The sequence below is a fragment of the Magallana gigas genome, chromosome 9 (genome assembly GCF_963853765.1).
Source record: "Magallana gigas chromosome 9, xbMagGiga1.1, whole genome shotgun sequence".
NCBI classification, from domain to species: domain Eukaryota; kingdom Metazoa; phylum Mollusca; class Bivalvia; order Ostreida; family Ostreidae; genus Magallana; species Magallana gigas.
The window spans coordinates 10,680,742-10,824,920 of NC_088861.1; the positions used below are offsets into that span (position 1 = coordinate 10,680,742).

At 32.3% G+C, this 144,179-nt stretch overlaps 5 protein-coding genes and 2 long non-coding RNA genes across 7 annotated transcripts; 3 read left to right on the forward strand and 4 right to left on the reverse strand.

Moving 5' to 3' along the window:
• Positions 1–2,781: 2,781 nt before the first annotated feature.
• Positions 2,782–8,617, reverse strand: LOC136271321 (uncharacterized). The gene is made up of 4 exons (XR_010709239.1): positions 8,360–8,617; positions 3,323–3,515; positions 3,162–3,224; positions 2,782–2,995 (listed from the first exon to the last, which is right to left on the reverse strand). It is a non-coding gene; the product is annotated as an uncharacterized lncRNA (long non-coding RNA).
• A 7,333-nt stretch (positions 8,618–15,950) lies between these two features.
• LOC105324692 (uncharacterized) lies at positions 15,951–17,402 on the reverse strand. The gene is made up of 4 exons (XM_034479447.2): positions 17,384–17,402; positions 17,222–17,282; positions 16,844–17,059; positions 15,951–16,124 (listed from the first exon to the last, which is right to left on the reverse strand). The coding sequence occupies exons 2-4, from the start codon at positions 17,274–17,276 to the stop codon at positions 15,967–15,969; spliced, it is 429 nt and encodes a 142-aa protein (XP_034335338.2). The 5' UTR covers positions 17,277–17,282; positions 17,384–17,402; the 3' UTR covers positions 15,951–15,966.
• A 12,490-nt stretch (positions 17,403–29,892) lies between these two features.
• On the forward strand, positions 29,893–31,169 carry LOC105324691 (uncharacterized). The gene is made up of 3 exons (XR_010709723.1): positions 29,893–29,959; positions 30,108–30,317; positions 30,977–31,169. It is a non-coding gene; the product is annotated as an uncharacterized lncRNA (long non-coding RNA).
• Positions 31,170–35,833: 4,664 nt separating this feature from the next.
• Positions 35,834–43,514, reverse strand: LOC105325674 (probable U3 small nucleolar RNA-associated protein 11). Its single transcript, XM_020066115.3, has 8 exons — positions 43,353–43,514; positions 42,982–43,043; positions 42,353–42,455; positions 41,642–41,758; positions 40,297–40,390; positions 40,076–40,206; positions 39,149–39,259; positions 35,834–36,046 (listed from the first exon to the last, which is right to left on the reverse strand). The coding sequence occupies exons 1-8, from the start codon at positions 43,410–43,412 to the stop codon at positions 35,960–35,962; spliced, it is 765 nt and encodes a 254-aa protein (XP_019921674.3). The 5' UTR covers positions 43,413–43,514; the 3' UTR covers positions 35,834–35,959.
• Positions 43,515–68,476: 24,962 nt separating this feature from the next.
• On the reverse strand, positions 68,477–77,641 carry LOC105325678 (uncharacterized). The gene is made up of 8 exons (XM_011425340.4): positions 76,873–77,641; positions 74,636–74,671; positions 74,040–74,194; positions 73,267–73,545; positions 72,321–72,428; positions 72,162–72,197; positions 71,559–71,618; positions 68,477–70,575 (listed from the first exon to the last, which is right to left on the reverse strand). Exons 1-8 carry the CDS (start codon positions 77,516–77,518, stop codon positions 70,396–70,398), a joined length of 1,500 nt encoding a protein of 499 aa, XP_011423642.3. The 5' UTR covers positions 77,519–77,641; the 3' UTR covers positions 68,477–70,395.
• A 39-nt stretch (positions 77,642–77,680) lies between these two features.
• LOC105325677 (proprotein convertase subtilisin/kexin type 5) lies at positions 77,681–83,174 on the forward strand. Its single transcript, XM_020066112.3, has 3 exons — positions 77,681–77,805; positions 79,520–82,546; positions 82,867–83,174. The coding sequence occupies exons 1-3, from the start codon at positions 77,761–77,763 to the stop codon at positions 83,062–83,064; spliced, it is 3,270 nt and encodes a 1,089-aa protein (XP_019921671.3). The 5' UTR covers positions 77,681–77,760; the 3' UTR covers positions 83,065–83,174.
• Positions 83,175–139,291: 56,117 nt separating this feature from the next.
• On the forward strand, positions 139,292–142,863 carry LOC105338407 (POU domain, class 3, transcription factor 4). The gene has a single exon (XM_011443517.4). The coding sequence runs from the start codon at positions 139,632–139,634 to the stop codon at positions 140,880–140,882; it is 1,251 nt and encodes a 416-aa protein (XP_011441819.3). The 5' UTR covers positions 139,292–139,631; the 3' UTR covers positions 140,883–142,863.
• The last annotated feature ends 1,316 nt before the right edge of the window (positions 142,864–144,179 follow it).

A 144,179-nucleotide genomic window follows, 5' to 3' on the forward strand; every position in this document is an offset into this window, starting at 1 on the left:
GGGTACTGCTCACACTCATAGTAGCTGTTGGTAGGTGTGCTGAGTGTTACTTTTGAAGAACGACCATAGTTTAACAAAAGTGCATTTGTGCTTACATATATAACACTGTGCCGGATAATTATGCCAAGGTGGCATTTTTGCACCCGCTTAAGCTGCATATATCGAAAAATTCATATATGCCATATGATAGAAAATTGCTTAAAGAGTTAACAACCACCAATGTTATCATTGTATATCACCTGTCAGGTGAGATATTTGCCTTTCAAAAATAAATTCCTATAGGAAAATAATATTTCCCGTGAGAAAAAGAATATTCCTATAGGTAATTTGAAATGTCCTATCGGAATACAAGAACTTCCTAGAGGAATTTCAATTCCGATAGGATTTGATAAAATCCGATGGGGAAACTTAATATCCTATAGGAAAACTACATGTCTTAATCAAAGTCCTACAGGAAATACCATTCTCCGATAGGAAAAATAATTCCTATAAGACTTTTAAAAATTCCTATAGGATTGTCAATATTTCCTGTAGGAGAATCAAATCTCCTATGGGAATTATCTTTTTCCGATGGGATATTAATTTTTAAAGGTAAATATCTCACCTGTCAGGTGAAACACAATAAAAACAAAAGTGGTTATATACTCTCTAGAAAATGGTCTATCTTTTGGTTTATATGGATTTTTCCGAAACTGCATCTTAAGCGGGTGCAAAAATGCCACCTTGGCACTGGCATAATTATCCGGCACAGTGTTATATGTTTATTATGACTTCCTCAATCATCATGGCCGAGAATTATCTTGTTTATGATAATTCCCTGTAACCATGTATCCCTATAAGTAAAATACATCAGATAATATATTGAGAAAACTTTAGACTATAACAGAAAACTTGTTCATCGATGAAAAAATGTTCAGTCATCATAGTATCCCATTCATCGGACTTGAATTTTAATGGATAAAATAGTGAAACACACAGGGAACCAAATCTGCCTGTGAATTGGTTTGAATTCTATTACCTTGAGTAAATTCTATCGTATCTCAAAAGATATATAAAGGTATATAACGGTAAAGTCACGTTATTGATAATAGGACATCCTCCACACCCCTCTAACAACCCACCAATTTAGACCCCCTGGGTAATTAACTCTCATTATGAAGAAATTTCATTTCTCCAGAGTCAAAGTACACAACACAATAAAATCTGGAAACCCCCCCCCCCCCGGAAAACTAACGATTATTTTAACCCCCTTCGTATACATTATGCATTCAACACCAGTAAAATTATCTTAATTCTTAAGGATAAAGGACTCTTTCCTATTGGTATAGATATCAGCACAATGACATAACACCCTGGTTCTTTGAAATCGCACGTATAGTAAAAAAAGTGTCAATCACTAATTCAATATGTAGCTTTGTACGAAATAATCTGCGAGAAAATATTTCAAAACAACATAGCCTCAAAAAAGTTATTTATGAGCAGCGAATTTTTGCACGGAGATAAATAGATGACAGAGACGCCGCCTAGTTATCCACGTAGAAGTCTCAAACCTAGATTTTACCTAGATACGGCAGTTAATTGAAAGTTTAAAAGGTGTAAAAAAAAAACACAACAAAACCTTCACATTCTATAATATTTTATTGCTCCATTCCTGCATTGCAAAACCTTTCGCGGTTGTAACCCGCAAAGGTTGTAGAAAATACACCAGCCCAACAGCTACAGATGTTCGTGTTATCCCCACAGGTGAAACTGGTACCTTCTGGGTGAATCTTGCCACCATCTGAGCACGAACCTTGATGCAAAATTAAAACAGTTGAGTCGGTCAATATTTTATTTTGTGTGAACAGATTGACAATATGCCTCGCCTACGACCTTTTTTCTAATCAAAAGGGTTGTTTCATTGTTCATCTAAATATGTTGTAAACCATTGTCAACTGACGCGAAGCGGAGGTTGATAATAGTTTTCGAGGGGTGTCAAATTCAACTGAAACCCCTCGAAAACCATTGTCAACCTTCGCTTCGTGTCGGTTGACTGGTTTGTTGGGGGTGTCAATTTCAACTGTTACCCTCCCAAACAGGCACTATATATATCGTGTTGCTAACGCAGAGGGTAATAGAACGGATTATCAACTGAGTCTAAAACAATCAGGTTTCAGTATTTAACATGAAAGTATAAAAATGTCAAATAATATCTTTAAACTTTGATTTGTTATAAGATATTTTAACGAATAGAGATAAAACAGTTACTGGTCTTTTAAATTGATAACACCACGATGACCTTAAATTGGCATGGTCACGATTTTGAACAAATTATGTTTTCATTATTTACAATGCTTTAGGAATGCGTTTCAAATTATTAAATGGAATCTGAGAGTCAGTAGTAAAGTTATCAGCAATATACAGGGCTCACAATTATTTGTCATGTAAAGAAGACTCGTGTCCTGTTTTTGTTTTCATTAGTTCAATTTACCTGTAAAAGTTCTTTTTTAAGCTGATTTTCCATCTTTTTATTCATTTTAAGCATAAATAAATAAATCCTAACGTTTGCAACACTCATTTTCTGTAACACTGAAGTTTTCACTTCAACGTTTAAAATGTAAATAAACGCTTTCTTTACATAGCAAAGAATTGTAAGCGCTGTAACGTGCTTATAACTCAACGAATCACACTCAAATTTTGGTTGGCTTTACTAAAGAATGCTTTACTAAAGCATTGTAAACATTAAAATCGGATGAAATTTTTTTAATTTTAAGAGTGATATGTAAACTATATTTACATCGACCTGGGCATGCTTTGCATCCATCTTCTCATGTAATCTGTTCTTCTTCTGGACACTCCGGTACATCACACTCCCAGTGATGTCAAAACATTGTATCCACGCCGTCAACATCCTCCCTCATGCATTCCCTGTTTGTTTTATCTATCTGGTCCCACTGATCTCTTGGGTACTGCTCACACTCAAAGTAGTAGCTCTCTGGAGTTATACTAAATACAACTTTTGAAATATAAAGAAATATATTATCATAAAATCGATTCATCATTTCAAATGCGTGGTAGAACGCATACAACTGATGATATTGTTTGACTTGATCATGTAATGCCAGAACTAATTAAATTGATCAAATATGATTTGATGAAAATCAAACGTAATTTACACTCACCTGCAAATATCGACATGAATGCAACTACTGTTCTTGGGGAAAGAAACGCCATTTTGTTTTTTCCTGAAAATATATCAACTTTAATACCGCGGTGTTTTTGCAGCAACAAATTGATGTCTATTTAATACGTTGCAGTAAATAGTAATGTATGTAACACTTACCGGTAACCACGACGTGGAGTTAGGAAAATATGAACTTCTCTCCTGAAAAGTCTGCTTTTATAAACCTCCGAATGCATTTAATTGTTTTAACTTACGGGGTGACAAATATCTTCCTTGTGGAAATGAAATTTTATTAAAAATGATTCTGGGAAATGCATCTGTTGCTGTCGCTCAATTATTTAACCCTTGGAATCTAAAAATTAGGATAAATAATGAATAATCTCTGGGCGGGTATCAGTCATTTTCATTTGTATGACTATCACTGTCGCTTAAGTTAAGATCGTTTTTGGCTCACCTGAGCTGAAAGCTTAAGTGAGTTTTTCTGATCACATTTTGTCTGTCGTTCGTCCGTCCGTCTGTCCTTAAACTTTTCACATTTTCCACATCTTCTCAAGAACTACTGGGCCAATTTCAACCAAACTTGGCACAAATCATCCTCATGCAAAGGGATTCCAAAGTTAAGAAAATTAAGGGCCACACCTATGTTCAAGGAGAGATAATTAGAAATTAATAAAAAATTTAGAGAAATTTTTCAAAAATCTTCTTCTCAAGAACCATTAAGCAAGGAAAGCTGAAACTTGTGTGGAAGTATCCTCAGGTAGTGTATATTCAAAGCTGTGAAAATCATGACCCCTGGGGGTAGGGTGGGGCCACAATGGGGAGTCGAAGGTTTACATAGGATTATAAAGAGTAAATCTTTAAAAATCCTCTTCTCAGAAACTAATCAGCCAGGAAAGCTGAAACTTGTATGGAAGTATCTCCAGGTGGTGTTGATTCAAAGTTGTGAAAATCATGACCCCCAGGGGTAGGGTTGGCTACAATGGGGGTGAAAGTTTAACATAGGAATATATAGAGTAAATCTTTCTTAAAAAATCTTCTTCTCAAAAACTGATCAACCAGGAAAGCTGAAACTTGAGTGGAAGCATCCTGAAGTAATGTAAATTTAAAGTTGTGAAAACCATGACCCCTAGGGGTAGGGTGGGGCCACATTAAGGGGTGTTAAAGTTTTACATATGAATATATAGAGTTAATCTTTAAAATTTTTTTTCTCGAAAAACAATCAGCCAGGAAAGCTCAAACTTGTTTGGAAGTGTTCTTATGTAGTGTATATTCAAAATTGTGAAAATCATGACCCCCGGGTAGGGTTGGCCACAATGGGGGGGGGGGGGGGGGGGGTCGAAGTTTTACATACGAATATATTGAGTAAATCTTTAAAAATCTTCTTCTCAGATAATAATCAGCCAGGAAAGCTTAAACTTGTGTGGAAGCAACCTCAGGTTGTGTAGAGTCAAAGTTGTGAAAATTTGACCCCCGGGGGTAGGGTGGGACACAATGGAATGTCGAAGTTTTACATAGGAATATATAGAGTAAACCTTTAAAAATCTTCATCTCAGAAACTAATCAGCCAGGAAGGCTGAAACTTGTGTGGAAGTTTCCTCAGGTAGTGTAGATTCAAAGTTGTGAAAATCATGATCCCTGGGGGTAGAGTGTGGCCACATTGGGGGGTGTTTAAGTTTTACATGGGAATATATTAAGTTAATCTTTAAAAATCTTCCTCTCAGAAACTAAGCAGCCAGGAAAGCTTAAACATGTTTGGAAGCATTCGCAGGTAGTGTAGATTCAAAGCTGTGAAAATAATGACACCCCGGGAATAGGGTTGGGCCACAATTGGGGGGGTTGGGGGGTAGTCTTACATAGGAATATGTACAGTAAACCTTTAAAAATCTTTTTCTCAGAAACTTATCAGCCAGATGATTCTTTATAATTGTTTAGACTTTGGCCCGAGGACAATTCTTTGGCCTCACAAGAAGGTTCAGAGTTTGATGTAGGTTTGTATCCCATATATAAACAATTGTTTTAGTGACTATAAAATCATCCTGTTAGAAAAGGGGGTAATGATTATAAACTTAAGAAAATGCAGGGGGGGGGGGATGATTTTATTTATACAGGATCTACATGAATTATTGTATATTGTCTAGATAGTTTGTGTTTTGACTCCATTTAGCTAATTTTATCATACATATTGTTCCTCAGGAGAGCGATGTGGCCCATGGGCCTCTTGTTGTTTCAAAGAGGCATTTTTAATAAATCTTACTTTTAAAAAAAAATATTAATACCTTTGAAGTCTAAAAACAATGTGTTAAATTTCCCCTCTTTCATTGTGGTCCAGAGTGGCTAGTTGTTACGCAGTTAGAATAGATTTAAACCGTGTCTTACATTTTTGACCGGGTTCGAATCCCGAAAAAGTTGGATTTTTTCATACATATATCTTTAAATCGCATGGAAAGGTTATGTAAATAGATAATTTAAGAATGTCTGAAAAAGTTATTTAAACTCTTGTCAATGTATGCGTGCTTTTCATTTAACGTTACTGTGTTAAGTCCCCGTTATATACACTTGATAAACATGTTCTTCTGAACAAGAAATTTTAAAACAATGTACTCAGTATGCAGCAATGTAGAAAATTGATTTTTCACCCTTTTAATGAGTAACCGGGTATGCTGATTTCAAAGATACGTGTACATGCACAGGTTGTTAAAAGCAAAAAAAGAATGAAAGTACTGAAGAACTGACGGGAGTTGATTTTGTCGATGTTTATTTATTTTAAAATCGATGATATGTTATTTTGCATAAAAAGTACATTTAGTTTCTAATTTGAGTCACGCACATTTTTATAACATGAATTTCTGAACTTGTTCGACAAGAATGTCAAGAAACCCCCATATGAATCATGTTAAATAATATTTAAAGATTAAATTAATTCAATCAAACCATGTATCAGTAATAGAAATATTTCTCGAAAATTGTATGGATCCAAGCAATATTGAACTCTAGTCTCGTTCAACCAAACGCTTGGCTGACACCGTAAATCTCCGACAAGGATTTACGGAGACAGCCGAGCGTCGAGTTGAACGAGACTATATTGAACTGTGGCGTAGGAATACATACGACTACAAAAAATATTTGAATTGTTCGTACCATTTAAAATCTGACTATTTTCAAGGTATTTATAAATTAGTTTCCTTGAAAAACAATGCTTTATCATACATTACATCGAATTTATTAATATTTATTATATATTTTCAAGAACTAAGTCTTGTCAGCAGCAATGATTTGTGCTGAGGTCCAAACACTGTTTCACTTTCGGTTTGTCTGAGTAACTGCATAGGAGAGTTGATTAAAATCAACTCCCAAAAAAGAAGTTCGAATCGGTGTTGAAGGAATAGGTTAATGAAAGTATTTAGTAGTAATACGTATAAATTTGTTCTACCTTTTAATTTAGACTTAGCGTTTATTTTGATACTATAGAAACATTGAATGATTATAATTACATTTCTGACGGGTTTGAAGAGCCAGAATCAGATTTATCAATGTATTTCAAGAGTTATGTTTTAAACTCGCTGGACAGTAGAAATCAAATTGATATATGATAAAATTCGAATACAGAATATATGGTTATATTTTTAACTGTATTTGGTAGTTGCCGTGTTCGATAGAAATGCACGTGAAATATTTGTTTATTTTGCCTACATACGGAATATACCTGCTATGTAAATATATATGTAGTCGTTTACGTAATGTGTCTTTATTTAGATATCATGGCTCTCAAGCGATACGTATATTTAAAGGTGCTTTCCACGTTAGAGAATAGACCCGTTTTTTTGCATCACATTCTTTAAGTGTTAGTAACAACTGCAATACAATATATCTTAATAGCGAGCGCAGCGAGGCGGCGCGAAGCGCCGCTCGTGTAGCGAGCTCCATATACAACGTGTAAGAACGGAGGAAATTCGAGTTGAAATCTGCACATTGTTCAAAGAAAATTTTGTGGACCCGCGTGAAAACGTTCTACTATCCCAGTGATCCTTTGCGGTGCATAGCAACATGGTGGAACAGAAAGTGTTTCTACAGAAAATTCTTACCTCTACATCGCATACATCATTTTCATTTAACAATAAAAAAAATCCTTCTAAAAACATTACAGTAAACAACACATAAGCTTACGTAAAAAAACTGAACTTTGGCTGACATATGACGTCATTTCCTTCTCCGAATTTGTCCGACAAATTACGAAAACTGTCGAGCGCAAAAGAATGTTAACTATGACGTCACAAAGATCTCGCGTTTTAATTTCCCGCGATACATTTAGAGGTGGATCAAGCATATGTACTGGATCATGTAGGAAGTACTCAGTATCAGTGTTAACGGTGACTCTTTGGCTGATTAGTTTTGTTTTGATTAATTTTTTTTTGCTTAGTAAATACACATGCAAGTTCCATGCTAAATTTATTGTCATATTGATCCAATCATATATCCATACTTTAGGTAGGTGACAAAAAATTATTAAGAAAGAAAAGTCTAATCATTATTAGATCTACGTGCAAAAATATGCGTTAAAATATTTACCGGTACATGTATTTGTTATATAGTTGTATATGTGGTCAAATAATATTGGATATCACACACTAAGAAAGGGGTGAGGGCACATGTCTACAACGCTTATATAGCGTACAAAAATTAAAAAGATTTAAAACAAAATTAATGTCACTGAGGAAAATAATTAAAACACGGGCAAAATGAGAAATAACAAACAAAATTTATTTTTACTGATTTTAATGATCATTATTAAAAGGTAAAGAAAAGATAAAACATAATTGTATCTACATAAAAAAAAAACGGCGTTGTGTTTATCAAAATATTTTAATACAATGTAAGTCTGTTTAACATTTTATTAATGCTCAGTGGTAGTTTGTTTAAGTGTATAAGACTAGGAAGGGGCCAATGGAATAAAAGTTTGATAATTTCGGGTTCCTTGCGGTGGTAAAAGTTTTCGAGACAAAGCCAAAGTTTTTGGGTTAGGGCAAGTCCACGGGCTGCATTTAACAATGATGACAGATGTGTGGTTCCTTCTGCGCTCGCCCCAACGGTCACACCGTAAACATATTATCTACATTTGTAAAAAAAAAACATCTGGAAAAAATAGTGTTGTACAGGTCTGTAAAGTTTCATTACATGTTCTATTTATCTTGAATTTACCTTTAAACGTGCCTTAGAATGGGAGAAGAACAGCGTTTATATACTCCGGTTCAGCCAAAAATTCATAATCTTATGCGCCAACTGCGCACTATGCATCAATGACTTAGTCTTATTTAAAAGCAGTGCACAAAATCTCAAGGTAGCGTGTTGTTGGGTTTTAAAATAGGTAAAGATTTTTACATAACAATCTGCTCCGATTGGCAAGCTTTAGACCGATTGACGCAAGAATGCATTTATTCTGCATGAATGACAATACAATGTTACGTGAAATTTAGGGGTTTACCCGATACCGGATACAAGCTATGTGAGAATAGACACATGTAAAACGCAGAAGATTTTGCTAGAGAAGGAAAATATGTGCCGTGATTAATTTGTAATGGCTTTCTTTATAAGCAGTATTGTCCAAATAACTGTCTTGTATTTTGGTTTGTTAATAACTGCCTCTCTTGGAAAGGAAAACTGGGACACCTGTCATTTTGGATCCGTTAAGTGCTTATGTCAGAAAGGGAAAGGTCAAACAAATATGCTGAAAGCTGATTGTTCCAATCGAGGTCTTCGTAGTGTTCCAGTGTTTTCATCTAATGTGACATGGATAGATCTCAGTAACAATCGTATATATTGGATTAACAATTGGTTTCCAAGTAATGTTACTTACCTTGATTTATCTCGAAATAGCTTATACAGACTTTATGGGCACCCGTTTCGTGGATTGTACAATCTTAAAACTTTAAATTTGGAAAGAAACCGATTAAACCAAACATATTTTTACGAGGGATTTTTTGATGATCTGCATTCTCTAACCGAGCTGAATTTAAAAAGTAACATACCAACCTATATTCCTCATGGATACTTAAACGATAAAGAATATTCAAAATTAAAGTCATTACAAACTCTTAAAATGGACGGAATTGGAAGTTTAACGTTTGGGAAGGGATTTGGACGCTTAGAAAAGTTTCAAAAACTTGACGTATCTGGAAAGACAGGAAATTGCAGTTTCGAAAGAATTTCAAAAGACATGTTTTTGTACACGCCTCGACTTGTTTATTTGGATGTGTCTGCTTGTAATATTTTAGAAATTGAAGAAGGCGCATTTGGAAATCTAAAATATCTTGAGCACCTTGATGTTTCGTTTAACCAGCATCTCGGATTCTGGTCACTTCCGAACATAACACATGATCTCAACAAAACCTCGATCAAAACGTTTCTCGCAAAAGGAATAAACTGTTTGGCAGGAATGAGTGGAACTATTCTAAAACGTTCTCTTCAGTATTTGCAAAACACAAAAATTTCAGAAATCAATTTTGAGAAAAACAAACTGGAGCATTTTGAACTGGGACTACTGAGGGTATTGCCAGACACTTTAACAACTATTTCTATGGGAGAAATGGAACTTGCGCAGGGAATCTTTGTTATTGATTATTTCTTGTTCCAAAATAGACAATTCTATAATATCAGCTTACAAATGCGCTCAATTCCTTATCAAACATTTGATTCTCATTGCAAACATGATAGATATAGACCTCGTATGAGCATTGAATACTTCCATTGGCTCGAATATGATAATGAACAGCGTGAAGCTTCTTCTAGCACTTTTATTTCTAGAAAAAAGTGGAATGATCAATTTCTTGTGACATTTGAATTTCCGAAAACCTTGAATGTTTTTCATGGAAATATGAGTCGTCTCTACGGAGATATTCCCGAATTCAAAATAAATGCACCTGGTTTACGAGAAATCTATATGCAAGATAATCTGTTATATTCCTGGGATGGACCAGTTCATGGAATTGAAAATATAGAAATAGCCAATCTTTCAAATAATTTTTGCTCTCATATCTCAAAATCGTTTTTAGAGCATGCAAGAGGCCTAAGAATCTTGTTAATGTCCAAAAATAATCTTGGTCGAAGCTTGTTAAACGATGTTGGAGGGGAGATTTTCCGAAACACAGTGTCATTAGAATTTCTTGATCTGTCTGACAATAATATCACTGTTTTGTCTGCGCACATGTTCAACAACATGAACCAATTACGGGCCTTGAATTTACGAAAAAATCAGCTTTTGACAGTAAATGTGAAAATGAAGCACATGAGGAATATAAACTACATCAACCTTGAACAAAACAGACTGGCAACTATTGAATCGGAATCGAGAACATTATTTAAAAGGTTATTTCAAACATCAAAGCTTGTCATCTATTTCTCTGAAAATCCTATTTTGTGCTCCTGTGATAACATAGACTTTCTTGAGTGGATAACTATCAATCGACTTCATTTTCAAGATTTTTTCCATTACAACTGTTCATTTTCAAGTTCACATGAGTTTAACTTTATGTCTGTTATGTCTGCTAAAGCTTCAGTCACGTCTATGAAAGAGACTTGTAAATCATCTATTGGTATATACATGTATATTGCAATTGCTACTGGAGTTTTGTTTCTACTGAGTATAGTCGTTGGCATTGTGTTAGTAAAAAAAATTAAGTGCAATAATAGAAATGCCGAGACAAGTGTTTAACATATGCCAATACATTTAACAACATTCAGTCGCAGAATGTGATCTTTTTTGACATGATCACTTAGTCTTTAAAATAGTTCGTATTACTTATTTAAGAATCCATGTTAATATGTTTACACAAGAATATATTTGTCAAAAAACAAGAAAAAAATATTGAAAAGTACGATATTGTTAGTTTTGTAGCATTTGCGGATTATTAATGGGTGAAATAGTAATCCTGGATATTTATATTGTCCATTTAACTGTTTTATCTAATTTTGATTTACTTCAATAAATATGGACTTTTTACCACTTTATTTATGGTAACTCATTTTGCAACAATAAATACAACTTTATGTCATGTTGTTATTTCGCATCATCTAAAGTAACTTTATCAAACGTACCTCAGCAAAAGAAATGCAGAAAACCTGTAAACTTTTACTTGTCAAAATAAAAGAATAATTAAGGTCTTCCGTTTTCAACGGAATACTTTGTACTGATTCTGTTGGTAATTCCTTTTATTCTTTTTTTTCTTCTAGACGTTTTTTAAAACTCAAATGTCTTGCTTGTTTGTCGTCCTATAAAGTTCAAATTTTAAGGGCTTATTGGTATTTACTATTTCTCAATATCTAGGGAAAATCGTTAAAATCAACACTTCCGGTACCGAGTTATTCCCCTTTTTCAAGAAAATATAGGCATTCCTGTGCACGCAAAGGCTCTGAAACCGCCCAAAGCATGTGTTACAAAGTCACATATCCTAAAAATAGATACTTTGAATGTTGTCCTCCGAGTTTTATTTTTACAATTTTCCCCCTTTAAAGTTTAAAAAAATTAATTTGAATTTTGTGCTTCAAAAATGCTAATTTTTGGTTGTGTTTTTGTCTCGTAGCTCTTTAGTTTAAAATATTCTCTGAACACAAACAGAACAAAATATGTGCAAAATATTGAGGGCTTTTACTTGACACCATTGAAAAAGGGCTGGCCCTTTAAATTAGGGGTCTACAGCCCCTAAAAGGTTTCGCTTTTTAACTCAAAAATGGTTAATATTTTGTTATAGCTGTCGATAGAAAAGTTGTTAATTATGGTGTTATCAATGTCGTTACAAAATTAGTTTGTACCGGTTATGCATAATATGAGTGTAAAAAGCTTGTCTTGTTAACATGTACCTGTTTTCATTTGGCAAGTAAGTGAATAGTCTTCGTGCGTATAACGGACATAAATTAACAGCTGGAAGTGTACCAGCATATACGGAATACTTTAATTCATTAGAAAAAGTGTCTTAAAAGTATACGTGTACATGTTTTTCTTACAGTCTTTTTTTGGAGTCACCTCTGTTTAGTTCTTATAGTGGACAACCGTTCAGAAAAACAAAAACGAGTAAATATAAACGAAACGTTCCTTTTCTTATTTAGTGAGATACATAAAATGGATTTAAAAGAAAAATAACTTCCATGAAATAGATTTGGGTCATTTTGATGCAAGCATTTCAAATCGACCTCAATTCTTAGTTGTTTGCTACATTACGTAACTCATCCCTCGCCCGAGGCCGAGAAAATCGGTCGCCATGGTCGCGGCTGGACTACCTAGCGGTCAACGGGTATCTAATTCACAAGAGTCGCGTCTGTCATATGTGATTTTATTTAGCTGCAAACACAAGAATCGCTTTAATATTGACAACACATTAAAGCAAACAAAATTTAAAAAAAGTAGAATTAGACAGAATAAATTTGACATTTTTCAAATGTGTTCCACTTTTGATAGCTTCGTACCTGACGTGAAGGGTGTTGATGATGTTATAAACTCGTGGGTAGTTATCACGTGTAGATTGCTACCAAACATGCATTAGATGATTTTTAATTATACATGGTTTCTTAATTAAGCATCCAGATGACAAATTGAAATGAGCATGCAGTCACATACATGTACATGCAACACTAACAGAGCAGCAGGCTTGGGGTAATGCTAAATGTAATGGTAATGCATTGCAATGCATTGCATGTTTTTAAAGTAATGCTAGTAATGTGTAATGCCACAAAATTAGCATTACAAGTAATGGTAATGTAATTCATTACTGTCCAACATCTAGTGTAATGCTGGCATTACATGGCATTACTTTGCATTACTATGCTTATATTTATGCATGTTCACTTTAAATAAAATATGTAATGAATAAATGAATAGTTGAAATTGAATTTGATTAAATTTATTTTTGAAGAAGAAAGATATAATTCTTGAGATAAAAATGTTTTAATTTTATTTTTAAAAAAGATTTTTGAATTGTTAATATTACTAAATATAACAGCACAATTTCATAACATTTTTAAGAGTGTTGTCATTAAGAGTTTTTGATCATTTGAACAATTTACTCCAATTAGTTTGCACTTCAATAAGAAATGTGTAAACAACACACTATGCCCCCAGGATTATCTAAGTATCAAAACAATCTATTGTTATAAGAAGTGCTAAACACCCCCATTCCCCTCCCCTTCACTATGTCCCAATAGAATAGGAGACAGACATGCACCTTTAAAAGCAAAATGAATGCACTGTCTATCCATGATGAAAATCAATGTCACTTCCAATATTATAACACATTTGAAAATAATTTTACTTACTTATTCTCTCTCTCTCTCTCTCTCTCTCTCTCTCTCTCTCTATCTCTCTCTCGTATATTAAGTACACTGTACATTAGTTTAGACTGATAGAAAATACAAGATTCATGTATTTTTTCTATTATTGCACTTAATATACCATAATATAAAGATCGTCAAACAGTACTTTTCAGTCCAAGTTTCGACTGCTCCTGTAAAACATTTATTTAGTATAGCTGGGAAGATTTTCAAACTAACAGGATGCAGTTAAAAGATGAACCCTTTGAAACTTTGATCATCAAGTGCAACAGCAATCTTTTGTCTTAAAGTGTCCTCAGTATAAAGAAATACGATTAAAATAAATATAACTGGGGAAAACCATCTGTTTATGAATTAATACAATTAAGTGTCCAAAATTATAAAAATTTGTGTAATCTGGGGAAATATCTCTATTTAGCTTTTAATAATCGCTTATCATTTTACTTACGTAATATGTTGTTCATAATGCCACAAGATGATTATATATTGAGCAAAAAAAAGAATGACTCTTGTTTATTCATTGAATTTGAAACTAATACTGAGCATGAACCTGTAGATATGTTAAAGAGTGCTTTATATTTGAAACATTTGCAAAAACTCTTTATTAGCTTTACTCTTTTAAAACAAAGTAATGGTAATGGTAATGCATTACTTTACTCATGAAATGGTAATGTAATGCATTACTTCAAGAAAATCAAGTAATGGTAATGGTAATTTAATGCCCAAATTCATGAAGTAATGGTAATGTAATGCATTACTTTACGATGTAATTAGCCCCAAGCCTGCAGAGCAGCAACTATAACATACAGAGGGGGGGAGGGGTTTAATTGGAACGAAATATTTTACTTATTCATATCATTATTATGTACAATTTTAGAGGTGTTACAACATCGGTAAAGATCAACAATTAAATGATTGTCCTTTCGTTTATACACTTTAGAGTCAAGATATCTTTTAATGTGAAAAATTTGACATTATTCCCAAAAAGATACAAATTAAACAAAAATAGCACTTGAAATAAATGTTTAAATATCTTGTACCTTAATTTAAGAAAAAATAAATATGTAAATATTCATTTATTTGTATGACTTATGAATGCCTGAAAATCACTTTGAATTGCACCGGAATAATATAAATATTATGACATTTTAATTGATTATAGACTCTTCAAAAGGTTTTGGTGTTCACCCTGGAAAATAGAATAATTTGAAATATAAAATAATGCAAATTTTTCAACACTTCGTGACCAATATATCTTTTCATCGACAGTACACAAAAAATAGAAAATGCCGATTGAGATCAATTACTGTATATAATGTTATTTTTGCCGTGTGTTATTTTCGCTGTTCCTTTCTTGCATACAGTTTTGCCTCCTCTTGAATTTGTCTATACAAAGTTGTGTTTAAAGATATACAATTTGGAACATTGGAATTTGCCCAGTTTTAAATTCGGTCGCTTGCAACGAGGGCGAAAGGGGCGATACTAAAACGGGAGCAAATTTTTCTCTGTATACAGTCAAAAGCTTTATGCAATATTCACCCAAATCGGTAGTATACGTTGTATTCAGCAAGAGTCAATGGCTCGGGTCGCAACATCGATCTTAACCACTTAAGAGTTCGATGGGAACGAACAATCCCAACGACAACACAAAACACATGTGTTTATTTCTTATACAATTATTTAAAATCGTTATACGATGACCGGAAACACTTAGAACTTTAATTATTGTATTCATTGTTTTGCCTTATTGAATGTTAAACACACAATTCGGGCCTGTTTTAGCTAGCAACAAGGAACTTTTTGCTTAAAATTTTGAAGTTACAAGTATCTTAAATGATAAAAAATAAAAATCATACTTGCTTGCCTTTCAAATCTTTCATATGAAGTTGATAGATTTATATTACTTATTAAAATTGTACAAATTGCTAAAAATATGAAAATCATTATGAAACACATAAAAGGGACTTTTATATTTTATCTTTCCATTTTCAATGTTTATAATGATAAATACAGAAGTTTATAATGCTACATGTATATAAAAATTTGAAAGTCAAATATCAAATTATAAGCAAGATACAGAGGTCATAACTCTTTGTTATATAAACAAAGCTCGAATATTGTGATTTTCACATGTGTGTTGTATTGGAGTAAGTGTAAATGAAATGTTTTCTTCTTTTGTTGATAATAGTATTTATGGATATATTGAATTGGTTTAAAAAATGTTACATGTCATTTTGACTAAGAAATGGCAATTCTCTACACTGCATTTTTTTGTAAACAACTATAAGACTCGAGCTTTGTTTGCATAACAATCAATTATTACCCCTGTATCTCGATTGTCACTTGACTTTAACATTCAATATTTTGGTTGATAATTTAAAATGCAACAGTAAACCCTTTTACACATAAAAAATGAAAATACAAGTTTTGATTTTAAATCGTGTCCAAGTCCCCATAAATGATACGAAAAACATTGCTTCATGTTTGTTTTATTGGTTGATCGTTGTAGCATTACACAGACTCTCGGGAAAGTATCCCATGCGTGTGCTCACCAGTCCAAAATTCAAACATCTGCAAGTGTTAACGTTATCTGCACACCTAAAACTTTTACCTAACGGGTAATTCTTTCCACCTGACGAGCAAAATCCTGAAATATGATAATGTACAGCACATTAAAAAAATCTATGAATCAGTTATGATTAAGGAGGCAGAATAAATTGTAATGATGGACCTATATGTACTAAGGAGAAAGAATATATTGTTTTTGTCTGCTGCTCATTTTTTTTTGAAAATATCAATGGGATATGTATAGTTTGAAAATGTTATTACATGGAAAGAATAAAAAAAATGAATTCCGTGAAGAAACTTTGTACGTGAAGTAATTCCGTTTTCGATAATTAGACTCTTGAAGAAAACAAATTCTTATCGATTACATTAAGAGGTTTAATACATACGCCAATTGTATTAAGTGATATTTATTTTTTTAAGTTTGAAAACGACTGACATTTAGGGAACAAATCAATATATAATATTTGCAACCAATCTCCGCATAGGGAATGGTTAATGTTTCCGACTCATTTCCATGATAACTCGCAATATAAAGAAAGTTGGCCACTTAAAAAAATGTTTCATCAATCAGTCCTTAGAAGCATTGTATTTATCATAATTATTCCTTGCAAAATAAAACATTTCTTCGACACATTATCCAGGTTCACTTACAAGTTAAAAATGAATTATAAAATACAAATGTACTGATTGACATACTAGCAGGCAGAAATACTATAGATCACGAGAACAAATACAGTTTTATTCGACTATTGTCAGAAATTCCATGCTCCCTCTTCCTCTTAGAAAACTTTAACCAACCTGGACATGATTTGCATCCATCGTTCCTTGTAATCTGTTCATCTTCAGGACACTCTAGGTTTTCACACTCCCAGTGCCTACAGTAAATAAAGTCTTCACCGTCTTCGGTCCCCCGTGCGCATATCCTTCTTGTCCTATCTATCTGGTCCCACTGATATTGACTTTCCGGGTACTTCTCACAATCAAAGTAGGTGCCAGGAGGTGAACTAAGAACAGCTGTTTAAAATTGAATCAAAACTTATATAAAATTCAAGGTAAATTTTACATTCTAGCACCTGTCTGTAAAAAGAAATGAATTCAGTATATACATTAAAAAAATGCATAGAAATGAGGTTTATTTTCTAAAAAAAAATATTCTTAAAGAAGCATGTATTTTACCTCCTAGAACAACAGACAATACAGCTACTGACTCACAAGTAAAAAACTGCATCATGGTGACCTGCAAGAATAAAATGGTAAACCGATGTAGTTTACTTACATGTACTATCAAACCTTTAAATAAAATGTACATCATAACACAGTCAGACGTTTAGCACTTACAGTGAAGTTGTAGAATGTAATGAAATCAAATTAGATAGACCTCCTTTTATAACTCTGCTGCAATGTTTAATTATTTTGAGTGACATATATTATGCCCGTGGAAATAAAAAAAGTATAATTATACTTGATTGAGATCCTTTAGGCCATAATTTGATGTGACAAACAATCATCCTTTATATTCGCCTCCTGAAAATTTAAAATAATTGCCGTGTGAAATCCTCTCATGACATTTAACATCAAACATGTTATTCTAAAAATGAGTTCCAAAATCTCTTTTCAAAAAATTATTTTACTCAGATTTCCGTTTACACTTCACATAATGATTGCTGTTTATGATTATCAGTTAGATTTATCACATATAACCATTAAACTATGTCTTGTTAAAAAATGTTGTGTTTTTTCATGACTACGTGCATAAATCTCATGTGAGGATCTAGAGAAGGGGGAATCAGAAAGGCCCGTACCCCCCCCCCCCACCCCCTGCAAAATTCACATTTCTGTTATTACGAAAAGACTATTGCTTAAAGCAAAACACAGAGATGCCACATTAAGGGATTAATTAGAATTAATATCAGTTTTAAAAATTGAACATGAGCATTTTAAAAGGAAACAGGTTTAGCATCTATGTGCTCCACTTTATCCAAAAATTAACCAAAATAGAGCACTTAACACATGGGTGGCAGAAATGTCATGACTTTTATTAGATAACAATATTTTGATTCAGTAAACAAGTGTTTATGGTCAAATAGCACAAAGGGTTTATAAAAGTGCAGTCGGACCTGGAAATAACAGTATCCGACCGCAAATGTTTTACTGTCAAAATTGTGCTACACATCAATTCCTCATAACCAGGCTTGTTCTGAATTGAGTCATGACGATGGCTTTTTTTTGCATATTTCTGAAACATAAAAAGACACAAGCAAAAACAGAGCATTTGAAACAAACATGGTTGAAATTAGTTAAAATTCAAAATTTGGGGTAGGGAAGGGTGGGTTTTGATTTCTGATACAGCGGAAAAAGGAAGTAGATGAGTATGCGCAAGCGTATAAAGCTTTTGATAAATAAAGGTCAAAAACGGTTTGAAGGGACACTAAAATTCCGGATTTTAATCATAAAAAAAATCAAAGTCTTTCTACATAACATTGTTTATCTTTTAGGGATAAACTTGATTATTACGAAAAGACTATTGCTTAAAGCAAAACACAGAGATGCCACATTAAGGGATTAATTAGAATTAATATTAGTTTTAAAAATTGAACATGAGCATTTTAAAAGGAAACAGGTTTAGCATCTATGTGCTCCACTTTATCCAAAAATTAACCAAAATAGAGCACTTTACACATGGGTGGCAGAAATGTCATGACTTTTATAAGATAACAATATTTTGATTAAGAAAACAAGTGTTTATGGTAAAATAGCACAAAAGGTTTATACATGTATAAGTGCAGTCGGACCTGGAAATAAGAGTATCCGACCGCAAATGTTCTACTGTCAAAATTGTGCCAAATGGATTTCCTAGAAATCCTACCGCCAACTGAGCGGCCGCATTTTGACAGGAATGGGGTAAATTTCACTTTCTTAACATGTAATATGCCATTCCTGAAGAAATTTTCAAATTTGCCTCCAAATCGGAGACATGCCAAATCGGCAAAATAAAAAATTGCTTCCAAATCGGAGACCTGCCAAATCGGCATAATACTGAAATTGCCTCCAAATCGGAGACCTGTCAAATCGGCAAAGTGAAAATTGCCTCCAAATCGGAGACCTGCCAAATCGGCAACAAACAAAAAAATAATAATTATTGCCCCCAAATCGGAGACCTGCCAAAACGGCAAAATACTAACGTTGCCTCCAAATCGGAGACTTGCCAAATCGGCAAAATCAAAATTGAAAATTGTCTTTAAATTGGATACTTGCCAACTCAGAATATCCTAGCATAATGAGAAATACCAACTCAATAACTATGTGACTAACCAATTTTTTTCCAACTCTACTAAATTTATTCGCTTTACTCTAAATCGACAACCTGTCCACTCTTTTTAAAAAATTCCAACTAGACAACTACTGGGTATATATTATCAAATAATAGCAACTGACAGATTCAGATAAACTCTAACAATGTCCTCCAAATCAGAGGTCTGGCGACTTGGTGTGTACACACTTGCACAATAAAAATGCCCAATTTGCAACAAATTCAATGACCATGCCAATCCACAAAGCAAATTTATCCATGATACTATGCCTCAAGTAAACAAAAATTACCAATTACAGAAGCCTAACCAAGTTGTGAAAATGATATATTTATAGAGTTATAAACTAGGGAATTTGTTTGAACCATTTTAAATGAACTGTTTTAAAGCATTCTGTAATGTTATTAAATAATGAAAATTGCCTAAATTTGTAAGATGCACCCCATCCGGCAAAATTAAGGTGGGGTGAAAGGCTTAAATGTCTAGATATTTAATCGATGCCCCACCATGATTAAGCACAAATATAGCAATTGAGCTGTTAATGGGTTTTCTCGAAATTTCTGCAGAGATGTTTGAGATAGCATACCTCCAACAAGACCTAGATAAAATTTGGGACCATACAATGCGTGTAGTAGGGAAGATTTCAAAAAATTCTCTTAAGGTCCGTTTCATGAACTTTTGTAGACCTGACAATGAAATATCTGCTATGTCATTTCCCCCACATTGAATGACTAAAAGTTTCGGCACTGGGTACTTAACTTGCAATTCTTGGATAGACGACAAGAGGTGACACCACCACAGGCCTGAAACACCTTTCCAAATGATACTCATGTCTGTTCTTAAGTTTGTATTAAATTCAGGATCTTGGGAGAAATGTTCTCTGGCCCTCTTTACTATGGAAGACCCAACAATCCAAATGTATTCTGAAACTTAGATAAGGAACACTGTACATTGTAAATATTGTAACCCTCTGTCACAATTTGTTGTCCTAATTAAACTAATTCTGGTCTAAGATAACGTTTGTATGAATTAGATTGCCATCTTCCCATATTCTGTATTTGACTTTCAGGTATACCTGCCATATACAAATGAGTTGCAGCACCTATTCTAAAAGAATGTGATTTGAATGTTTTTGTATCAACTTGTAAAAAGTTCAGGCACTTTTGTAAAATGCTAGAAAATTGAAATGATGTTAAGGGTTTGGCATTAATATGACAAAAAGTGTGCCTAATTGGCTAGGCCTACACTGCAAGTAAGAGTTAAGAAACTGAAAGCATACATTTGATTCTGGGGATTTCGTGATGGTAATAGTTGTACCACTACCAAACTGATCAGTCTTGGAATATCTTAAAAACAAGTGAATTGTATCTGAATCAATGTATGTATCTGATAACTGCAGTATTTTCTCAACAGAACTGTGCCGAGTCAGTGTTATCTCCCCAACTCTGAACATACCAAAAAATGCTAGGGAAAAAGCAGCACCGAACAAGTGACTTTCATACAACGATTTTGTCAAATTAGGTAAAGCGCTCAATATTTTACCCAACATTGAGCTTGTAATGGGACTTCTGATATCTTGTGTAGGATTTTGCCGTCTAAAACCTGTCAACATTTTTTGAACAATAAAGGCCTTAACTGTATTATGATACCCATGCAACTGCAAGAAAAAACTCAGGCCTGCCAAATGTGACTTGGCAGTAGAATACCTTAAATTTTTTTGCAAAAAGATATGCCAAAATATTTATCAACTGATCAACTGTAGGTGGCCAATTATGCTGCAAACTAAATTGTGCCCGAAACAACTGAAAAGCTTGAACTGCTTTTTCATATGCATTTGTGGTATTAGTTGATAAGCTTGATTGAACTAACTTTTCGACATGGTCAACAAAAGTTGGTAAAATTTAGTAGGAACTTGACAAGGACAAGGATCTGCCCAAGGCGCAAGGTTTTGAAACTTCTTCCACTGAAAACGAGAAATGGAGTCAGCAATTTGATTTTTTGAACCAGGTACATGTTCAGCTCTAACCTGAATATTAAACTGCAAGCAAATCAAAATGAGATATCTTACTAGTGACATCACATTTTCATTCTTTGATGTCTTATTGTTGAGAACATGAACTAATGACAAATTGTCAATGAGCAATAACAGCTTCCGACTCTGTAATGCTTCAGCCCAAATTTCTATGCCTAAAACAACTTGGACAAGTTCTAACAATGTAATATCAGTGACTAATGATTTTTTCCAACTTTCAGGCCATTCGTAAAATGCCCATGCTGTCTTAAAAATTATGCCACAACCATGAGATGCTGAACTATCCGAATAAAAATGTAAACATTGATCTGATTACCATTTCAATGAAGGAAATGTTGTTGTACCGTTAAATTCTTTCAAGAAAGTTAGCCACATCTGCAAATCATATTTAATTCCCCTAGACAACCTAATAAGATGATGGGGCTTAGATGCACCAGACATGAGACCATACAAACGACATGAAAACGCCCTTCCAGCTGGCAATGCCTTAGTGATAAAAGCTAGAGAACCAGCCAGAGATTGAAGTTGCTTAAGTGTAATTGTTTTCTTATCTTGAAGTTCCATAATATGTTCTTGAAGTTCTACCACCTTGTCGGAAGGGACAAAAATTGATTGTTTAACTGTATCTATGCCTAGTCCCAAAAAAACTAAGACATGTAGATGGCCCATCTGTTTTTTCTTTTGATAATGGAACACCCAGCAATTGACATAAATCTTGAAATTGGTCCATTAAGTACTGACAATTTGTTGAACCATGTGTGCCAGCAAACAAAAAATCATCTAAGTAATGAATACAAATGTAGAAATCGCCCATGAACTTAAATCCCAACAGACTAAAATCCTGAGGTCTAACAGGTAATAACCTAAAGGCATTGGAAATATTCATTTTCAGAAGGGACCTTGGAAAATTGTTTCGATTGGCCTTGCCAGCAGTTTACAGATGGGTGACCCTGACCACATTTAAAGAACAGATGTAAATAATGACAATTTGTCCTTGTGCAGCTGGCTTTTAAGTTGAAGTCATAGCATTTTGCATAAGGCCCCGGCTTCGTAATTATAGGCCAAGTTTTTTTTAAAGATCTGTAGAGGAAGTGTGGGGATGGAGAGGACTGTAACTCATATATTATAACCAAAGTTCCGCATCAATGTTACTCCAACCTAAGAGTGGGTTTGTAGCTCGCCGAAGGCGAAACTGAATATCATAGTCTTTCCACCGGGCCCATATGCTGAATTCTAGAAGCCCCCAAACGAATGAACTTAAAGACTTGAGCATTGCTTGGGTTTGATCTGGGTATTTTTTCAAATAAATTGCTGAAAATATTAAAAATGCATCAGTCCATTCTGAGATATTTGTTATTTTCTTTTTTTTTTTGATTTAGGTTTTACTTTTATTTGACCATCCTCAAACACCAATTGGTGTTGATTCTCAACCGATGGATCTGTATGAAACAGTTTTGCCAAATCTATGTAATCATTTGACCAAATTTTTTCTTTAGTAGACAATAGTATGTTTGCCCCCAAATCATTTGCTACGCTAATTAAAGAACTAGTTGTAATTTCCTCAAAAACAGATGCACCTTGTTGTTCTGCGACTGCAGGATGTTGCACTTCCGCTGCAATGGTGTTCAAAACTGGCAACTGATTGATTAGATGACCCTGGATCCAACTGTCTGACGTCCTCACCAGATTCAACGATATTGCTTAGCGTCCGTCTTGTCGCTGGGCAAGTGTTGGGGGGAACTGACTGTCCTAACTGCAGCGGCGGCCCTCCCAGACGGGCGTGCATTGGCAATTGTTTGATTAGATGGCCCTGGGTCCGACTGACTGACGTCCTCAACGATATCGCTTAGCATCCGCCTTGTTGCTGGGCCAGTGTTGGGGGATTGACTGTTCTAACTGCAGCGGCGGCCCTCCCAGACGGGCGTGCATTGGCAATTGTTTGATTAGATGGCCCTGGGTCCGACTGACTGACGTCCTCAACGATATTGCTTAGCGTCCGTCTTGTCGCTGGGCAAGTGTTGGGGGGAACTGACTGTTCTAACTGCAGCGGTGGCCCTCCCAGCCGGGCGTGCGTAGGGGGATTTTGACTTTCGACGAGCTCTTAGCATCTCGAAAGAAGAATTTACAAAATTAGATTTCTTGTTGTAGGTTCTTGATATGTTATAAATCGTAATGAACGATTAAATAATGGTGCGTGAAAATTGTCACATGGCTGATTTATATATATATATATATATATATATATATATATATATATATATATATATATATATATATATATATATATATATATATATATATATATATATATATATAATCGAATAAACCGTATATTAATGACTATTTACAATGAAAAGTACGTTAAATATGAAAATATTTGGAATCAACTTACGTTTTTTGACAGAGTTCCCAATGATTTCAACTGATATTATTTGTCAGAAAATTCGTCTGCGTCCTTTTGATTTCTGATACAGCGGAAAAAGGAAGTAGATGAGTATGCGCAAGCGTATAAAGCTTTTGATAAACAAAGGTCAAAAACGGTTTGAAGGGACACAAAAATTCCTGATTTTAATCATTAAAAAAATCAAAGTCTTTCTACATAACATTGTTTTTCTTTTAGGTGTAAACTTGATAAATTTACACCGAAAAGTACCAAAAATATGCCTCAAACCTCATGCCAAACCCAAATAACCGTCAGACCCCCCCCCCCCCCCCCCGGAAAACATTTCTGGGTATGGGACAGGTGTGGATATTAATGTGGATTAAAGTACGTATACGTTATGATTGAAATACTTTCACCGGTTAAGAATTTTCAAATTTCACAATAATTAAGCAAAATGTAAGTTTCGTTTTAAAACAAAAATTGAAAAGGTTAAAATCTTAAAACCCCTAGTGTGATTCAATCTCATGACTTTAAGATTCGTAGAGTAACCTCTAACCCACTTCGCTTCGCTTTTAGATGATGGTTGTGGGAAAGAAACTATTGATAAAACTACACTTAATTTTTTTAAATTTAATTCGATAAATAGTACGTCACAAAATAGAGGTGTCCCTTACAACCTATAATAAGAAAAAAGTATACATGGCTCTAAAAAACATAGTCATTTATTGTTGCTGAAAGTGAAACATTAATTTTTAACACAAAAAAATTCTAACCAAAGGACAATTTTGAAAACGATTTCATTTATCTATAACTGATTTGTATACATATAACCTGTTAAATGCATAATCATTCAATGCTTAAATTAATCGACCCGATTTAAAACAATTGGTGTTTTACGGTTATCGCTTCTAGCTTTTTTCTATGTTAATAATTCTCTTAGTGTATGTTTATTTGTCTGATTTGAATGGTACATGTAGAAAACACTTTCTCTCCGACCCTAAAAAAATTGACCGTTACATCTTGTCTTTACTTTCATTGAATTTTTACACCATATGTTAAAACATTACCATATATTTATTTCTTTTCATAATTTTATTCTCTCTCTCAAAAAAAATAATAAATAAAAAAAATAAAAAATAAAATACACCATATTGATCGGCCCTGTAAAAAATTGGAATTTTACAACAGCTTACAAAACCCGTAATTTATGCGGTTACCCGTTTATTATCCGCTGAAGACGGAAGACCCTTCTATTAATCTATTGTTTCTTTTTCACTTTTCTTATTGTTATTATTAGGGTCTTTCGTCTTCAGCGGAAGACCCTTCAATTATTCTATTGTTTCTTTTTCACTTTTTAGGGTCTTCCGTTTTCAACGAAAGACCCTCTTGTTATTCTTCGGTTTCTTTCTATTATTATACTTTTTCTTTTTTTTTTCTGACTCCTTTTCGGCTTCATAACTCAAAAAGTTTTTAACTGATTTTTCTGAAACTTTCAGAGATAATGTGCAATTATAATGCCTCAAAGATGTTAAAGTTTCTATAGTAACGTCACTTCCGTTTTTACGTTACATTATTTTGAAAAATTTCAAAAAGTAATTTTGTCCGCGGCTTTTTTAAAAAACGCTTGAAGATAGAAAATTGAAATTTTTCGAGCTTATATATTGATCATTTTGCCTCTGTAATAAGGCTGGAAATGAAAATCCGTCACTTCCGGTCGAAATCGGAAGTAAATCAAATTTTTCGAAAATTTGCATTTTTTGATCAAATAAAAAACGTATATGTGTTTTGTAGAGCTGTAATTTGATGACGCATTACAGATATTGGGGTTTAAAAATGGATTTTTCCGGAAATTTCGATTCCACATTTTTGGTTTAAAAAATAGCATAAAGTTAATAGTTAAATTAACTCGTACCAAAAATAATTTTTAAGTCGTACTTGAACACATTCAGATTTTTTTGTTAAGTCGTTCTTGAAATCGGAAAGGTTTTTGTTAAGTCGTACTTAAAATCATTCGTATTTTGTTAAGTTGTACCAGGAATAATTCGATTTTTTTAATATCTTCATTTTAGTTACTCTTGTTATCGGTTTAAGGCTCTGCTACTTTCTGGAACTTCCAGCTTTACTTCCGACATTAACGGAAGACCCACTCGTTTCTCTGCAACGAGCTTTGCTCTAGTTGTAACTCCTTTTGTACTTGACGAATTAACAAAACTTACAATGGAAAAATATTACACAAATATTTATATATTTTTTTTTATTTCTCTATGTATTTCTTCAAAACGTATAATATGGGGCCTACGTTAAAGTAGTTCAATCTAATTTAAGCAATAATTGAAAACATATTTCCTTTAAAAGTAACTGTATTGTTTGTTGTAAGTCAAAATAACTATCAACACGATCGAAATGCTATTGACAAATGTTTTCCTATTATAGGAAATAAGAATTTATTATTGTTCCAAATTGTTCAACGTTACTTTTGAATAAAATTTAACAGTAGGTATGTTTACTAAGATCAATTTCTGAACAAATACTTATCAAATTCAAAATGAGTTTTTCAAAAGGGCTATTATACAACAAGCAACCTGACATCATTTAGATACATGTATCCTCAAACTACAGTTAAGTATGCAACATTACGCAATTAATTGTAAAATTAATCAAATTATGAAGTTGTTACAGTGTCACTGTTCATTACAACAGCTGTTACGTGCCTGCCACTTGTTACCTTATTTTGCACAGATTGGATTTTCCTGTGACCTTCACTTCCCCCGATCACTGCTCCGTAATATATGTCTACAATGACAGGTTCCACAAGGCATTTGTACAATTTCACACAAACACTTTATAACATACCGCCATATAAAATGTATTTACTGTAAAGAGCGGATAGAGCTCTGCTTGCCGACTTGATGAACTCCGACACACTAAATGAGATGTCAAAATATCAAAGCAATATCGTCTGCGTAGACCAATAATGATACATGGCTGTTGTTTAGTTGTATTCCAAAACTGAGAAAGTTTATATCATTGGCGAGATCATTAATATATATTGCTAACAATGTTCGTGAGATTTTGCATCTTTGTTTAACACCTTGTGACAAAGGAAAAATATCTGTATATTATCGTTTATCTTGATAGAACAATGTGTTTGGTAGAAGATCGATTTCTCAGCTGTTATAAATTTTCCATGGATTCGAACTTGCATAAGGCTATACCATAATAAATCACGATTTACACAATGGGATGCTTTTTCATATCTATAAAACATACATAAGTATCTTTTTGCTGACATTTTCTGTTTCTTATAATACTGTTTAGTCAATAAAGGTGATATAGGCAGTCTTTCTTTTTTCGAAATCCATTTTTTTCTTCCACTAGTAAGGAATGGACTCCGAGCCAGTCCATAAATAAGTTGTTGATTTAGTATATCAGAATATATATTATATGGTACAAAAATAAGTGCTATTCCCGTGAAACTCATTGGGTCTCTTTAGTCCTTTTCTGGGGTTTATTATTGTTCGACACCATTCCGTCGGGAACTTGACCTTCTTTGAAAAAAAACATTTCATAACACTAAACAGTAGATCGATGCATATATCATTTCGTAACATTTCACTCGGTATTTCATCTGTGCCTACTGCTTTGTTTTGCTTTGATAGAAAAATTGCGTTTTTAACCTCCTCTAGAGTCATATTAAGGAATGACGTGTTGGTGTATCATCAAACATTACTACACAGTTTTTTAATTGTCTATTGTCTAATTCACTTTTAACTAAAAGTATATAAGCCTGAAAAAGTCCACGTTATTCAATAGTAAGGTTTTAATAACCTACACATATTTGTTTATGATCTTTTGAAAAAAAGAACATATATTTGAGTTAATTTGCTATTTTATTACGTGATTTCAAAATTCTTACGTGATTTCAAAATTCTTACGTGATTTCAAAATTCTTACTTATATATTCCATATCAAGAAACTGTAGAAAGCAGCCCCGATCCTTAACACGCGGTCCCAATACAATTTACCCAATGTTTCCTCATGATCATACCAGAGTACAGTACTTTGGAAAAAAAAAGGCCATTCGACAATGACGACAGTTAATTGACCATGCTGAAATTCACTTGATGTTCGAGTCATCATTTGTACTATAAGACCTTGCAAATAAATAGATAGAATAAATCATAAAGAATTATACCTCGGTAAAAGGATTGCCCAATAATTGTAAGTATCTCTTAAAATAACAATAATTAAGAAATAAACAACGTTATTTAGTGAACATGGCATTTTATCATTGATTCTGTTAACAAATCTATGTGAATTAAAAAGATATATTACAGTCTGAATGTTTACTTTTGATGTAATAGCTAAATGTCAAGGTCTAGGCTAATTCAGGGTATTTGCGAGTGGTAAAATGCAAATATAAGAAATAAACAACGATTATTTAGTGAACATGGCGTTATGAATAGCAACTGCTCTGGTGGCATATTTTCCATGATGCGCTAGCGCGCATCATGGAATATGCCAACAGAGCAGTTGCTATTCATAACGCCATGTTCACTAAATAACGTTGTTTATTTCTTAAATGACGACAGTTAATTGACCATGCTGAAATTCACTTGATGTTCGAGTCATCATTTGTACTATAAGACCTTGCAAATAAATAGATAGAATAAATCATAAAGAATTATACCTCGGTAAAAGGATTGCCCAATAATTGTAAGTATCTCTTAAAATAACAATAATTAAGAAATAAACAACGTTATTTAAAAGGATTGCCCAATAATTGTAAGTATCTCTTAAAATAACAATAATTAAGAAATAAACAACGTTATTTAGTGAACATGGCGTTATGAATAGCAACTGCTCTGTTGGCATATTCCATGATGCGCGCTAGCCCATCATGGAAAATATGCCAGCAGAGCAGTTGCTATTCATAACGCCATGTTCACTAAATAATCGTTGTTTATTTCTTATATTTGCATTTTACCACTCGCAAATACCCTGAATTAGCCTAGACCTTGACATTTAGCTATTACATCAAAAGTAAACATTCAGACTGTAATATATCTTTTTAATTCACATAGATTTGTTAACAGAATCAATGATATGTTATAACAGTAATTCCTTTAAAATGTTATCAAAAACATGTTTTAATATTACATGTAAATACGTCAATTTTAATTGAGTTGGAGAAAAACACATGATGTATCGTATAGTGGTTTAAAAATCTATAACGTCATGGAAAAGTATATACAACGTTACACCTTTATGACGTCATAGTATACTGACAGAGCAATTGCGATTATAGAGAAATAATTGCAGCTCCTCCGTATGGGCTTACAGTGGGAAAGAACAATGGAAATGCAAATATTTAAGAAATAAACAACGTTATTTAGTGAACATGGCGTTATGAATAGCAACTGCTCTGTTGGCATATTCCATGATGCGCGCTAGCGCATCATGGAAAATATGCCACCAGAGCAGTTGCTATTCATAACGCCATGTTCACTAAATAATCGTTGTTTATTTCTTATATTTGCATTTTACCACTCGCAAATACCCTGAATTAGCCTAGACCTTGACATTTAGCTATTACATCAAAAGTAAACATTCAGACTGTAATATATCTTTTTAATTCACATAGATTTGTTAACAGAATCAATGATATGTTATAACAGTAATTCCTTTAAAATGTTATCAAAAACATGTTTTAATATTACATGTAAATACGTCAATTTTAATTGAGTTGGAGAAAAACACATGATGTATCGTATAGTGGTTTAAAAATCTATAACGTCATGGAAAAGTATATACAACGTTACACCTTTATGACGTCATAGTATACTGACAGAGCAATTGCGATTATAGAGAAATAATTGCAGCTCCTCCGTATGGGCTTACAGTGGGAAAGAACAATGGAAATGCAAATATTTATAATTATTAATTAATGACATGGACTGGTTTATAAAAGCAGGTGTATTAAACTGGATTTTCAGTATATTTCGTTTATGTGCATTCAAGTTTTGTATGTGCTTCACAAATGCTTACAGATTTATTTGGTTAACATTTGCATATTCGTATTTCATTCATAATATTTCAATATTGTCCGATTTTTTTTATATATTTTTAGGTAAACAAGATGCGTATTATATCTCCATGGTCAATCATTGCAGTGTCAGCAGCTCTGGCTGGTAATTTTCTTTTCGTTTCAAGCATAAAAATGACATTGCAAGCAAAATGAATTAGAATTTGTAACTGTTTCTGTGGTACTTACCGATATGTTAAAATATCTTGTGCAGCATCGATTCGAAGAGAATAAAATGATATGTGGTTAAACAGTTGTAGTTAGTATAACTCCTGACACCTACTTTGAGTGTGAGCAGTACCCAGGAGATCAGTGGGACCAGATAAATAAAACAAACAGGGAATGCATGAGGGAGGATGTTGACGGGGTGGATACAATGTTCTGCCGACACTGGGAATGTGCCCAACTTACGTGTCCAGAAGAGGAACAACTAACCTGGATGGATGGCTGCAAATCATGTCAAGGTATAATGTAAGACGGCTGAATAGTTGTGGCCATTTTTGGACACTATTTATCTCCTTTAATTGAAAAGCTTTTTATAGCTATATAGAAAAATGTTCAAATTGTAAAGATAAGAATTTTTCCTGTTAAATGTTTGAGGCAGGTTAATGTGTTGACCACCGAACATCCAACACAATCAAACCAATTATTGTTGTTGGTTCTAAATGTTTTTGATAGCACGCAAATACGCTTTTTCAAGATGACTCTGTTGTATGGCTGGCAGAATTACTCAATAAATCATCTCAAAGATTGAGCAAGCAGACAATTGAACGCTATTGGTAACGTTACATAACATTAAACTATAATTTGCCCTGCAAAAGAGTACTGCAATCTTGTGAAACAGTATGTGCATGTAGTAGTATATATCATCCACACTATTTAATATAAATTCGTGTTTATATCGCCAACTAAATTGCAAACCCCAAATTTGATTGTGTTTAGAAAACTAAATAACGAAGAGGTAACTGATTCATGTTTACGTTGCATTAATTGTAAATAAGAGCTTGGTCATGCCTAGTCATATGTTCAATGCATGCCAATAAAAAATCATTGTTTTCGTTTTTCAAATATGAATTAATGTATACTTTTCATTTATTTTTCATCGCATTTAATTTTGTTTCAGGATTTTGCTCCTCTGGTGGAACAATTTACCCAGAGGGTTCGAATTTTATCTGTGCGGACAACACCAATTATTGCAGCTGTATGGAAGGTGGTGGGTTTGCATCTACACAAATGGGATTCACGCGCCAAAAGTTTTGTAATGCTACTATCGTTGAACAGTAAATCAAAAATAAATCTACGCTTCTCATTCAAGGAAGAAGTAAACTTGAAAAATAAAATAACAAAAATAAACTATATACACAGAGGCAAATGCAGTTAAATATTTCATTCAACAAGTTTAAATATACATGCAAGACTATTCTCCATATAAAAACAAAACAAAACAAAAACAAAACAAACAAAACACACACTCAACAACAAAAACCCCTCAAAAACCAACAACCCCAAACTGTGTGTAAAACAAATAAATCTTATAAAACAAACAAAACACACACTCAACAACAAAAACCCCTCAAAAACCAACAACCCCAAACTGTGTGTAAAACAAATAAATCTTAACACAGCGTATCCAAATCAAATTTCTAGACAGTGCTTATATACATTATAAGATTGTGCGTTCAGATGAACACTTGTTAAAATCATTTCTAAATAAATCTACATGTAATGGCATTTGAATGCACAATGTCACCTTTAGTACAAGCACCCTGAAAATATATCAAAACAGTCTTATATTTCAAACAATTGCAAACGCCCCCGTATAAAGTCTTTCATAATGATTATTTACATTAGTCAAATTTATCCAAAAAAAAAAAAGTTTTAAATCATTCCTCTCCATTTGAACAACAGACAGATGTTACACACACAGGTCAATTCCTTCTAATAGTTCACTTCAATAATTTATCTTTCATGGTCACAATAATTGACTCCGAAATGAATGAATTTGGGTAGTTTTAACGAAATTAAATGCCCTTATTAATTTCCAATTTTGCGTCACTCATCGTTTTCGCTTGTGGCGCCACCTGTAAACAGGGGCCGAAGACTTGGTTTCTTCTTGTAGTTTTGTTCTTTTATCCTTCTTATCCTGAAATTAAAAGAGGAACAAATATACAAAAAAAAAAGACGAATTTACATCCAAGCTTGTTATCAAATCCTTGTATACATTTATTACTTGTAAATGTTGTAGATACAAATTAATGTTTGTTAGAATTTTATTACTTTTTTTAGTGTATCAAAACAAACTCTGTCACAGCCAAAGGATTAAGATAAAGTTTAGCAAGAAACATTATTCAGATGTTTTATGAAATTCAAAATTAAAATTTGGATCAACAAGCATACTAGTTAACAAATTACCCTGAAGGCAAACAATACTAGTAATATTTCCTTTTTATATTTTCAAATTCTTTACACGAAGATTATTTTGTATTACGAATTCAACAATAATTACTCAAAAGGGATAAAGATGCATTTAAAAATACTTACGATAAAGAATAAAATGTTATATTCATTATGAACAAATAGTGAAAATGTCATTATGAGCAAATAGTGAAAATAAATATTAATCAGACGCGTAAGTATTTGATAAAAGACCATTATTCTTAAAATCTGGTTCACAATTACTGAACCGAACTAGCAAATCACAACCTGCTTGACTCTTTAACCCCCCCCCCCCTCCCCCGTAAGCAGTTGTTCACAAACTGAGCCAAAGCCAAGCGTCCAGATGTGCGTGCATTCAGGATCCAATGGTGCATTTACGGTGATTAATGTACGTATTTTTGGGCAGCCATATCCTGAATGTAGCTAGGTTGTTAGGATTTTGAATCATTTAGGTGGGTTTTTTTTTTACCAATTAGTTGACCAATTTACATAACTGAACAATTTATCAGATAACGTCATAGTCTAAACTTGACACACTGTGGATCCCCAAGTGTTTTAATTTCTGTCCTAAATTGACCTTTCTGGATGTATGAATTCTGACGGTCATTTATATAATCACGTGATACAAAACATAGGTAATAACATAATAAACATATTAAATAATTTTTTATCATTACAAAAGTATAAAAATGAGACAATATTCAAACAAATAGAGCATAGGCTTAGTGAGAAAATTCTGTATTTTGTCGCAATTTTTAAATGTCCTTAAGTGCAGTCATCCCAATTGATTAATGCATGCGTTCATTGTTTGACTGTAAATGCATTCATTTTAACATAAAAAAGAAAAGATTGCATGTTTATAACTCTGCATGATGTGCCTTTCTCTATAATAAATATAAGTACTGGTAATAAACAGCAGCGTTAAAAAGTTCATCAAGATATGAACTTGGTTGGTACCTGATCAATTATTCTGAGAAGCCCTTCAAGTTCTAGAGGATTTGATCACGTGACCAACCAAGTTTATATCCTAGTTAACTTTATTTAACAATCATGTGCTGTTTTATTTCTTAAACTAAATATCTTGATCATTATACCCCAGGATCATGAAGCAATCTCTGCATATTTTTTGCATCCTTTTCACTAGTTTTATATACCGCTGTTCTTTTTCCTCTAACACTTTCTGTAAACAAATTTGGAAATCTAAATACAACAAGATATATGTGAGCCATTGCTCACTAGCAATAACCCCGATCAGGAAGTTGATCCCACTAAATACACTGTAACATGAGTGTGTTAGAATTTCAAACATCTGCAATAATTAGTTGATGAGAAATCTTTGAAGAAAATTTGATTGAAAATTTACGCTTAAAAAAACCCCAAAGTCGTCATTTAACAGGAAGTTGATTTGTACAAAAATAGATCCCACCATATGGTATGGCTAAAAAGAGTGTCTTTAAATTTCAAATATCTGCAATGAAAAGTTGATGAGAAATCTTTGACGAAAATTTATTTAAAAAATTAAGGCTAGAAATAAACAGTCTTCGTTTAACAGGAAGTTGACGTCCGATTGGTACAAAAATAGATCACACCATAAGGTATGGCTAAGTAAACGGTGTCTCTTAAATTGCAAACATCTGCAATGAATAGTTGCCGAGAAATCTTTGACAAAAATTTGTTTGAAAATTTAAGAAAAAAATATACAACGTCGTTATTTACCAGGAAACCGACGACCGCTTGGTACAAAAATGAATACCTTAATTGGTATGGCTTAACAAAGAGTGTGTCCAAACTTAAAGTACCTGCAATAAAAAGTTGCTCAGAAATCTTTTGCAAAAATTTCTTTGAAAATTAAGGCTAAAAATAACTGACTTCCAATTGGTACAAACTCCCTCCATATGGCATACCCAAGCAAAGAGTGTCTTACAATTTTAAACATCTGCAGCAATGTTCTAAATGTTTTGCCTCACATAATTATATTATATTTGCATTACAATAACTCATTTGTTTAAAAATTGTATACCCCTTTTCCTTTTTTCAATTAATTTTAAGCAAACACTCCATTTCAAGATGACTCTGCTTTGGAACAGGACAAAATTATAAGCGGACAATTGAACTATATCGGTTATGTTATATAACACAAAACTAATGTAATTTGCCCTGCAAGGAGTACCGTAATAATTGTGAAAAAATATGCGTGTAGTAGTATCCTAGACATTATGATTGTAAAGTCAAACAAGTTGTTCGTTGCAACCCAAATTTGATCTTTTCTTAAGAATAACAGTTTACTTTCAACTATGCTGTAAATGATTCATGTTGAATGAACTGTAAATGAAAGCTTAATCATACTTATTTATACGTCATGTGACTATTTTCGTTATTCAAATTACAAAGTTTTAATTTTTCATCGCATTAACACTATTTTAATTTTTAGGCTTTTGTTCATATGGTGGAACATTTACCCAGAAAGCTCGAATTCTACATGTACAGATAACACCAATTAACTGCATGTATGAAAGGTGGTGGCTTTTCATCTACACAATTGGGATTCACTCATCAAACATTTTGTAATGCTACTATCGTTGACCAGTGATTAAGAAACCAATGTCTCTCATTTAAGAAGGGAGTATAATTTATTTCAGGTATATTTTTTTGTTCGTGTGTATTTTATATTTGGTTTTTATGGATGCAGTAATTGATTCTAAGCGGTTTCAGAATCATCTGGCATCTTAATGACTTATAATAAGGAATTTGATTAAATCTAACGTTGGTCCATGTGAAGTTTTGTTTCCAAATGTTTTGATTAATTAAGTTTTATTATTTCTAAGTTTTTGTTATGCTGCTTAACCACATACATGTACAGCCTCACTGAAGAATAACTAGGCCAATCTTTACAACAATAAAACTTATTATATATGAATTAACTAATCTTCAATAAAACAGAAAAACATGGTGAAATGCACATTTTCATTTAATGTTACCATCTCCTTACATCTTGAAAACATGAGTCTATAGGAATAAATCTCGCCCAGTGTGGACGAACGTGGCCATATTGTTGTGAACTCAAAAAATGAAATAACAAAATTAAAATAAACCACATACATCAAGACAAACAATCTACTGAAAAATACAGTAAAGTTATTTATCTTATTCAATAAGATCCGTTTGAAAATGTGCAATAGATGTAAGACTATCCTCCATCAAGAAAAAAGATACGAAATGTGTGTAAAACAATTTAATTTTAACAAAGCGTATCCGAATCAAATTTTTCAACAGTGCTTCTACGCATGTACATATATTATTGTGCGTTCAGATGAGTCCTTGTTAAAATCATTTCTATATCTACACGCAATAGCATTTGAATGCACAATGTCACCTTTAGTACAAGCCCTATAAAAAAAATATATCAAAACAATATGGTATTTCAAACAATTTATACACATACACATATAAGTCTATCATAATGATAAATTGCCATAATCAATTTATCAACGTTTCAAATTATTCCTCTCCATTACAACAAATGTTACACATACATGTCCAACCTTTCAACAGGTCACTTCAATAATTTATCTTTCATTGTCACATGTATTCATCACCAAACGAATGAACTTGCCAAGTGATAGTTTTAACGAAATTAATTGCCCTTATTAATTTCTCCATTTTGCGTCACTCATCGTTTTCTCTTGTGGCGCCACCTGTAAACAGGGGCCGAAGACTTGGTTTCTTCTTGTAGTTTTGTTCTTTTATCCTTCTTATCCTGAAATGGAAAGAGGAATAAATATACAACAGAGACGAAATCACATCTAAACTCTTTCCAAAATCCTTGTATACATCTATAACCTGTACATGTTGTAGATTTACTTGTCAAAAAGAATTTTAAGATGGAATAACACACCTCGAAAAAGTCATTTAGATGAACAGTAAATTATTTGATTATGAAAGATATAGTGATAAATAAACCGTACATGTGTCAAATAAGCGTAAAATTTGTAGATTTGAGATAAAAAATGAATACCTAAATAAATATAATACAGTACTAAGTAACAACAAAAGCTCCTGCAGGATTTGAACCCGGGATGTATGGATCACAAGCCCAACACATTCTCCACTTGGCTATGGATCAAGTTACATGTCGATAAAATTCTTTTATTAAAATGAAATGTCGTTTCGGTCAATGATCAGCCAATTTGTAATTATCTTATTCAACCTTAAGGATGACGTTTACTCAGAATGAAAAAAAAATCCACTGATGATAATGAAAAACCATATATTGTGTGTTATAGTCCTTTGCTTGTATTGTTATTTTTCACTTTCAGAAAAGTAGGTCAATGACCTACTTTTTGAGTTAATGGCCATTGAATATTTATTGAAAAATCAAGAAAAATCCCATAAAATTTTACACTACGATTGAGATTTTCTTAATCAAAAAAATATCACAAATAATTAAACACTTTAAAAAATAAGATACACTTTATGAATGGTAGTGGCACTAAATAAGTACACAACATTAAGATTTCAGCATAAATTTTTAAAAATAATTCAGTCCGAATTTCCTCTATCATTTTTCAAATCCCTTCCCATTTTTTATTCAATTTTACAAAAAATTGAATGATGATAATACAAAAACATTTATGGTATTGAACTACTTAAATTGACCTTATTCTGTTGGCATAAAATTTATATGAGGTCAATGATCAAAATTTTGAGATATGGTGTCTTTTATCGTTTTTAAGCATTTTTCAATATTTTTATTATTCATGCCATCAGATTATTTTTATGAATAAGTGATGTAAAACTAAGGGAAAATATGCAAAATTACATACATTTAAATATAAAATCCTAACTTTTAATATTAGACTACTGCCAAAAAACTTTTAGCAGAAAACAAAATCTGCAAAATTTAGTCCGAATTTTCTCTGTTTGACTCAAAGTCAATTTTTGTTTGAGCCTAATTTCATAATAAAGTAAAACTATTCAATGTTTTGTCAATAATAATTCATTTCATAAATACTTTTTGTGTTTAGAACAAATTTTACTCATTACATTGAACTTTATAACAATCGGAATTTGAGAACTCAAACCCTGAGTAAATAACACCCTTAATACTATTTATCTTGTGGACCAATACAAACTCGGCCACTGCCAAAGGATGTAGACAATTTGAAAGTTTTGCTAAATTATTTCAAGAAACATCGTTCTGATATTTCATTAAGTTCAAACTTAAGAATAAGACCAACTTAACATCAAGACTTCCGAAACTACCAGTTAACAAGTTACTTTAACACAAAAAATGATAATTTCCTTTTATATTTTCATATTCTATTTGCAAACATGTATGCATTACAAATTCAACACCAACTCGTCAAAGGGAAGAAAATACATGTAAAAATACTTAAAAAAAAAATAATTTCATTATGAGTAAATATTGAAAGTAAAAACAAATCAAATGTGGATTTGATTGGTGAGGGACCACCATTCCAAAAATTTGGTTCACAATTACTGAACCAAGCTAAAAACTCCCAAACTCTATGTCTCTTCACCCCACCCCCTCCAAGAAATTGTCCACAAACTGAGCCAAAACCATGCATCCAGATGTGCGTGCATTTTGGATTCAATGGCACTTTACGATGATTAATGTATGTTGGGACAGCCATGGCCTGAATGTAGGTTGTTCGGATTTGGAAGCATTTAGGTGTTCATTTATCATAATCGACCAACTGACATAACTGATCAATCTGTCAGATAACAACATACATATGTAGTCTAAATTTAAAACACTGTGGAATGCCCATTGATTTTATCTCTATTGACCTTTCTGTATACATGTATTATGTCATTTATAAAATTATGTGATGCAATAGATAATAAATCACATAAATAATCTCATTTAATAATTTTCAATCATTACGGAACTCTGAAAATATGACGATTTAATAAACAAATAGAGCATGAACTAATAGAAAAAAAAATAGGAAAAGGGGTATACAATTTTTAAATCAAACTGTTACTCCATCAATAAATTACTAGTATTCTTTCATCTCACATAAAATAACTTATTTTTATTGCAGTTTGATTGATTTTTAACTTCAGAAAATTCTTAAGATTTTGCAGGAAATCCCCTGTTGCGATGCTACCTCTGTCAGAATGAAGTTGAAAGTTTCTAATTAAAGAACTATGCCGAAGGACCTTTATGGTGTTAAACAACAAGATAAAATTATCTTTCTATATTACCATCACCTTTTGTGTAGTAGTGAGGAGGCAATGTGTTTGAATATTATTGTTATGGTAACACACAATTTGCATGAACTAGTTAGTGAATGACGAATGTTGGACGGTCACATTTCTATTTCCAAATCACTTACAAAAATGACCTAAATTCATACGTTGAATTTTTTTTAAAAACCAATTTCAGTCACAAGAAGAAATTAAATCCAACAAACCGTAATCAAATATTTTCATTTGCAAATATGTTTCCTTTCATAAACCTACACTGTATAGAATAGCAAATCATTCTTTTTTGTGTAAACGTTTTAATGATATCACAATAATACTGCATGTGCTTATTGTTTGATGGTTGCATTATTTTAAACATAAAAACAGGTTATGCTAATAACTCTGAATGATTTGCCCATCTCAAACATTAATATAATTACCGGTAATAAACAGCAATGTTAAAAAAAATCACCAAGATGTTCACTTGGTTGATATATGATCAAATCTTCTGAGAAGCCCTTCAAGTTTTAAAGGACTTGACTAAAAGACCAACCAAGTTCATATCCTGGTGAACTTTTTAACATGTGGTTTACTTCTTAAACTAACTATCCTGATCATCAGATTGACAAATAAATTGCCAACTTACCATTAAATTTTTCTTCATTTCCATTTTCTGTTGAATAACATGCAGATCCTTTTCTCTCTGTATTCGTTTCACTAGTTCCCTGTATCGCTGCTCTTTTTCCTTTGACACTTTCTGGAAACAAATTGGAAATCAGATACATTAACGAATACTGTGGAATCATTAAAATTCGTGGGGGCCAATTTTCGTGGATTGCTTAAATTTTACAGGTTCGTGGGGAGGTAATTTCGTGTATTTTCTTATACCTACAAAAGGGAATATGACTTTAAAGCCCTAATTTATTAATTCGGGGAGGATGTTAATTCGTGGATGAGAGGTAACCACGAATTCCACGAAAATTGAGCCACCACGAAATCTAATGATTCCACAATAGTGATTTACACCAATATCTACTAACTATGATATCAAAAGCAAGTTTATTGTCCCCTAAGATAAGGTCCCCTAAAGAGATCTTTTTTGTATTATTTCTAAATAAACTTTACTTGTCAGAAAAGCGAAGTATTCAGCCATAATATCATCATGTAACTCAGAAAAAAATTATGAGATGAAACACAAGGAAATTGAAGGCTGCCAGAAAATACATATATATTTTTTTTCATTATTTACCATGAGCGAATATATATGATTGCATAGATCTGAAAGTGTTTCATTGTAGAGGTTGTTTTAAAACTAAAAAGCAAATTAGTTCATTGTGTTGTTTTTTTCATTTCACCTTCTACATTTGTCATATACAACTAAATCTGTAAATAAAAGCATGCTCAGTTTACCAAGTTTTCATGTTTTCTGTACATGTACAAAAAACAATACATGTATGTACTTCAATGATGATATTTTTCTTAAGCTATCAAAAATTGAAAGAAATTTTTACCATTGAACAGATCTACTAATAAAATGATCTTCTTTAAGTTTACATTTACATTAGTGACTTACTTTTAGATCTTCTTCATTAAGGTTGCCCCGTAGTTCTAACTTCTTCAGGCTCTCTAATGAGGACCGATTAAACCGCCGGTTCACAAGGGAGGGATGAGTTCCAAAGTGTTTTGCTGCGTCAAACTCTTTCACTAAAAAATAGACAAAAATCAAGATTTGCACACATGAACCTCCTAGCAACTGTTAGAACAACCCTGTATTGAATGAATCCTGTGTATTACCTTCTTTGTCCGTGTCAACAAAAACAATGTGTTTGTTTTGAGGAGCGGTGTCATTGTCCACAAGATGGAGACTAGATTTTAGTCTTTCGATTTTCTGGAAGTAAAAATTTCAACATATTATCAATAAATAAAATGTCATAACTTGTAAATTCTGTAGATTAATTGACTACATTCCAAGATATACAGTATGAAAATATCTAGATTATATTACAAAATTTTCCTTAAAACACTGTTTTTAAAATATAAGTTGTTGTATTATAAATCAAGTTTCCTAAAATAAATACTTCCTGTATAATAACATAGGTCTTGCACATAACACTCAAAATTTTGTCCAAGATCTCGGTTTGAATAACTGGATTGATTACTGTACTATTCTAATACTATCTTAACACTTCAACAATATCAATGTTACATGTAGCAAAAATAGAGACCATGGTGACAATTTAAAAAACCCAAAACTGCTCTCTGTTGTGACAGTGTCTATGATTATAATTAGGGTAGGATCCTGGTCCTCTAAGGACCACTTGTAAAAGAAAGAGTTGCTGTATATATTATATATATCGCATTCAAGCTAACACCACTGAGTGAACATTGTGCTATTTTTAGATCTTGGAAAATCCACAACATTCGATAATGGCGGAGTTGTCGAAAAAAGTGCATTATATTAAAACAAGAGGTAATCACGCCTCTATTTATGCATTTATTACCGATTAATAAACTAAGTTTCATAATATCTCAATCATAAGTCAAGTCCTTTAACGGTTAACCACGTGTGTCCCCTCGCTGAGATCGATGTCGGAGTTAGCGACGCTCTTTGTGGGTGCAAGAGTTTTTATGAAGATTGAACGGAATAACGACAATTTTACATCTACTTATCACTGTAAAGATGTGAAATAATTGAGAAAAGATTTTTTGCTTTATAATTAGTATGCATAGCAAGAAGCATGGCGGCACTGTGTGATGCATGGCGGGGGATCTTCAATGCATGGCGGTACCGCTATGCAAAAACTGCCTGGGGAAAACACCGATTTCATAAAGTTTCAAATAGATCTTGTATATACAAAAGCACTATCCTTCACTACAAATTTTTACTGTTCAATAAAAAATGTCTCTCTAATAAGCAATCACTTTTGTTTTGAAAAATTTAAAACAATTGCTATTCAAACTTGTCAAGTCAAGAAGTGTCAATCTGACACGTTTCTTGATATATCAGTTTTTGAAAATAAAAATAAAAATCCTAGCTAGCTAGAGGTTTAATATCCTTTCCTCTACTCTATGAAAAAGAAGAGAAGTTGATTTTTAGCAAAGATGGTAGAGTATGAAGATCAGAGCTAAAGTGACTCACATTCAGTTCTGAGTTCCTCTTCATGGTGACATATTTCTGATCCTGGGAGAACATGAGCTTGAGTTCAGCCTCGGTGTGAACAGGTTCTGCCTCCTCTTTCTCTTGGTGAACACCATCCTTGAAATGATAGTAAATAATTAATTGTACATGTGTACACATAAAATAGGCAACTTTGTAGATAAGGTATCAAATTTCTGCTTTAAGATTAAAAAGAAAGCATGTGGATTTTTTAAAGTCTGTAATTAATATCTCTCCCAAACACCTTTAAACATGTTTATTATAATTACAAAAATATTTTTACAAAACATAAAAAAACACATGTGTTTAAGAGGGTTGGATGGTCATTTAATCTCCTTCTAAATCAGAAGAAGATCTCCATATAAAGATACATATATTGAAAAATACTGAAATTTTAACACTAAAAATATTTGGAATTTTTTTTTTACCAAATAATCATGATAATTGATAGTTAATAGCTAAAAAAAAAATTCATTGAAATTTTAAGACGGATTGGATGGGTAATTTATTGACCGTACAGTCTCCTATAAACTACATGCTCATTGCTTTTCAAAATACTAAATATACATGTATAAAAAGCATACAAAAAAATATTTGCGTAATATCTTCGGAAGTCAACATGATGAATTTAGAAGTTGCCTGTCCATTTGTTTATACGATATGACATTCTTGTCATTACTCTGTAATGCTTACAAGCTTCTGTGTCTTGACCATGTTGAAGTAGAATTCATCTGGATTTCGATTTAAAGCCTTCCTTTTTAGCCTTTTAATTGTATTCTGTTTTCTCTGGAAATCTCTATAAACATGAATGAAGAAATGATAAATTTTGAACAATTATTAATAAAATAAAAATGTTGATGTTTCATCATTTTTACAATATCAAGGCTTCTTTGACTGTCTGTTGATGTCTATCTAATATTATAAACACAACCAAAGATAAGGATGCAGTGATCAACTGGCTTATTAAGTTTTGTTAATAGCATAAAGTGTAATATTTCTGGTGAACCTGGCTTTTGATACCAGTTATAACTTTTGTCAAAGGACTGGTCGAGGGACATAGCAATCATTGAACATTAAGTTTCATGCATAGGAAGTAAGTTACATTTAACAATTAACAATATATTGTAGTTCGAACTTCCATAACAATAAGCATGTCAATTATTTTAAATATAAAAATAAACAATGTCATTCATGCCTACAGAAGTAAGCATTGTCAATGTTAGACTCAATGCAAAATGATTGAAATTTGTTATAATGAATATAAAATAATACCAGGGACGTATATACTATGTGTTAGTATATACGTCCCTGATAATACATACTCTGCTCTTTCTTTGTAATCTTTTTTCTTCTCTAAAAATCCCAAGTGGGCTCTGCTGGCCGGCTGAGCAACAATAAAACGTTTTAATACACAAAAACCAGATACATATGTATAAGTACATGTATAGTGCATGTATAGCATGGAATAGTACATACTGTTTAGTAACACACACACAATAAAAATAAAATATTTATAGTATGGTCTATTTGTTCTATAATCAGACATTTTTTAATTTTCTTACTTGGGGCCCATTTCACATTCTATTTCTTCTCGAAGCAAATGTTACATTGTAAAATAAAAACAAATTTCATAGACCTTATATAGATCTGTACATTTCTGGCTTATAATGTGCAATAGAAATATAATCATTACCTGGCTCCGTTCCTTGTACGACCGTGCATGGGATTTACTTGCTTTCCGCAATGATGCCATTTTGAAAATTACCAATAAACTTGTTTTTGTGTATCACGTCACACGTGTTGTCAAACCTGTAAACTCAGAGGAAATTCGAATGCACCAAACAGGAAGTGAAGAAAATATCCAGTCGTACCTAAAGTATTCGTATCTTATATAACTGTGTAAATGATATTTTTTTCAAAGAAAAGTGTGCTATTACTATATGGTTTTCTTCTTTGATATAAGATGGCATTATTTCATAAAACACCTTACAGCGGAAAATAACAGTGACCCTCTCTACGAAACAAACATCATTAATTTTGGCAAGTGGAATTTTTCTGAGCATGCTGAACATTTTTGCATCTAACTAATGTGATATTTCCAAGGAAAATAGATATCCCATATTTCAAAATATACTTTTTTCTGCAATGGGAGCATGTACTTTTGCCAATTTTCTTGCCTTTCAGGTATTTTTTATATAATTTTACTATAGACTATGTAATTAAATTACAATATAATCATGGCTACTGGAAATAAAATAAGAATTGCCGTATACGTAAAATGTAGTTTGCAAGGCTTTGTAAAGTAAAGTAAAACACAGGAGGTTCAATCTCATGTAGTGAAACTTTTGACTACGAAACATTTAACTCCAAGAGAGCTACATGTATTTGAAATTCTGAATGCCCTAGATGTCTGGAGATTTTTTACTAGCTATTACATACATTTTCAAAAAAATAAAGATGCTGAAATGTAAGTGCAATGTATAAAAAACCAAATTTTGTACGACCCCTTTAATTCCGTAGCGAGACACGTCGACGATTGCAACTAATGAATTATAATGTAACGTAGAGTCGTGGGTTATTTGTTTATTCGCGTGATGTAATTTCTTGGATGCATCGATTTTCAGTTTCAGTTAAAAATATATAAAAATTTATTATATAACTGTTTGTAAATTTGTTTTCGTCGAGGATGTAAATTCGCGAAGAGGGCTACCCATGAATACAACGACGAAAAAATAGAGCAACCATGAATTTTAATGATTCCACTCAGTAGTCTCCTTTTATTAATGCCATCAAAAATTGTATAAAAACATGTAATTATAGAGACAGAGCTAGGATTGTGAATTGGTTAATAATAGACGATATAACATGTATAATGACACACCTGCATGTCATTTTCCTACATGTATACAAATTCACTTCAAGCAACAATACATCAGAAGTTCTACAACGAAAGAGTTGTTCTGTCGTACTATTTTAAAATAAAAGTTTATTAATTACATGCAGGATGTGATATAGCATAATATTAAGATGTACAGGCGGGTAATTTATCGATTGCATTGGAACCCGATACTATAAACTTTAAAAGTATTTCAAAAGTTTCATTGACCACCACACTTGTCTTTGTTGTGACAATTAATCTAAAAAAAACTTGATTGTTTTTTTTTTTTTTTGGGGGGGGGGGGGCAACATAAACACTCATTTGGTCTTATGCATATGTTTGAATTTACTATAGCATTGAATGATTTATTTTTGACGTCGTCGTGTCAATAACTGCCGTCAGGTGAGCAGACAAATTGAATAACGCGCGTTAGCGCGTTATGATAATTTGTCTGCTCATCTGACGGCAGTTATTGACACGACGACGTCAAAAATAAATCATTTAATGCTTATATTTACATTCCCCTACTGAAGAAACCAATTGTTTACTTAAATAAATCGATATAAAGTGCAGATCACGGAAGGAGTAAATTAGTAACAGCAAGAACAGCTGATTTGTAAAACCGGTTTAAACTGGTTATAACAGAGACATTTGAGATGAGATCGACGAGCCTGAAAATATAATCCATGAAAAGTAACTATTGAAATTTTGGTTTTAACAATAAAGTCAACTGTTTTGTTGAATAATTATAAAACATGGTGTTTTGACAACATTTATGAAATACATTTTTTAACCGATAACATAGAAATCACTGTTTGAGAACTACTTATGTAAATTACTTGTAAATTCATACGCAGTGAATAGGTGTTGCATTTAGAGGCATTTAAACATCACGGAATTTAATGGGAAAACACAGTAGAATGTAAATATAAAGAAATAAATTGGCCATGGCATTGTGTCTTAAACTATTTAGTTATCCAACCTTCAAATCATGAAACATGTGCATTAAGATAATTTCAATTTTTGCTGATTCTATTAAAAACACGTTTTAAAAAGCATTTATTATACTGTAAACTGATCTGTTGTACAAATAGCTATAGGTAAAAATGATAATCTATATTGTATTATTTTACACCAATTTTATCAAAATCAGGTCATTGGTATATGAGGTACAGTTAAACATATCAAATATATACAAAAAAGCACAAAAACATGCAAGGATCAAAAGTACATGTATGTAATTAAAAAATGTAAACTACAATATGTTATGCATGGTCTTAGGAAGAACATTTTTGAAAATTAAAACTTTTACTTCAGTGACTGAAATGAAATTAATTACCTTTGAAAAACAAAGTAATGGTTATGGTATTTAGACTGCTTGTAATGTAAAAGTATTAAAATTAACGACATTCGACTACTTCTATGATCTTTAACATGTACAGTTCTTCAGGGGGTAGCTGATATATAATATTTTTCTAACTACATTGGGAAAGAGAACTCCAAGGCCTTTTGTGAAAATGACGCTGAATTTATTGTTGTATTTTTTGGGTATTTATTTATTGTTGTATTGTTGTTTCCAAAAGTACAGGTGATCAATAATCATATACAATTGAAGTATTACTAAAACACTCATTCTCTACATCCACTCGTTAAATTCATCTTTAGTTAATATAATATTTAAATTACACATATTTGATTAAAATAACTCACCAAGTATAACAGCAATATAAACTAATAGATAATAGTCGGGTTAACAAGCTATGAAGCCGAGTCATCAACCGTCTGTCTTGGGTGGTGTCGTGATATTAAATCAAAGTTCGTGCTAAAAATTAGATTTTACAAAAGGACATGCGCTCTCACTCACTCAAACCCGAAAAACCAGTTTAACATACCCAATCATTCACTGATCCATCCGCAAAACGTAACCACGTAACCTCTCACACTACTATCATACTATGAATGATTGTATGAATGAATGAAGCGGCGTGAATGTAAACAAATGAACAATGGGAAATGAAAACATGAAATGTTGATATAAATGAACGCAAATATGATGCATAATTAACTAAAATAATCAATCCCGTGACACAGTTTTTCGGAAAGGGATATCGATGAAGTGATCGAATTTGATTAATAAGTTAAACATATAATTATAACATATTTACAACGGCTGAGTTTTGTACAAATCTATCCTGATGATGCGAATCAATATGTAAAAACGTCGCAAGATTACTAATAGTTGTCTTTTTAATTCTAGTATTTCAAATAGGGTCGATGTAATTTGTTTTAAAAAATAGAAGCAATGAAACAGTTTTACACCGAATTTAATGATTACTAGTATTCGATCTTACATAATTAACAAATATCAAAGCAGCAAATGAAGTCGAGTCGTACAATATGAAGAACATGAAATTTCAAGTTCTTTTATAAGTAATATCATATACCAACACTTGACATCCATGTTCAAAGGTAACGAGTAGCTTGTCGTGTAGAATTGAAATGCTTGTAGGTCTATCGTCTAAGTATAGATCTGTTAAGCGAGTTCCTTTGATATCGAAGACTCCTATTGAATAGTTATGAAAGTTAGATATGAATATGTTGTAATACTTGTCAAAGGAAATCGATCCAGGACTGCATTGAAGAGTCTTGAAAATGTTGCCGTTTGCGTCAATCAAATAAACCCAGGCATTTGCCCTGTCAGATACTGCATAAGAACCATCCGGGAGACAGCAAGAAAACCACCACCAAGCTGGCTGTCCATTGGGAGACAAGTATTTTACAGACACTTTCGTCAGTAGGCCCTTCTTTTGAATGACAATGGCGTTGTTCTCTATCCAAGTTAACCGGTTTAAACTTGGAAGAGACGAGAACAGACAGGAAACGTTAGGTAAAGTTTTTTGCGGACTTAATTCACGTGTAAAATTTGTCATCGTTTTGTCACGAGTTAGGCATGCTACACCTTCCCCCCAAACAGAAACTGCCAACGGTGCGACAACTTTAACATTTTTAAATATTTTGCCAGAAGATAGTGAACAAATCTTCAATTTTGCATTTTCTGTATCTAGGCCAATAAATTGATTATTATCTATCCACGCAACACCCGAAAATCGTGGCTCATATTTATCATCATCTACAGTTAAGTCTAAACTTTTCATAAAGTTGATTTTATATTTTCTATCTCTTTTTTCTTCGAACTTTTTAAAATCTTCTTCTGTCTGTGTAGCTTTTTCAGAAAAACCAAGAAAATCAGACGAATTTTTCATCTTTTGGAAAATATTCTTTTTTTGCTTCTTTTGTAAACGGTTCGGCATTACTAAATAACAGTTCCAACCGTGGTTCAATTAACTTTAAAGATATGTCTAGCGTTTCGTCAGATAAACAAGCGCTTATGTTTTTGTAATCGTCATTTCTAGCGCAGTTTTCGAGACTTTCCTGGAGTTCATCCAAGGAGAAAACTATTTCAGCATTCGAGCCACTCAGCATGAATTCCGCATATTGTAAGGCTTGCCTTATAGTTTTTCTTTGAGTAGACACGCTGTTCAATCCACTTACAAGATTCCTCGATTTTGGTAAAAAGAAATCTTCTAAATCCTTCAACATTTTGTTTTTTCCTTTATCAATTCTACTCACGGCTTCGGAAGACTTCTTTATAATTTCACTCTGTATCCCAGTCATCTCTGATTCAAGTTGGCCTTTTCTTGATACAATTGAATCAATAGTTTGATTCAACGTGCCCAATTTTGCTTTCAATTCTTGGTAAAGAATTTTTAAGGCATTTCCTTTTTCTTCTCTTAATTCATCCATGCTCTTAAAATCGTGCCCTTTATGTTCAAGAACAACGCAATTTATACATGTCAAAATATGGCATGGTTTACAATAGAACTTTAATTCTTCGTTCGAATGTTTAGGACAACACGCTTTGAAGCTGGCCATGAACATTGCGTCATCATATTTCCCTGTTTTTATTTCTGTCAGTGACACCACCTGATGATTGATGGTCAGAGTTGTAAGAGTGTGAATATCCGAACATACTTTACACAGAAAGTCTGAACAACTTATGCACTGAGCAACCGCTGGTACGTTTTTCTGTAATTTGAGGCAGCAAACCGCACACACTGGATTTGTCAAACTTTCGGCCCGTTCTCTAAAGAAACAAACACGATTTTGCAAGTATATGTTAGTTTTCATTTCTTGTGGATTTACATCAAGAAATGTTTGACAAACAGGACATTTCTTAAGATTGTCATTTACGTGTTGCTGCTTGAAATTGTCGACAAGACACTTTTCACAGAAAGAATGTAAACAGGGCAGTGTTTTGGGGTCTTCATAAAAAAAAGAGCATAGAAAACATCTCAAGAGATCTGTCTGTGAATATTTTGATCCTAACTCCATTCTTCACACCCGTTAATAAAACGTATGCAATGCAAGTCCTCGATGAGTCCCTGTTACTGAAGATAAGTCATACTGATCAACAGGAAACATAAAATTTGTTCCTAAAAAAGATATTAAAATATTGATATGATTTATTTTACTTTTGAGTAGCTAGATCACAAGCAGGAATGCTTAAAAGAATGCTGTCAATCTTATAAAGCTCACAAGAATTCAAAACTATTTTATTTAGTCGCCATATTAATATATTTGATCGTTACTTAACTGCTATTGAGGAAACTTGACTCGTGAATAAAGATACAGCCGGTTGCGTAACAATTGGGTTATCGAAATGTTATAAACATGTACGTAAATGTACAGTACTTTTTACAAAATTAACGAAGAAAAAGAGCCAAAAACTTAATTTCAATAGAAAAAATGCTTAAGTATAGCAGAACTTAACACTTTATCCAACACATAATAAAGAGGCGATGATATTGGATCCAAATAACTAGCAACGTATATGTTTTAGTCAATTGAATAAGTAACAGCAAGTTGAAGACTTGATACAGTGTAGCTTTCTGTAGGTCACAATCTCATTACAATTAGTTATCACCACTAGCCTTTAAAGTACTGATAATACACTTTGTATAATAATTTCAGCATATAATTATGCTAGATTACAGGTAGTTTGCGTTTAATCTGTTGTAGATAATTTTATGTGCTATAATGATAGCAAGGTTTGCCATCGTCGGCAATTTGAAATTTTTAGACTTCTCATCTGCCTAGGTTTTATGTCGGTAATTCTTGCAAAATAAATAGCATCAAATGTATCTCTTTCCCTCTTTGATGTGTTTACCTGCTATTTTATTGTAAAACAAAAATATTTAAACGATAAAAAGGAACAATGTCAAATGCATGTGTGCTTAATGAATGAATCACCAATCTGAAAATCTGAAATTAATTGAGGGAAAACTAAAAATATATTTGAGATAGGCACAAATAAAAATTAAAGTTTGTAAACAAAAACTCAATATTTTATATTTTCGACTTTTTAAATTCTAATAGTGTTCATTTCAACTCCTCAAATTGTCTAAGAAATCAAAAATATTATCTTCCGAAAAATAATGCACCAAACTACGCCAAATAGCTTTAAAAACGGTGAGATTTTGTTCAGATACCTCAAAATAGCCTGCTCAGCTAAAGGTGACTGTTATGGATTAGATCACATGGTTCTGATGTTATCTGCCCCAAACAAACAAAATAGAATACGACAATTATAAAGTTTGAGCCTCTCTTAAATAAAATTTTTTTTGATCTAAATGCTTAATCATCGTCAAGCTAATACTGACTGTAGACAGTTTTCAGTAAATAAACATGACCAACAATTTCCTTTTCACCATTTTGATATAACCGATTGCATAATGTATACAAAATAACAATATGGCCGACTTTATTAAAGGTAAACAAAAATATAATGAAAAAGACATACTACAAATTTGCGTAAAACTTACTATAAACATGTCTGAATGTAGTGAATTAACAAACCTCAATGATTTCTTTAGCTTCAAAGGGATATAGTCCGAAGTCCTTTGAGATTGTAAAACAATCATTATTGCTTTAACTAATGTGCGATAACTCGTGCTCAACAGAGGGGACAAGTTGTATTTATTATGCTCGACAGGTAACTACAAATAGAAGTAGGTCACATTGGCGACTAGTGCTTGGATGAAAGAAAAACCCTTTAAAAAACACGAAAAAGCACGCATTTTATAAATGTTTTTTTGAAATATTATCCTACAACTAAAAATGTTTTACCAACATTTATTAAAGATATAGTAATCTAATTTTTCTACACGTAAAATCCATATCGATGGGTTATTTGTTTACGTATGAACCATAAACTGAGTTTTAAAAAAGTGAATACGCTATTCTCTAATGCAGCATTTATATATTAAAATGCCGTATCTAAGGATACCGTCATTATCAATCTTTCAGGATAAAAAGGACTTAAATCTCAAATGTCCAATGATTTGATTTCTTTCGAAGTCATACAGCCAACAGGTCGACCTTTGGAAGTTAACTTGCAAAAGAGTAACGAGAGAAGGTAAAAAAGAGCAAAGCTTATGATTTCTACTCGAAACACGTTTCTAGTATAAATATGCTATCCTTATGCAGTACTTGAGGCTTTATGTACCTTTGATATCGCATGGGTTGCTCAACGGTAAAGCTCCTCACTAGAGTTGCAGGGATCCCGGGTTTGATTCCCGGTCTAGCCATATATTTCGTTGTATTTATACCGGTATCCCCCTTTCCTTCTACAGTCAAAAACGGTTCATTTTACACCTACATGTATGTAAGCATGATTGAAACAGTGCCGGAGAAGGTAATTATCATCCATATTAAGTGTCTTATGATTACCGGGATCGATGCCCGAATTCATTTCATGCATATCATTTACAATTTTATGCTAGGGTATGGTATGCGATTTGAATGATATGTTATATGAGATTTAAATGCTATCCTCCGAGAAACAGTATTAATATATAAATATATTTGCATATGCATTGTTCTTTTCCACTGTAAGTCCATACGGAGGAACTGCAATTCTTTTTTATTTAATCGCAATTGCTCTGTCTATATACTATGACGTCATTGATTCTGTTAACAAATCTACGTGAATTGAAAAAAATATATTACAGTCTGAATGTTTATTTTTGATGCAATAGCTAAATGTCAAGATCTAGGCTAATGCAGGGTATTTGCAAGTGGTAAAATGCAAATACAAGTAATAAACAACGACTATTTAGTGAACATGACGTTATGAATAGCAACTGCTCTGTTGGCATATTTTCCATGGAATATGTTAACAGAGCAATTGCTTTTCATAACGCCATGTTCACTAAATAACGTTGTTTATTTCTTAAATGGGTGAGTCTTTCCCTCTTTTTTTTAAACCGGGAAATGAATAGTTAAACTTACAATGTACAGATGTACCGCAAAATAAATCAAATTATTTTGCATAATCTAAATAAATAAATCGAAGTCGCAAACATTTGCGGCAAAACAATGGAAGCAATAACTCCTAAGTATATGAATTCATCATACAATTAAAAATGATATTTTTTCCTATAAGGAAGTGGTTATAAAATGCTCCTAAAAGCATAAACTATATACGCTTGAGTGTAATAACATAAATACACAAAGAGAAGGTGGTACCCATAAAACAATTTAATGATTTACTAAATATACATGCATTTGCTTGTAAATTTGCAATATTTACATTTTTCAAAATTAATTTGTAAATATTATCAATGCTCGATATTTTACATCCGTATTCAACGGCAACAAGAAGCTTGTCGTGTAAAATATTTGAAAATGCTATACTGTTTGTCAAAGAAAGTGCTTCAGATTTGTTCCAGCAAGTTGAAAATTTTATTACATGCATCTTCTATATAAACATATGTAGAAGCTTGATCTTATGCAACAAAAGAGCCATCTGGGAGATAGGAAGCATACCGACAATATCCTGCACTAGCCGACTTCACTGGTATTGTTCTTGGTGTATCATCCCTTTTAATGAAAAAAGTCATGTTTTCCATCTATTTAAGTTGGTTTTAACTTCGAAGATAAGGACACAGTTTTGATACTTGAGGAAAGGTTTGCTGCAGTTTTAGATCACGTGAAAATTTGTCATTTTGTCATCTTTTGATAGGCACGCAACTCTTTCAGCCCGAACAGAAACTACCAATGGTTCAAATATTTCGAATGTTTTCAATATTTTTCCAGAAAAAATACATTTTCAATTTGGCGTTTTCCGCATCTGTTGCCATGAAATGATTTTCTTCTATCCACACAACGCCCTTTAAATATTGCCGATGTTTGTCACCGTCTGTAGACAAAAGTTTATATTTTATTTCATTGATAACATATTTCCTTTTCATTGTCTTCTTATTACCCATGACATGTTTTAAAATCTACTTCTGAAGTTTGGGTAGATTTATCAGCAAATGAACAAGTAAAGTCAGACGAATTGTCATCTTGTAGAGAAGCACATTTTCTTTCCATTTCTTTCGAGAAACTTTCAGCACTACCTAGTAACAGTTCAAGGGGCTTGGTTATTTTCATAGTTATGTTTGACATTTCTTTGTTTAAACTTGCAATTTTGAATTTTCCATCATCATCTTCTGCAAGATGATCCAGCCTTTTTATCAGTTCATCTAATGATAAAACTACCTCAGCACTCATACCTTTAGACATGCATTCTGCATATTGCAAAGCTTGTTTTATAATTTTACATCGAACAGCTATCTTGTTAATCTCGATTTTAAGGCCTTTCGACTTTGGTAAATACAAATCCTCTAGATCCTTTAACATTTTGTCTCTTCTTTTGTTTATTCTACTCTGGGCTTCGGAACTCTTTTTTCTAATTTTGCTCTCTATGGTTTTTCTCTGTGTTTTCAGTTGGTTCTGTGCGGATTCCATCGAATCTTTACTTCGATTTAATATTTTCAACTTTTCGTTCAGTTTGTGGCAAACGTTCTTTGCAGCTTTTACTTTATCTTCTTTTAACATATCCAGAGTCTTATATTCGTGCCCCTTATGTCCAAGTATCAAACAATGAATACATGTCAAAGTATGACACGGTATACAACAGAACTTTATTTCTTCGTCCGGATGTTTAGGACAAAACGTTTTAAACCTGACAGACAAGATTGCGTCATCATACTTCCCTGACTTTATTTCTGTCAGTGACATCACCTGATGATTTATTGTTAAAGTTGTCATATTGTGAAAATTTGAACATACTTCACACAGATAATCCAAACAACTAATGCATTGTGCAACTGCCATTGTACTTTTGTGAAATTTGAGTCTACATAGTGCACAAGTAGGATTTGATAAATTCTTGGCCTGTTCTTTTAAGAACACTACTCGGTTTTTCAAGAGCATATTTGTGTTTTTTTCTTCCAGGTTTTCATCAATTGTTTCTTGGCAAACTGGGCATTTCTTGGTAACGTCAGACGTTTGCTGCTGAATATTTTTCAGGATACACTTCTTGCAGAACGAATGTAAACATTGCAATGTTGTTGGTTCTTCGTATAATTTCGAACAAAGAAAACATGTCAAGAAATTTGATTGTATAGACTTTGACGCCAGCTCCATTCTACAACTGAGTAAAAGTATGTGTTAAATAAATCTTCACAAGACTAATTGTCTAGATATTATGGATACTTTGTTATTACTTACACAATGTTATGATCCACAGGGTAATAAGACTTTGTACCTAAATATGTCATCAAGTTTGTTACATGTATATGTAAAACCAGGCACTATTTCAGAACAACGTTTATTTTGACGCAAAGTAATTGTTCTATTAACAAAATTCTCACTTTTTGCAATTTTACTAGCTTCGTTAGGAAGACTGTTCTTTCTACCGGACAACCCCGTGTATTGCATAATACCTTTACGGTTTGCTTACATATCGATTACCGTTTGTTAAGTGCATTTCTTTTCGTACAACGGAAATGTTAATGGCATTAAATGATTGTAACATATACACTAAAGAAATAAACAACATGTTAAAAATATCACCTGGATATGAACTTCGTTGGCCACGCAATCAAATCCTGGGCTTCTCAGAAGAGTTCATATCCCGGTGAACTTTTTAACATTGTGTTTTTAGTACTTTTGTTTACGTTTAAGAAAGCAAGTCTTACTACTTTTGCCTTTGCACTTAGTTGTTTAAATTACAAAAAGTGCTAACACCAATAGATTATTAACATGTGACATACTGAGGCAGTTAGTTTAGATATCATCCAAGCGTAACAAATTTCGTCAGCAGATTACTAGTAACTTATCAGATTTAAAAAAAACAACAACATCTTCTTGTTAAAGTGCTAGTATTCTATTTCTCGTGTTAATTATTATACAAATTAAGGTTATCTAATTTACTAATGATTTATGTCTTAAAAAGTATGGTGCAACTTTCAAGTAATTATATGATGTCGTGGATTTAGTCAACAAACAACGGTGTTACTTCCCTCTAATGTAACGGACTGACTAGATGTATTAAAAATATTCATTTAATTTATATTACACAGATCTTTCATTTTTTAAATAAATATTTATCATAAAAAGACAACCAAAAAGAAACGTGAAGGGATAGGTTCACATATTACTTACATGTCCGGAAAGAGCAAACAACTTCTTTGACTCCTCGAGGTTATCAACGATCACTGATAACTGTTCACAGACATTCCTCTAAGATATAAAATGCGTGTCTTTGTGGCAAGACATAAACGTAATGCACAGTCTATTACTCCTTGTAATAGTTAATGGTGTACAACTGAAAGAATGAAGCATTAAAAAAATAATCAATAGATGAACAGCTTGAATCTAGTGACAGATTTCTGACTTTCATTGCATGTGGACGTGTAGAATGCACATAAAGCATCAAATCGAACAAATTAAAAAAGCAGAAAATTGCAAGCAAAGTAGAATACACGTAAAATTATTGAGTTTGTTATATATTTAAGTCTTAAACATGCTCTTCATCTGGCTCTTAAGCTTACGTAACTATTGTTTAGCTCATAACATTTTTAGACAGCTTGTGTTACTAGATTTGACAATAACGATTTTGAATCATCTCAGACATCTAATACAGGATAAACTTAAATACATATGTAATGCATTTAATAAATTAATCAAGCTATCAATCTTACATTTCGCAATAAGGTACAGGGAAGTAAATTAATTTCATACAAGTAAAAAACGATATTAATAAATTTTGATAAAAACAAATATGAATGAATTGACACGTTTTTAACTTTTAACTTTTAATGAAAAATGGATTTAGTTTAATGACATGATGGTTCTTATTATTTAAACTCTAAATTCGAATAAGCGAGACGACATTTTTTTTCTGGCACTAAAACCTTTTTAGCGAAATGCAAAATCATCTAACAATATATACGCATGTAATTACTGGCAAAAAATTAGTCAATTAATGATAGGACATATGTTTTTGTTTTTCTTCTGAAATTTCCAATTATATTCTTTCAACTACATAAAGGTTTTAATATCATCAAATTAACGAGTAGGGGTAGTTCTACTCTAAGCTACCATTTTGATTTGCAATTTTATTACATTCTTTAGTATACACATGTAGCATTATTACATGTATATGATATTGTCAACATCATGATTTCTGTTTTATGGTTAATCAAATGTTACATTGGCACTTCTTGTGTTTTTTCTTTGACATTAAAAGTATGCGAATGTAACAGATTTCAATGTTTAAATATTTGTATTTTAAAGGTAAATTATCAATACATAGCGATATGTATTTCTTTGTAAATTATAAAATATCCATAAAGAAACAGAACGATTTTTTAAAAAACCGACAAGACAATAATCTCTGAAAAACCTAATGATTTATGGTTGAAGTTGCGAGAGTGTGAATTTCCGAACATACTTCGCACAGAAAATCAAAACGTTGATTGAAAAAAATTAATATAAGTTTTTATATGTTATATAGTGGTGCAGACCTTGACACTTCATCCATGATAAAGAAGCGACGATATTTAATCCGGTAAAGTAACAACATATAAACGTATTATATTCAATTTATTCAGCAAAAACATGCAATTAGTTGTTACCATTGGTCCACTATCACTGCTAACCTTAAAACTACTGATATAGTAACACCTTTCACTGAAAATGTCAGCTGATGTGATAAAGCACAATGACTTGACATTTAATTACGAAATAAATGATTTTTTGCAAAAACGTCAGATACAAATTACTTATAATTATATCCGTTCGCCATTACTTTCATGCGTTTATCTGACATTATTAAAATACCAAAAAATTCCAATAACTCTAGGATACATGTGTATACATTACTTAAGCCGAGGATACATGGCGACGGGCAACGACAAATAACAACATGTCACACTTATAATCAGGTAGAGAAAAATTCCTTAAATACAAAATAAAAGCAATAATTTAAAGAACTAGAGACGAGCTCGTTGCAAGCAACGATTAGGTTTTCCGTTGTAGCTGCGTCATACTTGTGACGTATTACAAAAAATTGATAGCTGACCATAGTACAATATTAGATGTGTAAACACTGAGAAAGTATTATATTTCTGTGACCGCGTAGATTTTACGGTGATAGAGAATTCGTCTGGATCTGCATCGGTCGTGTGCAGTACGAACCGGGTGAGGGAATGTTGGCGTAAAGTGTATAAGGTAAAAGGTTGGGGCGCGCTGTGGGCCGTAAGCTAAAACGAAGGGTAGGTTTGCCGTATTCCCGAAGGTCCACCAGTATACAGTTCCAGAGAAATAAACAGGCAATTGATGCAGGATTCCACATTATTGGACGAGACTCAACGATGGCAACATTATAACAATTTAACAGACAGGCATGTTACAAACAAGTCGGATATGGCCAGAAGTGGCCTCCGGACTCAAGTCGCTGGGAGAGTCGGACGTGGCCGGGTCTGGCCGCCGTATTCCAGACTGCGCATTGACAATTGTACATAACTATTTATAAGAATCTTAACAATGAGTATAAATTGACAGGTAATGATATAAGTAAGCTGAGTGAAAGGTTCACAGATATAAAATAATTAAATAAACTCAATGAGTCTTTGATGTCCAAGAAATGAAAATCTGATAATTGCACAATGTTGTTTTAAGAGATTAAAAGTCCTTGAGACATGACATCTGTCTCTTTGAAATCACATATAAAGTCTGAAAAGTGTCAATCACTAAATAAAAAAGTAACTATGTAAGAAATAAACTGTGAAAAAAAATTACGAAACAGATGTTGAATTTTACAAGTAAAGTAAAAAATAAAATTTATAATTGAACAGTGCATTTTGCACGATGATACTACATGTTTATAAGCAAATACAGATTTTAACACGTTGTCTCTAGTTTGATTCGCCGCATTTTATTAACAGAGTGGGACTGTGGTTATGCCCGGTACGAAGGTAAAAAGACCATTGGCAAACGTTTTACACGCATTTTTATCGAACGCAAGCGCCAATGAATCCCTTAGTATAATAGGGAGATCCTGGAAATTTTACAAGGGGTTTTGAAGAATAATTTTGTATTTGGAGGAGGGGGAACATGCGCGGATCAGAAAATTTTTCCGGGGTGGGGGTTGAAAAGTCAGACGGTTATTTGAGTTCTGCCAAGGGATGTCCGATGCATATTTGGTAAGTTTATAATGTACACGTAATTGAATGAAATATCGCTGGGGGGGGGGGGGGGGGGGTCTGGAACCCTTCCCCTTCTAGATCCGCGCACGGAGAAGACCGATGCCGGCAATTTTACTGTAATTTTGACCATTTTTATTTAATCATTCATGTTCAGAATTATCAAAAACCAATATTACCTTTCAAAGCAGTTAAAACTTAAAACTTAAGATACGAACTATTTAGTCTCGGTGAGTATTGCGTCCGCGTACGAAAATAATGGCAATTTTCAAGAAATTCGGATGGATGATCTGTGTCCTAAGTCGTCCATCCGATTCTTTTTCTGACTAAAAGCTACAGACCTGCAGTTAGAGATTGTCAAACTATTATTGATTATGTCAATTTGTTTGTCTCAAAGAATCATTTTTTAAATCGATAAAGTTTTACCTAAAAAAAGAAAGAAATCGGGCACAATTTTCAATGTTAGCATTTTACAATTTTATGGTCTAATAGTATTTCAAGAAACAACTCTTCATTGCTTTATCCGAAATATTGCATGAAAAAAATTTACATCGCATTTTTTAAATTACAAAAGGATATTCAAAATGAACCGATTAACCGCTAACAAACAGGCATAAAGAGAGACTGAGAACCAATTTCTTCTCTTTTTTTTTACATCAAAAGAAATTCAAAAATAAATCAAAATATATGTTTTCTTTGTATGCGTTAATGAAAATGTAGATCAGCAAGGGGTTCTTTTTTTTCGTGCAAGCACCTACTTTACAGATTGTTACACAGGTCTACAACGATGACAAATATCGAAAAGGCAATATTGTGGGTGAAGGATGAATGTCTAGTTTGTTTTTTAAGTTTATTTTTGATACATGTAATTATATTTATCTGGATCGGTTATGTTTGTTAGTTTGTTTTGTTTTTTAAAGAGGGGAATAAAGAAATGAGTAATTTCCAAGCACGTAGCATCGTTTTTTAAAGTGTGGGGGGTGGGGGGGGGGGCAAACTCATCCAACAAATCTTGACAAGCAAAAAAAGAAAAAAAAATTTAGTTTTCCAAAATTTTCAAAATTTCACTCATAATTTCATGATTTTCATACCATTTTTTTACATGCTACCAAAATGGGGGGGGGGGGGGGGGGGGGGGGCAACTCCATGATAATTCAATTTTTTTATGTAAATTTTATAAAAATAGTTTGCTTCGAGAAAAAGTGGGGAGAGGACATCTTTATGTCATATAACATGTGAAACTGATTTCATTCCACCCACAAGCTTGAAATAATGAAATAATTTTAATGAAAACAATATAAATAGACGTCTTGAATCCCATATCAAACGACATATTACCACTTGATTCTGCGCGTCTTTTTAATGAATTTATAAACAGCGGCAAATTCTAAAATGTATTTTTAAAGGTAATGTTAGCTGCAAGTCTGTAGACCTTGTATGAAAAATTTCGGATGGTAGTCAATTTTTCCGGGATACAGACCGAGCGGTACATATATGCAGCTAAGGTAACCAAGAATGATTCCAATAAAATACTTTGCTGAGTAATGCAAGCTTTTAAGAAAGCAATACTTATATTTGTTTAAAATATAACACCCAAATACTTCGTCTTACATTCGCTATTTGTAGAACAAGCAGAACCAGTATCAGTCTGACCGGCCTCACCATATACATTGTTGGAATTTTATTGTCCTAGCATTGCATTGCTCTGCATGTACACAATTTCTTTTAAAAATTAAACACTTAAAGTGTTCATCTATATGGCTAGACATAACGTACACACGTGATTCAAAATAACCCACACGGAAAACGGTAAAGAATTCAGTCATTGAGTCTACATTTTATAGAACTTGTAAAAAGAACACATTGCGGGTCTGAATGTTTGTCAATCTATCAATATACAGTTTGTTAATTATTTTCGATTGCTAAGGCTACAGCGTATTTGATGAACATTTAACAACATTTTTTCCATGCCACTTTTTTCCATGGAAGATAGCGAATACAAGTATAAAGCATTTATAAAATTTATTTAATTACCTCTTTAGAATTGTGAATGGAATAAATAATTTATAAGTTGCTGCTGAAGGTTGTTTGGTGTTTTCGTTTGTAGATGTTTTGCAAGTAAAAAACCTGAAACGCGGGGCAAGTCATAATTACTATCCCTAATAACCGCAACTTAAAACTAGCGGCTTTGGATTCAAATATTATCGTATACGAATATTAAGTTCACTTTTTAAAATCATCTCCACGATGAAAATTATATTATATCCATCGCAAATTGCCAGCGTACATTGTCATGTCAGTAATACATATTGTGCTTTATATGACGGCCGTGTATACGTATTGTAGAAAAGTTGAGTTTAATTACCATGCATTGGAACCATTTTATTAACACATCTCCCAGTACTGAAACAATTCAAAATGTCTCTGTTACAGTTACACAGTGGGGCGTTAAACGTGTACGTCCAGCTCTACAAGCACATGCACTGTCGTCTAGGCGACGGCCTGAATACAGCTAGCGACTCTCCTATCGATCGGTTACCTGAGTCTCGTAATGCATCTAAATATAGACAGGGGCACAGTTATGAAACAAACAACAAAAATAAGGTCAAAGAGGTTTATCTATATGAAATGAAAATGTACATATGTATAAAAACATTTGGGAATTTTATGTGGAATTATTTTTGCGCGCTACATGTATCAGTTAATGCATTACAAGAAGCCCTTTCATAACCTCATAAACGTGCGCACCCCCACAATAATGGACCGAACTGACAACAATTGTTTCTGCAAATACTGACTATAAATTACGAAAACATTAAATTGAATACTATAGAAGGATTCAAAATTAATTTCTTTACAACTTTGCTTCAATAATGCATTAGAAATGTTTATTCCTTTTTAAGTTATTGACAAGAAACTTTGGACGCCTCTAACTCCCTAATTATAAGGGCCAGCTCCTTTTTCGGTATACCGAATGAAAGGTCTGGGTAAGACCAAGATCTTTTAAAATACATGTTATAACAAATTTTTATCAGGTAGAAAACTAACAAGGAAAATAAGCGAATTTTTTAATTTTTTTTTCTTACCTTTGTTTCAACATCTATACCACCCCTTTTATTTGCATTTAAATAATAAATAAAATATATCTCGCACAAATTCAATGTATTAGCTTCCAAACCAGCCCATCTTTGAGACTCTGCCAGTCATCGTTAAAGCTAAACCCCCTGGACAAAAGAAGTCGTTAAATTTTACTAAAAGGGGAATAACTCAAAACCGGATAGGGATTTTCCTCAACTAAAATATGCAACGACAACATCACGCGGCATGTTATCAGTCCTGAAAATTTCAAAACAATCGGTGAACAAACGAGCGAGATATAAAGGATCAAAGTTGGCGTCTAGAAGAAAAAAAAAAATAATAAGAAATTTGAAAAATTTTCAGAATAATAGTAAGGTTTTCCGCTGAGAGCGGAAAACCTTAATAATATATATTTATTTAGTCTGAAGGTTTTGACTTTATCAAAACTTTCAGGATGACTTACCTAAGTATGTTGTCTAGTTATTTCGATTTTTATTTCTAAGCATAACCTATATAAGGTAACCTGCATAAAAATGAATAAAATGTCAACAAAAGTAATGCTCACACATTAATTTTTTAATCAAACTAGTAATACCGGTAGTAGTCATGTCAAGTTTTCGGTTGCAGAATATGCCAACATTGACAATAAATATAGCTGTTCTACATTCCTAAAAATTGAAATTAAGGTTTGGCATGCATACCCCTAACTATTGAATAGTATATCTTATGTATGTTGTCATTTCTGAATTGTATTTACTTTAATGACTATTGTATTGAAAATTTAATATCAAGCGATTATGTCTGATTGGGACTTCCGTTCCTTTCATGCAGTTTTAATCAGTCCATTCCATGGACATTCACTTTGTGATCCTATTTAAATTTTTATATCCGTTCTGTATCATTTTGTAACAGTCTAGATATATATACTTTCACGCCCATTGTACTGTTAAATCTGCACTTTGAGCATGTTAAATCTTCAAATGAAATGAGTGTACACTGAGTTCAAAACTACTTGGTCAACTTGAACAACGGCACCACAGCACTAATTCCTTTAGGAAAATCATTTATATTGAAAATCATATTCATACAAAATCTGCTATTTTGCTGTGTTTGGATTTATATAAAAACAGCCAAAACGTTAATTAAAATTAATATTTCTTTATAGCAAACAAGACTATGAATTACTTGTTGTTAAAGCTGAACACCACTCGTAAATAAGCATTGTCCGTTATATTTCTCTTTCAGCACCGCTATCCTTACAACCCCTATATAAGCCACAGACCTCTTAACAGTTAAAAGTATTTCGCTGAAGAGGTCTCAACTGTATAGACGTACATTTTACCTCGCCGTTTTACTCGGTCGCGATGAAATAATCAAGTTTTACGCACTTTTCTTAAACCAGGAGATTACTAACGTGAAATAAACTGGTCAATGCATTGTTTACAAACATAATATGCACTAAAAACAAGAATTAAATGCATAAAAATCCAAAGACAGAAAAGAAACACTACACGTCGGCCACCATTTTTCGTTGTTCAATCGGGTGTAACAAAATCGAAGGGTTTAATTACCAGGTTCCTGTGTGACGGTGTCTTTTTTACGAGCGGTGTACAGCTTTAAAATCCTCAAAATGTTCATAACCAACTTTTTTAGCTTTAACTTTCATATTCTACATTTCAACTACACATGGTATAAGAGACTAAATGCTACATCAATTGATCACGTACTTGTACTGAACTACCTTTTATATGACGGGAAAACGCTTCTTGAGAGGCCGCGATGGTCTTGGCAATTTTTAGACTGTTTTTATCTCCTCTTAAAGAAGAGCTTGATATAAAAATCAATACCAAAAAACCCCCCGTAAAATATATGGAATTTAATAGTTTATTTCTTAACAAATCATATCTAACAATTGTCGGTAGATCTGATGCATGGTTAATTTGCTGACCATCCAACGTCCTTGAAGCATAAAATGTATATGCTTAAGTATACTGCTTTAAATGCACAATAATGAAATGTATCTAGGCACAAAATAATTTCAAATTGATTTACACAATGAATTGATCGACAAACAAATATATGCTATTGAATTTGCAACTTTTCAACGTTCATTAATAAGTAATATCATAGACAAATACTTTACACCCATGTTCAACGGCAACAAGAAGCTTGTCGTGCAGAATTGATATGCTTCTTGGTCTTTCTTTTAAGTGCAATGTTGTAATGTATGTTCCTTCGATATCGTAAACCCAAATAGAGGCGTCATCGAAGTGTGCTACGAACATATTGTAATATTTGTCAAAGGTTATTGATCCAGGACCGCAACAGAGTGACAACATCTTACCATGTGTGTCTACTAAGTGAAAACATGTACATGATTCATCAGAAATAGCAAAGGAGCCATTCGGAAGGCAGCAAGCATATCGAATAAGGAATGATCGAGTTGATTGCAGTGGAATTGTTGTAATTGCGGTCTTCTTTTGAATGAAAATAGTCATGTCTTTTATCCAAGTTAGTTGGTTAGAACTTGGAAGAGATGAAAATAGGCTTGTAACATTTTGGACGGTTTGCTGTGGATGTAGGTCACGTGTTAAAGTCGTTAACTTGTTAACTTTCGATAAGCACGCAATACCTTCGTCCCAAACAGAAACTGTCAAAGGTTCAGATATTTTAACTTCTTTCAAAATTTTTCCAGACAAAAGAGAAAATATCTTCAATTTAGCATTCCCTGCATCTACTGCTACGAAATTATTTTCATCTATCCATGCAACACCCGTAAAATATGGCTTTTGTTTGTCATCATTTGCAGTCAAATCTAGACGTTTTGTTATATTGATTTCATATTTTCTTTTCATATCATTATTTCCATTACATTTTCTAATGTCATCCTCTGATGTTTGTGTAGCTTTATCAGATAAATGAACAAAATCTGATGAATTTTCTTTCTTTGGAAAAGGGTTTGCACTTTTTTCTTTAATTTCTTTCGGAAAGATTTGATCATTATCCAGCAACAGGCTGAAATTTGGCTCAGATATTTTTAAAGTCAAATTTAGCCTTTCTGAGGTTAAATAAGAGTGCAGAACTTTGCTACATTCGTCATCATTACCTTTTGCAAGGTTTTCAAGTCTTTCTTTGAGTTCATCCAATGATAGAATTATCTCATCGTTCGCGCCATTGAACACAAATTTTGTGTATTGCAAAGCTTGTTTAATGGTTTTACATTCAACAGCCATCTTATTGACTACGGTTTCAAGGTCTTTCATCTTCAGTAAATAGAAATCATCTAAATTTTTTATCACCTTATTTCTTCCTTTATGAATTCTGCTCACGGCTTCGGAACACTTCTTTGTTATTTCACTTTCTATTGCTTTCCTCTGTGCTTTAAGTTGGTTCTGTTTGGATTCCATCGAATACTTGGTTTGACTTAATGTTTTGAACTTTTCTTTTAATTTTCCGCAAATTTTCTTTGTAGCGCTTAACTTTTCTTCTTTTAAGTCATCTAAACTCTTCAGGTCGTGCCCTTTATGCCCAAGAAGAATGCAATGATAACATGTCAAAATATGACATGATCTACAATAGAACTTATATTCCTGTTCAGAATGTTTGGGGCAAAAGGCTCTTTTGAACTTGACCATAAACATAGCGTAATCATACTTCCCTGTTTTTATTTCTGTTAGAGACAACACCTGATGATTGATCGTTGAAGTTGTATAAGTGTGAATTTTAGAGCATGCTTCACACAAAAAATCTATACAACTAATGCACTGTGCAGCTGCAGCTATGTTTGTTTGTAGTCTAAGTTTGCAAACTGCACAAACCGGATTTACCAAATCTTTAGCCCTATCTCTGAAAAACTTCACCCAGTTTTGCAACAAGACATTATTATATATATCTTCCGGTGCTTCATCAAAAGTTTCTTGACAAACTGGACATTTCTTTGGAAGGTCGGTTGTTTTGTTCTGAATATTTTTAAGAAGACATTTCTTTCAGAACGTATGTAAGCATGGTAAAGTTTTTGGGTCTTCATAAAATCCAGAGCAAAGAAAACATTTCAAAATATCTTTTTGTGGTGACTTCGATTCCAACTCCATTTTAAACATCAGTCAATAAAAAAGTGTACTGTGTAAATTCTTGAAAATGCACACTGTTTTGCCCTTATTAATACAATACTGGTACTCTTCGTAGATAAAGTTTGCAGTATCTAAAACAAAAACCATTAGTATTTATTTAAACATGATCTTAAAACCACGTTTGTTTGGATATAACAAATCTATTCAAGCAATCTATAGATAATAATACTGCTACAGATTCATTAAGCATGCATTACTTTACACCAGAATCGTTTAACCGGGCGTTCCTAAAAGGACTATTGAAAATAAGGCTCGATATTTCTTTGCAAATAATAATGATATCGTACAAGTACGAGACGTGGAAATATCAACATTATTTATTAATCTTTATATCAGTACATAATACAAATTATATTGCGCGTTGTCAGTAAGGTAGGTGAACTAAAACCCCTTAAGCATGTGACCTACCTAAAAAAGAAAAACACATTCATTACAATTCCACGTGCACATCTTGCATAATAAAATAAAGTCGATGTCTTTTTAAATCAGCAATTGCACATATTTGCAAAACTTGTTTGGTTTACTTTAACGTATGTATAGTTCAACCAATATTGATTTTTAACTGCTTGCTTTAAAATTTCCAATCTATATTGCCTTTCGTTACTTCCAACCTGGGTTTTTAGTTTGTTTCTGACAATATTATGACAAAGAAGTTCTTCTTTAACGATCTTTAAGAGATTAAAAGGGAAGATTTATATTAAACAAAGAGACCCAGAGTCCTTAACATCACCTGACTACCATAGGCTATACACAAAACCGTGAAGAAATCTTGTATATGCATTTCATTTGGCTTTCTTCTAGACTAAAAAAATTACAAAATAGGTTTGACCCCCCCTTCCCTAATTAGATTCTTGCAAGACCTACGATTTTAGTAAACAAAAATTAAAAGTGCATGACTTGTTACTTTGTTGACAAATGATACTAAAGATACCTATTATAGATACATGTATCTCACTTAACCCCCCCCCCCCCCCCCAAAAAAAAAATAAAATTATTCCTCCATGGTATTTCAAAGAAAATAAAGTAGACTGTCTTATTTCATCACTTGCATGCGCATAATGATATGCTTTTGTCAGGGTCATCATATCTAATGTACTCCTCTTGTTCAGCATATCTAAAGGCAACCCCCCAAGGGATATTATGATAACTTTCCTAAACTTTGATAGACAGCTTGGTACTCTGCTCTAATAATGTGTATTTATCTTCAATTCAACAGCAAAACAAAAAAAGATTTTAAACATAATATACTCTATGACCACCCCCCCCCCCTCCACTGAATGAACATTATGGTTCTAAAGTCAAACCACATAACCAGTTGGACATGAAATGGTCTAATAAGATGCCAATAATTCAGTATCAGCAGACATAAAGAAGACGATGTATAAGCTAAATGTACATTTACATTACTGATTATTAAATCATCTACTCTGTGCAGAAGTAGAGAACCTAGAGCTCCCGTAATGCATGAATAATTAATTTTACAATGTAGATGTATATTCCCTTTTCTATATAGATGCATCATACATGTACCACATTTGAAAAGACTTGACCAGGTATTTTTCAAGACAAAGTTAATAAACATTAATTGTTACGCTCGACAACGGACAAAAACCAATTGCATTAGGTCACCTGTGTGACTCATGATCAGGTGCTCTTAAATTTTATTTTCGAAAACGAAGGGAAGGTCCGTCAAAATATTACCACAGCGGCAAAACATAAACAAAATTTGGTCGCTCGGAGGAACGGCAATACAAGCGAATAAAACATTGAATGCAAACATGAACAAAAATAAATTATCAACAAAAGGCGCAGTGAAAATTAATCGATAAATTTCAAAGCTGGTCTAGTCTAGTGGCATTTAAAAGAGTTTTCATCTCATTGCTTAAAGTACACTAGATATGATTTTAATATTAGAAAAAAATGTTTGTAATGCATGTACATGTAACGAAATTCCCTCATTTTAATTCCAAATGAATGTAATTATACATAACCAGGTTATTTCGCGATGAAGAAGGACTATTGGTTGCCTTGGTTTTCATATTTTATCTTATCATATTATCTCGACTGTGTTAGTTGTTATATAAAATATTGCACAAAGATAGTCTATGAGTAAAAAATGAGGAAAGTACCGTCTTACCTTAAGATAAGAACAGAAATTCAAACGGATTTAAATTGCATCAGTAAAAATGTTATTTCTGATTCAAAACTAACTTTTCCGAAAACATAATTTTTAGGAAACCTAGTTGATATGAATTGTCCATTGGTTCTAAATGAAAAAATCGTAAAAAAAAAAACTTGCATTAATTTTTTTTCTGCTTTCTTTGATAATTATTTTCCCCTTTAAATTAGGAATCATTTTTGAATGAAAAACAAAGGCATATTTCTTATATATCAGATGCGACAAACTAAAAACTCAACAAGTGGTTTATATCTTTAGACCATGGTTTATCGATTTTAGGAAATTGCATCTAAGATGCGTTTAAAAACCTTGATACAGGCATAATTATCCGACAGGGTATCGTATATCCTCGTCAAATGACACCAAAAGTACAATATCTATGGTACACGTCACGTCAAACTACACCAACCTGTAATCTGAAGAAAATAAATAATTATATGGTTGCTTATTTCTTATTCATTTGAGTTTTTGGAGATAACCTAAAAAAGACCTTTGCCTAAATTCTTCATAATGGATCGTTCGCTTCTTGTGTGCCGCTTAATTAATACTATCCATTATGTTATACCAAATCTAATTCGTCTTGTTCGAATAAAGAATTTTTATATTTATTTGCTTTGCTTCAAATGGTGTTTGCCTTTATTCTGTAACTTTCTAGTGTGAGCCTGAGTAAAGGGGAGAACGACGAGTTTAAATAAGGTATATCAATCTTATGTAATAATAAAATCCCATTTTAATCCATGTATCAGAAAAAAGTTCATTTAGGCTTCAACATTTTCAGCATCATATCTGTCTTTCCCTGTTTTTAGCATTTTCCATGTCACCGATTCCCTATGTCTTTTGGATATCAGTCGAACTCAATCAAAATATCATAATGGTGCACATGTCAATATTCTTGTTTTGTTGTTAAAACTTGAACAGTAATTAAACACATTTAAAATCTAAAATATTACAAGGAAAACTCGCTCTAGAAAGAATGCTTAAAAGAATTAAAACCATTGGTACCCCATCAGGACAACTAACCCTAAAACAAGATAACGCTTGGGCAAATGTTGCTCGTGTGTACCATGAATTTCTGCTTGCTCGAAATATGGATACGATTAATGTATCACCGTACCGCCCAGAATTATGGGCGAATAAAATGCGCATCCGCCGTCGTCTCCAGTGGTTTGACTTAAAAATTAGGAATAGAAAAGTTTTCGACAGCGTATAATCGGAACACTTATTCAATCAAAACAGCAAAGTATGTTGTTGAAGAATAACAAATAAGTCAATCCTAACACATTACAAAAGCAACCAAAAAAAAAAAGAAAAGAATAAGTGATAATAAATAACTTTAAAATAATAATGAATAAGTAAATTTATTCAGTAAATTAAGTGCAGATCCAGGCAGCTGTTTAAGATCAATTCTATGTAAGAATCAAAATTCGCTGGCCACGCATAGTCACGGATTTTTCTCCATACTTCACAATTTGATAGACTTTGATAAGTAAAAAAGCCTAAAACCATTTGTTTGTTGCTATGTGGTCCCGTTGTCATGGTAACTGAGGGTAAAGATGTAAAAATGGCATTTTAATGCTTATTTGAGAACATATTGAGAGTAATGTGCAGAACTTGGGGTTTCCAGGGTAGAATATATTATTAAAAATAGTTGTCATTTTTCAAAAGAAAGAAAAAAAATTCATGGAGAAACGCATATTTTTAAAGCGTGTCCATGGTTACTAAACATATATTTAAAAATCTGTTTTCTTCATCTAATTTGAATAAAAAGTGGAAATCTTGGAATTTTTGGTAAACACTATTATCATTGTGCAATTAAAAATTTATATATGAAAATTGAGAACCGTTGCTATGGTAACAAGCTTAAAATTAAGGAAAATTATAATATTATTAGGTATCTTTAAATGGATTTTATTCACTAATAATGAAAAAAATATAAAATCAAATGGTGAGAAAAAATAAAGTATGTCCCTAACTTTAATGACACTTGAAAAAATCTTAAATTTTCTAAAAATAACTGTCGTTCTTATGGACTTTTCAAAAAGTAAGAATTTCTGTGTGATTTTTTACCCAACTTAATTTTCCATAGCAACAACACTTCTCTGTTACATACCAAAGGTTTTTGTGGTGTATAATGAAAATTTAGATATATTTTTACCAGTTCCAACTAAAACAATTGCAAATCAAATCAGGAATGAAAGCATATCAAAATAATCTTCAATTTCTCTGTTTTTCTCAATTTTTGGCCTTGTTGCCATAGCAACGGATGTCAATTTTCATGATAAAATATATATTGCCTGGTAGTGATATGGATGTAAAAATTCAACAGTTTCCCATTTGGGCTTATTAAAAAAACGCAGAAAACTGATTTAAAAAAATTGTAACGGTTTCCATGGTAACATTTTAAAAGTATTGGTTACTTCATTAATTTTCTTATATAACTAAATAATAAAAAATAGGACAAAGGCTGTTTTATGTCTTTGATAGTTTACATTAGTGGGCAAAACCTTCTAATATGGCTTCAAAGTAGGTAAGTTTTGCTATTTTCCCGTCTTTAGCCTCGATTACCATGGCAACGGTTACCCCCATCAACCAACTTTTAGTGGTTTTTTGCGTTTTACACCTAGGTGTGTCCATGTATGAAATATAAGGAAAATTGGTGACTATGCATGGCCAGACCCTTTCATAAATCATTGATTCTTACATAGAATTGATCTTAAAAAAACAGAAATACATATAAGAGATTCAAATAAGTGCATGTATCAGTGTGAATATTAAAATGAAGTAGTTAATGACTTTGGTTTGTTTCTTTTTGTCCCTAGTCATTACTTCAGTAAAACACTTTCAGTATTCTCCATCATTTTGTTTCAAAGTTGTCACACTGTAATCACTTCCCTTTGAATCAGGCTCATCTCCAACATTTGACACAAGCACTGTTTCCTTAACCAAGTATGATGACGATTGTAATCATATACAGGTAATCGAAACCAGTCTGCCAGGACACCAAGACGTTGAAGGTCAGACAGTTTATTATCAATCTGTTCTTCCGCCATGGTCTACAATAGACAAACAGAGGAATATGTAATGTTGCCCTAGTCTAAATCAGGCGCTCTAGAGGTAGAATAAAGTCTGCCTAACATAAAATTTTCCATTACTTTTTTTCTTATTAAATAAAAATAACTGTTAGTGAAAAGGAATTGAACTCAGTTTCTGCCGAACATTCAAAATTTCTTTTTCCAAAAGTTCCCTTTTTATGCTTGGAGAAATTCACAGGAACAAAATTAATTTTTTACGGAGATTTATGATGGAAAAAATCTTGTATCTATTTATTAATCAACTGGAATTTTTTTTGTCGTTTGCAATGCTTAATCCCCATAGACTTTTTATTTTTGGTTGTGTTTTGAAACCTTAAGCGGTATAGGATTTGGGGGGGGGGGGGGGCAAAACAGAAACACTGTTTTCTTTCTAATGAAAAAATGTAGCTAAATTACAAATGTATTTATGATTATCAGTATTTTAAGCAAAAAATTAAGGAAAAAGAGACTGCTTTTTAGTTGCGTCGTTTCTTACATAATTTGTCAAAAAATTCTTATTACATCCTGCAGTTCAGATAGTTCTATTTACATAACTCACCGAGTTTGTATTTTAACCTTGGACACATTTTGTCTTCGTTATTGAAATAATAGAAAACCCTTAATCAAAATCCCAAAACTCTAAATCCGTATTATTTCTTGCCATATATTTTACCGATAGAATCATCCAAATCTTAGTTCATCAACATGACTGCATATTAATTTGTTTCAGAAGGTCAAGAATTTATTTTTATTTGGGGGGGGGGGGGGGTGATTCTAGGGTGCATACTTTTAAGAAACAATCTTTATTCATCACTATACATAACAATGTGTATTGCTAAGAGATATTAACAAATGTGTATACATGTATATAAAATTTTGGTTTTGGTTTTTGTAGATGTTTAGTAAACAACATTAGTTTTGTGTTTTGTGTGTTGTATACATTGATAAACAAATGTTTTTGTTACCTTTATTGCGTCTTCGTCCAAGTAAAAATATTTTTGCTCAATCAGTACATTTAGATATTCCTGAAACATATCGATTGCATGAGAATTGAAAATATAACCATAACAAACATACAAGACATGTTTAAACAACTTTGAAGTTTTTTGCATCATATTTGTCTGGAAAAAAACATTTTCTTTAACATCCGTTTCATTTTTATAATTAAAATCTAATATTAATAGTAAACTGTTTACATCCGTTATAAAATGCTGTTTTATTGAATAGAGCGATCAAATTTTTCAATACCTACTTTTACAAGGGGCTTTTAATGAAACAATCTTGGACAGGATCTTATAAATCATGGTTATGATAGCTTAAAGAATAAATACGACCAAACACAGAGAAAATTTATAGTTTTAAATACGATATTCTTTATTTATGATTTTGTATAGATGATAAGACAGTAGGGGTTAATAAACGTTACGTTAAAACTGACTGGGTATTTTGTTGTTGTTTGTTTTCTGGCGTTTCTCCACAAACTATTTAATAATACATTGTTTATGTCATTACGAAGCATATACATCAAAACATATTGTTTTGCAATAAATACCATTAAAACAACTTACCTGACAAGGATTTGTGTCATATCGAAAGATGAAAATCTATGTTTAATCAAGGATGATTGCCAGTGGCGATATGAATATCCTCCAAATTTACAATAATCAAATAGGCCACATTTAATACAAAATGTTAATTTGCTTTTTAAATTATAGAAAAAAAGATACAGCAGGTTCCCGAACAGATGTATCGTTGTAATCAACCAAACACTTCGTTTCCCGGAAATACTTTATATTTACCGACTTCCATAACTCTTTGCGTATGTGAACTGTCATCTGTAAACAATAAATTTAATTTATTAATAAATAATTTTTAATATCTATCTATCTATCTATCTATCTATCTATCTATCTATCTATCTATCTATCTATCTATCTGTCTGTCTGTCTGTCCGTCTGTCTCCCCATCTATCTTTCTATCTATCTGTCCATCTATCTTTCTATCTATCTGCTTGTCTATCGTTGGGCCATTATTACCTATTAGGTTCGTTACTGACACGCTATGAGATTGATAAACCCGATGTATTGCTGTAGTCAGGCAGCAACGAACCTAATAAGTGCTTTTTACCCCGAGGACTATCAGGTGACAGGTATTAATTCACAAAAAGAGATGACCTACGCAATTTAAACCCATGTATACAAGACCATCTCGTCTAATTAAACTTCTTTAGACTGTTCACAATTATCAACCTCATATTTCAAATTCTCTTTGAAAATGTTTGCTTTACTGTTTACTTACAACGTTTTGTTGCTATTCAATTTTAAAGGTTTTTTCCTTGACGCTGTTATTTTGTCCTGCTCCAGACACAACAATGTTACGTCAATATGCAAAGGGCAACTACTCTAATTTTAAAGAATTTCAAACGGTGGCTATTCTAAATGGTTTAAGAACTTGTGGCATGCGGTTTCTATATTAAATGATATGAAATTTGCAATTGAGTGGGCGAAGCTTTGGCTATAACGACCACACTGCCGAATATTGATTCTCACCGAACATACCTAGATATATATGAGTTAGTCACGTGCTATAATGTTTAAACCAAAGAAAGGAAAGGAAATAAAAATATTGACTGGGAACAGAGCAATAATTGATAACGTCTTAAACAATACTTACCCCTCTTCGATAGAAAAGTATTCCCACTACAAACACAATATAAAAACAACATCCTCCAAATAGTGAAATTGCCAGCACGTCACCAAAGGAAGGAAATGATTCAAAGTTCCTGACGATGAGGACACTGGTCATGTACAGGGTTGAGACCGATGAGACAAAGGTAGCGGAGAAGAAGAACGCTGCCGCGTGGGTAAAGATAGCCATGGTAAAAATCTTGTAGAACTTCATAAGCCTGTGATTGGTTACCAAGGAGACAGCAGCCTCAAACTGGTCCACACACTACATCATAAGATCGTTGTGTAAAAAGAACAAATATTAATGTGGACTAATAAATATGTCGTGGGGCATGTAAGAATTTTCGTAAAAAAGCCATCACAAATTTTTGAGTTTACTATTACATGGAACGGTATTGTTTTATTAATAAGAATATTTTAAAAAAAGAAGAAATATTCAGTAGCACAGGAAGCCAATATCAGACCGGTTAGCGCACATGTGTCATGTTCTGTTTATTCTTGTTTTAACACTTAGTGATTAATTTTTATAACAGATATAAAGGTAAATAAAGTTCAAAAATTGAACCTGTCTTTTCCATATATTGTTACTTTAAAAATCTTAGTGTTTGACGTTTGCATAAAAAGACGTTTTTCGAACCACATTTGCCAGTACTTTCTAATAGATTTTTCCTATCAATAAAATCGTAAGATAAATATGGAAAAGATATTGCCTGAAAAATATCCTAGCGCCTTTACAACTAACAGCTTTCATAGCATTACCTTTTCGTGTAAATTTTTTAAATATTCCCGTTCATTTAAAGTAAGTTGTTCAGTCTCGAACACATATCCCTTTTCGAAATATGGTCGTTGCTGAATGAATGTTTTCGTTAAAAGCCTTGCTCCATTTTGGTTTTTGATTTCGTCCTCAGTGAGTTCTAAATAAAGCAAAGGAAACTTATTATCATGTCACATTATTAATAATACTAACACTTTCGGCTTCTAATTTATTATGAAAACACAAGACAAAATTAGGCTGTATTCTTAACCACAGATTGGTGAAAAAAAAAATTACAAATAAGTATGCATTTCTTAACATCAGTTTAATGAATCGACCCATTTCAGACATTTTATAGCATTTATAGAAATACAGAAACATTTCCATATAAAACTATTGTAAATTACATGTGCACAGGAACGGGAAGACCATTTAAAATTACATGTCTAATTTAATGTTACAGAAAAAGCATGGTTTTGCAAGATTATATCTAATGTTAACAAAAAGTCTGCTTAATATATTTCAAAATGTGATTTTTGACGATGTTAACAAAAACTTATCAATTCAGTCCATATATCAGTAAATAAATAATATATTATACCTTGTTCACCTTGTATCTTTATATAATCAACTGCATCTGTAAAAACAAAACAAAATTATATACTGTGGAATCATTAAATTTCGTTGGATCCAATTTTCGTGGATTACTTAAATTTTACAGGTTCGTGTATTCTCTTAAACCTACAAAGAAACTATGACTTTATTACCCTGATTTATTAATTCGTGGAGGATATTAATTCGTGGATGAGAGGTACCCAAGAATTCCACGAAAATTGAGCCACCACGAAATCTAATGAATTCCACAGGAACCCTCATATACACATATTAATGATGATGTTGTAGGCTGTTGGTATTACTCTTCTTTTTCATATCAGAACAAATTTCAAAAGACTTTGTTAAGCGATAAATAAACAAACAATTGAAAGTTAAATTACGAAAACAAAAGGAAACGTAATAACTCCGGATCAATCCTGTATTGTAAACTGTAAAATAAATACAACTTAATTTTATATACACACTTGTGCAAGAGGCTATGCTTATATAAAAGCAAAAGGAAGAATAATCGAAGTGGTTCGTCTTAAATTTACTAATTAATTATAACCCGAAAAACCTATTCGCTAGCCAAGTCGCTCCTTTCAATGCGGAGTGGACCGTGAACCTTTGGCTAGCGTAAATGGGCGAGTTAAAAAAAATTTCACATGGAAAGCCTAAACTGCTTTTTGAGGATAGGATATTGTTTCATTGATGCCTTTTTAGGTAGCAAGGGACACTTTCGAATAAAGTACCCGTCAATATTTTTATAATATTGAGAGTTGCTGTACTTGAAGGCTTAAGAGTGTTGCTAAAATTGATGAAATGATTTTTAATGATTATCATTAGTTAGAGGGGTGTCTGTTGTTGAAATTGATATGCAATATGTAGGCCCCTTATGTTAGGTACATGAGAACCAGAAGTACATTGTAAAATGCGAAACCTGCGGCTATGACTGTTGTGCTGACTTTACACAGTGAAATTGCAAGTTACAGACGGGAGGTAAATCACAAGAAAAGTAGGTGGATGGGACATTGTAAACGATAGTGCAATATGCACGCGGTACGGAAGGTCAACCCTCTGCAGGGAATTAGCTGGGGGAGGTCTAAAAAGCTGAAAAATCATGAAAAGTTAGCAAAATATGAAAGGGTCAAAATCTCATAAAAACCAGTATGTAGAGAATTTTACAGGTTTTGACTAATAATTTTTTTCAGAAATTGGTGATTGGCCTTATAAAGAGTGAATTAAAGGTATTTGTGCTGAATGGGAACTGAGGAAATTCTAGTTACAGAGTTCCGAAGACATGCATCCCTTGGCTACAATGAATTGTATAAAAAAAAACTGTCCCCTGCCACCTTATATATGACGATAGTTAAAATATTAGGGCAATTTTTACAAATTATATGATGAAAGCGTGTCTTTAAATGCTGATAGTTTATCATAATACGCTGACATTTTTTTTTACATTATGAAACTTATCAGTACAATCAATGAGCAATAATAAAAAAGAAGCATCGGATTATAAAAGTATTATCTTGATACCTTAAACTAACCTCATATTACAAAGAAATATCAGCATGTAATGTTAAATGGGGATGGTCAAAATTTTTGTCAAAAAATATGTTTTCGATTTTAACGTTTACAATACTTCATTGAGGTTTTTCTAATAGGCAACCACAATTTAAGTGTCGTTTCTTGAGTTATCAGCGAGTTTACATTTTGAATGTAGAAGTGAAAATTTAAGACCTAAAATGAATGTGTTAAAAGTAAGGAACAATTTATTTATGCTTAAAATGAATGGGAAGATAGACGAATCAGCTTGAAAAGATTTTTGACTGTTATATTAACCTATGTAAAAACAGGGCACGAGCCTTGTTTACATGACAAAGAATTGCGAGCCTATAACTCTCATTGACTCTCAAATTTCATATGATCAATAGATATGCATTCCTAAGGCATGGTAAACAATATAAACAGAAAAATAGAATTTGATTAAAATCGCGACCATGTCCCTTTAAAGCATCATCTGGTAATGGGAAATATTAACAGCAAAACATCAGGCACAATTGAGTATTTCACTTTTTCGTTGTAAGAGAAGGAATATTAGATCGTTTAGAAAAATGAAATCTAAGGCAGTTTTGACCAATTAAAGCCACGGTTACAGATTTTGCTACACTAACATACAACAACATATCGCACAAGATGATTATAGTGCGTTAATGATTATACCATCTTGCTATTCAATACCTGAATGGTAGTAAGCTTCAAATATCTTCGCCGTTATATCCTTCTCTTTCTGCGAGTCAATATATCGATAGCGATTCAGAAATGGCGGCAGTTTAAGTCCCTCGTCAGGGGGTCGCAGCAGAACAGGGATTATCTTTAGTTTTTCTCTCTCTGAATACGACAACCGTACCGCCTCATCTGCCTCCGACATGCACCAGCGACTAGTGATATATGCAGGACTCATCAATATCAAAACCTTTACGCTTTTTGCCATTTCGGATTGAATATTATCGTCCAATGGTTTTCCGATTACGAAGTCCCTATCATGTTGCATGCACTTGAAGAAGAATCTACTTTCAAGCTCCTTGCATATTTTGTTCACTTCGGTTATGTCTTCTGTTGAACAAGATATGAATAAATGGTACTTTTTGCCCGGGGGAAGTTTGGCCACACGACGTTGCCGAAGAGTATTTTCAGGGGTTAGAGTGTCATGCCCTCGCTCTACATTCGCTTCGTAATGGTCCTGTCCAATCGGGGTTTTTAGACATGTCTCACTGCCCGAATAACTCTTCGATAAATTGTTGATATCACAATTTGTGTCCTGACTTTCTTCAACTGTCAAGAGTACATCTCTTTCTGTCAACGTATCTTCTTGAACAGACAACATGTTTTTTACTCCTCACAAGATCATCCTTAACTCAACATATATCCATTAACTTCTAGACATAGTTCCCGTTAAATTCTGAGGTAACGCGCTACTATCGATTTAAAGCAAGCTTCCTGTTTTCAGAAAATGAGTATGTTTATATTTAGATTTAAACCCTTGCGGGGTTCCCAGAACGCTATTTACGTAACCAAGTAGAAACCGTGATCTGAATTTAGATCAACCTAAAATTGACGGTTGCAAGAATGGATACTTTCATGTTTTGGACTTCATTTTTAATCCTGATAAAGGTAATATTTTCCAAATAATATTTTTGCTTGAGGCACATTTATATACACTGCTTATTCTTGAATCGTACACTCTTGTTAGAACAATCAAAGTCATGGGTAATTACAAATGACGTATCCTACCTAAAGATATTCAATCGACTTTTGTATATCCGATCAGCATCATTATATACCCGGTAGTTGATGCAGTACATACTGAGAAACAAAAACGAAAGCAAAAGCCTTAACCGGTGCAAAACATAAAATAGTTAAGTTGCCATTATTCCAAGCAAGCACGGGGTCGGTTACTTAGTTTACGAAATACATAAATGTAGATTTACATTCAAATTTATATATAAGAAGTCAACCTGCATGTTCGACAGTTTTATGAGCCTGTCCAATAATGCACCAAGTGTCTGTCAATAATATATAAGGTCACACGTTTGTGTAATGAGTAAATAAGAAAGACGACTTTATTTACAGGGTCCTATAACTGGCATTTTATGAATGTACAACTTTTACTTGCTGTCTGTACATGTTTATATACATTTTGAGGTTTTGTGTTGCTTTTTAATATTGATGATAGACATGTACAATATCAGAATTGATAATGAAGATACAAGTCTAGTACAATTGATCAATTGATTATAAGTGATATGTAACCAATTCAAACATGCAGCAACTGTTCTTATTTTTCCATTTCTAGTCGGAAAGGACTCGACTTCCTCATTGATAAAATGTTTAAGAAAAATGTGTGCACGAGGTTGATATGCACGCTATCGTTCCACGAATAGGTTCTCGTTTGTTTTCATTTTTGTGTAAAAGTACTAGTGTAAAACATGCTGTGTTCACATACAAATGATAAATTATAAGATACTTCCAGAAATGAAAAAAATGTTCATATTGGAAGGGAAAAGGCAAAGTGTAAGTGTAAATCTGAATCCTTATTTATTTATAGGCAAGGTATTAATTTTAATTACTATCTCTTATTCTTTAAATTAGCTTATTGCCATATACAACAATTACAACTTAATACAAAATTAAAAAAAAAAAAACACATATTGTACCAAATAAATATTCAACTACATGTGTAACACTAAAAATTAATATCGCATTGACAAAAAAGGTTTAAAGCACGAATTTATAAAATAGAGAGGTTGAGATTTTAAACGTGTACGGGTACGCGTATGTGTGTTAAAACTACACGTACACGTACACGGTTTTGTAATTTATCAGTTGAGATTTCTTAACTTGTAGGATATGAATGTGTACGTAAATCGACGCAGTTTTGTGACATGAATTTATTTAGTTAATTCCACATAAATGGTAAATTTCTCATCGATTTCCATGCAAATGAAGTTTAAAAATCTATATAATGTATCACAAGAATACATTCACTCATCAATAAGATTTTATTTGTTGTAAAAAGCTACACGTTTGTACTTCCGTGTAGACGACACTCTACAAGTTTAGAGAATGTGTAGAAACAATGTCGTCAAAAAACTGATGTCGTAATACGCGAAGAATTTAGATGATTCCCCTAGTTCACGTACCCGTACACGTTTGAAATCTCAACCTCTCTATTATGTGACAAGGGCGATAAGATATGCGTTGATAAGATGCTTTTTCATAGAAGAGTTGTTTAAAAGTGTTAAGAAAAACATATAAGCATTTAATTAAAAAGTGCTAGGCATAACAAAAATTCATTTCATATGCCATTTTGTCTGACTTTTTCCAGAGTGTGACTACTATATGTCTGCCATCGGAAGTTTACATCCAAGATAGCCATCAACAAAAATGTTTGCCAACTTGTCCAGAGAGTTTATATATGTTCAGACAAACATGCATGAAAGACTGCCCAAATTATGCCAATATTAACGAAACAGCGCTGGGAAAATTTTGCATAGTGGAGCACGACTTTGAATGTCAGCGAACGTCTTGTCCAGCAGATCTCCCTTTATGTTACAGAATGAATTGTCTGGAAAAGTGTCCGGAATACACTGTCCGATTCGAAAACAGTTGTATATTGGAGTGTCCAATGTCACATTCCTTCTTGATGTCACATAATTGTGATGGTCCGTGTTTTACTGAAAATGGAACCTGTGTGACGGGATGTCCTGATGATCATCCATTTATTTTCCAAACTCCCCGATCAACGCATTGCCTTGAATATTGTCCAAATTACACATATGAGGATCAAGAACATAAAAAATGTCAACTGAAATGTCCAACAGAGAAACAATTTCTTTTAAACAAAACTTGTTTTGACAGTTGTCCGGAATCCCATCCACTCATACAAACTTTGACATCATATTATAATACAATTACCCTTTGTTCCGAATCCTGTCCACAAGATACCCTGATGGATGAAGGATATTGCGTTAACGCTTGTCCCGATGGAAGGTATGAATACAACAACACATGTGTGCGGGAGTGCCCAGAGTCACACCCTTTAAAGTATCCAAATGTCCGAGAAAAATCAACGACTGGGAGGGCAAAATATAAATGCGTTGATTCATGTAATATTAAAACCAATTCCTACATTTCAAACAATCTGGAATACAAAACTTACTGCGTTAGTTCATGTCCACCGGAATCAAACTTTGCCTTAAATGGGTCGTGTGTTGAATCATGTCCCCTATTTCAGCAATATAACATCATACATTATGAACATAAACGCTGCATTGAAAGATGTCCTGATTACACAGTTTTATCAAACGGAACAAACTGTCGAGATTTATGCCTCCCAGATGAAAAATTTAGGTACAACAGGACATGTCACCAGGAATGTCCAATGGACGCAAAGTTTTATTATGTTAAACCTACTTACGTGTACCCTACCATCGACAACTATGTCTGCATTGCCAAATGTCCGACAAATCACCTCATAAATGGCCATGAATGCATCAAAGAATGTCCATCCGATAGAAAATATGTCTTTAATAATACTTGCAATGAAACATGCCCAATCGAGCACAATTACAAACAACTCGAGGGAGGTCACTATAAATGCATTGACAAATGTCCGTCTACAGCATTTGTGAACAATGAATTCTACTGCGTGTCCTCTTGTCCAGCTGACGCTCTTTACCAAGTAAACAAGACATGTGTTGCTACCTGCCCGAGTGAAGTAAGATACAGATATAGTAATTTCACAGTTATTAGTGTTAATTGGCATTCTAAAAAGAACATCTACCATCATTACTGTTTGGCAGATTGTCCAACGAAAACATTATATAATCAAGATGCGTGTGTGGAGGAATGCCCTAAAGAAGCTAACTACTTATTTAACAGATCTTGTGATATTGGTTGTCCAGCAACGGTTCGGTATAGAATATTAACAGGAAATCATTTCACTTGTCTCGATGAATGTCCCTCAAATGCCTATAAATACAATGCTTCTTTATGTGTCTTGACGTGTCCCGTTGACAAAAACTACGAACACAATGCGACGTGTTATCAGGAATGTCCTGAACGTGAAGATTTCATCTACAGAGATGGTTCCTATTTTCGATGCATGAATGAATGCATTCCCTTCTTAACATACAACAAGACATGTTTGGAACACTGTCCAGATGAAGCAAAATTTCGAGACAAGGGAGAATGTATAGCCTATTGTAACGACAAAGAACGAATATATACGTTTAGAAATTTCACAGTGGGCACAGGCGGGACAAAGATATACGACTATTATTGTCTTCATACTTGTCCAGCAAATACGTTTATATCCAATTTAACGTGTGTTTCACAATGTCCAAGCGAAACTTTACAATTAGACAACAAGTGTGTAAAGTTTTGTCCAAAAGAGAGACCCCTGAATTACACAACAAACAAAGGTAAATACTTTTGTGTCCATTCTTGTCCTTACAGAACGTTTAGATTTCAGAGTGTCTGTTTTGATCAATGTCCGAGTTGGTTAAAATCCCATCAAGGTACTTGCACACACGAATGTCCAAAGTCTCATCCATACACTGATATTAGATCCCAAAAATGCTTAAGCGCATGTGAAAATAATTTTGTTATCACGGACAATAACATATGCGATAAAAAGTGTCCAACTGGGAAACATTATATTGAAAAAAATTCATGCGTGTTTTCTTGCAAAAATCCACGCTCGTTACTGCAGACAACGGAGCAAGGTTTAGTATGTCATGACCAATGTCCACACCACCTTCTTTTGATGGAAAACAAGGGAGCATGTGTGAAAAAGTGTCCAGAGGATAAACTGATCGTGGGGAGTGTGTGTCGGGCTTTGTACAAATGTCCGAATCATGCGTATCTTGAACATACGGACTTTGGTAGAAGGTGTACCAATAAATGTTCATCAGGATTTTATTTAGACGGAACACATTGCGTTAAAGAATGTCCACCTGAAAAAGTAATCTATGATGCTGTCTGTGCAAACGAATGTCCGACGACACATCCGTTAAAATACAAGGAGTTCGGATCATCCAACCCACGTTTAATATGTTACAGGCAATGCCCAAGCGATTACGTTGCCAACGGCTCAGTTTGCATTGAACAAAGTGCCTGTTATTCAGAACACCATTTCTCTTATGAACACACTTGTTTTGAAACATGTCCGTCATTCACAGCAATATCGAATAGTAATTATTGCGTTTCATTGACAGATTACGTAATTTACTTTATAGTGCTCTTATTCTTGACGGCGATATTGACAGTGATATTTTATTTCTTGACTTGCTTCACTGGAATAAAACCAAAGACAAAGCGCAAGTCATCTGGAATTAAAACACATTTTCAGGTATGTACGACGTGTATTTCTGTATAATGTTATTAGTACATTATATAATTTGTGATATTTATTTATTCTAAAATATTTTTTCTTTGTGTTGTCATCTTCTGATATCTAAAAAACTAACCACCAACCACCCCCCCCCCCAAAAAAAAAACAAAAAAAAATGGCTTTAAGTAGTCCTTTAATTATTGGCAAAAAAATATATATTGTAGATTATTTAAGTTCATTTTGCTGTATTATAAACTTGGCAACGATACATTTTGTTGAAAATTATGGTTTATAGTTAGAATATACTAATAACTAAATCATCAACATTTGAATTGCAGTTAATCTCCAAAAGAACCCCAACACAGAATAATAAAAATGGAAAATATGTAATTAGATATTCAAAAGAAGATAATGAAGAAGCAGAGATTATTGAAATAAATCATCAGAATATAGAGCATGATGGCGACGAAATTGTTGAACTCAACGATGGAATAGAGACTGCTACTACTTTTCGAAGACGCAAGGGGAAGTCATGATTAATGACTGGATTAAAAAAAGACAACCATTTTATTAGCATTGTTCTAAAAAGAACAAAAACAAATGCATATGAAAAAAAATCCACTATAATATACAAATCAAATTATATATATATATATATATATATATATATATATATATATATATATATATATATATATATATATATATATATATATATATATTTAATTCACTTGTTGTTTAGTGTATTTTAATAGTTGGTTTGTACTCCGTATCCTAATATTGTCATGAATATTACAGATTTTGTAACAGTTTTTGTTATCCTTATTATTATAAACTGATCTAAATAATGCTAATTATAGATATGTATAACCCGTCATGCTAATGATGATAAATTATGTGAGAATATGACATTCGTGATCATTCATTTTGGTTGGTTTTTTTTTTACGATTTATGAAAATACGTGATATGCTTTTTTATGTACGTTTTATAGATACAGTTTATTTTTCACACTAACTGAGAGTTAACATCAAATTTTGTTTATTCTGTTGAGAATTGGGGCATGTGTTTTGTATTGTGGTGTAAAGAAAATGTTTTGACGATTTACCGTTCTTATATTCACATGAATACAAATGTTTTCAAAGTTGAAGATATCTTAGTATTTTTCTTATATCAAAATCAAAAGTCCTTAGAAATGAAACCTCTGTTTAAAAACTATGCAAAAAAAGTCAATCATTTTTTTTCATTATCTTTAAAACATTATAATAAAAAGAATAAAATAATATGTATGAGGGAACACCATAATTGAATTACTAAAATGTTGTATAATATACATGTACGTATATGAAAAGTAAGATTAGGTCGATAATTTATTGTACAGTGTTTATTAGTGTTTGGATTTGTTCGTTATCCTATTATTGTTGTAGTGATTGTTATAGCTATTTATCATTCTCGTTAATTTAAACTAATCAAAATGATACTAATAGATATGGAAGCAACCATGTTGATTATGATAAATCTTCTGAGCTAAAGTATAACAATCCCTAAGGTTTTTTGTATTCTGTTCACAGTTTATAATTATTATTTTTGTGTGAACATTTTATAATAGTTTATTTTTCTAATCAACTGAAATTTTGTAACATTTATTTGAGTTTTATTCTGTAAATAAATGGGGCATTTTTGTGTTATGATGTAAGAATGTTTGGTGATTGACTATTCCTATAGTCACATGAAGAAAAGTATTGTTGAAGTTAAAGATATTTATAGCTTTTCAGTAAACCGGGGTATATTTGGTATATTAAAGCTATTCTATTCATTTGCAGCTGCTATATAACGTAATACAATTATCACTGTAAGTTACCTTTGTGTAATAGCATGTCGAAAACTCAAACAAGTATAGTTTTAAATCGCATGTTCTTCTTCAAATATCCGGATGTAGATGAAGCTATCTTGTTTAACATAAGAGATTGTAAGTCAGAAATGGGGAATGCTATACACATATCGAAAATATATAATAAAAGCGTATTATTCTGGTACATTTTTTAAAATAATTCCCAAATTATTGAGTATGTAACTTTAAACCTTTCCACAGTTTGAAAGCAATTACACTTAAGATTTGTAAATGTTTATGCGTAAATAAAAACAATATGAAGATTTTTCAGAAATATTTTTAGTTGATACGTTTAAAGCATAGTTATCGCTCTTGTCATGGCAAGTAAAAAGTAAATGATAGATAAGGTTCTGTGCGTTATTGATTATTATCGATCGAATTCAATGTATTACAAAATGACATTGATTAAGATTATAATGCAATTACGATATACATTTAGTATTGTGCAATTATTGGTGTTTTTAGTATATTTGCTAAAACTAACAAATTGATTTCTTAATCTATAGGTAACTTCAGTTTAGAATTCATTGTTTTCAAACGATTATGTATTTTTCCTATCATTGAAAATAGATATCTGAAAAGTCTTATTTATTAAAATTCAGACAATATAAGATGGTCTACACTTAAAAATACCGAAGTGCACCACAGAGAAACAATTCTTTACCAAAGACGGTATTTGAAGTAATTCAAAATATCCCTTATTTGTTTGTTTCAACTTGAGGTGATTTTACTGCACAATTTTAATTGGATTAAAGCACATCGTTTTTTTTTTTACACTTGACAGTAAACTTTCATTAAAATATTTTAGAAAAAAAAACCTTTTTAATACACTTTATTAAAATTTCAGTTAATTGAAACACAAATAACATTCAAAAATTAAATGATCACTTATCATTGTTTGTATAACACTGAGAATGAAATTATTGCTTTCGAGATGATGAATAAGGAAATTTGTTTGAAAATAAGCTATTATATTGGGTTGCTTTCTATGACAATATTTCAAAATTATAACTTATGTTAGTTATCTGCTAAACTTTCGTTTCTTCTGAGTCTAATAATCCATTAAAAGGATAAAAACATTGGTAAACAAAAAAATTCAAATTAGCCATGGCTCGAAAAGTATACAAGGTTTGCCACATACTTCGAATAGGTTATCGCTCTTTGCATATAGCAAAATCAAATTTAGAAACGTTAAGATATATTGATCGTTAGGCAAACTTGCATTTCGTAAATGAGCTGCTACAGTAGGAATTTGCATCACATTAGCTTCTCAATGTTAATTCCCGAAACCAGACCTCTTATAAAAAAAACCCATTTTTTTTTCGAAAATTGCATGTATGTAGAATTACGCGTAGTTATTAAAACTCGTTAAATTATTTATAACAGTTCACCAAATACAGCATTTGTTGACAAATAATTTTTATAAGCTATCAATTTACATGTATGGTGGTCATTCTGGAAAATTATAAAAAAAGAAAAAAAACTTTCTTTGCCGAAATATTAATATTGTTATATAAAATATAAATTTTGCATACTTATTTGTAAAATCTTTTATAACAATTTCTCTATTCTTAAGCATTTATTGTGAGAAAACTGCAAAAGTTTTCAAATTTTTAAATTTCACAAAATCTTCATAGGCATTGCGTTTAAGACAAATTTATCTATTTTGCATAAAATACCTTGTGATCGTTACAACCGATATTCATTTCCTTACTTTTAAATACTATAGACATCATTAAGTCTAATATAAAAAAAAATAAACTTAACTCAAAAATCTGTTATGTTTATTATGTTTCTGAATAATATTTTTTTTATTCTAAAAATTATTACAAAAACACTTGAAAGATAAAAGTTAAAATTTTAAATGCATGCAATTTATAGAAAAAGATTGTCTATATCGTAAAAAATATCTTTTTAAACGGATGTATTTTTCTTTTAATAAAAGAAACAAACGTTTGTTATCATAAGCAATAATTGCTTATGATAACAATTAACCCTTAATTTTTGATATTAATAATAAGTGGTTCGTACAGTTTATTAAAAAACCATTAATTTTACAATGTAGTGACATTTATCTTAAAACTAAAATAGTTTCATCAAATTTCATTATTACTACATACATTCAAGTGAAAACATAAGTTAAGATTTATACAGTAAATTATGCCATATCAGTTGTTTTCAGTTGTATTCCATGATTTTCTATTTTGCAATATTTCATCTGATTCATTTGTAGTGTATGATTTTGATAAAATTATAATGTTTGTATTGCTTAGTGATAAGATATATGAAATATACACAATGCAAATGGAAAATATAAAATAATGCAATATTTGACCTTCATGGGTAAGTCCGTAATATATCGGTAAATATCAATAAAATTGGTTAAATGGTATTCGTTTGTTCATTTACATGAAAAAAGAAAAAAAATAGCAATAAATAAATGTAACTTCTACGTTATCAAAGCTTAATGGTTTCATCAGCAAAAAAAAATCATTCGCAAGTTAACAGTCAGATACCGATTAGTTTACTCCAATTTCACTTAAGTAATTTCACTTACATAACAATAAAAATCGAAGGAATAGAGAAGTTTAAATAAGAAAGTTCTCAATGGATAGATGTAAAAGCAAAATCAGATTTTTTTACTTTACTTTTGATCACCGTGTTTGCAGAACAGTTTCCTTCCAGAGGCAACAAAGAAATGAGATTCATGTTGATATTAAATTTTGTAGAAATATTCGTTTTACTTAGGTTAAACTTATTCGACTTTACTATTACATGGATTTCTATGATAACCTAATGTCCTACAATATTGGGTATAGGGGGTATGTAAAGACTTTTTTAATCTCCTTAGTCATACCACATTAAAGTACAAAAAATGTTTTTCCCACAAAAATTATTATATTCAGTTATTGTTTTGCCCAATAACCCGGAAATGATTTACCGGCGACATATTTATTTCTTTTCTTACGTTAACGTTTTGACGAACACGTTATAAGTTTCTGGCAAAAATATTTTCTATTTATCATCCCAAACTAATTACGGCCACTTACTCAAATAAAGCAGAGAGAGTCTGACATCTTGATTACTATTTCTGTTATCGGAACAAACACACACAGACGAAGTGACATACTACAGTCAGTTGACCGTAATGGACGCTGAGACTAATGCCGTCTGATTTGGTCATTAACACGAAATATTGATGGCAGACGATTGCAGGAGATAGCAGACGACAGGCCAGATCCTTCTAATGAAAGGTTTTCTATGGTTCTTAAAATTGGGGGGGGGGGTATTCTAAGCTATGTTGCATTTTAGATAGACAGGTTTGTTCTCCTTACAATATGACGTCATAATAAGTTTGGACATAATTACTTATTAGGTTAGTTACTGACTCACTACGGAAATATATTGGGTTGATCAATCTCATAGATGGCGAGGCGAAGCGGCGATCTACGCAAAGCCATGTACAAGATGCCTTACATCTCGTCCAATTAAACTCATTTAAACTCTATAAAATTATCAATACCACCTTTCAAATACGCTTAAAAAATCTTTGTTTTACCCATATTACTTACAATGTTTTGTTGCCATTCAATTTTAAACCTCTGCAGAGATTTAAGCAAATTTAGACGCTGCCATTTTGTTCTGCTCCAGACACAACAATGTGACGTCAATATTCAAAGGGCAACTACTCTAATTTAAAAATAATTCCAAAGGGCCACTACTCTAAATATTTTAATGACTTACTGAACACGATTTCTGTGTTAAATAATATGAAATATCGAGATGAGTAGGTGAGGCGGCGGCCAATGACGGCCATATTGCCTAATATTAATCCTCACAGAACCTACATAGAGATATATGAGGCAATCACGTGCCATGTTTAATCCAATGAAAATGTGACATTTCAGTCTGAGGGAAAACAATAGAATATATCTTTCAATAGTCAATATTCACAGGGAATTTATTAGAAGGTTTTAACAATATGTTTGCGTTAGCACTAAAGTTTCCACCGTTCAAACGGATTTTAATGTTTAAAATAAAGATAAATGCACGTGGTGATATCTTTGCAAATACTTTATATTTATATCTATGATGTGTTAGTTTAAAGATTCATATTCAGCTTTAACGTCAGTTTAATCTACTCTATTATGATTACTATATTTAAAATGAAAATGTAGAATAAATGAGATAAAAAGTAAGACTACTTTAGGGAACTGGTAAGTTCACTCAGTTCACTCAAGATGAGAGACTCCTTTGACTCTGTTGTCGTTTTCTTTTTTATCATTTGAAACTGATATTTCGTCAAAACTACATGTAGTCATTGTCATATTGGTTTCTACATGAAAATCGTTCAGTTTTTTAACTCGCCATATCTAACACGCTCAGGGGAAGTATTATTACACTGAATCTTTTTTGCAAACCGTAACACTTACAGCGAGTATCCAGTAACACGGTAACATATCTATGTATTGGACATTGAAGTCGGTTTAATTTGCGCACAAAAAAAACTCGAGAGAATTCAATTGAGAGAAACAATCAGATACAGTAAGGAAATTCAAATTACTCTCTCTCTCTCTCTCTCTCTTTCTTTCTCTCTCTCTCTCTCTTTCTTTCTTTCTCTCTCTCTCTCTCTCTCTCTCTCTCTCTCTCTCTCTCTCTCTCTCTCTCTCTCTCTCTCTCTCTCTCTCTCTCTCTCTCTCTCCTAATGATATGAAAGAGAAAATTTTCAAGAGTCATCTAGGAAAATTCTGACGACTTTGAATATTATCGTTTCCCATACGAAAGACCATTCTCTCACTTTCCCAAGAATATGTATTTCAGAAATAACTTTGGCTAATAATCATAAAGTTGTACGATATCTCACTGATTAGAAATGTTTGATGACTTTGATAATGGATATTTGGCGAGTGAATAAAACGCTTGCGAGACTCCGATTGCGTGCCTTTTGATGGCGATCACAATAAAGCTTTACTTCCAATTCAGCTCATTAGCTTCTTACTACATCAATCATAAAAACAAATTTACAACGGCGATATTGAAGCATGTTTCTCCCATAATAGTCGACTCGGAAAGCCTCAGACCCGATGAATAATATTCTTCCGGTCCTTGCCGGAAGTGCATCAATATTAATATGCAAAGATGCGCAGAATATGAAAAACATAACCTTGCTAATAGAGTTTTTATCTCAGAAGAGCATGGTTTAACAATAAATCATTGGAGATAAATGTCACGATTTAGTCTCAATAAAATTAAGGTGATACCCTCACTTGGAGTTCCGATAAAAATCGTGACAATATAGAGGATGCAATATCTTGTGTGTCTTACGATCATATTTCTTAACAGTACGTAAACCTTACTAAACGAAATAACTCTGTTCACATATTTGTATCTTATAATGATAGAAGGAATGGAGGACTTTCCAAAAAGAGTTGTTAAGGAGGTCACTCTTAGAATTTAAAAAGCAATGTTCTCTTATGATTTTATGCATATGTTTGTGAGTGACGCTTTGCCTGAAAAAGTAAATCATTCCTATTCTTAAAGAGTGTGTTTCTGTTAAAAATATGTCTAAAGATTTTTTTGATATTTTTTATTATTTTTTAAATTTACCTAAGGAATAATTTCAAAGAACTTTATATGATATGAGTTAAATTTGGCCCCAATAATTCGCCATTTTTTAAGTGTTTCGGGTACAATAAAATGTTATCTTATATTTTAGAAGAGATGATGTAACATATTTGATGAATTTGATAATTCAATCAAAATCGCTCAAAAGGACTATTTATGGTTTGAGCCTAAAATGGCCCCATTAAATGAACATTGTAATTTTACAGTAATTCTTAGTTTTATTTGTACAAATATACATTTGAAGTTTTTTCATAATTTTCATTTAGATTTTAGTGTCCACAATATTACTTATTAGGTTTGTTACTGACTGTTTAAAGAAATTTGTGGGGTCGGTAAAGTCCATAGAAGGCGAGGCGGAGCCGAGCCTTCTATGGACTTTACCGACCCCACAAATTTCTTTAAACAGTCAGTAACAAACCTAATAAGTGTTTTGTTTTGTCGAGGACCTAAAGTTTGATATGTAAACAAACGTTTGTGTAGAAAATCAGTTCAAATAACGTTACGTCCGCCATGTTGCGCTATAAATTTTGACGCTTGCCTTTTAAAGAAATTTGTAAGGCACCCACGTGACGCGTTTCATCCAATGACGTCGCGACATTCTAGTCCGAGGCAAAACAATCTAAAAATATGACATCATAAAATTTACCTTTTCCCGCCATTTTCGCATTTTAATTATAAAACGGCTTGTTTTGAAGCAGTTTTTCTTTAAGGCAACATTAAGCGACTGCTAGAACAAACAAAATATTTTCACCAAAGATGTATCTCTCCAGTACTTATATGTGACAAAAAGTTCATTCTTGTTCAAAGAGTCGCTCTATTTTTCCAATCCACAAAAAGATATAAAAATGTCATTTTTTTCTGATTTTGATTGTATTATGAAAAATAGAACGCATGCTTGAACAAGAATTTTTTTTGGTCACTTATTAACTTTGGATAGATGCATCTCGGATTATAATATTTTGTTTGTTTAAGCATGCGCCCTTTGTTTTCTGAAAGAAAAACTGCTTGAAAACAAGCTGGTTTTCTGCTAAAAATGGAAAAATCGCGGGAAAAGGTTGTCTTTACGATGTCATATTCTAAACTGCGTGCAGTTGAATCAAAATGAAAATTATGTAAAAACATCACACATATATCTGTACAAAGAAAACACAGAATTACAGTAAAATGATGATGTTAATTTTAGGGGGGGGGGGCATTTTAGGCCTTAGTCCTTTAATCCTTTATGTTGTAGGAATGTACATTAAAAAGTTGACACTTGTTTGTTTTGTTCTTTCAAAAGTCCTTAATAGAAGAGCGATAGAACGAGCATAGCGTGCTATTTATCAGTATTAATCTGAATAAAGAGCCTTGAATTGTAGTATTTTTCATATCGGAACGTGGATGATTTCAGGTTTCTGTTTTTATGTTTTTACAAAATGACATCATAAACATTTCCGAAATTATCCAGCATGTCATATTACACATAATCCGTAAATGAGAAACGGCAGACCCAGCGTCAAATTAACGCTTGAAACGTATGCTTTAGTCCTATAAAGCAGAAAACATGTGCGGGAATTGGCAACATTTCACTATCACAATGAACACTTGGAAATCCATCCTTCCCGGCAATCAATTTTGCCCGTCAATTTCACGCGATTTATGCCGTGGTTTTAAGTGGACTGATTGGCTGTGGCGCGCTGTAAATTTCATATTTTGGGTAGTTTTGCTAACTTTATGGTGACATGTCGATTTGGAGTGCCCATTTGACGTGTACATACTTATTATTTGCTTTTCTTTACGGCCATGATTGTGTTCCTCTGTGTCATCAGATATTTCATGCAATTCGCCGAATCTGACATACATCTTATTGTAAGATTTCATTTATCTATCACACCCTCCATTTAGTACGCCATTCAAACAGTATTTCACTGTATTCAATCGCACCTCAGCTCCAACGATAATTATTTCTCAATAGACCTGCCATACAACCTTCGCAGCAAGTGCTAACAATAATCTTTGAAACTTTGCGGCCAAATAAAACAAGTGATTTTTTTTACGTTTCAAAACCCATACATTTGATATATAGATACAAAAGGGTCCGTTTATTGCTTCCAATGTAGCATCACTGTTATGGTAGCATATGTTAAAGACAGGAAGCGGTAGTTATAACCTTATTTGACACATCGGAAGTGTCGCAAAGAAATTTGATTTTCCAGGGATATGTTGCAAAGAGAATGTTAATTGTTATATTTTTTATATAACCCACTCACCCCCCCCCCCCCCTCCACAAAAAAAATAATTAATTAAACACTGCAATTGATTTTTAAAAAGTATTTTTGAATGATATTCTCCAGTACGCAGATTTCCAAAGCAGGGGCTGTTTTCATTGTTAAAGATGCATTGATGTACCAACAAACCGTAATACCATCTGATCCTGAATCCAATATCAGCGAAAAATATAGCACATATGCATATAAAGTTTAAACAAGATAGAATGTTGCCTCAGTAAAGTAGATAGAATGTTGGCTCAGTAAAGTAACATAGTATCTTGTCGCCGGTGTTTTTGTTTGTCATATAAACAAGACGTGTTCATCACCTCAACCGTGCAGGCAAACAATTTCGATTGACAAATGCACCTTTAAGATGTTTAAGAAAACAATTAACTTTAAATATGTTATATCCGACATTTTTTTGTTCATTTGAAATGTTAAAATCTATAAAAAAAAAAAGTTCCTCTGTTCTAGGAAGGCTTGCAGTAAGTAATCTATTCCGGCCCACTCCAAGTGTACGTCCCTAAAACAATTCATTATCTGAAAACAAGAAAAAAAAAACAATTTGTTTTTACACAAAGTCCCTTGTAAAATAAACAATATTTATGATTTATAAAGCGTCAAGGGAGAACATCTCCCAGACGTGTTTAAAAAGCCGAGGGGTCAAGATTTCTGACAGGGTCTTACCCGCAGCACCAAGAGGCCTCCATACCATGTCGGATTCAATGGCAACGGCACTATAAATTAGAAAACATCATTAGTCAATGTTTTCAAGCTCATTAGAATCGGCGTGTGCTTTTTGTTTGAAGTTGTCAGAGGCAAACACCATGGAAAAATGACGGTACCAATGAACTTTCCAAAATGCCCATTGGAGTTGTTTCGTATTGTGCGAATAGAAGCCTACATACAGACCAAATAGCCTTGATGCATGGAGCTTGATTTGTAAATGCTTGAAAGTGTATTGTCGCGCATCAAAAACTTGCAGAAGGTTTATATTCAATTTTGTAGCATAAATTTTTTTAGCTCGTCAGATTGTATTAATTTGGAAAAAATAGTAAATATTATAATAGTAGAATAGTATTGATTTTTCATTTATTGTTAAAAATACAGATTAGGGTCAAACTTCTTGGAATAAAATTTTTGAACTCCCTTTTAAGTGTACACAGGAATCAAAACTACATTGGATGCAATATCAAATACCTCATAGGATTGTCCCTAAAAATAAATATCTTTTTAATATAAAAAAAAAAAACAGAGTTTGCTGTTTTCACCTTTTGTAAAACAGATGAAGAAAGTATTAGTCATTTTTTTTTATAAATGTAATGTAGTAAAAGAATTGTGGTGTGATGTTGAAAAGTGGATTTTTACACAGTTTGAAATCTCGATTACATCTGGTATTCAATGAGTTCTTTTTGGTAAATATGAAATTAAAGAAAGTTATAAATTTTTTTAACCAGATAGCTCTTATTGTGAAGCAATATATTTTTTCATGTAAATATAAAAGTGATCCGATACCAAAAATACATGCCTTGAAAAAGGTCATAACAGAAAGAATCTTAACTGAAAAATATTTGCTGTTGAAAAGATGTAAATATAAAGAATACGAAAGCCACTGGCAGAATATCAGTGAAAAATTGTAGTTATATAAAAATGTTTAATTTTTCTGTTTTTTGATCTATGTGAACCCTCTTATCATTTCAATTGTCCTCAGTATAGCATATACATGAATTGTAATCCACCTGCATAATCTCTCTCTCTCTCTCTTCTCTCTCTCTCTCTCTCTCTCTCTCTCTCTCTCTCTCTCTCTCTCTCTCTCTCTCTCTCTCTCTCTCTCTCTCTCTACAAATGTTATGTCACATATGTACATATGTTGTGAAATAAAAACCTAATAAAAAAAGATTAAGGAAATGAAATGTACCCCAAGGTTAATGTAATTTTCGAATTTTCGATAAAAAAAACCCTTTTACTGATGCTTCATAAAAATAGCTTTATTTGGTAAGGTGTATTGGGACTTACTGTTTTAGTAAACACAAAGAAAAGTTTTGTCCAACTGACTGATAAAATATATCTGAAAAAACTATAGTCTCTTAAACAAAACAGCATTAAGAATGCTGTTTGCTTTTTCTTTATAATAATTTAAAATTGCATATTAGTATACGGATTACTAATATTGAGTTTCAAGAAATTGTTTAATTTTCAACATTCATTTGTTGTTCTTTTAAACCTGTAAGTTACTGAGAAAAGATAATCAAATCAATTATGAGGTCATGATGGATCAAGCACTTAACATATACATTCTTGAAGCAATTTACCAGTTCCGTAACAATTGCATATTGTTTGCAAAACATTTTATAAAAAGTTCATTGCATATAACTTACAACATTCTAGAATAAAAAATATTTGGTTCAATCAGAAGATGTCTTTAAATATTTGACATGTGTAACAATATCTATACAACATTAGATTAAGTACTTATATTACGTTTTAGCCTTTAATTGCAAAATCGTATTCTTTGGAGCAATACCAACGAAAGGACAAAGGCAGAATGGTAGCAAATCCAAATATAAAATTTAATGTACTAATTAAACGCATGTACATATTACATAATTTTTAATACGCAGATGGCAATTAATGGCGTAGAAAATATTATACAACAACAATGGAAATAATGATGAGTGCGCATGTCAGAGCAGGACCTTTGACACCACCGATGGGAACGCCAACAAAGTCTCGCGAGACTTGTCAACATTGCACGATACTTGACACTTGCTGCAGACGTTTCTGATCAAATCATATTAATATTCTTTTAATCTCATCCGCATTTAATATTTTTAGACAATTAATTATTCTGCTCACGATTAGAAACCATCAAGTTGCATACTTTTAAAACAAAAACAAAAGACCTCAGGAGTTGAAAAGAGTAGTTGACAATTTAACAAACATTTCTTTTTATCATCTGCGATCATTATAAACGATATGATCCAAAACAATGACGTACATATATGCATATACACAATTAGATTAAGAACGTAAAAAAAGATGTGATAATTTTACATATAAAATTCTTTATATTGATAAGTAGGTAAATGCTCAATTCTACAGCCAAAAGATACATGTAGCACATATCTTAATAAATTAGACGAGCTATTGGATAGTTATCAAGAGAAAACCAGTCTATACATATATTTTCAGATGTTAAACAAAAATGATACGTTGAATAAAGTTATTGACAAAGATGACTAATACAGACAAAAATGACTAATACAGGTGCTTTATAAGCTTTAAAATTGAAATATATACATACAAATGGCCCTTTCTTTAATAAAATGAGATTATTTTATAAAACATAGAAATACTTTATGAAAAACCCAAGCGAAATCGGGTTAACCAAATGTATTGTTATGGTTGTTACCGTTTAGTTGCATGGATATTTAAAGACATCAATTGTGCTTGTTCCTTGATTATGAAAAAAAAGCTTTTGGTTAAAAATTTCTTTGCGGCCTTTGTAATTTACCAGACAGATGCTAATTTTCACTTAATAAAAAAGACCTCAAAAGACACCCGGTATTACCATCACAGAACATATCTCTTGGAATAACGCTTAAGTAGTAATATCAAGAGATTTCGCTACAACTGAAGACGCAAAAAGGATCGTTAAAAAAAGAGATTGAACTTGGAAAGAGTTAAGAACAGTACAGAAAAATAATCGAGCGGCATCGATCAAATCTAATGTATTGTTAATCAATCATTCTGCAAATAAAAATCTTTATTGATTGTCACCCCTTTGTTATTGATAAATTGTTACGTCACAAATTTCATTCCTCTAAAAACTTGCAGAGCTTAATATGTGTTTATTTTGATAACCAACAGACACATGCAGTAGATGATCCTTTGTCAATTCTGTTAATTGAAATGTGTTATTAAGAGCACTTAATGAAACTATTTGCTTTGAGTTATTAATTTATGTGTAATATTGACAACGAACGGAATGGGGTTTTTTTTCAGGCTTCAACAGACATGGCACTAATTCGATTATTACATAATATGACAAGCTCAATTTGAATTAAGAAGACAAAAAAAGATTATTGATTTTGTGTTCTCTTCGTACTCATCTAACGCTTTTATTGTGTCGTCGATTCGAGATTGTTGCAGGTGTCATTTTGAATGGTCTCACATGTTGTTTGCTGTTTGGTTCGATTTTGGGGAGTCTTTTTTTACCCTCTTTATTTCCTGTAAGGTCTTCTGGAGGATTTAGAGCCCTTCTATAAATCAATCATGGACATCACAAACAGCTGAGAGGATGTCAGCTAAGGGGACAATTTTTCACTTGTTGAAATAAAATGTTACGAATATTAATTAAGTTCTGTGTCATTACGCTCACACATGGCCATAAAAAGTTTGAAAAGTAGCATTTAAGACTATATATTTATGAGGTTTTACTCCCTCTGTATTCAGACTTATAAATCTCCTTGACAAGGTCTTCATAGCGCGGGACCAGTTACGATCAGTCAAAACTCTACCTTTGCCGACCGACAAAAGTATTTCGCTCTTTGGTTCTCTTATAAATTAAATGTTATCCCGTCCACTTTGACCTGGTGTGTTACATCAGTATGCAAATACACAATCGTATCACATTTTTGCAAAAGTCAGACCTGTGTCCAACTTTCAATGACGTTTGAATAGGTTTTTTCCTTTCATACCAATCAAATGATAGCATTAAATTTTGACAAAAAACAAGAATATGGCATTATGAAATGTAACTAATGAAATCTCTACTGTTCTTCTTTTCTTTTCTTTCTTAGTTTTTGTTCTTTTGGCCAATAAACAACCAAATATTTGTGAGGTTTAGGCTTCCCATAATAAAAGAATAACTTAACACTGTTTGGTACATCAATTGACGATGATTCTAAATAACTGATAATCGAAACAAATTATATAACACATACATGCTACCTATGGGAAAAAGTACTTCAATGTTGAAAAAAATAAACAACATTACTTCACAACATTACAAAAAAAAGTGAAATTTTAAAACATGGGAATGAGTAAGATAGTCTTTAATACTGTGGAATTATTTTTATCCGTGGGGGGCAATGATCGTGGTAGCCGAAATTTTCCTGCTCCGTGGGGACGGGATTTCGTCGTTAGCAAATTCTAATTTGTAAATAACTATTAAACAGATGCTTGTATATACTTTCTTGGGGTTGCAAATTCATGTTCAAGGGTTACCCACGAAAGCCACGAACATTGGTCCTCCACGAACAATGACGATTCCACAGTAGGATTTATTTTCATCCAAATAGAGAACAAGACTAACACGATATGCAGTGAATAACATGTTTAAGTTTGCGTATTTACTTCTCAAAGTATTTCTAACTTGCTTAATAAAAGACAAAGAGATTTCTTTCTCTTTAAATTTTCTGATGCTGTTTTTCTAGAGAACATTTTAGATGTGAGAGAGATATATACATGCCTAGCGAATGAGCACTACTAATGAAACCTTCAAACGAACAAACAGCGATACGGAATATCAAATTATTTCTTTAAAAAACAAACATTGTGTATAAAAATTCACATAAAGTTATATTGTTTTGAAAGTGATATGCAGATACATTCATATTGCACAAGCATATGATTAAACTTTTAAAAACGGGTTTAAAAACATTCTAACTGTGATTGCAACCCTTTTTCACGTCTGCAAACTTCATTTAAAATGTGTCAATATATAAGAGAAAACTATTGTCAACCGACGCGAAGCGGAGGTTGACAATGGTTTTCGAGGGGTGTCAATTTCAACTCTTACCAACCTAAACAGGCACTATTTGTTTTATTATACTGAATGTCCTTTTTTTAAAGAAAACTTAACTTTTTGTATATATGAATGACGTTAATTATTTTGCGAACTGTATGCGCATAGTTTACGCGCATGTAACAATTCATTGTGTTACCCGTTGTTAAGTATTTTGCTAATGCTGAGGTTAATAGAACGGATTATCAACCGCGTCTAAACCAATGAGATTTCAGTATTTAACATGAAAGTATAATTATATTTTTTGTCAAAGTTGCTAAATAATTTTCTTCATCATGTTATGGACTTTATAACACAACATTTACATGAAAAAAAGATGAAGCAGTGTTACTTGACAAAAAAATATTTATATATTAATTTAGATTTATTCTTTCATTCCACCCTCTTTCATGTGTATACCACGTATACTGTCAAAATATTATGTCGAAATTGTTTTCATTTTTTTATACATTGCATATTATTGAATAAAGCATTGAAAATTTGATATTCCAGTGGTAAAATATTTTATCAAATGTTGCTTTGATTTTGTAGGTGAATACCTCTGTTTTAGATAATTTGGGTAACAAATACGCAAATTTTAATGCACCACCCTATTATTACCTAAAGTAATATTAAAAAAAAAAAGAAACCTATATTTACTGATGGAAATATTTTTTTTTTTAATTTCTAATTTTTGTTTACATTAAACAAAAAATCCTTAAAAATAACTAAAAAGAAAGAACCCTATATATACAGATGAAAATATTTTTAATTTTTTTGATTTTTGTATACATTAAATAAAAATTAAATTATTATTACCAAACATTTTTTGGTAATCCAAGAGTTTTGTATAGAAGGCACTTAATATACTTTTAAATTTTTTTTAAAACGCCGAAAATTTAATTGGTTTATGTTGAGTTTTAAAACAACACTGCCAGGCAAATGTTGCTTTTTATTGCTTTTATTTGATGCTTTTGTTTAAAATAAGTAAGCATACATTTTTGTGTAATAATGCTTAGATATAAGTTGATTGATTTTTCATATACACGCTTTAAAACAAATGTTAAAAACAACAAAACACATTCGTTTTATTACATTAAAAATGATTAGTATTCTGCAAAACTCACTTAAAAACATCTATGCTTAACTACTAATAGCTAAATTTAAACACTTTTAATAGGAACAATGTACTGCACCACTTAATATAAAATGTAATCGTTAAAATAATACTAGTTAACAAGAGCAACTTTATAAAAGTTGCGGCCACTCAAAGAGTTATTTTCCCATAAACTAATTAATTTTAAATCTCAAAATGTCCTTGCACTTTCCCACAATATTTGATGAATTTGTTTTGTATGGTATATTCTTTCTATATTTCTTTTTTTGTGGTATTGCCAAACCTTCAGCTAATTGCCTAAAAAAACGTGTTGTTTCGGAAGGTACACCGTCAAGTTCATATACTGAAAAGAGCAAAATGAATAGGTATCCACCATTTGGTTTGGGAATAAAATGGCTAATAGATTTCAACATTTTGGACACATAATGAAATAGACCATCTAGGTAACACAAGAAAGTAAAGGTTATGTAGTAAAGTCTAAAACAATGGAAAAGCAACGCCCTTTTCATCATCAATTCCGGATTTGCAATGTTCATGTCATCATAACCTAGATGTGGAAAAATTGTTTTGCAGAGTAATTCTCCGATATGATATTGATTTATCAGTTTGTATCAATAACAATGATATAGCGCTGTAAAAATGCTATTGGCAGGCGATTCATAAAATTGTCAATGATTCTGCATAAATAATACGCAAGGTGGTCTCAACCCCCTATTGTTGCCTTTTGTTCAGAAAAAGAAGCAAGCAATGAATATCATAATTGATAACTATTTTTTTTCAATATACGTGTGATCATACATTCAATTCTTTGCATTATTTTCTAAAAAGAAACAATTATCATAGTTATTTTTCTTTCAAATTAATTCTTACTGTCAAAAACAAGGCAAAACTCTTTTTTCAAGTACAAACCCCATACCGAAAGAAACAAACAAAGGACAATTGCAGAACTTTCCCTTTTAAATCCTCTCAGGGAACAAAATGCACCACAATTGATGTTATTTTTGTATCATTTCCCCCATTTGTTTTAATCAATTGCGCACTTTTGTGAAAGTCCGTGATATAACCTTACATAGAGAAGCCACACTTTTGGTTTCTGATTATATTCAATACAAATTAAAGTCACACATATTGTTCACACTATGACAATAGATCTCAGTTAACGTTTTGAATATCTTGGGTTTAAAACTCCTTCACTTTGATCTTTACCACATCGAATATTTTTTGTGGTTTTGTATATTTTTTCTTCACTTTTTATGATATAATTTATAAATATTTTTCGCCATATAAACAAGCCTTATTATCTTTCCTGTTTTGTTTTTACTGGCTTACACTTAGACATTCTTATGAGAAAGCCTCTTTAAAGAGGTCAGTCATGGTGTAGAAATTTAAATTTAGCTAATCATCGATTACTATCCCTACTTCCTTAACGACCTGAAGGTTTTTATTGTTTTGTCTACAAATGCATTAAGCATAACGAAGGTAACCTACTTTTTATTCCTAATTAATATTAATAAAGCATGTATTGGATTCAAAATCAGGTGTGGGAGTTAATTTATTTTACATAATTCAAAATGAGTATTTCAGAATGGCAGAAACAAAAGCTAGTTTTGTTCCTTGAACGCTTAAGTTCATTTCAGCATCACCAATGATTTTGTGCATGTATGGCTGTTCTTTTTTCATTGCTTCTCTTTTTTAAACATATCTCTGACACACGATAAGGTTCTATCAGAATCAGGGAAAAGATTTAAGTAGATGCTGGATTTCTTCAACATGGTCTACGGTTTCCTTTTTTTTGGTACCAGACATCTGACAGAACTTGGTTGAACTCTAGTGAACTCTGGGATGTTTGAGATGAAATGTGGGAACTGTGACAGTCACGATCCGACACACGCAAAATTTGAGAACTTTATTTGTGACAGATGGAAAAGAAATCGTTTGAATTTGTTGTCAGATTAAAAGCACCAGAGTGCAAAACACAAAGCCAAGAGTCAATACAATACGTTTTTCGTTGACTATGTCGTTATTTACCTCAGTCTGTAGCTATTCTCAGTATAAGTACTTCATATCATAATAAAACGTTACCTAAGTGATCAAAATAGTTCGCCTATTGAGCTGATTGACTATCACATACGTTTTATATTGAATGAAAAACATTGCTAAATTTGAATTCAAACGCATAATGCAGTTGATGCAATGCAAAAAAATAACAGTTTGCATTTACGTAAATATATGAACATTTACTGAAGACTTATTTGCTAAAACTAACGAGGTTTATGTAACCATTTTCTTATTTGAGATATTTGCTCTGTTATAAATGTTCATATAATCCTACGTGGGTTTCTTAACATGTTGCAGGGATTGTGGGTTTCCCAGCCATTCTCTTCACCTCTGCCAGAGTCCCAAGTATTAAGGATACACCGGTTGACATGGTGCTAAAAAGTTTGAAGATGTAACACCTGCAAGAAACAGAAGTTTGACGTCGTTGACGTACGGATATTCAAATTAAGCTACAATCGTGACAAAATGTTTCTTTTCAAGAACTGTTAAAAACCACCATAGGTCACCCCTGTCAGGTCGTCTTCAACACTCAAATCGATAAAGTCCCAAATTGTCGTGTTTTGATGGAGTGATTTTGAGAAGATTTTTGTAAGATGTATATATTGAATATTAAAATACAATAGATGAGATTTTAATGCAAACATTGTGAGAAAATGGTGATGGATACTTGCTTAATTTATAGAATAGGTTTTGATTTTGGCAATGAAGAGATAGATATATAGATAGACATTGTTTGTTTAAGTTAAAGTAATACATCAAAAATGTCTTGAAGATCTCTTGTCAAGAATTTTTTTTTATTGCGAACATGATGCAGTTCCACTGCTTTTATAAACAATTCAAATGCAATATAAATTGCAAAAAAATACATAAAAAAAACCCAAACAAGCAACAAAAACAAAATAAATACTATTTTACACATATTGTGCTTTTTTAAAAATGCAATATTTGATTATAGTTCCTCTACTATATTTATTAAAAATGATTTGCATGAAGTAATAAGGCAATACAAATAATGGCAAACACTTCACGTTATTACAAACGAACGAAGACGCAAAGGTATAAATGTCTTGAAGTGTAAGGTTTTGAATTCTTTGGAATTCTGCAGAACTGTTGATGGACAGGCAGTCCTGACATATACATTTGTCAGAGTGACACCCTAAAACAAGAATCCTAACAAAGTGGTGAGCTTATTTCCTTATCACCGTGGATTGGTGTTAGATTAAGCGTCGTTTATATGCAAAATGAGCGTTAAAATGATTAACATGCCAACAGTTTGCAATATATGTACGGTTATGTTCAAAGGTGTGTATGCTTTAAAAAACCACAAGTTAAAAAAGAGTTTAAAGTACATACAAAGTTCTTCAGAGAGGTACCAAAACTTTGACAATTTAACGGACCATTAAGCTGAAACAATTTGCAGTTATCGTCCATATTTTGTTGTTTTGATTGCTTGTTGCTTTTCTACTTAACTACATCGTTTTGATTTTGATTTGAATATAGGAAATGAATTGACAAAAAGTTACTAAAACAATGCATGAATGCTTAAAGTCAAATAAATTGGGTTTTTATGCTACATTACTTTCGATGATATATGCTGCCGAATTAAAAGGGCTTTAAATTTTGGAGGGATTGTTAAAACTTAATCAAAAACATATAATTATGTCTTTTAGGGTTAATTATTTTTATTTTAATATATATAATATATAAATATACATGTATGCATACATATTTGTATATGTGTATTGCATGCTTGTCTCTAAAACAAATATTAAAAATCCATCTCAGGTAAAATTGTCCCCTAAATCAGTAGTATTTTTATACATAATTGTCAGGAGAAAATATTATCTGAATCAGTTTCTTATGAGATAACTGGCTTCATTAAATAATGTTTAAGTCACAATAAATTAAGGATTAATAATCCATTTACACCAAACTAATGGAGGTTATTAGATCCTTATCATTCAATTATAATTAAAAGAGATGTATTTACTTGTAGTCTGAACTGTGAGTTGTATTTGAATTCAAGGATAATAATAAGTGACTACGCATATCAAAAGAATAAATGAATAGCAATTTCTTGTACAAGGTTAGTTTAACATTCAGTCGATTATTACTCAATGAAGTTCATACTTTATAACATTTGAGCAAACTTCATTATCATTAATTTTTATATTAGATTTTTAGAAACAAATGAGTCAGACACGACATAAAGAAAACCTTCATTATCTTGCCTTTTTTTAGTTTAGTGAAATGTTTTCAATTTCAAAACTGGGTAGACGTAAATATAAAGTTTACAATATAACATCTGTTTTATTGTAAATTGTAAATCGGGATGATGGCTTACAAAGAGACATGAGTTAAAACAAGTCATTGACCAAGACATCATTCACCACTTGTTTACAGTTATCTAGACCGATACATACCAGTGTTACGTATCCTTTACTAACTCCATGTCAAGGATTATATAAAGATACATATCCTTGTAATATTGATCTACCGCTTATCCCGTACCAAATAGACTCGTCATACAAATATATCTGGACAAAATCTGCATTTGTACCAAAACACTGAAGGCAACAGCAATAGTAGTTTACCCGATTGCTCTATAGGCCATCAACCCAAAATTACCGCTCGTATACTGGAATCTAAATGCTTTTAGTTTTGTATGAAGATAAAATAATTTGATAATGTAAACGCCTATCTTTTGTTAACATGGCTTTGTTTAGATGGCTTGTTTACTTGAAAGACATGTATGATTGTTAATGAAGTATTTTTGTCAGAACGAAACAAAGTTATGGCAAAGATACAATTAAAGTGTTAATTTTTATGAACTGCCTGGTGTTTCTTTTTTATACATCTTGTCTTTTATTATTCTAATTTCTTTTATATTTGGCCACAAAACACCACATTGGTTGCCACACTAAAAAAGGTAGAATAAAATATATTTTACTGTGAAATCATTCTAAATCGTGGGTGTCAATGTTCGGGGGTAGCCACAATTTTTCTGGTTCGTGTGGGTAGCCACAAATTTTTTGGTTTGTGGGGACGTAATGTCATAGGTAGTAAGTTCTATTTTGTAAAAAAAAAAAAATACTCAACAAATGCTTGTATGTACGCTCGTGGGGAGAAAAATTCGTGTGCAATGGTTACCCACGAAAGACGAAAACATTGGTTTCTCACGAAAAATTATGATTCCACAGTATCTTATTGAAGATATCAGACAATACAAATTTTAAATGTTGGAGTGTTTTGAGGCAGAATTTTTTTTTTACTTTTTTAAATCAGTTTATTTTATTTCTAATATAATTTCTTGTTTTACTTCATTTATTAAAAAAAAAAGAAATTATGTATTGTATAAATATTTTTAAGGTCGATGTGTTTGTTCTGTTTTAATCATTTATTATTGATGAAAAACTAACATAAGTAATTGCTTAAATGGGCAGAATGTGCGTGTTAAGCCATAAAAAAACCAAGGATGATAAAAATGGTCCAATTTCTTATAGAAACTATATGTCATATAATTAAATTTGCAAGAACATTATAAATTAACGTTCAGGAATCAAAATTAATTGTTTTGTGAATATAATACTTTTCAACCATGCTGGAGTATCAGTAAAATAAGGGGAGAAGTCAATGACCCCCAAAATAACCACTAGAACTGCCCAGGCCATTAAAGATATCTAGGTGTTTCCTGGTGCGTACAGAGCTGTCACTCAAATACCGGCCACATTTCGTATAAAAAAATATCACGTGTTTTACACAACCAATTGCACAACTTACAATACCACATCTGTCCTCAAGGGAGCAGAGAAATTAATTGCTTGCAACTTATTACAAATCATTGATGTTGAAATAAAATACTTTACAGATTTGTTTAAATTTTGATGTTTTTAAACTTTTCAAAAGTGTCAATAATTTTTGCTTTCAAAATTCTATATAACTAGTATGGGTTATGGAAACATTTTTTTTAGATAAAATTGCCAAAAAAAAAAACGAAAGTCCTCTATGCTCGAAAATGCAGATTGTGTGTTCTTCATTGTTTTATCCCGTCAAATAAATTTATTCATCCGTAAAAAAAATTACTTCTTTGTTAGAAACGTTAGGTAATGGTGTCCATTGTAAATCCAAAGCATTTTTGTTGTACTTGTAATGCAATCAGGTGTTCCAATTGGTATAGATGAAAAGAAAAAGAGTTTACATTTAATGCATATCATGCATGTTTCAAACTTAATCTTTTTATGTACGACAAATATTAGATAAAATGATTATTGTGCGATTTTCTTATTTATTTAAACAGTTCAAATGTTTTCGTTTTCATTAATCTTTTTTTAAAATGCTGGTTTACTATTGTCTCCATGAATTGTAAGAGTAAATTTACAGTTATTTTTTTTACGTTTAATATTACCTTAACAAAGACCCAAATCAGGATCACAAACAACCCAAGTCGTCATGGGGAAAAACCATAATCTACTTATTTTCAAGATTTTACCTTATATGCATCCAGAATGGATATTATAAATTAATTAATTTCAAGTAATTCAAATAAGTATATTAGTTTAAAATAAATTGTAAATTTAAAACGTTTGATTCTATACACATTTCAGAAAATATATATCTCCATGATATCAGCTTTTTGTTGACAATATCCTGAGTTTATTTTCGGAGAAGGGGGGGGGGGTTAAAAACTCTACAAATACGCACTATGACATTGAATTATTGAATATATTTCTATGGAAATAACGATTGTTAAAACATTAAAACAATGCAGTAAAATAAAAAAGGAAATCCCCTCCAAGATATAGAATACAATAAAGCTTGTTCTAATTTAATTATATATATATATATATATATTAAAGATTGCTGTCTGGAAGGCCACCTTTTTTCACGTGTTTTCGGTTTATTATAGTTCTTACCTTTCATGTATGACTATCCATGCATCAATAAAGAATATCAATTCTTACTAATCAATTTGAATATACGTGTCCTTGTTCTTAATAAGACATGCAGTAAAATTATCATTTGTTGGGATATGCATGTTGTATTTCGGTTATTGATCTATTGAATGTAATTACATAGTTAATTACATTTGCAAAGTTAATACCACCCCCTATTTAGTTGCATATGGTTATGCTTTATTTTTAACTATAAACTATTCATTATTCAAATTGTTCTGCTAATATACTTCTATTGATTTTATAATATCAAGGTAGTCAAATGGTTTACACCTTGAATGTTTTGTTTGTTTTACAATAATAAGTTGCCGATATGATTGTGATATGGTGCATTAATCTTTAAAGGTTACTTCCCTTTACTTACATATCTATTACAATGTTTCAACATACGGAATATAATGCATTGTCATTTTGTTTATTTCTATGATCATATAACAAAATTTGAATTAAAGAGTTATGATAGCTTTTTACTTTTGTTCGAAAGTCAGCTTCATTTTTACATTGTTATCTTCCTAAAAAAAATATTTTCATTACATATTTCACCAGTTTGAAAATTTATCGTGTTTAAATAACTATTTTTTTTAATTGTTTAATAACATATAGCCAAAATGTTTAAAGAAAACAAACTTAAAAAGATTTTTGAAAACTAACTGAGAAAATTTATATGAAAATACCCTAAAACATTTTCCATGCGTGAGGGGGAACCTTCATATTTGATTTAGTAATCTATTAAAATTGCAATTAACCGGACTTGCAATTAACAATGTCCCTGGATGTACGAACTGTAACTTTTTGTCCTTCAGTAACCTTGCAGTAAAAGGAAACAGGAGAATGAAATGTACATTTGGTCATCGTCGAGACGTCAATCAGAATATGTTATATCAGAGTTTTGGACACAGTGCCAGGGACTGAAAACAATAGTTCATGACGACAAGAATTATTATTTTTTTTTTTCCTTACTGAATATAATTATCATTTTTCAGACATTTCTATAGAATGAGTTAAGGTGCACTTGGATACAGTTCGGTTTAACCTCTGACATGTGATTTGGGGGAAATTTACTTATTTATGAGAGCTGTCTTATAAGTTAACATTTTCTCGTATATACATTAATGACCTTTGAATAATTAGTCAGAAAAAAGTGTGAATCTTGTGGAAGTAGATAATTGCGTTACGCATAGTACATTGGCGGGTTCAATTTATCATATATTTGAAACAAAGTTACAAAATCATGCCTTAAACTGAATTTATGAACTAAAATTTTTTATCAAAATACCTGTTAAATGTCATCTTTTGTTTTTATTGTTAATCAATACAGTCTTTCAATAGCTAGATAATTTGAAATTAATCAGTGTTAAAATGTTTTGTTTTACAATACTATTTTAGTCGTGATTCAAATTATTTTTTGCATGCGGGTGGGGTAATGTATTAGTTTTTTATTATTTTTTTTTTTGGTTAAAGCATGATTAATTTCTTTTTGGAGAGTGTTTTTATAAAATTGCAGATGTATATCACAACTAGTTTTTAAAAATAATCTTAACTTTCATTAAACTATTTTTTATATTCAATGCGTTTCTATACGAAACAAATACCCATACGAATATTTGTATGTCAAACATTCAGAGTACCTTCAGTAAAACTATCAATTTTGGGTGTATCAATAATGTATTCAAATAACTTAATATGTGCTTTATTTTATTGCTTGCTAACTCATCCGTATGTTATAATCATTAAATGCATAACTTTTTGAGACAGTAAAAGATATTCTATTCTTTCAAATATATAAAGGCGATACAAGGTATAATTATCGTTTGCTACATATAACATGTACTCGTTTCTGCTGCGTGGAAACATATCTTCATTTAACTGTCTGATACGGTGTGAAATCGAACACATTGCAGATATGCTGCAAGAATAAATTATTTCACGTGTAGTTTTAGACCTTATTTATTTTAATCTGCAACATCAGTTATTTGATATGACAGAAGTCCTTATGCAGCGCCAGTATATAATAATGTAAAATATAGTGGTCTTTTCGTGTTGTCCGTTATTAAATTCTAAGTGCTATTTCAAGTAAACAAATATTTAGTTTTTCTTTAGTTCTAAACACTAATCTAGTGCACAATATACCATGGCTTTCGATAGATCTATATTACTATCTAAGTTATTATTAAACAATACGAAACAAACATCAGTATAAATAATTATTGGGTTTGTAGAGAATAACAGTAGTTTCAATAAAATATGAAAATATGTGATCTTTTGCAACAAAGTTTTTTTTCTAACAGCGTGACTCAAGTCGGTAGGTATCTGCTTTGGTGTTTCATTACATGAATAATGCTTTTAAAAACTGTATATCTTTATTTTTCTTCGGACGTGTTCTTGGGTGAAGGAAATTTTGTTCGGTTAAAAATGTTGACAAATTTGTCTTAATGGTGTCATTCATTTTAGAAACCAATGGTATTTGGTTAACAATGACCGTGGTTTTTATTATCTATTGTAGTATCTTGTAAACATTGGATAACGAAATAAGAGTCTTTAACTTTGGGAACATCATTCCTCTTGCCGAATTCAGGTGTAAAATTACTTGACAAAACTGAAGGAAAATGCAACGTGGAAACATCCAGCTGTAAAGTTGAAGAAAGTCCTCTTAGAAGAAGCAATTGGATGAATGCCCCCTTTGGTGGAAATCTGATATGACCGCGGAAGAATCACCAACGCAGTCTCAGAAACGTATTAACATTGATATATGGCAAGACGAAAGACGATCCTCTTCTTTTAAACTTGGCTCCATTAGTGTGTTGGTGGAAGCAAAAAACAGGCTTGAAACTGAACCGCATTAACCCTAGTGTGTTGTTACCGAATGGGATACAGAAAGGAGTACCTACAGCCATCATTGATGATGTTGTGAATGTCTGGCAAACAAACAATTTAAACATTAACACGATGAAATATGCCTGATCAGATAAAAAAAAAGTTCAGATTGTTTAAAAGTTTAAGTGCAGTTTTGGGTAGTTCAGTTAAAACCATTCTTAATTTTACTACGTAAAGAGTTGATAGTGGATTGAATTATGTTTAAATCTGACACTGAAGAGTGACTCTGCAATAAATAAGATTTTAATATGTTTGTGAGAATTGTAGGACATTGATAAAATCTTGATTGTTCAGTTCTTTTATATCCACAACTTCGTTGTGCACTTCTGCCTGTGTGCTGATATTAATAGAACATTAACTTATTTAATCATTAACAGGCTTTTTACAACGACAATAAAATACTCTGTGCAGAGACCCTTTTGATTTGTATGTCCAATTCCTACGGTTGGTTATTTAAAGTGAACGTTGGGTCTATGTATTGGTATGGCGTTTTCTATGATAAATTCAAAAGTATGTTGCATGCATGTAAGTTATGTGTTCAGTGACATTGACGGCAAACTCTACTGCATGATTAACATTTAACAAATAAACTAAATGATGAAGGAAATATAAAAAACTCCATTAATTTTTTTTTCATTCTTGAAATCGCCAGGCTATAAGGATAAAAGTATTTTCTCGTACCAGAATCTCATCTCATAAGATTTACAAAAATGTAAGAGGACTCGGAGATAGAAAGACCACCCTAGACAAAATGTAAATTTCGAATAAGTTTAATGAAATGTTCATAATACTTCAACTGTTACACACACACACACACACACACACACACACACATATATATATATATATATCCCTGGTATTGATGAGGAAATCTTAGGTGATTAAATTTCAGATCTACTGATTTCGTACATATTGGCTACCAATTATATGGTTTTCACTTCGACATGCAGTAAAAGTAGATTGTTTCCATATTTGACATAACAGGATGGTTTAACTTTCTACTTCAATTATAACTTCAAAAGTTTGTAGATATGAAAGCTACCTGAATCAGCATGCGGAAGAGATGAATTCAGACTTAATGGCTTTTATAACTTATTGCTGATCGCACCCAGTCAACTTTGACCTCAAAATACGTATAGTGACAGATGGTCGATAATTTAATCTTTTTGTAACGTCCTAAATGCGTTATGATGATAACTTTAACTTCAACAAATAATTGCTGAGGCACGACATACCTCCCCATTTGAGTGATAAATGAAGATTTACGTTCAGTTTCTGTGTGGGTAATTTTATCATCATTCTTAACAAAGTGACAAAAATTTTACTTTTTAAAAAAAAATAGGTATGATATATTTACTTGTCCCCTCAAATGTATGGTGTTTTACTAACTGCTAAAAGGGTTTTCCTCAAAATCTAAATTGTCATTAAAATACACAAATTTTGAGAAGAGTAAGAAAAATGTACTTAAGTTTGAATTTGGAAGGTTCAGCCCCAAAATAAAAGCACTTTAATTAATGTCATATTATTTCAATTTAATTCTACTTAATTTCGAGTAAAAAACATTTTTTTACCAACAATCTGTTGATGCAAAGTAATATGCCTAATTGAAAACGCATTAACTAATCAAACAGATTATTACACATGATAGGGAATCTTTCTGATCTTTGAACTGAATGAAATCAATTAGAACTTAGGTAACAAGTGGAGTGCTCATTGGTGTGAAATGTCACGTGAGGTTGGGTGGTCTTTAAGTAGCGTTTTTGTTGTCACCTGATTTGATCTATTCTTTGAGTTTATTACATTTCTGTGTTATTGAATAATTTCGTAGCATCACGGTCTGAAAATGAAACGTAAAAGATAATTGAATTTCATAGACGCACGCCTAGTGATTTTATTTATTTTCATTTTTTAAACCAGGGTAGTTTATTTCACTGAATACATATGCATTGGTTATTGTTTTTTTAAGCTTGAACATTTGAACATTATGCCCATACTATATATAGTATTTGAAAATATTTTAAATTATTAGTTATGTTTAAGAGTCAACATAATGATGACATTACCAAATAATACAAGAACGTTTTAACTATGTTTCAAGATTTGCTGATTCAGCTATCGTGTTCCGTGTTTTAAATCCATACTTCAAACACATATTGAAAGGTTAAAATGCAAACCAAAGTTATAACTTCCACATGTTAAATAGAGGATCAAACTTGACCATCGAATGAGTGATGTATGATATAAGACATTCAATATCAAGTGTGATTTCAAAAACTTTAAAGATGGTTAAAATGAAAGATGGGCCACAAAAAGCAGTTAAATACAACGTGAGGTCAGTGTCCGAATGTGTTTTGTCGTTGTCATTAGACGTCACCAAACCAACAAGCAGAAAGCGACGTTTATAACATTTGAAGATAAAAAAATTTAATACAATGCAACTACGAACAATCACGGTAACTGTTTTTCACAACATTGTGTCTTTTCCAGTTATAGTTTTAATAGAAATATTAAGCCCTTTTCTTTTTCATTACTTCTCTAAAGCTAAATGATATTATCAACGATACTTTTTTAAAAACGAGTATATAATGTTGTTTTTCAGTTTAGAATATGTCTTAAAAGTACTTTCGTATGAGCTTGGTGAAACGGGGAATATAACTAACGTTTTGTCCTAAAAATGCACCTTTAATCATTTTTTTAGATGAATGCATCTTTTTGCCATATATATTACATTTTGTCTTTCTGATAGATGGCACCTTAACCAATCTGCAACCAACTGCATGAGATGGTAAAATGTATGAGTGTGTTCCGTCATCTTTCGCTTCAGACATTTTGTATTCACACGTCATTGGCTCTACATAGCGTATTACCCAAAAGATAAGAATTGCAAAAACCCAAAATACATCAGATCACCTTTTCTAAACCATTCGTTTATTTCAACAATATAATAAGTGCCCTATGTTTTTCAAGCAACAACAGGTTATTGCAAATGAAAACGAGATTTTGTAGTTTTACTTAAGAATTTTACTTTAAACGTCAAATTAAAAACACATAAGACAAAAAGGGTTACATAGTGGCGATTTATTTTTATATGTTTGTCTTGTTCTCTTTTTTTGCTCACCAACGAAATTGAAAGAAAAAAATTTAAAAAATCCAAAATCGCTTTGAAGAAGACCACAACAAATACAGCAACAATGACAGAAGTATATAGGACAAACTTGTGTTTAATTATTTTATTTATTGAAGATTTCATTTAGTAAATTTTCAAATTGTATTTGAAAACAAACATGTCATTCCCAATATTGTCATTATAAGAATAAAGAACAATTGCTGCTACGGAAGAAACACCATCGTATTGCTTCGTCCTAAAAATGGTAATTAGCATTACCGCAGGATTACTCCTCGCACCAAAATGGTTCACTAAATTATACTCTCTGGGAATCTTGTGGACCAAGGAAATTGAGTTTTAAGAGAGAAAGACCACTGTAATCAATGTTATGACATTCTTCCAAGATGAAGGCTGATAGGAAAGACAAGGTAATTACTTTAGGGGGCTTCGCAGATGTCTTGTACACTGATCGTCAAAACTTTCTTGTTAGTTTTGTATTTGAAGCGTATTAGAGACAATGAGTATTTTTCGTTGACATGTTTTCGTCAAATATAAAAACAATCACAGAAATCGACATCTTCGTTAATTCCTTCCAGAAGAATGGATACAATATATGCTATAAATAGTGTCCGCTTTGAAAATCCAGATTTTCCTAGGAACTCAAGAAGAAATGTCACTGATTGTATTAAAGAATTGTACAATGTTTCATACAATCATGCAATATACTATTAGTCTATATTTTATTTCTTTTGTGTTTTATAAAATTTGTGTCCACGTAATGTTGGAATAAATATACAGTCTGGGAAAATAATTAAACTGTGCACCGGTAATAAGAACACATATTAAAGTTCAGTTATTCCAACAAAACAAGCAGTTGCTTTTAATCTTAATATTTCCCCACTAAAGATATGTGTCTTTATGATCTTCATTTGTTTGCGTTTTGATTTTATAGTCATGTTATTTATCTTTTATAAATCACACTAAAAAGAAACCTGATATCTTTTTGAAAATATAAAAAAATTAAAATATTTTTGAGCTACATGAGAACAAGACTTCATCATTTATTTTTTCATTTCATATCTTAGTATTACATTAAACTCTACTAAACACAAACAGATAATCATCTCTTTTTTAATATGGCGACAGACATTTTACGACAGTATCCAATACATGAAAGACCAGAGGTGGATAAATACTTTGTTTTGTCACTCTTCGTAATTTTAACCCTTCTGTCGACACAATCTTAACGATATAAAATGGCTCAAACATACTTTATGAACCCTTCTATTCGACGTCAAATTTTCGGGGGTAGGTTTTATATATTATTCTTTATGCAATCTAAGTTTTACGGTATGTCGTAAATACTATTAAAACGACACTAGTTTCGGTTGATCGGGCTGAGGAACAAAGGCAAGCTTTTGCAGAGCCAGTTTTATTTTGTTTCATAAGGTGCCAACTTTAACACCAAAACATGAACCTATCAACAACATCGAATGGGATTTTGAAGGGAGGAAGATAGCTATCATGCTGACGGTGTATATGTGTTCCCCCACCCTTAATAATTTGAGATCCTAGTGATCTTTTACAGAGATAGGTGGAAGGATTGATGGATTTCTTTCTGCAAGCTGATGACATGAACACCTATTTAGTTCGTTGTTTATCTCCTTTCCACCCTCTTGTTGTGACATGCACAAGGGTGTACCTAATTGCCCGCAAAAACCATCTCTGTCAATCAATTTTAAAGCTGTTTGTGGTCGTGCGGTGTATCAGCCAAAGTTGGAAGATCAAATTTTGAAGTTTATACAATTTGAGGACACATGTTGAAACATTTGACAAATATAACAGGAATAGGCTGTTTTGATAAGGATTTGCCCGTTTTCCTTTGATGTTTTATTAGAAATGCTGTGGTGATGTTGGGGGGAAAAGTCATTGCCTTAGGTCTTGCGCAACGTAAACATGGACAGTGAACTTGACTAATAGCGTCGTACCTTTCTCCAATAAGTCAGATAAAGATATTTACCTGTAAAAAGGACTATATCTGTAGATATTATATGAAATTCTATAATATATGTTACGATTTCTAATAGATGGTATGTCATATCGGAGTGTAATCATTACATGGATTGTTGATGTGTATACATACTTGCACAATGTATTTTAAAGAGAAACATACAACAACTGTTTGGAAACAAGAATAAAAAGGCGTTTACAACACAACATAGAATAGTTTAATATGTATTACTGTAGAGGATTTTTGTCGATGTAGTAAATTTAGAATTATGAAATTTATAACTGAAAGATTGCTTTCTAAAATTTATAACCAAAACTATAAACTTTACATTATAAACAGCATCTTATCTACTATAAATTATACTAGACGATAAAACACGTGATTTTTTCCTTACACAAGTGTGAAAAGGTTTCTTTTATTTCTAAGTAATTGCGAAATAAAACTATATTCATCATGTTGTCATTTATTGAGTTACATAGGCTTTAAAACCGTTTCTGGCCTATTTTCAAACAATTAAATCAGTATAAAAATGCACCAGTTAGAAGTTTAAATTTAATCGTTTAAATCTCTTGATTTTCTTATATTTAAACTTACTTGGTCTTTTAAAAAATAATTTGAAGACAATTACTTTCTGCTAAGCATGCTTCCATCCATCCATTTGGTAAATCAGTTATTTGGCATACCCTCTGTAGAAACCTCATTTATAAAACTTTTGAAACCTTGATTATCTTCTCTAAAATTTAATGTGAATTTAACTTACTAAAATAATATGGATTGATCTCTTTGTGTTGCATGTAACTTGCAAGTTTTGAAATATGAAGTTTTTTTTATAATTATACCTCATAATTTATGAGCTTCCAAACATTTTTTGTAACAGGTGAAATTGATAAAATCACTAATTTCGAAGTCATAAACCCTCATGTAGGCATAAGGCGTTCTGATGAGAATGAGGTGTGTGGGCATATTACCATTATTAACATTTATTCAGTTAATCTTTACTATTTATCATTTATCTCTGTGGAAATTAATTTTTATTGAATTATTCACCGCATGCGTGTAGTGATGATTACAGTTACAGCTCCAGCTGTTGATGGAGGGTTATCATAAGGACACAATTATATTAAAACTGTATCCAAATCAGAAATCATTCAAGCTTCAACAAATTTTAAGGCGTATTTTTATAATTAAACATTTTTTAATAACATATTTGCAAAACTGAAAAGTGAGAGCCTTTCTTGTAGCATAATTTCTATAATTTCTTGGAAAATAATTCTTCATACTGGTACAGATAAACACGCATTTTGAAGTTTAAAAAAGCAATGTAATTGTTAACTACATTTTAATAAAAATTATGCTAATAAGTTTTCATTGCATACCAGAGTGTCCTATCCATGGATACGAATTAGTATTTTGAGGGGGTTTTAATAATGGGATTAAAGCTCGGATTTTGCAGTACACGACCGTTTCGAGGGAATCCGGAATTACTGTTTACTTTAATCAGGTGCTTGGATATTAGTATCATTAAAAATAATTGTCCTGTCACATATTACCATATATTGGCCTGTAATTGAATTGCAAATAGCCAAAAATTAACAAACAATCTGTTCTTGTGCATAATTGCATATTTATTCTTGTGTCCACCGTTTCCATAACTGTCATATTTTTAATTTCCTGTTTAATCTCTTCCTATTTGAGCGTTCGTGGAAGAATTAATATATAGGTGTCTTTCCTTTCCGCTTGATGAATCTATTTTGGAAAATACGATATGATTTATTTCACTTTTTTATATTTCTTTGGTCAACATTTCGATCGGATGAATATAACAATTCATTACTTTGGAATAGCTTACTGTCTCCTGTATGAAAGACGGTGATGTCATACGGTGCAACAGTCAGCATCGTTTGTTTTGTTTTAGCCTGGAATAGTCTTGGTGAACGAGGAAAAACACAAAAGCACAATAAAGATGAGAAACTTTTTTGTCTCTATCTCTCCCTTTCTTTCTTTTCCTCTCTCTCTCTCTGTCTCTTTTTTTTTTTTTACAATTTTTTAACTTTTGAAATACACATATTTGATATATTTCAGTTTTTAAATACGAAGCCTGATCTTATTTAAATGTTTGATAGAATTATTATCCCAATAGTATAAATTTAAAAACGCAAAAAAAGGTTTCAGGAGAAATAAACCCTTTTTTGGATAAAAAAAAGAAGAGTGATTTAGAAAGCATCGATTTTCTCCTTTTCACCACCAAATTTCATCTACATGTTAATTGATTTATAACTACTGAATCATACGACTACTAATTTTGTGATTCATAAAATGAGAGAGAGAGAGAGAGAGAGAGAGAGAGAGAGAGAGAGAGAGAGAGAGAGAGAGCGTCATGGTACGTTTTTCTTCTTCTTTCCCACTAACCACTAAGTAACTATTACTCCATCAACTCATGGCTATCATAGCATCGCCTTGCTCCTTCGTCTACGGTAACACATTAAGATGGAGCACGCCGTGTTTAATGGCTACCTATTCATAATGACCAAAATACAGGCATCCATTAAAAACAAACAACGGATTATAGTCATCTTTCATATTTTTTAGCTCTCTAACCGATAAAGGCACGCTGAAAAAGTTGCTAAGTCAGGGGTTGTTTTGGTGTCTTAGTATAGACTTGTGCATGTTTTTTGTACTTTTGTTAGAAATTCAAAATAATAGATGATACAAAGCGTTTAAAAAAAGCAAATTAATCTACGTCATTTTTATTAAGGTAAGTCACGGAAACAATTTTGTCAACACATTTAAATTACAAAACATTTACCCTTTTGTATCATAAATACAAAATGATGGGTATCTTGTTATTTTTGAACGAGACAAAAAAGCGAGAGGAATTTAACTGGTAAAAGACCTTCTAAGTATGATATTGGTCGAATCTAACTGGTATTCATAGTGGAATTGCAACACGATGGAGAATTTAACTTCTATCTTTATCCAACAATTATCGTTTTTTCTTAATGGAAAAAGTGCATGATCTATACAAGAATATAAAAAATATAATTTTATCAAGAGATGCCACGATTAATATCCTTATCTAAATAGATCAACATCTTACAGTGGAAACGAGTTACAATTACAAAACATGCACTGAAAAAGGATGGTTATTCTAACAATCGTCTTCTTTTTATTCCTAGCATTGTTCGTTATCAATGAAAAAGTGTATAAGTTCGTTATTCGCTGAGACAATAAAGATTTTTATTTTCTTACTGAACCAATAATTATACTTTCATTATAATGCAATATTTGTAAAAAGAAGATTAATATATCACTTGAGGTTGTTAAAAGATAATATATGAGTTTGTAAAAATAATGCAGAAAAAAACTTGTGGTCAACATATTATGAAGGCACGAGGCGTATTTTTATTACAAGTTAACTTCTTCAATGCAACCTTTATTAATAATTTTGCATATGTTGCTGACGTAGTTGTGAAAGAGAATGTGTCATTGAAGAGGTATGATTGTATAATTAGTGTGTCCTCCCTAAAAATTATTATTTTGCTTGGTGTAAAAACAAACAAACAATTTTTTTTAAAACGTCTAGTTGCAGTGGGGGCATTGACAATGAACGCTACATCATAGACGAATGTCGACTCGCCAATTTAATTTGGTTATTTTGCAACATAGTGTGGCTCGTCCACACCCTTAAAATTTTCTTCCACGCAGAGATAAGCCAAGAGGAGAGAGTGCAAAATCATCAGACTGGTATAATTACTATGCTTTTTAAATCCTACTTTTAACGATTTATTTTACAGTTTTAATTTGTTTATATTAGTTAAATATCCTTGAATTTTTGAATGAAAGACTTTCAGACATTCCCATGAATAAATTTTGTACTTTTCCGGTACAGATTGTCAATGCGATTTTACTTTTAAATATTTCAAATTCCATGAATTAAGAATGCAAATATCAATGGTTCTTACTATAATTACATTTTATGGTTTGATAATTGCAGCATGTACAACTACATTAGCAGCATTGGTTTTGCTTTGCAATCTAAACATAAGACGGTTAACTATAGCAAGTTACCCTCTTCCAAGAAAATCTACTTTAAGAAATTATACAGTGTATTTGGTATAATAAAAGAAACAAGTTATTTATTACCACTCACTTAACAATTTAATTAAATGTCGAAGTAAAAGAGGTCCTGTAATTACTAAATACTAATGGAATAAAAATTCACTATCATTATTTTTTTATTTGTACTTGTATTGAAAACAAGCAAATACCAAAATTGTAAGTTCAGTGATACTTTTCTTGAAATAATCTTTCCTGAGACAAAATTTTGCAAAAAACAATCATAGTCTTTTTCAATAGTTACTAGCAAGATCAAGAATTTTATTGAATAGCTGACTAATTTTAACTATTATATATCGCATTTACTGGCATTGCATCCAAAACTCTTTGAACATACGTACATTGTATATACATGCAGTACATTTTTGAAAGTATGTTTTTCAGATGCTGTCCTCACGGTGACCAATCCTGTATCTTGTAAGTTCCATCTTGGTCTCTGACAAGTCACCTTTGTCATCCCATCACTTAGAGTGACAGGCGATTTGTTTACTCTGCGAGAGGGATTATGGTACCGTCTGTCTCCAAGACGCCGAAATGGCAGGGTAACCTTTACAATGGTGTCAGTCTGTACGTACTGTGGATATTTAGAGACTGGCGTATACTATATGTTTTTCCTGATTCTGGGCACCAGGTGTAAATAAGTCATTTTGACTAAGGACCAGTGCTTACCTCAGTGGTTTATTTATTATTCTAAACTTTATGATTGTTTATCTGTTTTAACATATGTATCCATATATTACTATGTTTTAATCGTTTGGCTTGATTCCTGTCTGTACTGTTTTTTAAACTACAGACTGTATTTATATATACACACAAAAAGAAAACATCGAAAATGTTTCTTATTAGTCCTAAGCATATTATAAAGGATAAAACTTCCTCTAGTATCAATATATCAACAATAACATTTTTAACTTCTCTGTTCGATATGTTGTGCGGATAAAACGGCTTGATATCTTACTTATATCTGATTTGTATGTATAACTGACTATATAAATGTTTAGTTGCAAAAAAACAAAAATATAGTAGTAAAATAAAAACATTATAGCTAGAATATACATTACAAGTATATTAAGTTCATATGCCACAATCAGCATGTTTGTAAGAAATGAAACTTTTACATGTCCATTGCAATATTCAATCTGTTATGCAAATTAATAGGTTCACTATTCTATTTTTTATTAGTTCTTAGCTGCTGTCGGATGGTTTTTTTTTCTCGGTGTGTTTACAAAAACTTGTTTTCGTTTTACAAAACGTGTTGCCAATATCGCTAATAAACATACACCTGATTGCAATGTTTCTATTACAAATGTCTCTATTTGCATGTTTCTTGTTCTTTGCTTGAACTGTATACTATATATGCATGTACAATGTCCGCAGCTGTCTGGTAAGTCCTTTCTATCAGGCATAAAATTTTGAGCAGATTCAAAGCTTAGAACAGACACATTCTGACTAAGGTGTCTGCTTGAAGTATGGTAGCATGCGTTTTTAAACGGAATTCGTGCATGTTTCTTCCTGTTCTTGACCGGTCCGTCTCCGTTTACGTCTATCCATAGTGGAATTGGCTTGACCAATTTATACACGTTAGTCTTAGTAGTTATCTTTCAAAAACCGCTTAGCCATTGTTTTTATTCGTTTCACGTTCGTTTAACTTATAATAACTTTTCGTTACTCAGCTGGCGATGCTCGTTAGTACGGAACTTTTACGACAACGAGCGGAATTCGTTCTGTCGACCTTTCGTTTATTCGTTAAACGGCTCTTAGTGTTATCTAGTTTGTTGTGGTTTGGCCAATATACCGGAGTTCACCGTTTGAGAACCTTATGATGACCAGTTTTATGCAAATATGCAACGCGTTAGAAAGTGACGTTAAGATTTTTGAAGGGTACTTCCATGAATGTGTGTCTATTGCGTCATTTAAAGTCACAATGCTGTCTGGCTGAGATTCGGGTTAAAAAGAAGCAGTGAAAAATAAAGAAAACATCATGAGTTCTGTGTAAACGCATACATACGCTTAACTATCCCACTGCAGGCACGTAGCATCGTTTTTGAAAGTGGGAGGGGGGGGGGCAGACTCATCCAAAAATTCTTGACAAGCAAATAAAGGGGGAAACTTCTCAAATCTTCAAAAACGTAATCCTTATTGGACGTCTGTTGGCGTTATCCGGAGAGGGGTACCTTGATGTTTCAGTCTCCAACTATACCGGAGAGCGCTGACGCTCGTCAAACGGATGACACAACAGCAATAAAATGAGATCGGTTGGTCGTCATTATCGTTGTTATGAGACCTTGCAATTCATTTATTAATGCTTATAAATCCAAAAATGATAATAAACATCACGCTAACTAAAAATTAATATCATACAAACCGCTACCAAGAATAACGGATTTTGCCGTTTATGTAACCAACAAGTATCAGTTCAAACCCCGCTGGCATCACATAAGGAAATGATGAAACTGAAAAGAACGTAATGGCGTGGTGGTATACGTAATTACGTATGGTTGTGTGTCTTTTTCACAACCGGTAGTTGTTCGGTTGTTGTTCTGATTAAACAGACATCAACGGAAGTAGACAGAAATAGGCTTTTGTAGATCTGCGTGGACATTGAACATATTCACCGAAAACGCAAACAAACAAAAAAGATGCAAAGGGAGACAAACAGATTTTTTTTAAATGGCATCCGTTGCATTGTATGAGTTAGAGACACTGAGGTTTTGTTATACGACCGATAATTGCATATTTTTTTTAATATAAGTTCGTATTGCTCGTTAAAAATTACATCATAGATTCAGCTGGCAACAGTCTGTCCTTTACAAAAATTGAGATTTTTTTTTCAAAACTTGTACATGTGCAAATTTTAATTTTCAAAAAATTTAAATGTTTGGAAAGGACACTTCCCTTTACGAGGCAAACCAAATCAGTATCTTTAGGTGCTTTGAATCGGGGTACTACAATAATAGTTATGCGATTTCCGACTTGTATAGTTGATTCATTTGAATGTTAATTTATTCCTGTAAAGGTGCGGGTGTGATAATCATATTATGTAAACGACATCACTAAAAACCAATTTGCTTTCATGAAGCTCATCGTAATAGCCAATGATGAACAAGGGTTATCTGTCCTTGATTCCAATGACTGCAGCAAGGTGAATCGCAGGGATCGAGATTGCTATAGAGTTGCTATTTATCCCAGAACGAGAGAATATCAAAGAACTAAGATGATTGATGGTTTGAATGCGTTAACAAGATTAGATACTGTAAGGAACATTTAAGATCTCATTTTCGAGATTAAGAGTGGAATTATTCTTTGCGAATTTCCCCATGAATATTCAATAGCGGTAGACGAGTGGTAAAAAGATCATCTGAAGAGTCTGTTACCACTAACTTCGTGTAGGATTCGATTGCAACAAGTTCTTATCGCCAAGTGATGCAAAACCATCCTTTTATGAGGATAGGGGCAATAAAAGTGGTGTGGTTAGTAAAGTGATCGAAAAAGTATCATAGATTACCGACCGAGTATCATGACGCATAACGACTGAATCAAAATTTTCATAACAGAGAAGGTGATGTTGTTCTCTGATGTGTTTATTTAAGATTTTGAAGATATAAGTCATCTTTTTTTTTTATCTTTGAGTGCAAGCTGCAAGCATTTTTTCTAATATTAGCTAATAATTTAAACTACCAAATAATTTTATGTATTTACATAAAAAAATATATTACGTTGTTGATGTTTTACTTTGATATAGAGGAATAACAGAAAATGCAAACATGACGAAATGATTTTGCATATTTGGAAAAGATAAAAAATATTTTGTTAACTGTTAGTGTAGTACCCTTTTTAAAAAAAATCAAAATCAGGTGATCGAATTCTTTTGCATGTATACTTTTAATTAGGTGGTGTTCTTTGCGTTTCTGCTTTGCGAAGAACAGTTATACATGTAGAATGGAGAGAATAAATAAGGCTTTTCTGGTGTGTTAAAGTATTCTTTTCAAATGCATGCAACAAATCTTATCAATGAATTATCACAAACAGTATTTAGTATAAATGTTTATTATCCATGGTTCCTTTTGATAAAATTTGAGAAAAAAAACATTTATGTCAAATCATAAAGAAATAAAACAATTAAGGAGGCTGGATGGTCAACACATTAACCATCAAATCGACCTGAAATTTAACGATACGATTTGTTTAGCTATAAACTATCACAAAGTAAAGAAAAAGAAGCATATATTTTACTTTCTTAATTTTGGTATATTTTATATAGAGCTCTTCTTCTAAAGGAGGACAATACAGTCTAAAATATGGCCATGACCATTGAGCCCTCTTAAGGTTATATTCGCGATTTTTTTTAACTGTACTGAATTCTTTTTACGGCATGATATTGACTTCAATTAACTTTCCCCTGTTGTTTTGTTCGAACTCCTTAATTTGTCGTATTAAGGTGCTTCTACATGTCACAACTAATGTATGCCTTGATTTAAGTCAAATCATGACAATAGGGATTTCTTGCTGAATAGCTTTCAATTTGTTTGTCTTACTTTGTGGTTATATTCGAATGCAACATTTCATTTCAATAAAAAAATATTTACATTCAGTGTTCATTTCCCCCTTTATGTTTGCATAGAAAATTTGCGACATTCAATTTCCTGTAAATACACTTAGCCTATGCTTGCGCCATGAGCACAAATATAAACGTCATCACGCATTTTGAGTATATTTATTATTGCAAGATTAAATGAAACATGCATTCAAACTTACATAACTAATTTGATATTTTTTTATGAAAAATAATCTATCTATCTACTCATTAATAAAGAAGATATTTCTCGAACAAAGTTTCTAGCACTATATTTTTAGTTGCGGAAGCGAACTAAATAACATGTTTAAAATACGGCTATTCCATCTATGTTTCATATCTCTTACTAAGAGCGTATAAAATGGCTTTAAATCGACGATACACCAATATTTCATACAAATAAACATCAGAATGTGTACATGTATATAGATGTGAGAATTGAGTGCTTATTTTTGGATTTCGTCGGTCCTATGACACATCAAGTTGTGCAGACAAATTATCATACCGCGGCAACGCGGGGTATTCATTTTTTTTTTATTTATTATTTTTTTTTTTTGCACAGCATTGGTGTGTTATAGGACCGACGACACCAAAAGCATTCAATGTTTAACTTAATACCCTAGTTTCCAATTCGTAGGGTTTTCAAACAAAATTAACAGATTTAAGAAACGTGTCCAAAGAGTGTTTTAAAAGTACCCTTAAATAAAATGATTTAGTTTTATTTTAAGATCATCTATCCTAGCCGTTTCAAAAGTATATCAAAAAGTTACCCAGAATCTTTACTTCTTCAAATCATTCATTCTTAAGTTATTATTCGATGTAAAATTCACACATGTTTTAATTTTCATAAGAATGATCTCGATTCTCCTGGAGGATTGTTTTGTTGTACTAAAGGTTTGTTTAAACTACCTGTCAAATTGGATTCCAAGAAAACGTTAGTGCTTAAATGTCAGCATGGTGCACCAGCTGTACCTTTTGTTTGGTTTATCATTTCAGAAACTTGTGTAAACAAACTCCCAAAATGCCGTAAAATGTCATCATGACTTAAAAAAACCCATAAAACTTCCGTTTCATTGTATTACAGACCGAGGAATAAGGCAGATACTCCTTGGATACGACAGTATCTTGCTTTTCTAAGTTTGTTGCTAAATTTGTTTCCTTTTTTTTTTTTTTGACAGGATATATGTGCATAATTATATTAGATATAAATCACATTCTTTTAATGTTTAAAAATAACACATTTAGGTTGTTAATTATATTAGGAAAATGTGCCAACCTGAAAAAATATAATATGTTTTTGTCGATTCTGGGGAGGGAGATATATTGAAGCTGGAACGTTAACACTGCAGAAAATTTCAATAAAAGATAGTTAATCAATGTAGAATACATCCAATAAAACCTAGTAATCAAGACTTGTGTGCATTCGTTAAAAATGAATGTTTTATAAAAGAGGTAATTTGTGTATACGATCAAATATGTAGATACCGTAAATGTTAACATCCCATTGAAGTATCTTTTTTGTGTTCCACGTGCAGCTCGTGGAGAAAACTACATATCATATTTGATTAACATTGACTTCATGATATAGATATTTTCCTTCAAAAAAGTCATGAAAAAATATATGATATGCAATTAAAACATTGACAAATGAGCATTAGTCATTTTCATCACGAACTAGATATTTTTTACATGTGTTTGCTTTCATTCTGTTCTGAAATCAAAACAAGCTGTCATATTGAAACATTGCTAATTCTGAAACCAAAGTCGCAAAAGACGCACTTGTCATCGGTGCAACGTGTCGTCCTAATTTGAACTCAACAGTTTTGCCGTCTGAGAAGCGTAGTGTAACTACAGTCTTTTTTCTTCATCGTTTTTCCATATACATTTATTGACTTCAACAACATTTCTATCAATTTTCCATGTTTTTGGCCTATTCATTCAAAGAAATAAATGTGCATATATAATTGCTTCTACGGCCACCCTTTTAAACGACTGTGCTCCTTTTGTCTGTACCTCAAATTGAATACTAGTATATGTTCAAATTTTGAGAACAAAATGTTGGATGTAGAAAAATATGAGATGTAGTTGATAGATTCTTTGGAAAAGAGTTCTTAAAACATTTATCCTAGAGCAGCATTTACGTACACGTTATACATATACATTGTTTGTAGGTGTGAAATAAACAGTCCATTACTCCAGTTTTGTTTAAGTTTTGTAGGCCGAAAAAATCTAACATCGTAATTTGCATAGTACCTGCATGCATACCCCCGGATTATTAATTAAGCAGAAGTAATTTTCATTGCCTAGCACGTCGCTTTTTTTCGAAAATTTTAATGGGTAGAGTAGAAATGGCACTTACATTATGTTGAAATGAACTTTAAACATGTATGCTAAATACATGCATGCATTATAAACCGAAATAATTCAGCATCTTAATTTGCATAGTACATGTTCCTGCATACATACCCTCAGATAATTAAGCAGAAGTGATTTTTTATTACCTAGTATACGTCGCTGTCTTTGAAAATTTTAAATGATAAACTGTTCCATATAAAATCAAATGTTATAAATGCCTCCCAATATGGTTTTCATTATTTATGGGGATGTTGAGTTCTTTTGGGAAAATATATATAATGGCAATGTGGGGCTCATTCTTTCAATTTCCCGAAAGGAAAGAAATTCGTTTTATTGATTCGCTGAAAGTTGGTTGACTAGTTAACAAAAAAAATGTACGTTCAAAATACACATTGAAAAATATGATACCAGAGAAGGAAAAAACATTTTCACTGTAGACGATCGTGTGTAACGGATACATACATGACTGTACAAAACATTTGCCGTTATTTTTTTTATTTTATTTTTTAAAGTAATCAATGGTCTTTGTAAAGGTTCATCAATGCTCTGTACAGATTGGAGATAAGTTGGACAAATTGGAGTTTTATTCATGTGTCCAATATTTTGTTATTTAAGAGACAAGTGGGATTTTTTTTAATCACATGTAAAGACCAAGCGTTTTTAAGTATAGTACTGCAAACACCAAAGAAATGAACACTGTAGGTTAATACATGTACAGTCTATCTGTATTTTAATACCAAAACTAGATTGCGATATTGAAAAACTCAAACAATACTTTTATATTAATCAGTATGTAACCATTTTATTTCGACGCGGTAAACTCGTGAAACTGCTGTCTGTTGAAATAAAGACTGAATTAAAATACATGTAACAATTTTTTCCAATTGTCTTCAGTGATACTGTTAATTCAAAATGTGGCATCCATTGCCGGCAAACAAAGTTTTTGATAGAAGTTACTTTTCATGCATTTGAAAAGTTTTTAAATGGGAAATATTTATCTATTCAGATAAGAGTTATGTCTCATTTTGGAAGGTCGTTGTACTATAAATTGGTGAATTCTAAACGTTCAATATAGCACATGCTATTATATTTAATTTAGCACATTGCCCCTTTTTGTTGTGTACTAATAATATAGTACATGTTGCCCTAAGTGTATAAGAGTGAACTAATGTCATCGATAAAATTATTCATGAGACATTGCTAAAGGTAGAAAAGTACATTTAATGTTTTGAATAACTGTCCTGTACTAGAATCCGTGCATGCTATAGTATCAATGAAGATGAGATACTATGCATACGTTCTCGGTGGTGACATGCATTTTTATCAGAGATCAAATCGATCTGCAATTTCCCTGTATGCATGGCCGGCATTTTACATTTATTTAATCAAATCTACAAATATCATCTTTAAAGTAGTGCAACTATTACAACACCTAAATGTAGTCACTCCACTTTTTAATGATGTCAAATGATAAGTATACTGTACTTGGCTATTACTTGGTATGCTACTTAAGGAGAGATGCACTGATGTCCGATAAACTGTTGCATGGAACAGCTAGTTACAGAGATTATTCAAAGTTACGGTACATTTTGGGTAAAACTGGTGCGAGGAAGTTAGAACGGCAAGACTTTGGTTGCCGTACATGAGTTCAGAATTTTCTCTATGCTTCATGTAGGAGTAAGGTTTAGGACAAAATTTATACTTATTGATATCTTGTATTAATGTTTGATCTCAGCAGTGGATTTATCTATAAAAAAAAATCAGAGATTGAGAATCAGTAAACAACATTTGGTTTGCATAGAACACTTCCAGATTAGTTTCGAGAAGAAACACCGTGTATGATGATTTGAAGAAATATTGTATGAGAGCTTAGTTCTATAGTGTTTTAGGTAACGATTTACTTGCAAAAGATCCAAAACTATTTCCAATGAGACTTGATGTCTGGTACTAACGACACTCTATTAGCATGAAACGATTGCTGAAAGGTTTAACAGGTACAGTTTACATGTACACATGAACGTGAGAAATCCCTAACTCCCATTTCATTCGCTAAGAAAAAGGGTTGGGAACATAAATCGTGCATTCTTACAGTCTGCTAGCATTGTGATGAATGTGGAGATATATTGTAATCACAAAGTGTAAAATGCAATTTAAAATAACAAACCTTGCCGACCTTTTACATATTTGCAGGAGGAAAGTACATTAAATAAAATACGATTTGGGAATAGCACCCATAACCTTGAAATAATCAGAGCAAACCTAAATTAATGACAATCCCCAGACTGCTTTTGTGCACATTAATCGATGACGTCAAATCTTGGTAGTCGTTTAGCAGTGTACGTATCAAGGGGGATCTAAATGGTTTAAACAATGTTTGATTGATATGTTGATCAATGAGATATTACTTAGAAAATGTGATAGGGTTTCAATGAGCAACTAACCAGAATAACTTAACATACGATTTTTATTATCGACAGCGTAATCGAAATGTTGAATAAATTACAATTTCATTGAATACTTTCTATCAAAAAACGGGATTTGCAAATGAAATTTCATTGATTTGAATGTGACAATTTCCATAAAGGTTTGTTTGTATTCAGATGGAATGCGATTAAGAGTGTTAAAGTGTCGTTTCAAATTTATTGGCTCTGCATTTTACTTTATAATTTTCAGCAAAGTGGTTGCATATACGAGATTAATTTAAATATACTTAGCATGAAAATAAATGTATCTGGCTGTTTCATCTCTTTGCTTGTGTTTTCATTCGCCAAATCCGCACGGAAACATTCGGGATTTAGAAGCTGAAGCCAAGAGGATTTCCCTTTTTGATCAACTCTGTAATATCTGTGTGCTGGGTCAGGTCGTTTTCTGTGTACGTTATGGAACTGATTTCCTGTGGATGTCTAGATTTTTTTTTTTAAACACGGGGGGTTTCTTGCGCGTGTCGGACTGTGACAAAACGTCAGGTGAGATTTTTCAAACTTTAGTCGGTCACTTGTACCAGTATTACACGACAGAATTTCAACATGCGTAACTTTTTTTTATAATATATGATCCGAGCGCCACACCGGGCGACGAGGTACGATTAGTCTGATCTGAATGCGCAGAGAGCGAACCCTGCTCGGTCGTGCACTAGTAGTACTCTCTCTCTCTCTCTCTCTCTCTCTCTCTCTCTCTCTCTCTCTCTCTCTCTCTCTCTCTCTCTCTCTCTCTCTCGTTCGTTTGATTGTGTAATTGTACAGACGTACTTTTTTCGTGCGTTAACTTCAGGTTTACTGAATTGTACAAATATCCCATCGAGCTATTTACTAATTCAATTGCACATGCATGTATAGTAGCAACATCGACCATCTGCCAATGGGTTACTTTTGGTTGCTGCAACATTTGCTTACTTATCAAAAAAAAAAAACTCCCACTGGAACAACATAAAGATCGCGATCGGGTTTTTAAAAAGAAACTTACGTTCCATCCTTTAGTTATTGAATATTAAACTATGAAACACATGTGGTTAGATAAAACTAAAAACATTTTTGGTCAAACATTAAAATAGAATTGTACATGTAACATTATGCTCTCAGGCATATTTGTGGAGGCAAGCAATCCTTCAGCGTTTTGAAAAAAGTAGAACAGAAAACCACAAGAACACGGAAATGTGCTATTTCGTTTTTTGGACTTTTTTTTTCTTTTTTGGCCACTTGAGGCGCTGATACCGGAGTTTTGTTTGTTGACAGTTATAGGTTTTAAATGTTAGATGAAGGAATCCAAAACCGGTTCCTTGGTCGCTGCTTGCTTTATTATGCGTCAAAATAAAATATGTCGATGTCAAAATTTCTCACAACTTGAAAGATCTCTGTTCAAGTCGCGAAGTTCAGGTGTCGTGGTGAAATTTAAATTTATCATCTTGAGGGAAGGAAAAAAATGATTTATATTAACAATCAATCATATCTGGAAAAGCTAGACCAGATTTTTTTTTTAAAAGATAGGTACCGCTAAAACACAATGAAATAGTCTTCTCTCTCGATTTTACACTAAAAAAAGTGCAGTTGTATCTGGCTTATCCCTTGTAAAACATGAAGCATACTGAATTCCCCCTGTGATCAATGAGATAGCGACAATTAATTTTGTATGGTTTTAAACCATAATGGAAAAACTCTTTAAAAGTTTTGGATGAAAAAAAATTCACATTGGGAAATTTATTTTTGAATGCAGTGTACATGTATATTTACTCTAAAAAATGCACATATCAGATAGTTTGTAAAAAGTTCCTCTTTCTTAAATTTTTGAATTTATATGTTTTTTGTACATAGACTTTTTGATGATTTTTCTTTAAATTTTATCTTGTGATATTTTATTTATGGTAAATAATGGTATTCTTTTGAACATTTGCTTAAACCTTAATCGAAACGTTTAGTGAACAAACTAAATAAATATATTTTACGTATCTTTGGGGAAATTTTATCTTAGCATAAAGTTAAAGTCTTTCAATTAAAAGATTTGTTAAAAAAAATTAATTCATTAGATCTGATTAACTTCCTGTAAAAAAAAATCTGAAAATAAAAATTCAGAGGGTTTAAAAAATGTTTACCACCTGTATAGTGTTAGAGAAATAAAATTTAAACTATGTAAAAGAATTTATATATTTTTAGTGAAAATGAAAATGTTTTAAATTTATTGAAGCAATATTACTAATTCTTACAGCGTTTATTTCTTGTGAAAAATTGTGATTATAGCTGCGTTTATTTATAATATTCTTTATTTAATCTGAACTCCACTATTCCTTTTAAATCCTAACGTTAATGTATAAACACTTATTGATTAATTGATATTTACTTGAGACGCAAAGACAACTTGTAATATTGGTTTGATACTATTCTTAATTCAATACTTATTTCCTTTATCAAATCTTTATTATGGCATGCATACATTATTACTATTTTGATCTTAAATTAGTGTACATTGATGTTAAAAAGAAATGTGTACATTTGATAAAGAGAGAGAGAGAGAGAGAGAGAGAGAGAGAGAGAGAGAGAGAGAGAGAGAGAGAGAGAGAGAGAGAGAGAGAGAGAGATTTAGAAGAATCTTAATTTATGCAATTTCCGAAATTAAACTTAAAGACTGTCTATAAATGCACAACTTCCAAGAGACCTATTGACCCTAGGTATTGTCTGTCAATGCTATAGACGACACGGTAATTTATGGCAGTAAAAAGCATTCATTTTTAGCCTTATGTGGGTGAGAAGGATATGCGATGGAAATTTAAAAAAGGTCATTTTAACCAGAAAAATATGAAAAATGCACTAGTACACTATTCAAGGACGTTCTGTTGGAATTTTTATTATTGAATTTCAAGAATATGTATCATAATAAATCAATCTATGTGTCAGGGTTCAAACTAATTTGAAAAACGCGTATTTTCCATGACTTGAATATGATAGAATCAAAACATTCAAGGTTCCTGATTAACATTGAGGACAGATAAGTGTTGTTTTCAAAAGTTGAATTCACATTTAATTTTACGGTCTGTTATTCATAAACAATGTCTAAACAGACAAAAACTCGTCTTCATTGAATAAAAAAAAAGTTAAAAATTTCAATTTAGTTTCCATGTTGATTTTATAGCAATTATTATCTGAAAAGTGGGAAAATTAAACATTATACGGATAATGCTTAAACAGATACCTGAAAAGGGATGAAAACCCTGTCATAATTGGTTGCTACTTCAATATGCAAGTTGTTGCAACATGGATTTTTCGACCTGTATAGGTCTTTATATATACAGAAGAGTAGAACAATTTTCTGTTTTCATCCTTTTGATTTTGATTTTTCGTTTTAAATCGTGGACGTGTTCCGTATGTATATATATAAAACCTCTTATTTTGAATTAAATCTATACTTCATATGTACACGAACTATATGTATTAGGTAATACTCTCTTTATCACAAAATGAAAGAATTGTTGTCCCTGATAAACTTTGCTACATTTAGCTGTCATTGATTCTGGTCTACTGAAAATGTTATGCAACATTAACAAAAACTAAATTAAAATAAGTATATTAGGTTTGTTTATTGTATCTGATAAAACAAAAATTAATTAAAGTCCTCAGATAAATGATTTAAATCTGTTCGTTTATTTCTAATTTTAAAAAGCCGTTTTTTTTTTTGTTTTTTTTTTGTTTTTTTTAATAAGAGCAAATTTAAAGGAAATTTGGGTTAAATAAAATGTAATTAGATGTTGTCAAGTTTCTATTACTTAATGAAAATCCCAGTTGTATCTCCTCTCTTGTAGAGTTTGTGGAGAGACGAAAACTACCGGTATGTGTTAAAATGTTTGACTATTTTTTCATCATTGGAGTGTTTGTCAAGGCGGGTCTCTACGGCCGATTCTCTTTATGCAGTTGTAAACGTTCAATGCAAATTATCGATAATTTTAAAATATATATTTCCGATTGTTCAAGAATAGACGCAATCGTCTGGTTAATTTCTGTATCGAAATATAAGTAATTTAGCTATTATACATATTCATTTTTAAAATTATTTCCTAAACAGGAATGACAAAGAACATTGTTTACGAACATTAAAATCACATACCGTAAATGGTAACCTTTCATTTCAACATTTTGATTATGGCATCTGGAAAATTAAATAAATGTGAACATATCTTTCTTTTAATTTTGAACTTTGATCCAAAAATACACATTGTATTATTTTGACAACATTTAAAAGGAAGATAATACTAGCTTGTGTTATTTAAACAGAAATATGAATAATTCAATAGTTAAAGTCTATCGATTAGATTTGGTCGTAAATCGCTTCGTAAATTACATCAAACTTTACACATTTTATCTTCAACGGTGTGTTTCAGAACCCGTGGTATTTGTTTTAAATGAATATATTATCATTTTAAATCAGAAAATGGTCAGATTAATGTCATGAATGCTTGTCAAAATTAAAATACGGAAAAAAAATATTGGCCCAATTTATTTCAGATATTTCATCAAAATAAACATTAAAATGTGCGATATGAACATCTATACACATGTTCATCTTAACATCGGACAAATCGCGGCCCACTCCATCAAAATCCCCTACTTTTAATTGTTACTCTTGATAGATTTTGAAAACATGAAATTTTATTATTCTCCTTTGAAAACTAAGAAACGTAAAGTTATTTCTAAACAAAATCGGTCTGTGATGTGTTATTAATTCATTCACTAGGAACAAAAGAATACCGGTATAGTAAAAGCACAGTTGCATTTCACAACAATTTGATCATTTTGTTACATTAAAAGTTTAAAATCAAAGATTTCTACACTTATCTAGATTGTTAGATTGTTAAAGATAAGTGTAGAAATTTTTTATTTTAAACTTATAATGTAACAATTTCCTTTGATTAATACTTGGTTTTTTTTTTTTTGAACAATTATGAAAGAAAAATATTTCCTATTAAATGAATGAGCCATATTTTATCAGACGCGTCATTTTTTTTTTCATTCAATCTTTTTTCCCCCCATACTGATAACCCTTTCATTCCACACCATTGTTTCAACGGTCGCCCCGACACTTGTCTGCAATTAGTTAATTACCAAATCCACAACCCTTATCGCGGTGTGTATGATATACAGACGTTCCGTGACAATGGAAACTTATCAGGGTACATTGGCGCGCTTGCGCCGCACGTGGCATTTTACCCCGCGGTGTATGCATTGTTTCTATCATGATATATTCATAAATTCTTTCGCCAGAGAATTTGAACATTACGTAACTTTTTCGTGACACCAGAATTTTCTCAGGACAAAAGATTCTAAAAGCATTTCATCATTGTTCTTTTATGTGTCCCCTGAAGGAGTCTTTTTGTTATTTATAAACTATTGCTTTTTCGTTCACTTATTTTTTCATTCAAAATTTGAATTATTGAAAATCCATTAACCAAAATGTTCAGGTTGAATTGATTAAACAACATTTAAACATGGAAAATATGCGTTTAACAAATGGTTCATCAAAGAATTAGTTCTCTCTCTCTCTCTCTCTCTCTCTCTCTCTCTCTCTCTCTCTCTCTCTCTCTCTCTCTCTCTCTCTCTCTCTCTGAGTTTTGATAATAAAAATAAAACGAAAATGACATATTTGTATAAGGGGCGTATTTACAATGTAGTATACTATTTAATGCATAAAAAATATTTAAAACACTATTCTAAATGTATCCCGATCCCCCTTTGAATTTCCATAAATGCAATATTCATAATTTTTTTTTATATAAAAGTATGTGGTACATGTACGTTCCTCATAAGGATTAAAAAAGAAAAGATAATTAAACTCATGCAGAAAGTCCTCAGCACGAACTTATAATGTCCACTTAATTTGCATCTGTCAAGAAACTTTTTTTGACGTAACTTGTACCCTCGCAGCATGACCTGCCAACAGTTTTGTCCAATAAAATTCTCTGACCGAATTATGATTATATATCCTCAATATATCGGTACATTGGGGCCAACATTTCGGTTTTGAATGAAGTGACAATAATGTTTGAACTTTGATATTCTCACTCCAACCTAATTCAAGTGATTTGACTTACGAAACCAGGTTAATCAAGTTGAAACTCCCCCCATCTCTCTCTCTGTCTCTGTGTGTGTGTGTCTCTCTCTCTGTCTGTCTGTCTGTCTCTCTCTCTCTGTTATAGTTTTCAGATAAATTGATGCTGATACAGATATTTTATTTATGATTTTTTATTCACATTTATCGTAAGGATTTATACACCGTTTATAAATAATAACAATTAAATCATAATGCATTGTTATCTTGATTGAGTTGTGAAGTAATTCACAATATATCTAATATCATGTTCCCAAATGAATAAATATGGATTTCAACCAGTAACTTTCACAGTATTTTATGCATTGTAAAAATAAAATCTGTTTAGAAAAGAATCAAAAGTATCCTTTATAAAAATGTAGATTTTTATTAAAATCAAAATGTGTACATGACAAATACAAACTTTCTTACACAGTTATAAATGTCTCAAATCAAAATTTTTAATGAAGTGTTATATATTCACACAACTTTATTTCAAATGGTGTCTGATTTTCTTTACACCAGCTTCGATCTAAAGCAGATTATTGCATGTACAATGTACATTGTATTTTCAATTTCGCTTGTAAAATTTTATTTTTTATATAAAATTTACGTTTTGGAGTTTCTTTTCCACTTTTAATTCATGTGTAAATTAATCATTTCGTATTCTCCAGATGTGACAGAACCATCATGAATTTTCACGTTTCATTTTGATGCTTGAAAGCGATTGGATATTACAACAAAAACAACATTAAGTGTATTTACATGTATATAGAGGGGAAAATGCATGAAAAAGCTAGTATACATTTTTAAATAACTAATTGCTTATAAACTTATCAAAGATAAACTGGATATATTCTTTTATTTTTTTCACAGGTTAATCAGATTTTTTATTTTGGTTAAAAATTGTATTGCCCTTTTTATTTTATTTTTGATTATTTATCTTTTTTTTATTTTTACAAAATTCTCCGTTGCCAATGTAACTTATTTGCCAACGCTAGACTTCACATTTGCACTTTTATTAAGGGTGATGTTCTTTTCTCTCCAATTCCTGATGCTTCGCTTCAAATCAATAGTATCTTTTCATACTGTTAATTTTTCAGTCTTTGAATCGCTCTGGTATCGTGTATATAATTAACAATTATGAATATTCATGACCCTTGTAATTGATTTTAAATATCTGGTAAAAATGGGCTCTTAAGCGTCTAACAACTTGTTGAATTATAGCATTTTAGATGCATTAATTAATTTCACACCTTGTATCTCCCCGTTTTTCTTTAAATATAGGGGGTGATTTGTAATTCATTATTTGCAAATAATGGGTTTTTATTTCAGTAATCACAATTAAAGAAAATTCATAGTTCCTTTATTTTTTATCGGTTGTAATTAAGAAAGAAAATTTGTCAGTATCAACAACGTTAACAAAGTATTCTGTTTATCATCGGAGATTCGTTTATCACCGGAATACCATTCTAAAGAAAATGATATCATAATGAATCTTTATCTCAAGGTTTTTGACTACTCAGGGCAAACGGTTATAACTACAAAGCAATCCAATTTTTGAAAATGTTAAGACTTTTCTATAAAAGTCAATGCACGTGCATAGCAAATTGTATACCCTAGTAAGAATGTGAAGCATGTTTTTCATCTCGAGGCAAATCAAACGATCTACTTAATTGAAAGTTAAAAGGTGTGTGCATTATGTGGTTTGGGGCTTATTGAAAACTCCATCTTCCTATTTCACACCAATTAAGTAGCGGTAAACAATGCGAACCGAATGACACGAAAGCAAAGCATCAAAACTCGAAAAATCTCGTCGTTACACCTTTTTCTACGGTTGCTCCTTTTCCCTCCCCAGCGATTCCTCTCCCCAATAAATCAGCGTGCTTTTTTGCTCGGAAGCCAAATAGAATCCCGATAAAGTCGGCTGCTTCAAAGCTGTTCAGTATCTTCGGGCCTGCTCCGTTGTAATTTGGCAAACTTTTGACAATTTCGTCTGTGTCACGCTTGATTATGTGGAAAATCACTTGCTAAACGTTTGCCTTAACGGGCAAATTTATTTTCACGCGATCGAAAGAAAAGATATTTTTTTTTATGATGAACTAGCACGCAATGGTGAGGACATAGTCTGAGCGATTGGAAATAGTTAATAATATGAAAGATAGATAAAATTCGTCGAATAAAAAATAAAAATTCATCCGTTCCTTGCACATAAATTAATAGAAAAGCATTTGATTAAAATCATTTCTAAGAAAAGAGTAAAGGGTTGGGAGGAAGATTATTAGGAACAAGCAAGTCAATAGTTTTGAATTCAGTTGGGGCTAATGATACAGATCTTCTTTGCTAGTTAATTTACCCCGTGTGACTCGGGAACACGGAGTTGCAAACCGCGTTTTGACACAGACGACAATTTGCTATGTTCACATTGTCTTTCACAGCAGGGGTATTGTTATCTGCGAATCTGCAAATTCCTTGAAATGTATTCTGACATCTTCGGCTGCAGACGGAAGCGGTCTTGCGGAAACTGACATGGCGATTTCTTCTGCCACGTGCCACCCGACCGATCCCAATAAACAAGCGGTTATATATATACGTCTGCTAAAGCTACCGTAGATGATGCCTTGCGTAATGGAATAAACAAGTAGAAAATATGACAACTTCTTCCCAATTTCGATCTGAATTTGCTACTGTTTTCAAAAGTTCTAAACCAATTCCTCGCAATGAAAAAGAAATTAAATTTTTGTGTTGATCTAATTAAGGTAAATGTACATGTAGCATAGTCTCCTTGATTTATTTTATCAAATAAAGCTAAGTATTTTTGGTTTTTGAAAAGGTTGAAATAAAATTTAAAATAATCCAAAAGTAAAATTGTTTTAAAGTAAGTTTGCCATATGGATTTATTCGTTGGTGTAGGTTTTTTTTTATTTAATGCAAATGAATTTGAGAAAATTTTGCTCTCGAATCAAGTCTCTAATAAGATCAAGTCTCTCAGAATTCCAAAGGATATCCAAGCGCGCGCGAATTCCTGATTGTAGCAGACGAGAACAGACACAAGTGTCAATAAAATTAGTTTGCGATTGGTTGTTGGGGATGAGAAGTTATGTCAAAGACCAGTCCCCTGTAACAACCTAATTTAGCGGGGATGAAGCTTGCCAAATCCCCCCAGTTCTGTGCCAGTAAGGCATGGACCAAATTCGACACAATGGTCTAGCTGACGTGTCCCCGTTGCGCTACTTATATGCTTCGCTGGTCAAAGCGTTATAATGAAACAGATCAATTGATTTTTTTGCCCTCCTTCTTTCTCATGGGTTGCTATTCGGTTTGGGGCAATATTAAGAAAGAAACGCATGTTTCTGTTTCCTCTCTCTCTCTCGAACTTTTTTTTCTTGAAGTGTCTGCTACGAGGCTCTGCTGTGACAGACATTTGCATAATTAAGAAAGGTTAAAATTTGCATTATAGTTTACTTTGGATATTGACACAAAATTTACAATGTTTCAGGGAAAATATGCCTTGAAGAAGTAGAGGAAGAAAGTTCAATATTATTTTGCAATCATAGAAAAGGTCACGGTAATTTTAAGTACATTCACACACGGATTTCTTGAAGATGTTTCGGATAGGAAGTTTGCCATCATTGTAATAACAATTAAACAGATTCTTATTCTACGGGGATCCCCGCTGCAAAAAATCTTTTTCTAATGACAGAAATTAAGGAATAAATTGGTCTTGATAAATTCAAGATGGTGTCACTGACAGTCATTAAAATATGATTCGATATCAACGTTTAGCTGCACACTGCACAGAAATGTTAGTACGTCTGGTGAACCGATACATATCAAATGTTTTAGGAGGGCTTTTATTCGCAAATGGCGGTTTTTGAACACTGCTCCAGGAACAAAGCTATTCTTTTTTCTTTAAATACACCTTACCCTATCCTAGCGGTTTGTGTGATATTTCTTCTTTTTTTCTTTTTCTTTTCCTCCTTCATATATAAAATGTAATGAGAGATCTTTTTTAATCACAGGGGATATGTGACACCTCTAGTAATTCAAACTACCCGTGGTCCTAACTCATAAAACTTGATCGCAAGTAGTTTTGTCATCCTCCGCTTAAAATCACGGTTACTTGATCAAAATAATGGTTTTTAATCAGATCATTTACTTCGGTTGATTCGAGCACTGCATTGAGAGATTCATTAAATTCTATGGCTATCTATTAATCCTCCATATTTGTTTGTTTGTATTATTTTTTAAAACTGGGATTTCAAGAAGAAGGGAACAAGGGGTAAAAAATAAGAAGAATTTAGATGTCTTGCGGTGCGAGTCAAATTATATACGGCGTGAAGTTTAATAGTCAGATGACATAGGCAAATTGCAAGGCAAGATTGGGAATGATACGGCCGACAATTGTGAATTATAGATATTTTAAACGTATCGGATTTTTATATACTTTTGGGGAGGCTACAGGAATCTCGAACAAAGGGAATTGTCTAATATGATAACGTAACATTATGACATAATGGAAATATAAAATTTAATTCGAATTTTGTTAAATAGCTTTTTTTGTAAATTACATGTTGAATTTTTTTAAAAGATTAAATCGATTTGCAAATAAATTAACGAATGATTATATTTTATTTTCAGAAAGTTAATGTGGAAACAGTTCAAAATATATATATATGCACATAGTTGCAAATGGGGAGATGGGGGTCATGAAACAAAATTGCAAACTCTCAATTTAAAAAAGTTACAGGTGTAAGAACACAAAGGCAAACATAACAAAAGAAACCATTAGAGTTTAGAAAATATTATCAAGATAAGTACCAACTTACTCTCTGCGTACACATCATATATATAATGCCGACAGCAATAAAGGCGCAAAAATGTGTAGATTGATAATAAATCGACACACGAGAATTGCTACGAGATTTCGCTTCAGTGAACGAAAAATATGAAAAACTTATAGTCGAGGGACATTTTCAGCTGATATTATAGTCGTTCACAATTCCCCATCAGCAAGTTGGAAGTGTTTGTGAATAAAATTTTTAATGATTTAATTTTGGTTAAATTTTTGTAACTTCATTATAATAGTTACGGGATGCATTTTAATCTCTCTCTCTCTCTCTCTCTCTCTCTCTCTCTCTCTCTCTCTCTCTCTCTCTCTCTCTCTCTTACCTGAGTTTTTTTTATTTTCCTTATTATCGGCGCGACCTATGTGGTGCTCATCCATGCGATAGAATCAAAATATATGATATACCTGCCGCCTTTCCATTTTATTAGTAATCCTTGTATCGACACACATGTTTACGTTTCGACAATTATTGCACATAATTGAGACAGTCTCATTTCTCAAATAACATGACTTCCTCACAAATATTGCCATATATTTGCTAAAAAAATCTCCACATAATGGCCGAAGAAGCTCTAAAATTTTGTTTATTCTAATTTTATTTATTTTCAAATTCAAACAATAGAAAAAACTGTTTGTTTAGGCACAATTTAATTATCGAGTCGCACATGGCGATAGTCCTGTCCCCGCGCCGTATAGGACCGACCCCCCGTGTATTGGACCAGCCAATCAGAAATTCGCACCGTAATATAATCTAGGCCCTTTTGTCAATCAAGAATTTCGCAGCCAATGGGAGCGCGTTTGGAGGGCGACATCCGTCACACCGTTGATAATATGACCAGGTCCTGATAGTTGTTGATTCGCATTAACATAACGTAAAGCACCAGGGCGCTGCGTTTTGCAATTCAGATCAGTATTAACTTATGTAGAACGACTTCTTATAACAATTTAATGTGGAGCTTCTACAAGAGCTGAATTCATGATGACCATGGCTACTAGCGCTGGACTTTACATGCCCGGCACCCCTCCTTCCCTGAATTCACCCCTCGGGGACCCGGTTCATGGAATGCAGTGTTCTGTGGGCCAGCAGCCCCAGTATATTCATAGGACCGATATTCAGGAACTCAAATACATGCCTCCTCAGGTGCAAAATGGACATTTTAACGGTCACTGGGGCATCCCGACCAGTGCGGATTCTTGGAACACGGGGATGCCTCAGTTACATGATATGCGGGATTTAAGAGACAATTTTGTCCGGGACACCCGAGACATTAAACCGGGTCAAGGCAATGAAATGGGCCATCAAGTTACCCTTCATCATCGGGGTCCACAACAAATCCACGCTCCCCACGGCTGGAATACCCCCATTCCCGGTACTCACTTAAATGGCGGTGGCCAGTTACAGCACCACGGGTACGGAGTCCCCCTCAACGGAATGTTGTCCCCCCACCAACTCCCCCACGCCATGAGGGACCCAGATCACGACCTGGACCAACACACCCCCTCGGACGACGACGCCCCGTCATCAGACGACCTAGAAGCCTTCGCTAAACAGTTCAAGCAGAGGAGGATAAAATTGGGATTTACTCAAGCCGATGTTGGACTCGCACTCGGAACCTTATACGGTAATGTTTTCAGTCAGACCACGATTTGTCGTTTTGAAGCTCTTCAGTTAAGTTTTAAGAACATGTGCAAGTTAAAGCCTCTACTACAAAAATGGCTCGAGGAGGCAGATTCCACCACTGGCTCAACCACAAGTATAGACAAAATCGCGGCCCAGGGCAGAAAACGGAAGAAGAGAACGAGCATAGAAGTGACTGTGAAAGGTGCGCTAGAAAATCACTTTATGAAACAACCTAAACCTGCCGCGCAGGAAATTTCTCAACTAGCAGAACAATTACAACTGGAGAAAGAAGTGGTCCGGGTTTGGTTCTGTAACAGGCGACAAAAGGAGAAACGGATGACTCCTCCCGGCCAGATAGGTGCGAATGGGGAGATCATCATGCCTGATAGTGAGGATGGAAGTTCCCGGGCGGATAGCCCTTTACAATCACGGCCCAACGGGGCCATGAATGGCTCTGAACATACCGGACTCAATATGGCAGTGTCCTCCTCACAGACTTTAATGTCACCGAATTATCATTCCGTAGGACAGTTACTGAACGCTCATAACCCACAGTCAGGTGGACATCCTCATTATAACACACAGAACCATTCCCCGACGCACTGACTAGCATTCTAACATCCGTTGTTTGTTTGTTTTTGTTTTTTTTAATCTCCTCACGATATACCTTCTTCTGAAGCCACAAAAATCTCGCCACCAAACCCCCCATTCTTACTCGTCCTGCGATCTCAACAACCTCTTCCTCCGGAATTCTACACGGGGGTCTCCCGTTTGGATGAAGAGACGGTCAATGAAGAGGTACATCTTCCTCCCCCTTCTACGTCGACTGCGATGGTAGCTTGAAGCGATGATGTCCTCTGTTCCTGGGAGAAGAAGAAGACCATGACGAAGATGGCGATGATAAGCGCGTGATGGTCTATGCTTGAACAGGCCCCCGTCAGACGTTTGATGTTTGATGGCTGTTACTGCTGCGATGTGCTACGATAAACCCTGGTCAAGAGTGCAAAAATAATGAAGAAAAAAAATGACCTGATCATGGAGAGAACAAAATATTTATGCCATATATGTGTTTGCGATTGTTCGTGTTTTCATATTTATATGCGAAGCAGAAAGCAGAATTTGATTCTAACTTTTGTATGTGTGTTTTTCCGTGTTGCTGAGTGAGTGTCTTTAAATATTCCTATATATCCTTGGTTTTTTTGTTCGTTTCCGCGGATTCCGAGAGATAGAGAGAAGAAAAGAATTCGTTCCTATGGATGGCAGTTTCTGTGTGCATAAACTGGATAATTTGTCAAAAAGTGCCAATTTTATTATTAACTTTCAACTTCTGTTGTTTTTCCCCATTGGATGGAATGGACAAAACTTTATCCATCTTTTGTAACAAAGATAATAGGGTAATTATAAAAATATTTGTACTATTCCAGTTCTGTGGGTTTATTTTATTTTAATTTTTTTTTGTCTGAATAATGACAACACTATTTTGAAGATTTCTTCCTCTGCTTTCACTTTTAGTTTTTCAATATCTCTTTTTAGCCTGGCTTAAAAAAAAATCTAATTTTTTTTCATAAATATTTGAGAAAATCATTTGGGCAGAAATTATATCTGATATATTTGTTCCGTGAACGATGAAGATTTCGTATCGCCGTCTGTATTTAACAGCATTAAACATTTACACAACATTGCTTTGAGAGAAAATTGGTTTTAAGAAGAAAAGTCATGGTTTGCCGTCTGAGTAATTCGCTGGGTAAATATTCACAATGACTGGGAGAGGAGGGCAATATGATTCTTCCCCACTCTCCCTTCTTAAACAAGCTGGTGTACTTGTTGAATGAGATCAAAAATATTTGCTTTTCTAATATAAACAGAGATCTTCTTCAGCTAAGGCTCACTAATTCGATGATGATGGGGGAAAAAAACCCTCCTAATGTTAATTTATTTGTATTTATAGTATCTGATTTTATTATTTTTGAAAAATCTTTGATTTTTTTAAAATTCAGTACAATTTTTATACAATATGAAAACAAAAATGTTTGTGATGTGTTTTCTCTCCTTTGGCATAATGTTTACATAGGGGGAAAATGTGTATCATGTCTGAAAGACTCTATAATCGGTGTTCAAAGTGCATTATCATGCTAGGCTAATTTAATGTTGATATTTGTAAATTTGTGGCAAATTATGCGTGCATTGGTGATGCAGATACGAACTAATGAGGCAGATAGGGTGGAAGATTAAACTATCACTGGGCTAGGGCGCGAATAGCCCTCACACAGCAGACGACATCGACGTCATCTAAAAACAAAATCAATCTTTATTTCTACCCCTACAATGGCCCGTCAATTAGAGCAAAACATTGATAAAAATATTAATTTGTTTTCTGGGAAGAATCTGACCTCTTAATTTCTTATGGAATATTTTTTTCTTTCTTTCGTTCTCTTTTATTTTCGCCTTGTTATCACGAAGAGCCCGTATGAGTGCAAGGGAACAATTTTACACTGGAATTTTGCCGATGTTTTTATTTGCCATGAGAATGTATACTATATTGGAATTTTTGCCAGTATAATAAATATTTTTTACAAATGTGAGACAATGTTTTATTTTATTCTGACATAACTTTACAGGAAGTTATTTTGTCAGTTAAACGAGTCACATGTGGATTTTTCTAAAAAGCACTTTCACAAATAATATGACTGAGTAAAGCGAAGATTAATGTGCTTATTCTCAGTTCTCATTTGAACTAAAACGTCACATTTTTACTCTTAGGTGTAAATCTTCTTTTTTAATGGCGACGACATTTTTCGATGCACATGGTTTAATTCGAAATCGCTCAAGAACCATGCTTCCGCCTCCTTCGTTCCTTAAATTATCTATTATATTATAAGTCCCAATAATGTATTTTCTTCGGTGGCTTATCACGGCCGGAATTAATCCGGTTACCCTCCGCAGGATGAAGGGTTTCCTAATTAAGTATATCAAACTTTGTGAAGACCCCGATTGCTATATCAGCATGGTCAAACCGCAGGAGAAATAAAAAAAATATTTCCCCCTCTCTCTTCTACTAAAACGTATTATATGTCTCAAAGTTAACAAGCCGGAAAGTCTCTGTGTTAACGATGAGACTTCACGCCTTCACACCCTCTGCTCTTGAGCTATTTACCAAAAGATGAATATGGTGATACATCCAGTACTTCACTACAATTTACTATCAGCTCACCGCCATATACCTGCGAGTTCAATGTGAGAAGACTATAAACAAAGAAATCATTATCAGAAGAGTTAAACTTAAAACACGACTATAAGAGAGTTATATGCACTGTCTATATAATGCGTGTTGTACATACGAATAGAGATCTCCATTTTCTAAGAATGATTAAAGTTTGCAATGCAAACACTAAACAGAAATTTTAAAGTTTTAAATTTTACTTTATTTTCATAAAACTTAAAACATGATTGAAACATATATTTCTGTTGATACTCCGTCGAAACCTAATTGTTCAATAAAAATATACCAATTAGCAATAACTGATTCTTTAAAAAAAACTTCGCGTAAGTTTATAAACTATTTTTCTTACGATCTACTACATATTAAATGTACAATATATGTACCTACAAGAAAAAATTTCTAATTGCAGATATAATTTTTTGGGGTGTATTTCTATAAATTGGTCTTTAAATCAATTACTGAAGTGAGTTGGTTAAGAAATTCGAAAGACATTAGGTACTATTTCATCTCGTTAATTTTTTTTCTCTCTCTCCGTAGCGATTTATCAAGCAAAATCTACCTAATGTTGCAATTACTTCTCTTCCGTTTAAATGGATACAAACCTGACTAGAATTAATCGGTTTTGAAATAATCATTTCTCTGTAAATATTGACTCACGGCATTACACCCATGATCTAAAAAAA

Coding starts and splice junctions, on each gene's coding strand:
- LOC105324692 (XM_034479447.2), bottom strand. CDS start 17,276: ATGATGCAGTTTTTTACTTGTGAGTCAGTAGCTGTATTGTCTGTTGTT. Junction 17,060..17,221: donor ATTGTCTGTTGTTCTAGGAG/GTAAAATACATG, acceptor AATTTTAAACAG/CTGTTCTTAGTTCACCTCCT. Junction 16,125..16,843: donor TGGATGCAAATCATGTCCAG/GTTGGTTAAAGT, acceptor ATCATATTTCAG/GATTTTGCTCGTCAGGTGGA.
- LOC105325674 (XM_020066115.3), bottom strand. CDS start 43,412: ATGGCATCATTGCGGAAAGCAAGTAAATCCCATGCACGGTCGTACAAG. Junction 43,044..43,352: donor CGTACAAGGAACGGAGCCAG/GTAATGATTATA, acceptor ATTGTTGCTCAG/CCGGCCAGCAGAGCCCACTT. Junction 41,759..42,352: donor TGGTCAAGACACAGAAGCTT/GTAAGCATTACA, acceptor TATCATTTCAAG/GATGGTGTTCACCAAGAGAA.
- LOC105325678 (XM_011425340.4), bottom strand. CDS start 77,518: ATGTTGTCTGTTCAAGAAGATACGTTGACAGAAAGAGATGTACTCTTG. Junction 73,546..74,039: donor TAAAAAATTTACACGAAAAG/GTAATGCTATGA, acceptor CTTATGATGTAG/TGTGTGGACCAGTTTGAGGC. Junction 70,576..71,558: donor TGGACGAAGACGCAATAAAG/GTAACAAAAACA, acceptor TGTCTATTGTAG/ACCATGGCGGAAGAACAGAT.
- LOC105325677 (XM_020066112.3), top strand. CDS start 77,761: ATGGATACTTTCATGTTTTGGACTTCATTTTTAATCCTGATAAAG. Junction 77,806..79,519: donor CATTTTTAATCCTGATAAAG/GTAATATTTTCC, acceptor GACTTTTTCCAG/AGTGTGACTACTATATGTCT. Junction 82,547..82,866: donor GAATTAAAACACATTTTCAG/GTATGTACGACG, acceptor TTTGAATTGCAG/TTAATCTCCAAAAGAACCCC.
- LOC105338407 (XM_011443517.4), top strand. CDS start 139,632: ATGATGACCATGGCTACTAGCGCTGGACTTTACATGCCCGGCACCCCT.